The sequence below is a fragment of the Rhinichthys klamathensis genome, unplaced genomic scaffold (assembly GCF_029890125.1).
Source record: "Rhinichthys klamathensis goyatoka isolate OS25496 unplaced genomic scaffold, OSU_Roscu_1.1 h1tg000286l_1, whole genome shotgun sequence".
Classification (NCBI taxonomy): domain Eukaryota; kingdom Metazoa; phylum Chordata; class Actinopteri; order Cypriniformes; family Leuciscidae; genus Rhinichthys; species Rhinichthys klamathensis.
In genome coordinates, this window is record NW_026606805.1 from 419,572 (window position 1) to 546,622 (window position 127,051).

At 38.7% G+C, this 127,051-nt stretch overlaps 9 protein-coding genes and 1 long non-coding RNA gene across 14 annotated transcripts; 3 read left to right on the plus strand and 7 right to left on the minus strand.

Moving 5' to 3' along the window:
• Positions 1-3,085: 3,085 nt before the first annotated feature.
• On the minus strand, positions 3,086-20,856 carry sat2a.1 (spermidine/spermine N1-acetyltransferase family member 2a, tandem duplicate 1). Its single transcript, XM_056269641.1, has 6 exons — positions 20,662-20,856; positions 20,082-20,133; positions 19,891-19,974; positions 3,498-3,599; positions 3,380-3,420; positions 3,086-3,260 (listed from the first exon to the last, which is right to left on the minus strand). The coding sequence occupies exons 1-6, from the start codon at positions 20,722-20,724 to the stop codon at positions 3,087-3,089; spliced, it is 516 nt and encodes a 171-aa protein (XP_056125616.1). The 5' UTR covers positions 20,725-20,856; the 3' UTR covers position 3,086.
• A 12,449-nt stretch (positions 20,857-33,305) lies between these two features.
• On the plus strand, positions 33,306-38,180 carry si:dkey-19b23.8 (uncharacterized). Its single transcript, XM_056269642.1, has 3 exons — positions 33,306-33,649; positions 36,052-36,741; positions 37,387-38,180. The coding sequence occupies exons 1-3, from the start codon at positions 33,607-33,609 to the stop codon at positions 37,470-37,472; spliced, it is 819 nt and encodes a 272-aa protein (XP_056125617.1). The 5' UTR covers positions 33,306-33,606; the 3' UTR covers positions 37,473-38,180.
• A 1,913-nt stretch (positions 38,181-40,093) lies between these two features.
• On the minus strand, positions 40,094-47,600 carry si:dkey-19b23.7 (uncharacterized). The gene is made up of 8 exons (XM_056269632.1): positions 47,427-47,600; positions 46,989-47,054; positions 45,666-45,737; positions 44,609-44,784; positions 44,468-44,525; positions 43,461-43,632; positions 41,016-41,213; positions 40,094-40,471 (listed from the first exon to the last, which is right to left on the minus strand). Exons 1-8 carry the CDS (start codon positions 47,436-47,438, stop codon positions 40,356-40,358), a joined length of 870 nt encoding a protein of 289 aa, XP_056125607.1. The 5' UTR covers positions 47,439-47,600; the 3' UTR covers positions 40,094-40,355.
• Positions 47,601-54,517: 6,917 nt separating this feature from the next.
• Positions 54,518-59,959, plus strand: zpax4 (zona pellucida protein AX 4). The gene is made up of 17 exons (XM_056269645.1): positions 54,518-54,603; positions 54,689-54,771; positions 54,859-54,948; positions 55,037-55,164; positions 55,600-55,740; positions 55,811-55,870; positions 55,942-56,109; positions 56,242-56,338; positions 57,108-57,331; positions 57,404-57,557; positions 57,636-57,844; positions 58,554-58,671; positions 58,796-59,001; positions 59,085-59,202; positions 59,376-59,545; positions 59,621-59,718; positions 59,800-59,959. Exons 1-17 carry the CDS (start codon positions 54,581-54,583, stop codon positions 59,933-59,935), a joined length of 2,223 nt encoding a protein of 740 aa, XP_056125620.1. The 5' UTR covers positions 54,518-54,580; the 3' UTR covers positions 59,936-59,959.
• Positions 59,960-60,391: 432 nt separating this feature from the next.
• si:dkey-19b23.10 (uncharacterized) lies at positions 60,392-72,693 on the minus strand. Of its 2 annotated transcripts, none has more exons than XM_056269644.1 (12): positions 72,502-72,693; positions 70,959-71,785; positions 70,619-70,740; positions 70,326-70,478; positions 68,966-69,189; positions 67,087-67,238; positions 66,905-67,008; positions 66,667-66,727; positions 65,888-65,976; positions 65,671-65,805; positions 61,035-61,135; positions 60,392-60,901 (listed from the first exon to the last, which is right to left on the minus strand). In XM_056269644.1, the coding sequence occupies exons 2-12, from the start codon at positions 71,722-71,724 to the stop codon at positions 60,469-60,471; spliced, it is 2,340 nt and encodes a 779-aa protein (XP_056125619.1). In that variant the 5' UTR covers positions 71,725-71,785; positions 72,502-72,693; the 3' UTR covers positions 60,392-60,468. The 2 variants fall into 2 exon arrangements, with proteins under 2 accessions (XP_056125619.1, XP_056125618.1); XM_056269643.1 differs by lacking the exon at positions 72,502-72,693 and adding an exon at positions 72,062-72,367.
• LOC130103393 (uncharacterized) lies at positions 69,129-76,219 on the plus strand. Its single transcript, XR_008809344.1, has 3 exons — positions 69,129-69,210; positions 73,366-73,496; positions 76,139-76,219. It is a non-coding gene; the product is annotated as an uncharacterized LOC130103393 (long non-coding RNA).
• Positions 76,220-83,899: 7,680 nt separating this feature from the next.
• On the minus strand, positions 83,900-90,931 carry zgc:158423 (uncharacterized protein LOC790938 homolog). The gene is made up of 8 exons (XM_056269628.1): positions 90,751-90,931; positions 90,198-90,385; positions 88,914-89,087; positions 88,360-88,448; positions 88,035-88,165; positions 84,951-85,248; positions 84,437-84,499; positions 83,900-84,311 (listed from the first exon to the last, which is right to left on the minus strand). Exons 1-8 carry the CDS (start codon positions 90,900-90,902, stop codon positions 83,964-83,966), a joined length of 1,443 nt encoding a protein of 480 aa, XP_056125603.1. The 5' UTR covers positions 90,903-90,931; the 3' UTR covers positions 83,900-83,963.
• Positions 90,932-96,198: 5,267 nt separating this feature from the next.
• On the minus strand, positions 96,199-101,809 carry LOC130103377 (4F2 cell-surface antigen heavy chain-like). Of its 3 annotated transcripts, none has more exons than XM_056269626.1 (9): positions 101,638-101,809; positions 100,477-100,711; positions 100,178-100,365; positions 99,220-99,393; positions 98,583-98,671; positions 97,544-97,674; positions 97,046-97,343; positions 96,894-96,956; positions 96,199-96,788 (listed from the first exon to the last, which is right to left on the minus strand). In XM_056269626.1, exons 2-9 carry the CDS (start codon positions 100,665-100,667, stop codon positions 96,441-96,443), a joined length of 1,482 nt encoding a protein of 493 aa, XP_056125601.1. In that variant the 5' UTR covers positions 100,668-100,711; positions 101,638-101,809; the 3' UTR covers positions 96,199-96,440. The 3 variants fall into 3 exon arrangements, with proteins under 3 accessions (XP_056125601.1, XP_056125600.1, XP_056125602.1); XM_056269625.1 differs by having other exon boundaries at positions 100,477-100,714; XM_056269627.1 differs by having other exon boundaries at positions 100,477-100,729.
• Positions 101,810-105,091: 3,282 nt separating this feature from the next.
• Positions 105,092-106,584, minus strand: zgc:103586. Its single transcript, XM_056269630.1, has 5 exons — positions 106,277-106,584; positions 105,853-105,963; positions 105,610-105,721; positions 105,468-105,525; positions 105,092-105,370 (listed from the first exon to the last, which is right to left on the minus strand). Exons 1-5 carry the CDS (start codon positions 106,281-106,283, stop codon positions 105,257-105,259), a joined length of 402 nt encoding a protein of 133 aa, XP_056125605.1. The 5' UTR covers positions 106,284-106,584; the 3' UTR covers positions 105,092-105,256.
• A 1,014-nt stretch (positions 106,585-107,598) lies between these two features.
• Positions 107,599-111,676, minus strand: LOC130103380 (transmembrane protein 272-like). 2 transcript variants are annotated; one of them, XR_008809343.1, is made up of 8 exons: positions 111,523-111,676; positions 111,317-111,328; positions 110,918-111,130; positions 108,817-109,570; positions 108,440-108,727; positions 108,294-108,344; positions 107,913-108,104; positions 107,653-107,815 (listed from the first exon to the last, which is right to left on the minus strand). XR_008809343.1 is itself a non-coding variant. In XM_056269629.1 (4 exons), the coding sequence occupies exons 1-4, from the start codon at positions 108,477-108,479 to the stop codon at positions 107,613-107,615; spliced, it is 486 nt and encodes a 161-aa protein (XP_056125604.1). In that variant the 5' UTR covers positions 108,480-108,745; the 3' UTR covers positions 107,599-107,612. The 2 variants fall into 2 exon arrangements, 1 of the variants encoding a protein (XP_056125604.1); XM_056269629.1 differs by lacking the exons at positions 108,817-109,570; positions 110,918-111,130; positions 111,317-111,328; positions 111,523-111,676 and having other exon boundaries at positions 107,599-107,815; positions 108,440-108,745.
• Positions 111,677-127,051: the final 15,375 nt, after the last annotated feature.

The window sequence follows — 127,051 nt, forward strand, 5'->3', positions numbered from 1 at the left end:
CGCAAAATATGTGAGCGCGATATGTGAACGGCCCCTTGTCGAGCTAACACCAATCAGGCCAGGAGCTACTGGTAGCTCACGTGCGACGTGTTGGAGAGAGACCCTGCTCTAAAACAATGTGAGAATAATCATTTTGAGCTTGTAATATGTGTCCAACAGGTTGATAAGAAGGTTTGCTTTGATTTGTGCAAACTCAGTAATTTGCCTGAGACACTATACATGTGTAGAAAGAATTCAATAAGACGGGCAGACATGACTGCAAATATTTGTATTTCAAAAGCAATAATTGTTTTTCTAAGTATAATAAAAGGAAATGTGCCTTCCAAAAAAAAAATTCAATATCATTAATGTGTTGTATAAAGAAAATAAAAAGGACATAAGCAAATATAAATATCACAAATATGTGTTATAGACAAAGAAAGTTTGTAAAAATGAACTTCAACTGTCAGAAGGACAGCTCATGAAGAACCAATCATTTACAGAAAGGAATGTTCAAATTCAGAGGAACAGTTCAGAAGAAACGTTAATAATAAATATTGAGAAGATTGGATCATTTGTGCTCCTTTTTTGGAATACTTGAATACTATTTTTTGTGGAATACTTGATGCGGCCCAGCCTGACCCAGACTCTACCTCCAGCGGCCCCCAGTTAAGTTGAGTTTGAGACCCCTGCTTTGAAGGGAGTGTGGGTTCTCATGTTTTCAAAGCTAGCCCGCTATTGCTAGTTACTCCGAAAATTGCCTACCCTACCTTTAATTGTAAAATGTTTATAATTTTTTGCATATGCCAGTATGATCTTATTGTGTTTAAACAACATTTCAGGCTCTATTTCGTATGAAAATACTCCATCAATACACATTTTGGATTCTTTATGTAACCTGAATGAAATCATAAGATAAATAGTAGAAGCTATGTGATATAGTAGGGCTATAAATTAATTGTATGTGTGTGCTATTTCATTAGCAGTGGTTATTAAAATATTAGCATGTATTAACTTAAATTACATGTAAATTATATGCTCGAGCTGGGTAATCTTTTAATCGTAAATGTAATATGTTGAATAGGCTATTTCTAAAATCTGTTGTTATTTTTATCTCATCTGTGGTCTCTAAAATGATAAGTATAGTGCAGTCTAATCATCGTTTCTAAACATAAACATCAATAATGTGAAGATGTGAGTAGTTCTGCTCTCCATTCTCCCTCCCATAATAAGGCATAAACAACAGTTTCCTGGCAATGAGTTTGATTATTATGAGTCAGAATATTAGCAAATCACAGCCTGCGTCTGATTCACAGTGTTTTACTTATTTAATTCGCTAAGAGATTTTAACGGATTAAACAAAGGAATATATGTACTTCACAATTGTTATCTCAGTTGTTATTAACATTGAAATACTACTTGAATTCCTCAGGAGAAGTGCTCTGGAAAAGTTCTAAATGTGGTATATCGTTAATCACTTCTCCGGGTGAACACTTGATGTCGCTGTTGGTTAAGGTGTGGAAACTGCAACATCATGGCGTTTGAGCAGATTAGAAATGTAGTGATGATGATCTGCAAGTCAAATGTGAATCCTCCTCTCAACTACAATTAATCTTATGGTCATTCATTTAAAAGAGAGCTTTGATGGCATTAACTCTTTTATTAACTCATTAACTCTTAGCAGCTTATTTTATGATTAGTCGTGCATTGTTTTCTTCAACACTAATCTAGATCATACTGTTTTAAAGGCTAGATAGTTCACCCAAAAAGAAAATTCTGTCATTAATTACTCACCCTCATGTCGTTCCAAACCCGTAAGACTTTCGTTCATCTTTGAAACACAAATGAAGATCTTTTTGATGAAATCTGAGTTTTCAGTCCCTCCATTGACAGCTACACATCTGACACTTTGACGCTTCAAAAAGTTCATAAAGAGATCGTAAAACTAATCCATAAGCATTCATGGGTCTATTTCAAATAGTCTGAAGAGACTTTATTGCTTTATATGATGAACAGATTGAATTTAGCATGAGAACGAACCACATTGGTTCTTGCTGATGCTCAAACCTGATGCGTAACACAGGAATGAACCTCATTGGTTCTTGCACTTCAAACAAACATGCTTGAGCTTCAGTTTACCACATCTGATGTGTGCGTTGATGAATGTTTATATGTGAATAAAAGTAAATTCAATCTGTTCAGAAAATTTGGGCTAAACAACTTAGTTTTACAATCTCTTTATGAACTTCAAGCATCAAAGACGTGGTAGTTGTGTAGCTGTCAATGGAGGGACATAAAGCTCTCAGATTTCATCAAAAAGATCTTCATTTGTGTTTCATAGCAACATGGCATCATGACTTTGCGTAAACATACACGCCACTTTCAAGTGGCGTGTTATCTATACGCATTTTGAGCTATCCGCGTGTATGTCCACGCCGAAACGAACCGTCATCTTTTGCGAGTATGTCTACGCCATTAAATGTCCGAGTGATTCCGCGTGTATGTGTACGCCGTTAAATGTCCGAGCGAAACGAAACAAAATGTAGATCTACATCTGGGGAGCGATATTTTTTTCCCTAGGATGGTAGGGGAAGACTCATAAATGGTATTAACCCCAGTGACGGGTAGGTTTAGGGACGGGGTTGGGGTAGGTCATATATTTATATATACAGTATGTAACGTTAAGTCAACGGCGTTGATAAACACGTTGAAAAGCGATTATGCGTGTTGATAGCACGCCAAAAATGGAAATACGAATTGGCGTGTCATACATACGCCATTTCATGAGATCAGTCTGTTCATAGATGAAAGAAAGTCTTGCGGGTTTGGAACGACACGAAGGTGAGTAATTAATGACAGAATTTTCATTTTTGGGTGAACTATCCCTTTAAGGCCCGTTCACACCAAGAACGATAAAATAGCGTCCACAGCGCACAATATATTTCTGTTTACTTCAAGCGCGTGCTGCAATTTTGTCGTCTATACTTGACCGTCCTTGGTGTGAACGGGCCTTGAGGCAAGTTAAAACCCATGCAACAAAAGAAAAAGAAAAAAAAAACCCAGCATAAATAATGTACTTTTATTGATTACTGAAAGTCAATCAAAATTTAAAGGTTCCCCTGTGCCAAGTGTTGAAGGGCATCACCCTCACAGCGCATGCAGTGATAGCCGAGGTCAGAGGTCACATCCCAGCAGCCCTGCTTTCGGTAGAAGTCAAGAGATGACTTGTTCCATTCCAGCACAGTGAAATTCAGCTGAGTGCAACCAGCAGCCAGACCAAGCTGAGGGTGATCATTAACACAAACATGTCAACTTGTGCACAGTTAACAAACAGTTTTCTAAATCACAACAGATTCAACACACATGCTGTATTTGTCTAGTGTAAATAAACTCCCCATACCTGGGAAACTTTGGCCATCAGAGCCTTGCCAATGCTTTTCCCTGGAAATACGCACAGAAATTCATTAATCAGTTTATGTTACATTCACATAAACGAAAGCACGGTGTCGTTTCCTTACCTCTGAACTCTGGCATCACGTACAGATCCTCCATGTACACCGTCCGACCTTTCCATGAGCTGTACGAGTAGAAGTACAGTGAGTAACCAACCTTGGTATGACCTGTAAAGAGAATCATTTCTGTCAGCTTGATGGCAAAAATAAAAACACAAAACTCAGAAACACTGTGAGCTGACATTATCAAGTTGCAAAACATCACTACAATTTCAGTAATGTGTACCTTTATTGCTCTTTTTTTTCACATTAGCACATTTGGCTTGGTACTTAATTTGTTTCCTATTCTAACTTGCAAATGTAAATGCAATTTAACTTAAAAGGGGTCATGACATGGATTTCTTTTTATTATTTTAATATGTTCCTTGAAGTTCACTTATAATGTTTATAAAGTAAAAAGAAAAATACCGTCATTTACAGACAAAGCATTATGAAATCATTTACTTAGTTTGATGCAGCTGCTGTCAGATTCAATACAGTTGGTGCTTCAACTTTCAACAAAAGTTTCCTTGTGAGCTCTCCATTACACTGTCCCAGGGACGTGCACAGGAATTTTGTGGGGCAGTTGCTCTGACCTGAAAAAAGGGCACTACCCCCAAAACTCACGGGCTATATGAAGGAATATATTCAGTTGAATTTTGCCCATACAAATTGCCTTATCTGATCGTGTTTATATCCAAACGCAATGCCTCATATTATGGTCTTATTATTATTTATAAAGATTGCAAACGTCAAAGATGACAGGTTTATGATATACAACTTTGTAAACAGTATACAAAATGTATTAACAATATGTTAAATGTCACCAAAATACACATGAGAAAAAGAGTTGCTCATATTATTGTTTATTGTTTTTTAATTATTATTATTTAATTTTTTTAAAATAAATAATCTGGATTGAATTGACAGATGGGGAAAAACTCGCTTGTAATAAAAATAAAAAAACCGCTTAGATTTCGGAAAAAATACAATCCTTTTTTAACCTTTTGGCTTCCCGTACATTCAATTGTGCTTTTTGCTCATCTGGGCAACTACGCATGATTTGTAATATGATTGCGTAAAGGGAACAGGAATTCCGGTAAGGAACAGAATCGACTGCTACACCCAGTGCCGATCCTGACCTCCCTGGGGCCCTAAGCAAAATTCTGCAAAGGGGCCCTCTACCTGACCTGTGATGTCGTGAGCTATGTAAACCATTTGCCATTGCCACAGTCACACCTGACACTTCAGCGCTCCCATAGAATCCTGCCTCCTTTAAACAAAACAGTCAAAGAATAAGTACAACAATATAGAACAGAATGAGGTTCAAACACACAATATTTATTGAATAGAGTATTTTCTATAGAATGTTAAGATAATAAATTACTATTATTAAGTAAGTGAATATTAACGTAAACATAAATAAGAAGAAAATAATAAATTATAACCCTGAGCTTTCGCTTTTGGGATTAACTTTGGTTCTTTCTACAGCCTGGGCATTTTCGGCATCAGTATGATTTTTTAATTTTTTATTATGCATGTTGAAGCAATTCTTGATTTATGGTTATTATTTACTGAGGGATGTGCATCCATATTGACCAGTGTGTCCAGCTAATCAACATTTTAAATTCAATATAGCCTCTAAATCAATAGTCAATCAATGTCAAATTGTCAATACATTGCTTTCTATCTTGCATAATTAGTGCAGTTGTTTAGAGTTTGTAACTACACTGAGAATAGATAATCAGTGTCTTGTTTTAAAAGTATAATGTGTACTTTGATTGGGAGTGCCATCATTCACGTGCATGTATTGTACAGTATGTCTGGTCTCCACATATTTCTGCTTGAAAAATGCGAGTTTCATTTCGGCAACGCGCATTTGAACGCACGATAACACATGCGACGCGGTTGTGTTTTCCGAGCTGCTGTAAACAAACACAAAATCAAACGTAATAAATAATTGTATTTTACTCTCACTTTTGTCAGCCACAAAGTGATGCAAGAGATGCACTGCCTGCCCAGCTAGGTTAGCAAGAGTCTGCAAGACCAAAAAAAAAAAAACTTTGCTGACATCAAACTTAGATAGGAGAGAGCACAAGTTTACCTGATTGTTGTTCCCGCAATTCACTCTCATGGTTTTTTTCTTCTTCCTCTTTTCGTGACCAGAAGGATAGTTTCGCTTCATTTTGTCGTGGATGTTGTACACATTTGACGGCGCGCTATGACTATGACACGAGATGGAGGCGTGGCTTTAAGTAATTTGCGTGGCCCTACGCCGGTCGCATGCAGTCTATGGTCGCGTGCAGCGTTTGCCCTTCATACTGACTTTCACTTTCGGTGCCCGAATGGAAGTGAATGAGGCTTTGCGATTTTTTTTAAAATCTAGGCCTACGTGAAATTCTGCATCCATTGCACGATTTAATTTTTTTCTCGGAAGGGCAACTTGAGTGAGAAGGGCAACTTGAGTGAGAAGGGCATATGGGCAGTTGCCCGGGCAACCTGAGCAACCCCCCTGTGCACGTCCCTGCACTGTCCCTACTTTTGTTATTCTGCAGTTAAATGCTCCGAACAAACATAATCCTCTGACGCGATCCAGGACGCCATTAAAATAAACTATACACTTGATCCTTCTGAAGTCTGTACAGAGACACAAACAAGCTGTTTAAACTGGACGTGTCAAAGCAAACGTTCTTTCATTCGTCCATTTGTCGACAGACTCGAGTGTCAGAAAGTGAACGCGCATCTGAATACTGTATCTAGTGTAGACAGCGTCAGTAATTATAATGGTTTTGCTTTTGATGTGATGCAATGCTCGCTGTTAAGCAACTGAACGATAGTGGGCGGGGCCTATGGTGCGATGATGTATACGATCATTGATGTTGTGCTCTGGAGGCAGTCATATGCAAATATACACTATATTGCCAAAAGTTTTGGGACCCCTGCCTTTACACACACATGACCTTTAATGACATCCCATTCTTTATCTGTAGAGTTTAATATGGAATTGGCCCACCCTTTGCAGCTATAACAGCTTTAACTCTTCTGGGAAGGCTTTCCACAAGGTTTAGGAGTGCGTTTATGGGAATTTTTTTACCATTCTTCCAGAAATGCATTTGTGAGGTCAGGCACTGATGTTGGACGAGAAGTTGTATTCTCCGCTCTAATTCATCCCAAAGGTGTTTCTATCGGGTTGAGGTCAAGACTCTATGCAGGCCAGTCAAGTTCCTCCACACAAAACTCGCTCATCCATGTCTATATGGACCTTGCTTGTCATGTTGGAACAGGAAGGGGCAATCCCCAAACTGTTGTCTAAACAATATCCATTAAATTGTCCAAAATGTCTTGGTATGCTGAAGCATTAAGAGTTCCTTTCACTGACTATGGGGCCAAGCCCAACCCCTGAAAACAACCCCACGCCATAATCCCTCCTCCACCAAACTTTACACTTTGCACAATGCAGCCAGGCAAGTACCATTCTCTATCGCAACCGCCAAACCCAGACTTGTCCATCGGATTGCCTTTAGACTTTAGACTTTAGCAACTTTATTAATCCCGCAACGGGGAATTAGTTTAGAGCAGCATGTATACAACAATACATAACACAGATCACACACATTTCTCACCACATACAGACAGTCAATATGTGCGCTTTAAAAAAAAAAAAAAAAAACCTACACAGTTTAAAAGTTTGATCGCAGAAGGGATAAAAGATTTAGATTGGCGGTTCGTCTTACTCACAGGAAGCGCATAACGACGCCCAGAAGGCAACAGAGAAAATTTACCTGACAAAGCATGTCCTGGAGAGGCTAAGATACTCGCTGCCTTCCGAACTATTTGTTGGTTACAGAAGACATTAAGGTCTCTCTGTTTCACACCAATAATTTTAGAACAGATTTTTACAATATTGTTCAGGCTATTCCTGTCTTTAACTGTCAGATTGTGAAACCAACAGATCGAAGAAAAACTTAAAAGACTCTCAATAAAAGACTGATAAAATCTACACAGGATGACCGGCGTGACCGAGAAGGAATTTAGTTTGCGGAGAAGATAAATTCTCTGTTGCCCCCCTTTCATAATGGCAGCGCTGTTTATATCAAACTTAAGATGGTCATCAAAAACAGTGCCCAAATATTTATATGATGAAACAATTTCCACCTTTACATTATGTATGATGCTCTCTGAAGCAGAATCTCTATCTCGCCCAAAGTCAATAATTAATTCTTTGGTTTTAGATACATTTCAGTCAAGGAAATGGTTCTCACACCATGAGATAAAGTCAGTCAGAGCATTCCCATGGCCAGAGACAGGACCTTGGAGGAGTAGGACCAAATAGCTGCTCTCCTGGGCGCTTCTGCATCCATTTGTGTACATGATAAAAAAAGGGGTGAAAGGACACACCCCTGAGGTGATCCTGTAGAGAGCAATAAGGGGTCTGATAAATGACCATTTACTGATACCCTCTGCTCTCTTACAGTTAAAAAATCTAAGATCCATAAAACAAGTTGGTGAGGCAAGTTAAAATCAGCAGCTAGTCTATTAGAATATGTGGTTGCAATGTATTAAAAGCTGAAGAAAAGTCCGCAAACAGAAGCCTGGCATGGGATTTTGGTTTGTCTAAATGCTTGCCAGACAGAGAAGCGTGATTCGTCACTCCAGAGAACAAGTCTCCGCTCTAGACTCCAGTGGCGGCGTGCTTTACCCCACTGCATCCTACGCTTTGCATTGCACTTGGTGATGTAAGGCTCCATTAAGCTCTCTACGCATGCACTGTTCTTGAGCTAATCTGCAGGCCACACAAAGTTTGGAGGTCTGTAGCTATTGACTCTGCAGAAAGTTGGCGACATCTGCGCACCTCAGCCTGCGCTGACTCCGCTCGGTGATTTTACGTGGCCTACCACTTCGTGGCTGAGTTGCTTTTGTTCCACATTGCTTCCACTTTGTTATAATTAGGGCTGCACGATTAATCGCAATGAAACCACACTCCTTTTTCCCCAACCCCAGACAACAGCGTTGCTGAGCAACAACAACACAGACGGAAACATGTCGAGAAATGTTGATGGATGGTTCAGTTGATGGATGTAGAGACCTGTACTCCCGCAGGACCCAACTCAACCGAGTGCGGCGCGGGACTAGATTTGATGGCCGAGTGCGGGCACGGGCGGTAAGGTACTCGTGTGTGTGCGGGTTGCAGGAGAATAAAACGAATCGCGGGACTCCCGCAAAATAGAAATATCTAGAAAATAAAACATCTAAAAACAAATAAATTGTTATTCATATGTTGCACAAAAGCAGCAAGAATAACTAAAACTAAATAAAAACGATTTACAGGCCAGAACGAGTTTCTGTTTATAACATGTTGCAATGTAGCAATGTAGCCAATCATAGACACATATGTATTGATTATTATTGATTGATTTCTTGAACGCAATGGCCAATGAGATTCATTTAAGATAGAATCCACTCACCGCTCAAAACTGAGTTTTTGTTCAGTGCTCAATTCTGCATGCTGGCAAATCCTCTGATTATAACAAACAAAGTGTTGACATTGTGAAGGATTTACTGTGCAGTCAGCTTCATTGATAATAATGGAGCTTTGTGAGATCGCGATGAACTTAGATGTCAGCTTTTTATGAATTTTTAAGGGAGCGCACTTTGCACTATTTCTGTCATGCCAAACCATGCACACAGTAGCCTATACTTGCTTTATGTTAAATTAACAGTCAGGCATGAAAACGGGTCAGGGGTAAAAAAGGTGAGAAGGATATACACACACATACATACATATATATATATACATATTAGGGCCAGGACTTTAACGCGTTAATTAAGATTAATTAATTACAGACTTTAACGTGTAAGACTGAAGAAAACTGGTTGAAGCTGGAAATTAACATTTGGCTTCCCCCCTCTTCCCCGGAGACAAAAGTCTCACCTCATCTACATTTCATTCTCTCTCAGTGACGCATAAAAACTCACATAAGAATATGGTTTAATGTGAATGATTATCATTGAGTATTTTGTTTAGTATAATTTAAACTGCAGGGTGAGTGGTACAGATGTCTCATTTCCAAATTGGTAAAACAAAAGCTAATAAGGTTTTTTAGAAGTTTAGAGATGACACACAAAGGAAGGTGGACTTTAGGCAAATGGCCTTTCTCCCCTACCCCCAAAATAAGGTGTAACCTGAATGCAAATTACCATTGTAAAGAAGTTCTGGCTATTTAATGGAATGCAGCAAGGAATCGGGGCTCTTTCTGTATTTCAGATAGCCCGTGAGGTTAGCTCATGTAGTTCTTAAATGTTGGGTTTGCATCTATTTCTCTTATCCTAAAGCATTTGATGTTTTGTATTGATGATCTTTGAACTGATTATGAAATTGGCATAATACTTTTACCTGACATAATAAATTGTTATATTTGATTATACTAACAGACTTTGACTTCATTTCCATTGGAGTTAAAAGGAATAGTCAAACATTAACTTATATTTAATGATGCACAGATATCATTGAAAAACTTTTTCATTTTATGGAGTCAGATGAAACGAGTTAATACATAAGATAAAATGTATTGCATTTAATTAAAAATCCCTTTGCCATGGGAAGAGACGGAACACGCGTGAGACCTTCACCGCTAATTTGAATGCCGCCATTGGATCAAATTAGACGGCCTTACAAATTGGTGACCCCGGGACGTGATCACAACAGATGAATTTCGCGAGCAATGTCCTTTCCAGCAGAATATGGGGATTTTAAAATCAACACGAGGTTTGAACATCTTCTCTTTCTTCTGCCGCTGTGGTAAGTCAACTTTTTCTTCCCTTTTGAGAAGTGTTGAGAAAATGTTGTTTGCATTGTTACGGGTCGGAAAGCCCTTTGTTTAGTCCGGAACTGAAATACGTGAGGACGTGATAGCGGCAGCGCAGATGAAGAATGAAAACCCTTGTTAATAGATTAAAGATATCCTTGTTTGCCGAAGCAACAAAAAACGAAACCTAAAATCGGAATAACATCTTCCAAATGTTTTTCGTGTAACATTACTTGATGAGGAGCTGTAAAACAAACCCTAAAAGTTTTCAAATCAGCCGCATGTTTGTCGCCATTGTGGTATTGGCTTTGTTGAAACGAACTAGCAACACGTGAAGACAATCGGCAAACAACAGAAAGAAAAATCTAAGTTTGTAAACGGAGAAATCGGAGAACACGTGATTTTATAAATAAAAAGGCAGATCGATGCATTGTTTATGAAAAGCAAATTTTGAAAAAACATGATGATATGATTTACAGGCAAAGAAGCAGTTAGCAGGGCTAAAGCTATTTTCCATGCTGCTTCCAAAACGAGGCTAAGCTAAATGCTAGTATTGCCCATGCTACTTAAAAAACGAAGCTAATGCTAAGTGCTAAAGCCATGCTGCATTCAAAAACGCTTAACCCTTTGTGTGACCGGCCCACCGGTGGGCACAAAAGCCACATTGAATAATATTCTATACTAAACCTAAACTAATCTTGACAAACTCTATATTGCATTTGAAGGCTTCCACTTTAACACAGATGGGATTAAAAGGCAATAATGCAATAATTTGTATTTTCAAATTTGGAGTTGTGCTTCACACATTGTAATGCACTCATAGAACACACTTTATAGTTGTTTGTGCTACTATATGTGCACATAGGCTAATTGTAAGTTTATTCTTTAAACACAGGATTGCTTTACTGTTTGTGTATTTGGAACACTTAGGAAAAGGCTGTTGATGTTGTATTCTAGGCCATGTATCCTGTGTGAACTGAATTAAACAAGTGTGTGTCTATGCTGAACGTGGTTATAATGTGATTCACAATGAATTTGAAAGTCAGAAACAACGAACGCGCATCTCATTGATTCTTGAAAGTTCCGAGACAGAAATACTTTTCATATTCGGAAAACGAAATATTGTCACTTTTGAACTCATTCTGAATTGCTCTACAATTATTTTCCCAAGTAGATTATTGGATTCGTAGATTTCCACATCTTTTGCGTCAGTTTAGCGATGGCTAACATCCGGTATCATTTTACGTGTACTTGAACGAGGAGGCGTTTAAGGGGACTTACATATATGTCTTTGATTGTGTACGTGTGGATACGGCAAATCCTAGATATTTAGTCAAATTACCTCTGATTTGATGACCGGACCTGGCGAGAGTGTGTCGTGCAGACTTTAGAGAAGGACCGCAGAGTGATAAAGTTTCCTAATCTAAAAACGGGAAAAATATAAGTAAAGAATGAAAAGAATTATCAAACTTTAAAATGACTTTGCCTTCATATAGTCTGAATTTTTGTATCCTTGGTGGAAAACTCCCATAGCTGCGGTAAAACCACGCAAAGGAACATAGATGAGAATCAGAAACTGTGAACGCGCATCCCATTAATCCTGAAACAAAAAAACTTTTCATATTTGAAGCGTCGGGGAACGAAATTTCCCCAAATATAAATTGGAACATGTATAATGATCCTGGCCTGTTTACATTATGGGCCGAAAAGGTCGAGCCTACACTGTACAAACTCAGTAAAAAAGGTCTTAACGTGGACGCTATTGACAATGAAATTGTCACTTGGTGGAAAACAGTGGGTAGTAAGCAGAAGAAATCAAAACATGGTGAAATAATTGATGCTTTAAACTTCATGAGTTATAAACGGCTAGATAAGTCAACAACATTTCTATCTTCGCTTATGGATGTTAAATGTGAAGAAGTGCATTCTGAAAATGCAGAGGCAAAAATGTCTGAGGCAAAGATTCAAGATCTCCAAACACAGCTAGATAAATTACTAGCTGAGCAGTTAGCCCTGACTGAAAAGTGTAAATCACACAAATACACCATTGCAGATCTTAAGACTAAACTAAATGCTAAAAAGTCCATGTCTCCCAAAACGCTCAACAGCGATGGGACTAAAAATGTGCACTTCTTAAATGAGCCAGCCTGCTCTAATAATCCTGTATCTTTTCAGACAGGTGAAGCATGTGATAAAGTGCCTGTTTCAGCCTTTAAGGTGATACGGCACCCAAACGGCACGGAGTCAACCATTCGGCGTCCTCTAACGGTAACTGAATGTAGCTTGTTTAAAGCAGAGATCGGACCATTACCTTTGAAAGGGCCATTCGAACCATGGTGGAGACGCATTGTTAGCCTGAAACATGCATTTCAGCTTGAACCAAAAGATATTTGGCAAATCGTTATCAGCTCAATTCCAGATGTTCTGAACTATAAGATACCACAGGCTTTGATGACAGGCAACATTGTGGAGTCAGTGTATCAAGATGAGCCTGAGGGTGAAATCTTTAATAGACTAAAACAATGTCTTTGCGATCTACGTGGTTGTAGTCCTGTTGGATGGGAATTGATTTTCAATCGGAAACAGAGTACTGAAGAATCGTTCGAGACGTATGCAGAAAAAATGTTTGAACTGTTTGAGGAGTATTCTGGAATTGAAGGTGTTAACCACAACAATGTAACTCTCCTTGATTTACTACTTACAAATGCAGGGCCGCGTGTACAGCAATCGCTCATGTATGGTGCTTCTCCAGCAAAAAATACATTCGAAGGTATTGTTAGCTGGGCAACAAGAATTTAGTCACGAAAACAGATGCATGGTGAGGTAGCTGTGTTAGAATGTCATGAAAATCCTCCATTTGCAGGAGAATTCAGAAAGCCACATGGTGAAAAACTGAGCAGACTCTGTAATTCCTGTCACAAAACAGGCCATACAGAGGAAAAGTGCTGGTCATTGGGCAGAGGCAGACCTCCACCCTATTTCAAAAAACGCAGACAGCCACACTCTGATGACACAAACCAGCGCTCTGCAAGTGACCAAAGCTCAAATGCACCTGAAACCATCACTGAGCTAACAACTTTGGTCAATCAAGGCCTTCAGCTATTAGCGTCAGTCGGGTAGCAGCCCAATAGCAAATGGCTCAAAACATCTAAATTCATTGAATCTGTCACATTTTTCCCTCAAATGTATTGACACAAGAACGAGCAGAGACTCTTCAGAGACTAGAAACAATATAATTTCATTTATATTCTTAAATTCTAATATACATTATATTGTAATCGCCAAGCAGGCATTAATTGGAGAAGTGTGACATTAATCCTTACAGTTCGATTTCGTTGACCTGCTACCCAGTGTCAAAAGGGCAGAGGTGTGTTATAATTTTTTGCCTTTAAAAAACACTCCCAGAAGTGTGGCACAGGTAATAGCCAACTAATCAAGGAAGCAAATTTAGAAGGAGGGTGTGAACTAAACATCAGACAGACCACAGCCTTTTGCAGGTAACTAGAGACCTGCACTAACCGAACGTGTGAACGACACCATGAACTAATTCATGCCCACAGATCTGGCTGTAATGAAAGCAACTAAAACCCGAAAACTGGGATCTCTAATGCTGTGACAGCAGACTGTGAAGGCTCGACTGCAAGAGCAGCTTTAAGGTGTCACACACTGCACTGAAGCAACATTAATAATTCAGACCTGGTCAATGAAAACTCGGTTTCATGTGACAGCTGGAATTAAAATTGCAATGGACATGATAATGGAGCAAGCAAAAGAATTCCACATGTCTGAATTTGAAACTGTTGAAAACATCAGAATTAACTGTGGTTCTCTCTGCATTTGTTTCTGTCAGGTTTACTTCTGCAATTCCTCGGAGGACGGATGCCAGGACGGCCGGACCTCACGATTGTTAGAACATAACCTGAGATTCGGGAGATGGGTGAAAAAACAATTCAAGAGGCCATTTACATCTCACAATAGCACATCACTACATTAGCATGGCCTCCCAGTTTAGAACTGGAACTAAAATTTGCAACACAATTGTTATCCAGTAGATTCCACCCATCTCCTAGACATGAACACTGAACACACACCTCCATCACTACACCCTCACATCATCATGACCTGGAATAGATCCAAGTCTATCCAGACTGAACACTACACATCATGAGAAGATAAAGATGACTACGGGCCCTATTTTAACGATCTGAAACGCAAGTGTCAAAGCGTAAAGCGCAAGTAACTTTGTGGGCGGATCCCGGCGCTGTTGCTATTTTCCCGGCGGGATAAATGCCTCTTGCGCCTGGCGCAAATCTAAAAGGGGTTGGTCTGAAGTAGCTTCATTATTCATAGGTGTGGTTTGGGCGTAACGTGAAATAAACCAATCAGAGCGTCATCTCACATTCCCTTTAAGAGCAGGCGCGCTTGTTCTAAAGCGGATTCCTATTATAACGGCGGATTTGCCAGGCGCGCGCCAGGAGCGGTTCACAGCCGAGGAGAGCAACGTTCTCGTCAGGGCCGTAAAACACAGAGAAGTGACATTGGGGATGGAGAAACCCACCCAAATTAACTTCTGTTAAACAGGCGTATGATAATTTGGGTAAATGTGTAAGCTACATGCTTTTATAATAAATTGTCTATCTATCTATCTATCAATCAATCAATCAATCAATCAATCAATCAATCTATCTATCTATCTATCTATCTATCTATCTATCTATCTATCTATCTATCTATCTATCTATCTATCTATCTATCTATCTATCTATCTATCTATCTATCTATCTATCTATCTATCTATCTATCTATCTATCTATCTATCGTAATAATGTATGATTTGCAAAAATGAAAACTGCTGCTTAGATGAGAGAATCAACGTGTATGCGCGTTGTGCACACGCTACATTGATTATGGCCAAGCATGCGCCCTTAAAATAGCATAATGAACAACGCGCAACGCGCCACTGACTTTAGACTAGTTTTTTTCTGGTCAGTGGCGCAATTGTTTTATAGAACAGCAAAATAGCATGAGGGAAAGTTTGCGCCGAAACACGCCTCCTCTTTGCACTGAACCGCCCTGGGGAGCGCAAGTGTATTTCTTAGTTAACCGACGTGCGTCTGTGGAGGGAAAAGCCCGCTTTGCGCGGGTGCAAAATAGGAATGATACATGCGTCAGTGTACAAAGTCATTTGCGCCGAGTGCAAGATAGGGCCCATAGAGTCCAAAAGTGTCACTTCACTAAAGATCTATTGTCCATCTTCACACTAACAGATCCAGATAGCTTCACACACATAGGATGGTAAAGCTGATCCCATGATGACCGTCTAACAGAGACACACATAGCATACGCTATTCACAACACTCTGCCAACTCATGGGAAAACACTGTAATATACATATGAATGGCTACAGTCACAAATCAATGATACAAAAACAAAATTAAAGCAGAGGCAGACCTGCTATTAAATTTAAAAATGTTTAAACTTTCTGATTGTTGTTAGGGTGGTTGGAAAATCATAGAGCCCATGATTTCTCAACAAACCACTAATAACAGAAACATCATAAATAACAAATAGATCTGAAGTGTGAGCGCTTCGATCAATTACAGAATTTACAATTCAACCCTGTCATTGACTGTGACTTAGCCAACAACACACACACACACACACACACACACACACACACACACTCTCACACCTGTTGCAAGGAATGAACAATCTCCATTCTTGAATACATTTAAGCATGTTCCAAGTCACTTCTTAGATTTGCATAAGTGGCTTGCATCGGAAGATTCCTGAACAAACAGTGATTCTTCATATTTTTTTTATTTTTGAATATTATTATTGTTATTACAAGACGTATTGATGCATACCATTTATCTGATTATTTGAGTTGCACCGACTTCTTGCTGCATTTTTCCTTTGAGTAAGACCAAGAATATTTTTAATTCTACTACCATTTAATATCATCACAATGGTGAAAGAATTGGATAATTAAAAATGGGACCATCTTATCTGACCTTGAGAAACATATGAGGCCAGATGTACCACTCACACTTGCTGACATGAACATGACGTGAATTTGTTTTGTTGCATTATGCGTTTCTATGGATTTCTTCGCGAGTTCAAGTTCATATGTGTTCAATCGTGAAGCGGACATTTAAGATGCTTTTCAGGTGTCTCACACAAGGCAGTGTGAAGCCAAGGAGAGCCCCTTCACCCACTGAGGTCTGTCCAGACAACCGCACCGCTGGAGGTGACAGGATTGGTCAAGAAGGGACAGAGATTATCATCATGGGGAAGGTGCCAGAGAAGCAAAAGTTTCTCCATGAAGGGATGACACGTCAACTGAACAAGTCAAAAGGTCCAGATTGACTCTATGAACTTTGCTCACATCACAGGATCACCGGAAGAAAGCCTGAACGCCTTCTTCCACCTGCTGGACTCAAGCTACATACACCTGGTGAGGTCAGGTGTTCCGCAGGTGAACAAAGCCCTCTACGCTTCTACGGATGCTAACATTGCAAAGATAATTTTTGAGTTTCACCAAGGATTACGACAAACGCCTTACTGACCCCGTAAGTTCTCATCTGAATTTGACCCACGGGGGTCAAGGAGGGAGCTGTAAGGCTGAAAAAACTTGTTGAAGAGAAAATATCTGACCAGTGATCGATGAAACAAAAGGATCTTGTTGGAAATTAACATTTGACTCCCTCCCCCTCTTCCTTTTAGCACCTCATCTACATTCTCTCTCTCTCTCTCTCTCTCTCTCTCTCTCTCTCTCTCTCTCTCTCTCTCTCTCTCTCTCTCTCTCTCTCTCTCTCTCTCTCTCTCTCTCTCTCTCTCTCTCTCTCTCTCTCTCTCTCTCTCTCTCTCTCTCTCTCTCTCACTCTCAGTAACACTTAAAACTCACACAAGATTATATATGGTTTTAATGTGAATGATTATCGTTATCGACTTTAGGCAAATGGTCTTTCTTCCCTACCCCCAAAATAAGGTGTAACCTGAATGCAAATTACCATTGTAAAGAAGTTCTGGCTATTTAATGGTTTGCAGCAAGGAATCGGGGCTCTTTCTGTATCTCAGATCAGCCTGTGAGGTTAGCTCATGTAGTTCTTAAATGTTGGGTTTGCATCTATTTCTCTTATCCTAAAGCATTTGATGTTTTGTATTGATGATCTTTGAACTGATTATGAAATTGGCATAATACTTTTACCTGACATAATAAATTGTTATATTTGATTATTCTAACAGACTTTGACTTCATTTCCATTGGAGTTAAAAGGAATAGTCAAACATTAACGTATATTTAATGATGCACCGATATCATTGAAAAACTTTTTCATTTTATGGAGTCAGATGAAACGAGTTAATACATAAGATAAAATGTATTGCATTTAATTGAAAATCCCTTTGCCATGGGAAGAGACGGAACACGCGTGAGACCTTCACCGCTAATTTGAATGCTGCCATTGGATCAAATTAGACGGCCTTACACAATCAATGTTAAATTGTCAATACATTGCTTTCTATCTTGCATATAGTGCAGTTGTTTAGAGTTTTTAACTACACTGAGACTAGATAATAAGTGTCTTGTTTTATAATGTGTACTTTGATTGGGAGTGCCATCATTCACGTGCATGTATTGTACAGTATGTCTGGTCTCCACATATTTCTGCTTGAAAAATGCTTGTTTCATTTCGTGCACGCGCATATGAACGCACGATATGAACGCGGCGACGCGGTTATGTTTTCCGAGCTGCAGTAAACAAACACCGTTGCACTTTGTCGTTTATCAAAAACAAACGTAATTAATTTTTATTTTACGTATTTTACTCTCACTTTTTTCAGGCACAAAGTGATGCAAGAGATGCACTGCCTGCCCAGCTAGGTTAGCAAGACCGAAAAACATCAAACTTTGCTGACATCAAACTTAGAGAGGAGAGAACACAAGTTTACCTGATTGTTGTTCCCGCAATTCACTCTCATGTTTTTTTTTTCTTCCTCTTTTCGTGACCAGAAGGATAGTTTCGCTTAATTTTGTCATGGATGTTGTACACATTAATTGACGCGCTATGACACGAGATGGAGGCGGGGCCTTAAGTAATTTGCGGGGCCTTAGGCTACGCAGAATACGCACCGGTCGCGTGCAGCGCTGCAGCCACGTAAACAGTTTGCCCTTCCCTTACTGACTTTCACTTTCGGTGCCCGAATGGAAGTGAATGAGGCTGTGCGATTTTTTTTTTTTATCTAGGCCTACGTGAAATTCTGCATCCATTGTACGATTTTTTTTATTGTTTTTTTCCTCGGAAGGGCAACCTGAGTCGAGAAGGGCATATGGGCAGTTGCCCGGGCAACCTGAGCAACCCCCCTGTGCACGTCCCTGCTAATCAACCAATCACATGGCAGTTGCTTCAATGCATTTAGGGGTGTGGTCCTGCTCAAGACAATCTCCTGACCTCCAAACTGAATGTCAGAATGGGAAAGAAAGGTGATTTAAACAATTTTGAGCGTGGCATGGTTGCTGGTGCCAGACGGGCCGGTCTGAGTATTTCACAATCTGCTCAGTTGCTGGGATTTTCACGCACAACCATTTCTAGGGTTTACAAAGAATGCTGTAAAAAGGGAAAAACATCCAGTATGCGGCAGTCCTGTGGGCGAAAATGCCTTGTTGATGCTAGAGGTCAGAGGAGAATGGGCCGACTGATTCAAGCTGATAGAAGAGCAACTTTGACTGAAATACCCACTCATTACAACTGAGGTATGCAGCAAAGCATTTGTGAGGCCACAACACGCACAACCTTGAGGCGGATGGGCTACAACAGCAGAAGACCCCACCGGGTACCACTCATCTCCATGGATCCATCATACCTTGTTACCACTGTGCAGGCTGGTGGTGGTGGTGTAATGGTGTGGGAGATGTTTTCTTGGCACACTTTAGGCCCCTTAGTGCCAATTGGGCATCGTTTAAATGCCACGGCCTACCTGAGCATTGTTTCTGACCATGTCCATCCCTTTATGGCCACCATGTACCCATCCTCTGATGGCTACTTCCAGCCGGATAATGCACCATGTCACAAAGCTGGAATCATTTCAAATTGGTTTCTTGAACATGACAATGAGTTCACTGTACTAAAATGGCCCCCACAGTCACCAGATCTCAACCCAATAGAGCATCTTTGGGATGTGGTGGAACGGGAGCTTCGTGCCCTGGATGTGCATCCCACAAATCTCCATCAACTGCAAGATGCTATCCTATCAATATGGGCCAACATTTCTAAAGAATGCTTTCAGCACCTTGTTGAAACAATGCCACGTAGAAATAAGGCAGTTCTGAAGGCGAAAGGGGGTCAAACACAGTATTAGCATGGTGTTCCTAATAATCCTTTAGGTGAGTGTATATGTGTAACTATGGAGAAGTAAAGCAACAGAGAATAAAATGGCAAACTAGCTTATATGTAACATCCATGCACTCAGGCTAGACATGACACGCATGCCCAGATTAGATAACAAATGTGTCTCATAATGCAGAGCAACACAGAAGGACAGCAGTTTTTATCTGAAGTTTTAGGATTGTTGATCAAAGATAAATATTGAATCAGGCGGTTCTTTTTTCTCACCATCTCTGGACTTAAGATGCTCTGGCACTTCAGCAATAATTCCATGGAAAAAAGGGTTTTTGGAGAATCCATCCTGTTCCAGATCTATAGTAAAAGTTGTATGATTGTACCAGCTCCAAACAATCCACAGTATAATTTATTCCAAACAAATCATTGTATTTGTATTGGAGAGATATGACAATCATGCCTACCTCTTTGTGTAATCTTGATCTGGTCTGAAACTTTCTCATACTCTGCCAGTTCCTAGTTAAAAGGATTCGACAAAACAAACAGTTTATGGCTTGATTTTGCTGGGCAAATTTTCACTATTCTGACATCAGCAAAGTGCATAATTATTTTATTCATTTATGTATTAATAATGAGGTACATTTAATCCATGACGTGACACTGGCCTGCTTATTGTAGCGGACACGATATGATCTGATTTTCATCATCATTAATATGACGTCATTCAGATCCACCATTCAAAACACACAAAAGTCGCGGCTGACAGATGAAGGCTACTGCACGTTCCCCAGCATTTCCACTTCGCTCGACGACAGGAAAGTGTCAGATTACAGTGTGTCAAGTAAATGTGGCTTACTGTAAACTGACCATCAACACTGATGCCATTATACGCACGGTACACGTTAAACAACGGAGTTTGGAGGATAATGAAAGACTGCGCATGCTGTCGGTGACGCGGCAGATGAGTGTTCCAATTCTTTAAGTTCTAAATTCGTCAGAAATAGACGCACGCGACGCGTATGACACGCGGGGGCTTCGACTCACCAGAATCATCCGCGAGATATCCTTACAGTCCTCGAGCGTGGCGGCCCGGATTGCGAAGTCCATCCTGTGTTCAACAATAACACACTGAGCAACAAAATCTGAGTGTGTGTCAACGTGGAATAATATTATAAAATGGAAGAGATGTGTTTATGTTGCTCTGACTCTCACGCGGCACTTAGAGACGGAACTGCTGAAACAGCGCCATCTGCATGTACTTATATAATATCGTCATGTCATCATCATATTGTCCATTTAAAAAATTATTAGGCTACTGTAAATAAACCGTTAAACAGTAGATTAAAATATGTATGTTATCAGGCACTTATTATTAGACATATCTAGATATATGCACGTCATTGCTTGAAGGATTGTTCCACAGAAACATTTCTTCTGTACAGTATAGCCTAGGCTATATTCAAAGCTGACTCATGACAGCTGATTTAAAGTCCCCATGAAATCAGAATTGAGGTTTTTGGCTTTTAGTATGAATATGTTAGCCTTACTGTTATCTATAATGTGCTCCAAAATAATACAATTCGCATTTAGAAGATATAAACATTCAAAACTTACAGTCTCATTCCCAAAATAAATTATTTTGATGACATCACTCTGCACTTTAAATTCTTATCAGATTTTCTGTCCAATCAAATGCTCAGAAGCCGAAGCTTCATTATAAATAGATGCTGAAGCTGTGGGTACAGTGGCTGAAATCGGTCACTTGTTCACACATTTACTATTTTCTACATGGTGAGATTAGGAGGAAACTGCGGCTTTACTGAGCTCAACGGCTAGTCAAACAGTGATATAAACGAAACGCTATTGGCTTTTTTTTTTAATGGGAGGAGCTGTTCAATAGGGTTAGGGTTAGGTTAGGGTTGAATTGAATTTATTAAAGGATAACCTCTTGAGATGCATCATCTCATTTTCAAGAGGGTCCTATAAACACAAATACAGAATACAAAAGACAAATCATAAGCAAAAGCATTACATAACATACATTACAGATACACATACAAAGCTCATTCATACACAAACTCTCACCCCAACTCACACCGACCCCTCACACTAAGTTTTTTTAGGGTCCCGCCCTCTCTTACTGTTTCACTATGACGTCAACACACTGAATAATGCGTGTTTCAAGGCACTTCAGTGAGCTTTTAACAGTTTCTTTCATTATTACTAGTAATATCACCGTTTACTGTGTGGTTTAATTATTAGCTTGTGCTGATGCAGTGACCAAACTATTTCTCCCTCACACATTCTTTCATTAATCATTCACGTATTCAACCAATATTAAAGCTTTGAATAACCTTGAACAAAACATAAGGAAATGAGAACATAATTTTTTTTTCTTAAGTACAAGTCTTCCAGATGTAATTTAATACAATATATCTGATGCAACTATCAGAAACTGTAATGCATGTAAACTCAAATGCCTTTCATTCTCAGTTTATTTATTATGGCTACTGTAAATAAAGTAGGCCTAGTATAGCCCAGATGTATTATGTGACTGAACAGTTTATATAACAACATAAATATATCTATAAAATATTCAAAAGTGCATCTAGAATCATATTGACTTTTACAAGCATATTCTAAGTTCAGAGTTACATAGCATATAACCAGCTCATAATAATATGATAATAGCTTTCCTTGAGCTTTTTCATTATTGCATTAGCTCATTAAATGTAAGGCCTGCAATCAATTGGACCACAGATTCCACACCACAAAGTCGCTGTTCAACTCGGGGTGTAAACTGTATTTTCAGAGTTTGTGCTGCTAAATATAGATTCGTTGGCTCAGGCATTACTAAGACGGACAGGGTGGGGATGCTTTCATTTGAACAGTTATATTCAGATTTCGCTCTCAGAAACTGGCCTCGTGCCACTCAAAACACGGTCCAGTGTTGAAGTAATGGGCGCTACTGACTGAACCGTTGTCTGAGGCTGACTAACGCAGGCGAGGGGGAAAAGCTGCCGTTTTCCATCAGCGACTCATGATCTTCAGATGAGGATGACGTCTGTGAATGATCCAACCGCCTGACCGCGCGCGCTTCTGTCCATCCGACGGGATGAGCGCGTGGGTTTCTGACGGAAACAGCTAATTGTATATATATATATATAGGGCTATATATAGGCTATATATCAGTGAATGGACAGGTGAGGACGAAAACATCTTTTACCAGACAATAGCATTTTCAGACAAAATGGGCTACGTGTTAAATCTTATTAGGTAGGCTAACGTTAGCCTACCACATTACGTCGGCACTTTAATATGCCGTCAATGTAGGCTATAGGCCAACACTTGAAGGCTAATTCACCAATAACCACAGTAGCCTATTTTAATTTCTATCGTTTTAATAGCTTTTGTTTTTAAATTAGGCTAATTTAAACTCACGTGGTGCGTTCAAGCCCTCCTGGGAATTTCGTATTTACGAGTTGGGAAGTTCAGCTGGTCATGTCACTTTTGTCGGAGCAAGATTTTCTCCTTTACCACACAAATAAATATATATATAAATAACTTTACTAAAATGAAAGGGGGAAAAAATCCCAATAATGTGTAGGTATCAGGTATTGCTTTTTTATGTTTGTAATACAGTTATGAAGCCACTGTAAACTTTATTGTTACATATTTTTATATTGTTTTATGCCATAACATTTTGTGCAGACAATTTGATTATTTTGTTGTAAATAAAAAAGTCTGAGAATGTCACTGCTAAATTCCTATTATGGTATTCTGCCATGTTTCTCACTGACATGCCCCCGACTCCTAAAGATCAGGGATCAAAGGAAATCCTGAGCTTCCCACTAGTATTTACGACTTTGTGGTGGCATTCATGTGCATTCAACTCGTAAATACAATCTTTCCGACATAACTTGAACACATCAGCATTCTTGTGTATAGTTGAAGTCTTTAGTATGGAGCCCCTAAAGAGACATGGTGAAGAAAAATCTCTTGCAAATGTTTTGCGTTCCCCCGAGAAACTTTGCGTTCACTTGGAAAGAACGCAAAAGCATTGACTTCAAAATACACATTTGGGGTATAACTGTAATTAATAAACAAAACATAAAACTCTCTTCAAGTAACGTTAACCACAGACCTATAATTTCCTCATAAATCCATAGTAAATTTCAGGAAAGTTATGGTTAGGATTGAAAACCATGACTGGAAAAAGTTAATTCTCTTCTGGGTTTTAGGACTACACACTGAACATCTCAATTTGTGCGCGAAATGTCAAGGACAACACTGACGTAAAGAGGACCTGTGAGGGATCAACAGATGTACAAAAATGTTGAAGGTGTGGCGACATGGACATGAAAGAGCAAAAAATAACTTTTTAAAACTTTTTTCTTAACGCAACATGGTGCCATCATTAGTACCAGTGCACCGCCAAGAACCATTATATAATTGACATTAACACTTCTAACTACAGCGCTTATAAAACTCATGGAAAAATAACGGCCCTGACGTCACAAAGTAGCCTAAGTCCTTTTATACACACCTCATAAAGAGCACCAGATGGAAGAACAGAGGCTCAGTCACTCTTCACATGGGATGCGAGAACCATGCAGAATGTGATTGATGCAAACAGTGAAAGAAATTGAGAATTTTCACTGTATTTAACAGTAATTGCAAACAATGTAAATGTACACTAAATGCAAAATGTAAACAGTGCACAAATAACAACTGTCTAAATAACATCATCTGAAGGTCTGCTCGCAGCCATACATACTATATAATGCATTCTCCTCTTGATCCTGTGCTGGGCAGGAAACCGTCTTCCTTTCCTGTTTAGTCTATGGCGTGATGACATTCTTTTTCTGCTACTATACTAGTATCTTTTGGGGGTGCTGTCATTAGTTTAAATGTGGCATGATTCAACTTATTTAAAATTAAAACAAGAAATAATAATAAAATAATATTTTTTCAAACTGGCATCCAAGGACCCCTCGGGGGAACACAGTGTAATAAATAAAAAAGATATAATAAAAAATAAATAAATTATCGTTCTAAATAAATACTTAATTAGAATAAATTAAAAAAGGTTTTAAATAAATATTAAATCAAACAACAGTACAGTAGGCCTATTATGAGTATAAAAAACATAGTAACTAAACTAAGAAACGTAATATTTCACGCATATTATTAATTGTTTACAGTATAAACTGTGTCTTTATACATGAAAATATAGAGGTCATTTATGAATATTAGGGCTGTAGAATCTAAAAGATTGAAAACCTCTGGCCTAGAGGACATTCATGTAAAATTACTACTATACCTGGACAGTATTACAGTAAAGTGTTTGTCAAAGCAGCACAATAAACCATGTTATTGATGACTACTGTTTGTTTTTTATATAGATCAGATAAAAAAGGGAAATGAGCTCATATTCTAGCTGATGCAACTGAGCCGCAAGAGAATTCAAGAGTGAAGAAAAGGGGGGGAATCTGTTATTCAGTGTACAGGACTAACGTCCCTCTTTCCCATATTAGGAGAAGAACAACTATTTGTCATCGCTGCCGTATGTGAGTGAGGAAATAAACGTTGGCTGTCAGCGTCCAGACGCATTAATCATGTGACAAACAGTGACTCGTGCTGGTCGCGTTGGGCCGTCCAGCGCAAGACTTAATATTTTGTTAGACATTAACCGTTTCAGTCAGTGAGTGAGCCATTCAGAAATGTTTGATTTTTCCTCATCAAAAATACATCTGCTATAGGTAAAACCTTATTTTATCGTGGACTCTTGTCCACACTAAACTGACCTCAGTATTTTTGAGCAGAAATAGCTGCTCTTCAGGGTGTGTTTGCAGCCAAAACAAACATGTACATTTTCTAGTACATGTGTTATTTACACATCCAGAAGACTATGAGTAGAGGCACTCATGGACAGTGTGCACACACATACTCAAGCCAACATGAAAGAACATTGAGGGAATTATTTTGGATAGTGTGAGTGCTGTAGTGTGTTAGCACTGCTAGCTATAGGCCTACACATATTAAGAAATTTTCTAAAGAAAAAAATAACACAAAATTGAGGCCTATTATTTGCCTGACTGTTAAACTGATTGTTTAACAGTGTAATTCAAGTTGATTGACCATATTTTAACAGAATGACTATGGGTAGACGACAACAATGTACTAAAAACGGAAAAGATTTTCCTTTGTGTTTTTTAAAAGTTCAGCTACAGTCAACAACTGTCAAAACAATCCCTGTTCACACGGGTCGAGAAAAACAAACAAAAAAAACCCGCTGAATTATTCATGCCAGGCCAGTAGTTGGCGATGTCACTGTAAAGAAACACTACATGCCTATAGACTGAACACGTGATACACATGCGCATGATGTCACCATTTTCACAAACTCGCCATGATAATACTATCATTTTCAAAAGGCCCCCAAAAAGCCGCTGTTGTGTAAATGAATGGCTAAAACGCATTGAAAAAAATTATTAATTGAATTATATATATTGAAACTACATTTTTAGTTGAAAATGGTGTCGTGTAAACGACCCCTAAAATATGTTTATATTAATTGGCATTGACAAAAAGATTTGGCATTATGTCTGTCATTTTTTGTCCTTTATGTTTTCTTATCATTCCTTAAACATGTATTTGAGTAATAGTTGTAGGTTACATTAATTTAAATGGTTCAAATTCTAAGAAAAATGAAACAAAACAAAACATTAATCTAACAGGAAAACAAGACATTGAAAGTGAATGAATTTTATTGACTAGTTTTTGTTTACAAAGCATATGGGTAAAAGAAAGAGCATTTGAATGTATAAAAAGCAATAACTTTGAAACTACAAAAGCAACATACAATCCAATATATAAAAAAGATAAACGAGAAGCTCATGCTTTGAATATTATGTTTCTGCACGTGAAGTGTGATCAGATAAATCTAGGTATTTGTCATGTCTGATTAAAAAGGAAGACTCATCTAATTAAGAAGTATATTAGATTGACGCTGTCCTAAATGTTAAAACTCCATACATGCAGTTACGTTGTGAACTCAAAGCGTGTTATGTGGGAGATGCTGTATAAATTGTCACAACTAATCAAATAATGCGGTTTATGGCTCGCTCACTTTAACTAAATTTAGCAGTAGTGCTTTGTCAGAGGTCACACATAAATATTCAGCACGCTGCTGTCTCTTAATCTGCTACAGCAGACAAAGTCCAGTACTAATCAATGTCTCTGTTTCAAATTAAAACATCCAACATCTCTTAACCCAACTCTCAGTCTTATTTTACAGCCCTTTGAAAAAAGTGATTTATAACTTCACTAAACAGACATTAGTTTAAAATAATGTACATTAACTGTTAGATGCATATTAGGAGTCTTTCCAAATCAATTACCTTGTAATGTAAATTATGTACATCTCTCACTGTCGCATTTGAATCATATTTGTAATTGTAATTATTTGTTATTGACCTCATTATGAATCAGCATCATGACTCTGCACCATGCAGAAGAATGTATTAGTACATACATGTTAATAAATAAGCACTGTGAAACTCAAGACGTTCAAGTAAAACAGGTTAAACCACTTCAACTTAAGCATAGCAAAACATGAAATATAACATGAAATATCATAACACCCTTAAGCCCCGTTCACACCAAGATAACTATAATGATAACGTTTTGGTTACTAACGTAACCTCGGTTTCAAGAGATAACTGGAACAAGAACTATTAAAGGGACTTTAAAGTTTGTCCAGTAAGACGGGCTCGGGTCTAGGGACGAAGCCCGTAAGGCATGACGCCACCAGAAGTACTGTAAGACCCCAGAGTTAGGGGATTGACTAGATGTCAGCAAGTGACACACCGCTAGACCAAACCAAAGTCCTTTTAGGCAAGTCATGCCACTCGGCCGCCATCTTGGCAACGCCTCCGGGCAGCTATTTTGGACTAACAAGACCAGGCTCCTATCTAAATGAATGGGCAGAGAGGCAGAACTGCACTTTCACTGGTCACCGGGACATAAAAACTGCATGTATAGAAACAGCAGTAAAATATGATAAAAATCGCTGAAAAAGTTTGATGACTTTGCCCCAAAATAAGGTTTAAAACGCCTTTTTACCCACAGGTTATACTTTTACTACGCATGCGCAAGGGTTCTCTCCCTCTCTCTCGTGCGCGCGCTACACAGTTTGTGCTCGCTCTCGTGCGCGCGCTACACAGTATGTGCTCGCTCTTCTGGGAGACTTGGGATGTCTGATTTTTACACAACTCACACATACACTGCATATCAAATCTGCCGCCTTTTCAAACAGTAACGTATTTTCCGCTGTTCCAAACCTCAACTGTGCGCATGCGTCAGGGGAACCAGATGATAGGCTTACATGTTTCCCGGCTTGACTGTTAAAAGCAGACGATTGCCTTTCCAGCGGGAGGGACGGGACATGTGCATACAACCGCCATCTTTGGCGTTACGGGTTTTCCCTATATAGTTGTATTGAGGATTGAGGAAGTGGCATGTCTCTATATAAATAGTCTCTGACCAAACCCAAGACGAGGCCATTCCCCTGATGGAGTGGGCCCTTACTCCTATAGGGCACTGCAAACTATCCATCGAGAAAGCCTCTGCTTCGTGACTGGAAGGCCCTTCGAGCGGCCTCTGAAGCCCACAAATAGCTGCTCTGTACACCCTAGGGGCCTGAACTGGGCAGAGTGGGTGTGACGCATGCTCATCCTCAGTGGAAAGGAGAGCAGAGAGCCTTATAACTTGTGATCTGAAGGGCGTGGAAAGCACCTTAGGCACACAACCTCTTCTCGGTGCAAGGACAACTTTACTGTCATTAGGCCTAAACTTGAGACAAGATGCGTCCACTGAAAGTTCCTGCAAGTCGCGAACTTGCTTGACCGATGCCAAAGCTAGCATAAAGGTTGGTCTTTAGCAAAAGAGGCAGAAGGTTGGTTGCTGTGAGCGGGGGCCTCGAGTTGCCCTCGGGATTGTGGACCGGTCCCAGGATGGAGCCGTGTGGGGGTGAGGCAGATTCAGCCTCCTGGCCCCTCTGAGAAACTTGACATCCAAGTCGTTTCTCCAAACTGATTGGCCAGCCATAAGAATGTGGTTCGCTGCCACATATACCTTGAGCGTGGACAGGGAGGGTCCACTGTCCAGCAGCTCCTGTAGGAATGAGACTATAGATGCGACCTCACAAGATAGAGGGTCTATATTCTGGGATGCACACCAGCCAGAAAAATAGTTTTTAAGCATATAGGCGCCAGAGGTTGGCCTCGCCTCTGAGATCGTGTTTCCTCTCAGGAAAGATGTGAAGGTTCCCATTGAGGGGCGATAGATAGAGGCAACTCTATAACAAATTGCCAAATTGTTCCTCCCGCTTGGGAAAGGAGGTCCCCAATGGGATTGGCCATGGAGCTAGTGTTGCCAACTATTTTCAAAGGAAAGTAGCTAAGGCCTTCCCCAAAAGTCGCTAAATGTCGCTAGATGACATCATACGTCAATTAGCATATTAATGACGTCATCGCGTCGTACTTGCGTTCTGTCAGCCTAGTGCGTTTTCTCTCTAAATTAATGTTCTATTCAATATAATATAGCCGAATGTCAAATAAAGCTGTTCTCGTTTCCTATTTTTTTGTTGCCAGACAATTGAACGAGTAGCTATAATATAGTGAATGATTACATTTTTTATTGGCCTATGTGGAACATTATCTGAATGGGAACCGGATGAACTGTGATAGTGTTTACAAGTAATAAGCACAAGAAAAGAAATAAAATTAAAATGGTCAAACTAAATTCTTTAAATATAAAACAAAAGAAAAGCAGATAAGTGATAAGTCCATGGAAAAACACACTGCTCATTCGCGTCTGTCAGCGGCCGTGCGCTCCTCTCAGCCATTCACTGAACAGGGGAGACGCAGCTAGAGAGAGTGACGACAGGGAGAAAGCAAGACCTCGCGCTCGCAGGACAGTACTGGCAACATTTGGAGGTTACTGGGGTTTATCCAAAAAGTCGCTAAAATTGTCGCTAGTCGCTTTTTTGAAAAAATGTCGCTAAGGGGGTCTGAAAAGTCGCTAAAAATAGCGACAAAGGCGCTAAGTTGGCAACACTGCATGGAGCAGCTGATAGCAGCTGAACCATCCCTGAGTTCTGCCACCAGTATATATATATATATATTTATATATATTATATCTAGTATTTTTTTTATATTTAGAACAATTTTTTGTGTTATATCTTTATCGTCATCATTAAAGCCCATTCACACCAAGAACGATAACAATATTAGCCCGAAGCACAATATCGTTTTGTTTATTATAAGCGCACGCTGCAGTTTTGTCATCTGGCGCTTTAAATGCTCAAGCTCTTTCAAGCAAGATGGATTTTGATTGGCTGTCAATGTTTTTATCATCCATTAGCTGGTAAAAATCGCTCTGAAAGTAATTTCAACGACATCGTTCTGCTGTGAATTTATCATTGTAGTTGTGCTGTGGACTTTGCTATTCTTTTATATTTAAACCGATTTATCTTTATCGTTATAGTTATTGTCCTTGGTGTGAACTGGCCATTAGGCAACAGCCATTAGGTTGCTCCAAGGGGATCGTCTTTATAATAAGTAACTCGCTGATTAACTAGTACGATGCATTGTTGAAGAAATCAACTAGTCACGACTGTTTCCCGAAACCGTATTGTCGCAAAATTGTCGTTCAACCACTTTGGTTAATGATGTCACGCAGGTGGCGGAGTAATAACTTATTTTAATGAATCTGTTTGAGATCGAATTAATGCCAGATTTTTTGCTATAAATTATGGACATGCTTTTGAGGACTAAATCTAATTTTCTCAGGTATTTAGCTTTATTTGCAGATTCAATTGTTCTTACATGGGCTACTAGAGTACGTACACACATGCGCACTCTTAAAAAACAGCGCTTTAAATCTCTTGACAAACTAAGAGACGTAAATTACATTTTTATATATATTCGAAATAAAAGATATAGGTTGTACTGAATGTCAGCAAGCTTATTTTGCTCTAATAAGGATTTATAAGTCCACATGTCATGCAAACAAGAAACTACTAACCACAATTCAAGAGCTGTCGTTCCAACCACACTTTGCGATGCTGTTTGCGAATGTTCATTGAAACACCGACTCGTAGAACTACGTTCAGACCATGCTGACGATGCTTTTGGGAAACGCACCTAAAACATCTGCTAAATAGCTACCTGCTTAGAGAAAAGGCCCAAATCACATTTTAGACAATTAAAATGTCCCCTATTTAGAGCAGGCACCGTCTGCTTTTTGAGATTTTCTTGTTTTTGTTGGAAAGCTTTAGTTGAGGCCTGTGAGATAAGATATGGAGGTTTTTAGAAAGAAGTGGGTGGTTGCTCTGATTGCTAAGATGTTGAGTTGAAGAAAGAAAACAGCAAACACTTTTTATGTTTTGCTTTCCTGAAGTTCTCAGGCCCCACAAATAGCAACCCCACCCCTAAAAATAACAACACAACTTGATGGACATTAGATTCAAGACACAAGATCAAAGATATAACCAAAAAGATCACAGATAAGATTTTTTCCAGAAATGGTTGCATTTCTTTTTATACAGCAGGGTTTATATTACATTTATTTATATATATATATATATATATATTGTTTTTGCACATATGATGCCCTACTTGTTCATGTCAATTTGCCATCCTACTGGCAAAAACATGAAGTGGTTTACGTCAAAAGATTTACCCGTGACAATTGTTCAGTCATTCCAGCTTTGGCACTGTGCAATGAACCTGGCACACTGTTTTTCATGTTGGGTTTACATGAAAGACAGTGTGTTTGTACTGAATGTGATGGACTCATTATGCATTCGGTGTGTGTGTGTGTGTTGGGGGGGTTTGTGGCGTCATTGGCAGTTGTATAATAGCACTGCTGTGCTACCAAAGGTACTTTGGTGGGTGTGTCTCCCAAGCCTCCCATTTGCTGATTACACAGGGGCTCAGTGTTCCTTTCAGTGTTCAGTCTAAACACATGGCATGAATTAACTCAATTCACGTTCACCTACTCTACTGAAAAACCAAGAAAACTATTAAAACACATAACAAATCTTTTAAAATATATTTAAATATTTAAATCTTCTAAAATATAAGACATCCAATCTTTATTTGTGGACTCTATTTCACTTCTTTTTTTTTAAATCAGAGATTCACTATTTAGGAGACAAGATTCCCAATTTCACTAAACCAGGCTGGTGGATATTCAATAATGTGCAGTGGAATAGAAAGAGATAACAGATGAGAGCTCCAGAGAAATAAAATCATACATTACAATCAAACAATAAAAGTACAGTATAAACACATCACTGACAGAGCGAAGCATAACTAGCAGTGCAGTGAGATGAGTACAAACAAATTACAGCCAATTTGCTAAATGGTGTGTAGCAGTTTGAGCGGGGCTGCACAGTGTGAATGCTTTGGTTGCAATGGGACAGATGCTGTTAAGGGACGTAGTCAAATAATTCCAGAAAAAGTTCACCCCTCTCTGAGATTAAGTGTCTTGCTCTGGCACAACAGCAATAGATAGCATATTAAATTCTGCAGGTGATGCATCATCTCCATTTGAGAAAAAACAAGCAACCTTGGTATTGATGGCCCATGACCATTAACCTTTCAATTACTCACCCCACCCCACTAATTAACCCGTTGAAGGTTGTTTGCTATGCATTGGTGTTAATTTGCTAAATTAATTTGAGTCTCATTTGATTCAAATGTCTACACTGTCACATTTTGTGCAATCTTTGTGGGTCCATAAAAGTGGAACTAGGGGCCGTTTACCACACGCGACAACTTCAGTGCAAGTTTTTGAATATGATACCAAATCAAAATATGATACCAAAAAACGCTAATTTGTGAAAACGGTGATGCATATTAGGCTACATGTCTTTAAGCGCGTAGTGTTTCTTTACAATGTGACATCGCCAACTACTGGCCAGGCAAGCGATACAGCGTTTTTAGTTGTTATGGTGGATCCTGTTAACGGGATCATTTTGACAATGTTGTCATCTGTACATGAAAAATGCAAAGGAAAAACATCCATTTTGTTGTGTACCCTTAGAAAGTGTTACAAACTTCTAATCAACTATATATATATATATATATATATATATATATATATATATATATATTTAAAACAAGTCACCTAACACTTCTTAGTTTCCACAGCTTGTCTAAAAGAGTAAAAAAATTAGGCCTTTAAATTTAAATTTGACCTTAAATTTAAAAGATAATACTAATTAAGCTACACACTGAATGTTTTATCATTCATTTATATTTTATATACACCTCTACCTACATTGTACTGTATGTGCAGGTGAGCACACACCAGTCAAAAAGTGCAAAAGTACTAAATATAGTCACACAAACACATGCAGGTGTAGTGTTCCCTTATCAGTCTGTGTACTTACAGCAAGTTCGTCATATTTCGATGTTATCTGTTCGTGAGCATTTACATATTCATTTTCTCACTCCACCAAACCAAGTTAAATGGTCGTTGTCCCTGGTGAATCTTTGGGTACATCGCTGACGCTTTCTTCAGGGCTGAACTTTACACACACACACACACACACCCTCCTCCTCATACACTTCTTCCAGCACTCGTTAACTCCGTCTCCTCGTGGTTGCCATCTCCCCGCGGCGCGGAGGCGTTCCCACGCCGCTCAAATACAGCGCAGCGACGCGCGCCTGAATCACTTGGTTTGTCAGAGCGCGCAGAGTGAGGTAAGCAGAGCCGCGCGGCCCACGCCAGGAGAACATGCGTTTGCCTCGTTTCATAGCCAATCCCGACATTGTAAAAGAGCGCGTTGGTTTCAGTGTATAGTGAAGCGTCCCTACCGCTACAATTTCGATTTTACTGAAAAACGGCTTACGAGGAGACAAAAAGTACGAGGTTTGGACGTCTACTTGCCGTTCAGCTGTTTGTGGAGGACGCATGATTTATCTGTGCCGGACCAAAAGCGAAGCGTGCATGAAAGGTGAGTCTTTTACGGAATTGTATTTGGAAATGAAGTGTACACAGTTTAAGGAACTTTATTTGTGCGCATAAGGTTTTTTTGTTCTGTCATCCTTGTTATAGCCTACATTAGTTTAAGATGGTCTTTCAGCCTAAACCGATGAAAAGTAGAGTGGTCTCATCTAATTTTTTCTTTTTTTTTAGTTGACCATTTTTTTATTTGTCTTTATGCAGTAACCTAATATATGTCTGTCAGACTCAATTCAACAATTACTATAACATTTTATATATTTTTTGACCTTATCAAAAAAACAGGCTGGAAGAAGTGTAAGCAATTTTTGGGCATTTTTCCCCCCGCCATATAGTAGGTCATCAATATCATATCAGTATTGGCATGAATGGCATCCGTTATTTAAAAAAACAACAACAACATAGTGATTCAACCACTATGAAGTAATAGCACCGATTTGTAATAATCAACTCTTCAAGGCTTGTGGGTGACCACAGTGAATCTCTGACTAAAGTTCAATACAGACTTTTAAAGTCAGTTAAAGCTGTTTTTCCTCCATGTTGACAACAGCATGTTTAAAAAAGTGTATCTATTATTAGCTGCAACTAGAGGATAACAATCAGAATGACTTTACATGTACGTCTAGTTGCCTACTGTATTTGACTATGAACGTCCTTATCATGCGAGTACATCTGAGTGTCTCTTGACAACAAATGAGGCAACATCACAGACAAATGTAATATAATTATTCAAATGTAGTGAACAAAAAAAAAAGCCATTTCAGACATGGTTCACAAATCTCATTCTGGGTCAGATGTTTACAAAGGTTGGCTGACTGAGAGGTCATTTCCTTACAGGTGTGTGCACTGTATGTGTCTAGTTGCCTCTAGATCAAATCAGTCTAGGTTATTTTGTGTTGGCATTCCTTACATGACACGCTACACACCATTGTCTTTGGGACAAGAAATATTTTGAAGGTGGCGGGATGTCGTCTAAAGCTGTTTCCTGTAGAAAGTTTCTCTTCAATAGGCATCAGAGCTAAAAACAGTTGGACGTCTGAGTGGTGACCAACATCAGAAGCCTCTGGGAATGCTCAAATAATGGGCCAGGAAAAAGACAGCAGGAAAAAAAAAAGTGCAGCACAATGGTATCGGCCACATGGCCAACACAATGTGGGAATAAAAGTGAGGCTTGTTTTCTGGAGCACAAGACAATGGGAAAAAAAAAACCCGGCTTCAAGTGTTACATAATTTCTGCAAGGTGGAACTTCAACACCCGTCCATGCATTTGGACTTGACCTAATGAGGCCCTCAAGGGTTTTGTTAAAGTACATGTTAGAAATGGGTGGTGTGCATGTTTCTACATACTAAGTATATACTTATGGGATACACTTGTGCTTGGTCATCAGTTTCTTGGTCAGAAACTTGGGATGCATGATATATATATTGGTACCATATTGATTATCAGCCAGTATTAGAAATGTATTCATATGTATTCAATAATGTGTTTCGGACCGTATTTAATTATGTGTGTGCTCATTTCCTCTATTTTTACATTTAGATTACATATGCTGTGAATTAACTCTAAAATTAATCTTTAAAAACACAAATTTAATGACACTTAAATTTAATATTTATTGAATGTTCTGATGCCTAAATTCACTTTTAGTTTGTATTTATACATTTTAATGTTGGTCATTTTGCAGTTATCAGCCATAAGGTAAAATAATTAGTGGCTTATCCGTTTTGGGCAGGTTTTTTAAATTTGTCCATCCCCACTCATCTAAACATGAACAAAATGTTAAGCCCCTTCAACATGGTGTGAAGCTGCTAAATTGAAGTGGAAAGTACTTCTCGATGTCCCCCCCCCCCCCCCCCCCCCCCCACACACACAAACACACACACACACACACACACACACACACAGAGGTTCATTAACGTCCTTTTTCCAGCAAAGTGTCTCGGATGACTCACAGACGTTCTTCCACTCTTGCTAGACTCAAATGTGGCCTGTTTAATATTTGAAGCTCCTGTGCTGCATGCAGGAGGACACAATGCACACGTGTGTGTTAATGCTTGACTGAAACTGATCCTATCCTGAGATCATTGGTGTGGGTTTATTTGTGACCATTTTTCCATGTAAAAGCTCACATAGTTGCACTCTGATTGCAACATAAGAACATAATATTCTGGGTAATTTTTATACTTAAACATGTAAATATTGTGTGGCTAAAAATATAAAAGGAGTGAAAAAACCTGGTAATAAAAAGTAACACTTAGGCCACACTTGAGTGAGTAGGGCTTTTTTCTTTACCCAAAAGACAGTTTCAATCATACTTGATTTTTTAAAATGTGTTTTCCAGTTGTGTTGTGATTTGAGTTTGACAGTTTCTTTCTCTTCCTCCTCTGTTTCAGATCTCAAGGCTATACTCTGCTGCGCCACACTGGGAGGCTTACTGGATAAGCAGGAGAAGGATCCCTGTGACTCCAAAAAAGCTCCACTTTTATCTTCTCCCACGATGGCTCTGGCCTCTTTCCAACTGATGCAAACTCTAAAGAACTCACCGGCGGCTCTGCGTCGGCGATTCCGTCGGGACCGTACGGAGAGCCTCTCTCATGGCGATCCCCTTTTCAAAGTGCACTACCTCGGCACCAAAAAGATCTTCTCCCTGGACTTAGAACAGGCGGAGGAAGCCATCGACCGACTGCTGGACGGGGCCCCCGGGAAGCTTTCTAAAGACCATGCCCTGGTAGTGCGGCCCCGATACGTTGAAGTTAAAGAACTGAGCACCGGAAGGCAGCTCACTAAGACTTACTTGCAGGACATCGCGTACTGCGCCTCGCACACGGCCAGACCCAATGTTTTTCTGTACATCTGCAGGCAGCCCGGTCAGCAACTGCAATGCAGAGTGTTCTGGTGCAGTCGGGCAGAAAGGGCTAAGGACATGACCGCCTGCCTAGCGAGGTCGTTTCAGCGAGCGCTCAATGACTGGCAGGGTGGATGCGCCACCTTACCGCAGGGGGACGGGATCGCTAAAGAGCCGGAGATGCCTGGTACGCCCACTGCACCCAGAGGGTCAACATTGCCAGCCAGTTTGGGAAAAGGTGAGTTGAAGAGGGACAAAGTGAAGGCTGATGAGTGCAAGATTTCTGTAGCTCACATGTGCCACTGTCCTGCAGAGTTGTAGCTCCAAAACTCCTTCCTGGAAGTTTCTAACAACCCTGAAGATCTTCAATTGCTGGTTCAGGAGTGTTTGTTTAAGGTTGGAGCTAAACTCTGCAGGATAGTGGCTCTCCAGGAACTGAGTATGTAGCTCAATCAGCATGGTGCTAGCAATGCCAATGTCATGGGTTCAATTTCCAGGGAATGCGTGAACTGATCAAATGTGTACCTTGAATGCAATGCAAGTTGCTTGGGATGGAAGCATCTGCCAAATGCATTAATGTTAATGAGTGCAATGAGGAATGCAAGCACTGGAACAGGGGTTCTCTTCTCAACTCTGGCCCTTGAAATCAATTTTCCAGAGGTTTTGCTCTAACCCTGATCTAACTAACCTTCCTGTAGCCTTCTAGTAATCCTGAAGACCTTGATTCACTTGTTCAGGTGTGTTTGATTGGGTTTGGAGCAGGACAGTGGATCTCGAGAGCCAGAGTTGAGAACTTCTGCACTAGAATCTTGTAAAATTCAAATTTCCTCAATGTTTTGGTTTCCGTTTCAAAGTTGTAACTGTATTTTGTTTTGTGTTGCAGTCCGTTGGAAGAAGAGGGGGTCGGTGTCCCACAGTCCTCTCCGTGCCATCACCAGAAGAGGTTCTGCCAGTGACAACTGGCATTGACAGTTTAATTTTGTGATGCCTGGGAATTTCCACAATTGAATGTGAGGAAAAGGACAACCACGCCTACAACTGGTGGAACTTTTGAGCTTTGATGGAGTTTGCAACTCAAGCTTGTGCCGAGTCTGTGTCTGTACAGCTAACACATTTGAGGTTACCAATTTACCAAAGTGATAAACTATAGGTTTCCAGAGATCATTATTCGTGGTTTAGGAAGTTGATGGATTCAGTCGTTTTATTTCTGTTTGCTTAAGGACTAAGAGACAAAACCAAAGCTGTTCATCTGCACTGAACTGGTATCTAGTTTTAAAGCCGTGTATGTATCACAGAGTTGAGTGTTTCTAGTCGGTCTCCTCCTCTGTGTACATGTCTGGGTAGTTTGTTAATGTGACTGATGAGCAAAGAGACCGTTTTTGTTTGTATTAGACGTATGAAGAGAGGATCCGTGTGGAAAGTGGGTGGATGCATGATGGTAAACAGTAGCACGATCAGAACGTCAGCGTTAAAGCGGTTTAAAAGTGTTTCTATCCCAAATGCACAATGGAAGTAATGCTTTTTATGGTAAAGACAATCAGCTTTTTATCCTACACTACTGTATGCTTCCAAGTGCTCTTTTTCATATGGCCAAATCTCTACACAATGATATTGAATTCATATCCTCCATGTGAACATCATTCATGGGGAATTATTTGCTGCATATTTACTTGGCATCAGGACCGACTTGACAATCAGGACTGGTTGTAATTTGGCATTGGAAAGACGGAGGTACTGAGATTTTTGTTTCTGGTGGTCTTGTCTTATAGCCATATCATGCTTTGCCGGGTTCTACCTCAGTTTGCCATTTTTATTCATAGCTTCTAATTCCCAACAGATAATGAACTGTAGAGGTAATGGTATTACTCTGAAAACGAGAAGTATTCTCTATGCACCTGCATTCCAGCAGTTTTTGAGGCCATAACCCCCCTTTTTCCTATTTTCTTTTTTTCTGTAACTGCAAGTTTTTACAACATCAGCCCATTTTTCTTAAAAAAGAAAAAAAAGCCAACTGTCTCCAGGCAACCGCTTATGACATCAGAATGCTGACTGATTCAAAGGTATGTTTGCATAGAGCGTCATGTCCTTGAAAAAGCAGCATCGTTGCACTGCAGTTGCATGTAGTTATAAAGCGCAAGGAAGCATTTTTAAGTGGCCTGGTTGCATAAGTATTTTAAAACAAGGACACTCTGCTTCGCATGACTGGAACAATCAAGTTTTCCTAGTACAAAGATTGTCTAGCACTTTCCTTCACACTGTTACATATGCTTACTGAGAATTGTATCATATATCACAGTAGTCAGTGACTCATGGTATTAAACATTGTGCCTGATGCGTTAGGGCAATTACGTCAAAGGATTTTATCCTTATGGATTTTATTTAAAGTTGTATTAAACCATATCTGGCGCTACAAAGACTTAAGGTCTGTTGTTGGATCTGTTCTGTCTGCTTTATGAGGTGTTTAATGTTCTATGAATGTTCTTGTACCTTATTTTAAAACTATTTGCGTGTACCTATTTAAATATGAAATGTATTTTATGGAATATTAAACTTTTTATACATGAAATGTTTGTGTCTTATATTCTATTCACTTTATAAACAGACAAAAGACTCTAAAAATAAAGGTTCTTTATTGGCATTGATGGTTACATGAAGAACCTTTAACATCCATGAAACCTTTTCATTGCACAGAAGGCTCTTAATAGTGGGAAAAAGTGTGAAGAATTAAGAGAATCAATATATCAAAAGAAAAAATAGAGCCTCTGCTTTAAAAATAAAGGTTTATTCTAGCTTAATGCGTTCTTTTTTATCAACATTTGAATGTGGGTAAGTTTCATTAAAAAAAGCAACATTTTGAGCAAAAAGCTGAAAAAAAAACAGTTTTTGTCAGAGACCACGTCCAGATCGGATTCAGAACGATGATCAAAACACAGATGAAGTAGATCGAGTCCGTCAACACCCCCAGAAGCTTCACAGTCCAACAGTCCTGGGTCGACATTTCATTCGGTAACATTAGGCAGTTTTGATTTCGATGCTGTTTAATGTTGATCATGTTATTTTACATGTGCATCTGCTTACATATAGAAGGGATAGAGTTAACAGTGAAGACACCAAGAACTTCTAAGGGTACGTTTACACGAAAACACTGTACTTAAAACATGTTTTTTTTTGCGTACAGACAACCATGTTGTCAAAACGATCCCAGTTCACACGGGTTCATGAAAACGACTAAAAACTCTGTATTCTGCATGTCAGGTCAGTAATTGGCAATGTCACATTGTAAAGAAACACTAACACACACATTCAGTGACTATAACAGTATTCAAAAACTTGCACTTGCACACCTGTTTTTAAGTTCGCATTTTCCGGGCCCCAAAACGCTGTTGTCGGCCAAAAGCATAAAAAGTTTTCCGTTTTTAGTAGAAAACGGTGTCGTGCAAACGGCCCCTAAAACGCCAGTGTTTTCCTTGACTTCCAGGACAGTCTACATCCTTAAAGAGGGAGCAGTTTCTTCATAAGTCATGGGGCGCAAATCTTTTAATGCGAGGGATTAAAATACTCCTGGTCTGATTTCATAACTTTTCAATACGTGCTGTGGTTCGCAAAAACATGCCATGGCTGACATTTAGGAGCTTAAAGCCATGGGGCTAAAGCTGTCATTATTAAACCTCTTTATTTACACAAATTAATGTTTCTTAGTATCAAAATAAATAAAGAACAAAACATACTGTATTAGTTCATGGTTTAACTTGTAACCGTTCTAGATTGTGACGTTTGGAGTTTTAGGCCAATTGTTAAAATCCTCTAGAGTTGAAAACCCTTGCATGCTGTTGTATTTTGAAGCATCAGTTCTCATTCGTCGGGTAAGTGACTTGAAGTCCTGTGAAACCGGTCACTGCCTTGAAACTTCTGGAACTCAGAGAGGCTTTGGAAATGAAGTCGTCTCAATGGCACCAACTCTGCCACAACTAAGAAACATAGAGGATGATGGTAAAAAAAGAAACTAGCCTAAGGCCTGTTTTTCACAAACTGATAAAAGCTGTGGCTCTAGCAAAAAAGAAAGTGATTATACAATACATTAGTGATTATATGCAACAGACACAGGATGTATTGTACGACTGGAGAAACTGGAAGAACTGGAAGAGAGAAAACAACTCTGAGAAAACAAAGGAATTAACATTTTAACTCTCTCTTGCGAAATTAGCATTCCCATCCAAGACACATTCACACCGAGTCAATCACCTCAGTATTGTTTTAATTTGCTCTCTCATCACTTGAAATTCACCCAAAAATTTGAATGTGAACAATCATCATACAACACTATACATGATTGGGCAGGCCTTACAATAGTAGCCTATGAATCAAGCCTAAGACTTCGCTGTGTATAGATTTTTTTATTGCTTTTCTTACACGCCTTATCTTGTGAGCACAAGGACAAAAGAACTTTCAAAATGTTTGGATCCTGATTTCCCGGACTCCAAACTTTCAAAGAAATTCAAGCTCTGTGCTCACCCAGATCATAGAACGGTTCCTCTCGGCTTCCCTGAACCACAATCATCTCCAGGAAATTCAGGAGGGCCCCGGTGGCCAGGAAGCGCTCTGGGAGGGACAGGGTTTGGAGGTAGCGCATGTCCAGAGAGAAGGGGTTGTCGGGAGGCGGCATGGTGCACAGTCCCACCAACTCACTCACTACGTCCCATACATGAGTTCCTGCAGGGCAGAGACATGTTTAGTAAGGCTCTTCTAAGGGTACGTTTACAGGACAACTATGTACTAAAAATGGTGTTTTGCGTTTTTCGCGTGCAGAAGACAACGTTGTCCACAATCTGAAGACTGACTTGTGACGCAGCCTGAATCATAATCACACACTGTTCGTTCGTTGGCCAGAGGAGAACTGAGCCTGGTTTCTCCCAAGGTTTTTTTCCTCCATTCTGTCACCTGATGGAGTTTGGGTTTCCTGCCACTGTCGCCTCTGGCTTGCTTAGTCGGGGACACTTAATATTCGACAACAATATTATTGATCTGACTGTACTGATGAGAACTGAACTGAGCTGGACAATGACATCACTGTTTTCTGTAGAACTGCTTTTTTAGATGAAATTAACTAATTTAATAATTGATGATCTTTAAAACGTAACTGATTTAACACTGAACTGACTTCAGCTGAACAACTTTTAGAGCTGCTGTACAGCCGAAATGAACTGTTTTCATCATTGAATAATTTTTCTGTTATCACTGTAAAGCTGCTTTGAAACAATCTGTATTGTATAAAGTGTTATGTAAATAAAGGTGACTTGACGTTCACACGGAACTAAAAACGCTGTATCATTCATGCCAGGCCAGTAGGTGGCGATGTCACTTTGTAAAGAAACACTACACGTCTATAGACTGAACACTTAATACCATAGACAGTATAAGAAGTGGACAGAGCCATCTCATTGGAACTCAGTTGAGACAGTTGAAGCCCATTTTTAGCGATTTTTGAGCACTTCCGTTCCTGACGCGCAGACTCAAACCGACTCAAACTAAGCTTGATGACGTGAGCAACCTGTCTGACAGACGTTAATCTTCTAGTAGCTGTGCGTGAAAATTGCCAACGTTAATCTTGCAGAGACGGGGAACTTGAGCAAAGAGTTCTTTGGCGTGAGTGAGCAGGAGTAAGTATTCCGTTGCTTTTATGGACTCATTATCTATGGGCTTCTCTCTTGACGGGACGTCCCCCCGATTGCCTGCGAGCTTCTCCTGCTGTCTGTACGGTAATTTCTGTACAGCGCGACAGAGAGTCGAGTGGTTATGACGCAATCGTTAGCCTATTTTTACTAAATCTGTTTCTACGGGGCCATAATGTAACATAGAAGGTAATGGAGCCCTTTATACATTGTCGTGTTTCTTTAGAAATAAACAATGGACAAATGGAGTCTTTAAACGCCTCAGATGTAAAGTTATTCGCTGTCAAAGTGACGCCAAAATGAATGGGAGTCAATGGAAATGCTAACCCAAGTGAAGTTCTGCTACAACATGGCGGCACCCGGCCGGCTTCAACTTCCGGTCGATGGATTACCCCCTTGCTTAATACTCATGCGAGTGTCACTGTTTTCACAGATTCGCATTTTTGTGGTTTACACGGAGATGATAACGGTATCGTTTTCAAAAACGTGCACTTTGAAACCTATTTTTTTTTAAATGTGCATTTTTTAGGCCCCAAAAACACTGTTGTAAAGTAAATGAACGGCTAAAACGCATCATTTTTAGTTGAAAATTAAAACTTCATTATAACCAGGGGCCATTTACACAACACCGTTTTCAACTAAAAACTTTTTATGCGTTTCAAAGTGCAAGTATTTGAAAAACGGCTGAATGATTTTGGAAAATAATCTAATTTCGATTTTTTTTTAACCAATATTGCGATTGTGACTTAATATGCAATTATTTTTTAAGCTCTTGATCTTCTGTATTATTCAACAAAGACAAGCAATAAATCATTGTATAGTAGTGGTGGTAATCTTTCCGAATCCATTTCCGATTCTGGGAGTCATGATCCGATTCCAAAAGAAATATTGATCTCCTTTTTTTTCATATTAATAAATCTTATTAATAAAACTTAATAATACAGCGTTTTTAGTTAATGGATCATTTTGACAATGTTGTCTTCTGTACACGAAAAAACACAAAGGAAAAACTTTTCCATGTTTAGTACATCATTGTTGTGAAAGCGTACAGTTTAGTTCTGTTGCTAAATTTGAGGTAAAGGCAAGATGTTTGCTGCGTTAATAAGTATTATGGTAACACACAACTCTTTGTATGTACAACCACCATAAGCCACAAAAATAAGGCATATGTGCATTCATACGTACATCATCTTTAACGTTTTAAATATTTCTAAACCTTGAGCCAGGAACATAAAGAAATGGTGTATATAATAAAATAGTGAAATTATGGCCAATAAAAATCTTAAACCTTGGGGTGTTGAAACCCAGTCTGTGACTGACTTAAGTTTCATTGGTGTGTCCTTGACTAGCGTATCAGTTCCTCCAACGTTTACTAGGCGCTCGTGATTGGATCTAATCCAGGCATAAGGTTGCCCATACTTGGCATAGCCGGCTAACAGGAACAGGGTGCAGTTCATTTCCTGCAATGAGAGAAAAACTCTTTTGAGACCCTTGACTACTGCTAGACAATCAGAAATGTTGTCTTGATATCTTAAAGAAAACTCAAAAGTCAAAGGGAAAATACAAGGGTGCACTATGACTATGCAACCTATATTGTATTTCATCTTTATGTCTTCTCTAATCAATTTCCCAGTGTATTTTAGGATTAGTAATGTTCTTAAAGGGTTAGTTCACCCAAAAATGAAAAATCTGTCAGTAATTACTCACCCTCATGTTGTTCCAACCCCGTAAGACTTTCGTTCATCTCCGGAACACAAATTAAGATATTTTTGATTATATCTGAGAGCTGGATCACTCCTCCATGTTGCACGTCACACGCATCACACACATGACCAGCGTCGGCCAATAGTGAGCCTACGTGTGACGTACAACACAGAAGCGCTGCGCAGTTACACTACGTGAAATATCACGGCCGTACAGAGAAGGAAATGAATAGTTGAATAAAGTCGTTATTTTATTTTGTTATTTTTTTGCGCACAAAAATATTCTCGTCGCTTGATAAACTTAAGGTTGAGCCACTGTAGTCACTTGGACTATTTTAACGATGTCTTTAATAACTTTTCTGGGACGGCAAGTTTCAATCCCTTAAGAAGTCTATGAAGGAGTGATCCAGCTCTCAGATATAATCAAAAATATCTTAATTTGTGTTACGAAGATGAACGAAAGTCTTACGGGGTTGGAACAACATGAGGGTGAGTAATTACTGACAGATTTTTTATTTTTGGGTGAACTCTCCCTTTAATCTGGGAATTTGACATTAGTTCTTGAAGTCTGCGAATCTGAAACGATACTCACAGGAACAGCGATCTCTTTCTCACTTGGTGAGGCTGGGAGAAGATGAGAATCAACATCCCTATAAGTGAATAATGAAAAGAATGGATTTACAGCATTTGGTTTATAATTGCTGGAGTGAGTCGAAGGATATTTCCTCTCCACCTGCTGGGAGTGTGTTGCGGTGTGGCCTCGGGCGTCTGGTGTTCGTGCTGTGGAAGTGGTTCTTCTCCTGCTAAAGGTGAGCTGGCGTAATCGCTGTCCAGACTGTAACTGCTACTGCAGGTTGAGCTGGTGAAGGTGGAGGCCACAGACACTGCGAACCCAGGAGAACGCCATCTCTGTGAGCAAAGAAAGACGAAGCCATCAGATGTAACTATCACTGATGCTGCAGCAGTTCTTTCCAGAGATATACTAGTATGTGTTTATAGAAGTTTGTAGCTGTGCTACAACTGATGACTTAAAGGGACAGTTCACCCAAAAAATGAAAATTCTGTAAGAATTAGTAAGACCTGTAAGACTTTCGTTCATCTTCAGAACACAAATGAAGATCTTTTTGATAAAATCTGAGAGATTTCTGTCCCTCCATTGACAGCTACACAACTACCACTCATATGAATTGAGTGGTTTAGTCTAAAATTTCTGAAAAGACACAATCGCTTTATATGATTAACAGATTGAATTTATACTTTTATTTACTGTACATTAACATTCATCAACTCACACATCAGATGTGGTAAACGGAAGCTCAAGCATGTTCGCTTGACGTGCGAGATCCAATGAGGTTCATTCTCATGTTACGCATCACATTTGAGCTTTATGTTCGCTGATCAGTGTTTATATGTGAATAAAAGCCTAAATTCAATCAGTTCATCATATAAAGCAATCGTGTCTCTTCAGAAAATTTGAACTAAACCGCTCAATTCATTTGGATTAGTTTTACGATCTATTTATGAACTTTCTGAAGTGTCAAAGTGGTAGTTGCGTAGCTGTCATGGAGGGACAGAAAGATCTCAGATTTCATCAAAATGAAAATATTTGTGTTACAAAGATGAACGAAAGTCTTATGAGTTTAAAATGACCTGAGGGGGAGTAATTAATGACAGCACTTTCATTTTGGGGTGAACTATCCCTTTAACATCTCCAAACATCTTAAACTTTTAGATATAAAAACTGTCTGAGAGAAAATAAAGAGAGATAAATAGATTAACGGAGACCCTACCGAGTCATCGTTGACTACGGTCAACAGAAGTTCCTCTCTCCCTCTTAGCCAGGGCTGAAAATAATGGAAGCCCTACAGACAGACATAAAAGACTGAAAACAGTGGAAAGATATTTTTTCTTCTACTTCTTCTGAGACTAAATTTAAACAGTATCTCTTCCTAGAGATTTCAGACCTTCAGACTTGGTATGCTATATATTTTCTAACTGATCCAACTTACGATTTCCGTTAAGCAGACGATCAAACTATGAAAGGTCCCATAGACTTTCATTAAGGGGGTCAAGACTTTTGCACAAAAAGACTTATACGCTACTTATACGTTATACTTGAGTAGGTACCGCATTTGAATATGAGATTCAAATACCTATAAAACCTATAAAAGTACGCTCTACTGTATATAGTGTGAGTGTGTGTAGTATGAATGTAATCTGGAGGTACTACATCTGCCATGTTGTCATTTTCATGTGACCTACCAGTTGCGTCGCTTCACTGCCATTCATAAATCCTCTCACGTGGCCTCATGGGACAGTAAAGTGTCCAGTGAAGAAGTAGTAGGTCATCAGGGGACTTTTTACATAGGCCTACCGTTTTTCGAATCCTATGGATTCGGACATACTACTCTGTTGGCGTACTGTTTTTCACATGCTATATAGTAGAGAAATATTCGATTTTGGACGCAGCAAGTAATTAAGATAGCAAAGCTTAATGACTATCCTAGGACAACATGCTAAAACATGCTAGTAACATGCTAATTCATGCTAGCAATGTGCTACACATTCGTATAGTAGTTATATGCAGTCCTTTGGCATCTACCTGTGGTATTTAGCAGCATGCTAAAACATGCTAACAACTTGTTAAATAATGCTAGCAACATGTTAATCATGCTTGGATGCTTGCAAACATGCTAATTTATGCTAGCCACATGGTAGTGACATGCTAATCATGTTAGCAACATGCAAAGAAATGTTAACAACGTGTTAAATCATTCTAGCAACATGCTAACAACATGATAGCAATGTTAAATCATGCTAGTAACATGTTAAATCATGTCAGCAACAAATGCTGAATTATGTTAACAAACTGTTTAAACATGCTAGCAACTTGCTAATTCATGCTAGCAGCATGTTAATTCATGCTAGCGACATACTAATCATGCTAGCAACATGTTAAATCATGCTAACAGCATGCTATAAACACAGTTGCAATGTGCTTTTAAGTTATTTCAAACTTTCAGAAAAGGCTTTGTGAACAAACTCTGATGTTGCCTTGACAAACTTCACTGATCTATGAAATTATAGTATTAGGCTATTCAGTACCAGCCCACCTGTAAAGAACCCAATATTGCAAGTTCGGACAGAAAGTGCTGGAGTCTCGTCATGTGTTCTTGTTCCTGCATATGTCAAAAAAGCAAACAGTTTATCTAATTAGCTGTTATTGTATTGTACACAATACACACTTGTATAACAAATTGTTTTTAATCTTGAATGAACAGGATTTGATGAAGCCCACATCTAAAGGGCTCGTTGCTCCGTTACTAGGCAACTGCAGCCAAGCCTGTCATTGCCAGCGATGGGTTAGGAGGAAAATAAAAAACCCTTGTATTTAGTAGCCTATGAGTTTACAAATTTTGTTTTCTCCTGACACGTCATTATAATACGACATTTGCAACACCGTTTGTAAATTACTGTCAAACAATATCTTACCGCAAAAACGTTTGTTTGAGCATATATGATGCATGCAATCAAGCACATTTTATACTTACACCAGAACTCATGTTTACATGCACGCCGATGGACAATCAAACCACTTGTAAATGTGATGCATTTACATTGGACAAATTACTGCAAGCACACTGCATGTCACGCCTATTTCCATATCCTCTTCGTCTCCCCCTTACTATAGGCTACATTGTGTCACTGTCCTTGGAAATTAATAATGCAAGCAATAATCTCTCATAATGTTTTTCATCCACGGGTATGGGTGTATGGGAATTCAGATCTTATTATTTTGTATTTCTCGCGTTGCTCATTGTGCAGATGCTTATCCATCCAAGGGATCTGCTGCGTGTTGTGCTCTCAAAGAAAAACGTAAAATATCACATCGCCCCATGTGTAAATACTTTCAATGTATTTGTGGAGAGTAACGTTTAAAATACCATTAAAGGATTCATAAGTCAAATAAAATCAAATCCAGCACGAATAGTCAATGACGTTTGAAAGATGTTACATCAGTGCACAGATTTAGGTTCAGTCATATGACCAACATGCAAAATCTGTATAGCCACGTGATTTTTTATAGCCAACTGCCGTTTTGTGTTCTGTTATAAGAATTAGGCCAATTAATGTTTAATGGATTGCATTTGCTCTGTGGTACGGCACTGTAATTTAGCAACTGGTATGTTATTATTTTCATTTAGCCACATTGTCAGGTTATTAGCTAGGCTACTTATGGCCTAATAACTATGTTAACTGATTAAAAAAAATATGAACAATCTCGGCAGTATTAATGCTTGATATGTGAAACCGTGGTTTGACTTAAATAGGTTAAAGGGATAAGGGGATAAAGGGATAAATATATTTAAGGGTTCATCTTCAGAACACACAATATCTGTTCATGCAACCCGATCACACTAATCGTGTAATTTATACGCTAAAATGAGTTTTTACGTCCATAGGATAGCCTACGCATATGCCCACACCACTACTAAACCTACCCTAACCAACCCATGCGTAGGCTATCCGTGTGGGGTACGTGTGTAATATACGTTTAGGTAGAATTAGTGGTGTGGGGTGCGTGTGTATTACACTCAAATGAACTGCGTATCAAATGCACGCGAAAACTGCGTATCATATGCACGTAAAAACTCATTTTCGCGTATAAATTGCACGATAATACACAATGCGTGCTATGGGATTGAGTCTCTTCAGATTAAACGCTCAATATGGGTTAGTTTTACGATCTCTTTATGAACCCTTTGAAGCGTCAAAGACAGTTGTGTAGCTGTCAATGGAGGTATAGAAATCGTTTATATTTCATTTAAAAGATCTTAATTTGTGTTTATGAGGGTGAGAAATTAATGACAACATTTTTTTTTAAATTTTTTTGGTGAACTATCCCTTTAAGCAGGGGTTTAGATGGTTGTGGTGGTCTCCAAGCCTGACCAGATCTAACAAGTGCCCAAATAAACCGCTCTAAAACCAACAAACCAGACAGCAGTCTCCCATGCACAGATGAAATTACCTTTGCCAAATAAGTGGGTTCTTTCGCACATTTTCATGTATTCATTCTGTTTCATCTGTTTATCAAAAAACGGCTTTTTCATAATTTCAGCACATTAATCAATAATAGCCTTGATTAATGTGCTGAAAGGTCACAATCTCTAGCTGTTCAATTCTGTGTTGACTTGAATTCAACAGTCGACAGACAAATGACTCAGTGCACATATCAAGCACAGTGATGTCAACCTGCTGCCCACAACAGGAAGTGAACACAATAGCAGCCGCCCAAAGCTGCCAGAAGAGACCCAGTGGAATGTGTTTTGTCTACTACAAATATTCTACAGAATACATTATGTACTTTTTGTTTTAATCAGGGATTTTATTAATTGTTCTACTTTATAATACCAAACACTGTGCCAATGTAATTATAAGTTTCTAAGTTTAAATATATGGGACAGTAAAAAAACAACAACAACATGATTCTAGTCAAAAACTGCAAATATGTATTGCACATCAAGAGTATAGCATAAACTAATTTGCATCTCGGGTCCATAGAAAGGCTTTTCTAAATAAACAACAACAAAAAACAAAACAAATAAATAACGACTAATTATAGCAAGTCATTTAAACACATACAAATACAAACTTAAATGACCTGTATATTTAAGGATGCTCCCAACCCTGCCATGAATGTCCCCGTTTCACTTTTAGCCACTTCTTCTCAGACTATAATGAAGAAGTTCAATATAAGAAATATGACTTGCATGTGACCATTGTTTCTCATTATAGTTTGTGATTTTTTCTTCCTCTTAATTTCTCACGAGGGGACTTTCCTAAATGACATAGCGTTATAGGGTCATCGAATGATTTCAACTTTGAAACTGACCTCACTTTCTGTCTGACAGACGGCATTATGTGCTTTTCCTGTGTCACCCGTTAATAGAGCTAGGCCTATACATATAAGGAGATGCTGTGATGTTTTTACAAAAAAGTGCAATAACCACCCACTGTTTATTTATTAATAAATAATATTCATTACTGGACATCTGACCATCTTTATAAGAGAGAAATACAATATGTCTCTATTAAAGACACTGAAAGCTTGTTTAATCCATTGTTTCATATTCCAACATCTTCCCATTCATATACGTTCCCATTCATATTAATACACATGTAGAATATTTATTTAATTGTCGCCCTGATTCATACAAGCCGGAGACAGTGGTGAAGGTTGTCATTCATTATTTATTTGTTTGGTTTAAGGTTAAAAGATTGTTGATTCCATTGAACAATGCTTGTCTGAACGAATCTTTAAGTTCAGTCCTTGAGTGAATTGTTCTTGTTCTTTTTATATTTATCTTTTCTGGTGCAGTGTTGGATGCTGATATGTGACCCTGGACCACAAAACATGGCTACATTTTTTTAAAATTGAGATTTATACATCATCTGAAAGCTGAATAAATAAGCTTCACCTTGATGTATTTGGTTAGGATAGGACAATATTTGGCTGAGATACTATTTGAAAATCTGGAATTCTGAGGGTGGAAAAAAATCGAAACATTGAGAAAATCGCCTTTAAAGTTGTGCATTTATGTTCGTGATTGTGCTGCGTTCACTCACAAAAATAAATGTTTTATATATTTACGGTAGGAAATTTACTAAATATCTTCATGGGACATGATCTATGATCTTTACTTAATATCCTAATGATTTTTGGCATAAAAGAAAAATGTATAATTTTGACCCATATAATGTATTGTTGGCTATTGCCACACATATACCTGTGACTGGTTTTGTGATCCAGGGTCACATATGTGGTTGGGTGCTGACGGCCATGCTGTGAGTGAGTGTATGATTCAGATGGGAGAATACATAAAGTAGCAGACGTCAATGCAACTTTTTGTGCCATTGTGGCCTAATGGGTAGAGAGTCGGACTTGTAACCCGAAGGTCGCGGGTTCGAGTCTCAGTACTGGCAGGAGGGGGGAGTGAATAAACAGTGTTCTCTTCCACGCTCATTACCCACAACTGAGGTGTCCTTGAGTAAGGCACCAAACCCCCAACCGCTCCCTGGGCGTCGCAGCAAAAATACTGCTCCGTGTGTGTGTTCAATACTTACTGTGTGTGTGTGTGTGTGTGTGTGTGCACTTGGATAGGTGAAATGCAGAGCACAAATTCTGAGTATGGGACACCATACTTGGCTACACGTCACGTCACTTTTAGAAAAGACAGTTTAGCAGTCCATTTGCACTTTATCGTACAACTGGTCATGTGGTAAGGCTGCCAATAAGATTCTTGAGATCTCTTTCATTGTTTTTATGAATTAAAAATGAAATCTTGTTTAAAAACATATTAAACAGTGTTATAATGTAGGATGAAATGAGGAATAAGAATGATTCTGTGTAAAATGTAACGCGTTACAAGTCAAGTCAAACTTTATTAAGATCCCTTATGGGCAATTTGGATGCAGCACAGATAGACAGACACAAACTGACACACGCAGTACATCATAATAGTAATAATAGCAATACATATTACAAATTTCAAAATAGCATGAATATATAAAATATAGAATAAAAAATATAAAAACCTTAACAAGTACCTTTAGGACTTATTTAGTAGCCTAATTGCACTCGGAACAAAAGAGTATTTGTATCTATTATTTTTGGTAATCTGTAACGACGACCTGAGGGCAGCATGGAGAACTCTGGATATAAGAAGTGTTCTCTGTCTAAAATCACAGAATGGACTCGACTCAAAACATTTCTGTTAAACATGTCAAACATCTTTGCTCTTTGCCAATGATCTTCCCACTGTTTTTGACTCATTTATTTAGTGAATTTTTATATTTCACACTAAGATTTCCAAACCAGCAGCTAATGGAAAAGGACAACACTGGCTCTATATAAGATTTATAGAACAATTCCATCAGTGTCTTGTCTATGTTAAATGATCTCAATTTTCTAAGACAGTAAAGACGCTGCTGTCCCTTTTTACACAGAGCCTCTGTGTTCAAACCAAAACGATAACAATATTATAGCTTTCCACGCATTCCACCTTCTTATTCTTAATAAATGTGTCTTGGGAAGGATGTGTACAAGTAACGTGAGTTACGTAATCAGATGACCTTTTTCAAGTAATGCATTAGGCTTTTGAAATTACAACAAAATAGTTACTTTTCCACATGTATTGACTGACAGCTCTTCTGTCCCCATGTTGAGTGAAATCATGAGTAAGTGCAGAGGCGTTGTGTGTGTGAACATGATGGGTATTGTAGCTGTAGACTAAATGTGAGCATGCATTTACTCATCTCACTTGCACAAAAACAGAATCAGTATTACTCAAAATAAATAAAACAGAGAAATGCAAACTCAGAATATTTCCCAAACCTGCAATAATTAAATATGTTAAAAATACACATAAATGTATTAACCAATGTCTTTGCTGCTGACTTTCGATGATCAAACCATACTAATAAGCGATGTCTTTTAGATAAGCATTACATTTGCATTTCATTTGTTTGTTTTTTTGTTTTTCATTTTTTAACAAACAAGCAAGCCCATAGCTCAGCTGAGAAAAGTACCACAATAGTAATGTGACACATTACTTTACTAGTAATGCAATCAGTTACTCTTGGGAGTTACTCAATATTGTAATGCATTACTTTTAAAGGTAACTTTCTCCAACACCGCTAAAAGAACTCCTAACGGAGGAGAAAGATAAAGAAAGATAACTGACTGATCACACAGAGCTGCTCTAGCATGCTTGGTTCATTTTCATAATGTCACAGTGACAAATCCTTATGCTTGGATGTCGAATCTGGAGTGCAAACTCATTCTCGTTGTCATTTTTGTGGGTCATTCTCATTTTCAGTTTTATTTGGTTCTGTCCTTGTTATTGTGAAATGTATTATCTCCCTTTCATTTCTAATAAAAAGTGTTTGGTGTTTCTGTGACTTTTAATATTAAGAGCTAATTAAAACTCACTATAATTAGCCTATATTTAGGTACTATAAAGAAACTGAAATTATATCTCAAGTAATTATGACAACTTGTAGGAAAAAAACTCTATTTTGACTTTATTGGTATCTTGACTTCATGTATTATATGGTTTGTTTAGTACCTCATTTATTTATTATGCTAAAACTTTTTGTTTCTATTTCTCTCAGGATTATCAGGTTCAGAGATTTTTGCAGTTGACACTCAAAGCATATCCTGGCACATGTGTTATATGCCTTTGCTTCCACCTTGTGGACAGGAACATTATTACACTGGTTCAATAGTTTTTCTTTAGACAGTTTTATTAAATTAGTTGAGAACGAATATTTTTTTTGTACTGCTGAAAAGGCCCTGAAACTTCCAAATAAGAATAACTTTGAGTGAAAGAATGAAAGATGTAAATGATTATAATTTATAAAATAATATTTGAAGTGTCATTTAAAGAAGTCCTTTAAACACTGGGCTGTAGATTTTATGTATTCATATTTCCCCAATATTTATTTTCCATAGAATTCTTGAAAAATTGCTTGATTAGTTCACATAAATAATTCCATATAACTTTCCAGTGCACTTACTCATTTTATAGTGACTTTATTCATACTTTTGCCAGGCTATTGTGTGTATTTTTTATACAGGCCAACAAATATCAGCCTGCAAAAATCTGTCTGAAAATTGTTTATGACAACAGCAATGCAGTGTATATCTTGTTTTCTCTCTTGACTCTTGAATGCAGGACTTACAGTACAACATGTGGAAGCACAGAGTACAGCATTTTTTTTTTTTTTTCAAAATTGCATTGATGTCTTGCGTTTTCCAAACAAAGAAACACAGTAAACCTACAATTAAATCTAGTGGAAGTCTTTTGTGTTCTGTAATTCATACTTTTGACGATATGTAACGCATACTGTAAATTATCATCTTAAAACTGCCAGTGTGGGGAGATCTTATTGTATGTAATGTAATTTGGGTATTTTCCACAAAAAAAAGAAAAGTGTCTTACTTTTATTAAAGTCCCCCCTGTGGTGAAAATCAAGTTTTTAATGTTGTTTATATGTCTGTGTTGTTTTTAATAGGCTATGCTTTAAGACAAACCAAGTGTACATTCATAAGTCAATGCCATTGCTGAGTATTTTCTCTTTAAAACTGCAGTGAACCAAAGGCAGTCTAAAAAACGCGGTTTAAAATCGCTGTTTCTGACGTCACAAACCACCTTGTAAATCAGGTAATCGTCAACGAGTGGATCTCTGAGCTGGCGTGAGTATTCGGAATTTCGGAGGCGGGGCTAATTTGCATAATCATTGAACGAGGCAAGGGTGTAGCCTATTCAAGCTATTTCAAACGTTTAAACATGTTTATTAGTGATAAAAGATGAGTTAGTGACTCCAGGGTGATTTTAAAACATATCTGAAATAAAACAAAATTGGCTTTTTTATAGCTCTGGATGATGGGCGGAGCTTTACAGCCAATCAGGAAGTTCTGCAGCCGCTGTCAATTATTATGACTAATGTTCTTGTTCTAATAAGCTCAACTGCCGTTGAAGTAGCCAATCAACACATCTAGTTACTAACAAGTCAATCAACATAATGTATTTTAAATCTGGCCAGCAGTCGTATGTTGGTAATCTTAGCTGTGTAGGTCAGGATAGTGTTATTGCCTTTTTGGTAGTGGTTTAAGCTACCATACTTCAGTTAATCAGTGGCTATGGGTGTTGGATTTGTTTCAGGGTAATTGTTTTTAACCCGTTTTTTTCTTTTTCTTTTGTATGTGAAGTGATTCTAATGGGACATGGCATTGTTTCTTCCTCTTTAGAGGGGTGCTTTTCCTGTGTGCTGTATCTTTTGCTCTACGTGACTTCAAAAGCATGTTCCAGCAGTCCCCCAGTCCGCCGCAAGGTAATGGCCTTCTAAAGAGACATCTATCATTGGGGGTTAATGTCTGTGTTTGCTTGTTTTCTAACTTTTTGTCTTGCTCGCTCATAGTTCCCATTGAGGTTGAGTGCAAGGACCGCTCCCTGTTCATCTCAGTAGACATACCATCCTCTGGCGTTAAGCCTCGCTTTGAGGCAGTTGGTGCGTTTGAGTTTTACATCCTTTTAGCATGTGCTTTTGTTGTTTATAAATGCAACATGGTGTGTTTCTCTTTTTTTGGTCTTTTTAGATGCCACAGGTGTCTATCCTGTTACAGACCTCTATGGGGCTCAGTGTGGTTACACTTACTCTGTCGATCCCCTGTTGGGTCGTGTTGTTCTCAGATCCTCATACTTCTCCTGTCACACAGACAATCAGGTACAAAACGCTTCTAATGATGGACAACTTTCAGGATAATGCTCATTTGAGTGATTGTTGTGATCATCATGATTGAAGAATCATGTGATGAAAGATGGGTTATGGCTGCTGAATTTAGCTTTGCCATCACAGGAAAAAGTGTTGGTGTATTCAAAAACTGTACACTGTAAATTATGTTCATGATTTATTGCACTTATCTTTTGTCAAATTAACTTGGATAATTAATATTTCAGATAACTTAATTGAGATTCTATTTACTAAATTTCCTTTGTATTAACTCAATATTAAGGCAACCAATTCTGTTAAGTTTTTAAATGTGTAACCTCCCGATATACCTGTACTTAAATGCAAACTTGATCATAACACCTCAGAAACACTCTTGTTGACCTCAAACTTTTGGGATGATAAAGTTAAACTTTTTATTTTCTCCCCCAGAATGATGAGGTCTTCACCTTCATGTTCGGTGTGATCATTACAGATGAGCGTGGTGGTGAATTATTTTTCAATGTCTCCAAGACTTGCGCTGTTTCTCCTTTTTCTCCAAGAGAGATTACTTGTGAGGAGAACTACATGGAGGTATGAGTGAGACTTTCTTATGATGTGTATTTATTTGATTATTTAATCTCTCTCTCCCCCTCACCCCTAGGTGTCTGTGACAACTGATCATCTTTGCCCTACAGCCAGCAGTGTTAAAGGTTTCTCTGTGGTAAGTGGCTAGCTGTTTATCTTAATGGTTCACTTTGAAACATGCTCTTGGCTGCACTGTTTTTCTTCAAGCCCCGAAGTTCATTGGAGGCCTGGCAGGTGATGCTACAGCAAGATGGACAGCAGTCTGAAGTCATGTCGCCTGAAGATGCTGCTGCTCTGGGCTACTTCATAATGATCACACCTGGCAGACTTGTGTTTCGGACAACCTTTGGACAACCTTATGCTTCTGTCAAAATGGTATGCCACATAACCAAAATGGTTAATGTCACTTCCCCTTAACCGAGAACGAGTACATATGACCTGATCTCAAGTGTTTGCACAGACATTTAGAACTGCCTTGTGATTTAATCACTGTTTAACTTGTTTCAGGTCAGTGGTGTTGCAGTTGAAGTGATCCAAGCCACTGTGTTTTTTAGACAGAACTGGATGGTTGTCATGGTGGACCTGGTTGCTTCCTGCTCACTGGGTAAGAACAAAACATGTAAACTGCCTGGTTAAAAAGATTCAATGATTGGATCATTATTGCAGTTATTGTTTCTACCATGTTATGTTTGGCAACAGTTATTCTAACCCTAATTGGGGAGTAGCATTTAATTTCTTAAACAACCATGTAGGAAGACGCATCATGGTCATATTCCAAGATGACGATGTCAAGATTCGGGCTCAAATTGTGAAGAAATGGTTGGGGAGCATGAATCATTTTTACACCTGAATTGGCTCCTCTGAGTTCAGACATTAAATTCATTGGAAGTCTTTGGGATGTGCTGAAGGAGACTTTACAGAGTGCTGGACTCTTGCTTTGTAAATACAAGACTTGAACAAAAATAGGAAGTGGAAATGTTCTAATGTTATTTCCATTGAGGCAAGTACTTTATAAAAAAATGAATCAAGATCTTGTATTGACAATGCAAGAGTCCAGCACTCTGTAAAGTCTCCAGCACATCTCAAAGACTTCAAATGAATTTAAGGTCTGGACTCAGAGGTGCCAATCTTGACATTTGTCTCTTGACAAATCTAACATGCTAACATGAACATCTAACATGCTAGAAACAACCACTGCAATGATCCAATCATTGACTTTTTTTTTTTTTTTTTTTTTTTTAGCAACTAACTCTTAAGAACAGTGACTTTTGATTATTTGGTATTGTGAAAAAGGGACACGTGCTGTGCATCTGAACAATGTTGCAAGAGTTCGGTTTTCAGGTTCCATATTTGATTTTAATAAATCATTTCAGATGAAGGCTTTTTTGATGGCTACAGACTTCACTGGAGGACCCCTGCAGTAATGACTCCTCTGGCTGGTCCACCCTCTGAGTTAAGGAGTGAGTCAATAGATGTGGGAGTTAATGGTGAGCTCCTAGATGAACAGAACTTGATAGACCGAGGCTACTCTGTGACATTCAATGAAGGGGCCGTTGTCAGTAGCATCCCCTTTGCTTCAGTGGGAGGGACTAGAAAGGTATGGTCTGGAGTTCTGTTCCTGTATGATCCTGGATTAAGCATCCAGTGTTAAATCTTAATTTGCCTACAGAGCTTTGTGATCGACGGTATGTATCATGAGCTGTACACCGTCCAGCTGACCTACCAGCAAAAGTTTGTGGACCAGAATGGTGTGGACACCAAGTACAATGCGTTCCAGCAAATGGCCACTCCCGCAATTCCTCGTGTTCCCTTTTCAATTAACCGTGAGTTGGATATTAAATGGGCATGTCACTGCTGCTCTGTGAGGATTAAGTTCACTACAACTGTACTGTCTCTTCCAGAAACGACACCTGAGGAACGAGTCTTCACGGTCTACCTAGGTAATATTCCTTTTGATGTGGAGCTGATGTCCCTGGAGCTGAATGGGCAGGAGTTATCCGTGTCAACTGCCATGCAGATGGGATGTTCCATCACTAGAGTCCCACAAGACAATAATACTTTTGCGTATATCATTAGAGTGCCATTTGATGCCCAATTTGTTGTGAAGCAGGTGAGTTTGCTTTCGTAACTGCATTCTCCATTCTCTAGGTCAGGTTTTTTTTTTTTTTTAAATGTATGGCTTTTCTACTCTAAGGTACACTATGTAGGAATTCCGTTTTTGTCAAACAGCGACCCTTAGAGTCGCTGTGGAATACTTGTACTATCGTAAATAATGAGTGGAAATAAGGTGTGGCCCCTTTAAGAGCTGTGCGCGCCGGGTTATTTCTGTTTGATGCTCATTCTTATCCTATTTTAAGTGAAAGCCTGACCGAGTGAGACTCTCCCGGTTTCTCGTTTTCTTTTCCTTGACTCTTCCGAGCCTGTGGTCACGTGACGGTCGTAAAGCGATGCGTTCTCCAGGTCAAAGACGGTGCGTCTTCTCCAAACTTACATAGGCGGTATTTCAAGAGGGCAGCCCCGCTCAGAGCATTGATAGTGTCAAACGCTGTATATTGGCCTGAGGAATCATTTAAAATAACTTGTATGCGTCAACTCTTTAAGCCAAAAGTTACATGGTGTGCCTTTCAATACAAATGCATACTCCTAGCTACCTTGACCCTTTTGAGGGTGTCATTAGCATCAAAAAGTTTGTTGGTAAAACAACACCTGCTCTATGCATTTCGACTTAGGGGATTGACTAATTGAAGCTGATTTCAGATCCATGTGTTTAAAAACGAGATTCCCCAAAGTCTGGCTTTTGAGTCGTGTCTTTCTTGCAGCACATTGCAGAGAACTTTTTGGAGTACTCTTTGGAAATTAAGTGGACTTTGAATATCCTTCCTCAAATGGAGCCCTATTACTATTTTTCCTCTCTGAGTGCTTCCATTCATGATGTCGGTAAGGATCATAGTATTTTAAGAGGTTTTGCACTTCTGTTGGAACTTTTAGACCCTTAAAACATTTGACAATATTGTAATGCATTGTCTGCCATACACTGAGGTGTTCAATTTTATCTCAACAGTCCCACCCGTCTTTGACAGCATGTGTGCTAACAATGGCATGCGCTTCATGAGAGCCTATCATGAGTACGACTACTTGTGGGACATTGTCATCGGCCACTACCCGCTGACCCAACAGCTGGTGTCTGAGCGTGGCTACATTATGTCCAATGACAGCAACACCTTCATTTTGGATGTCCCTCTATTTACAATTGGATACCGCTATGAGGTTTGTTAACCACTCGCAGGGCCTAACTGTTGAAAGGCATTAAGTTTTATAAAATTGCTGAAGTTAACATCCCTCTGTTGTAGAATATTACACTGCAGCAGTTCTATGGCACTTTTGAACTTCTCACCAGAAATGCTAAAACCCTGGAGATTGAACAGTCTTCAGGCAAATGCTGTCTCTTCCAAACCACTGAGCTCTTGGGTAATGCAGCGGTTCCTATTGGCTTCACCCAAATTTATCGCATTGGCACCAGAAAGCACAATTCTCATATGAACTGGTTTTGGCTTGCTTGATAGGTTTAGGGATGGAATGGTCACTTTACACAATAGTCTGGTTTACTTTCAAGTGAATGGTTTCCTTATATTTTGTTTTAGTGTGCTCTGCTGAGGGCGTGATGACTGTAGTGAGTGACGTCACTAAAGTGGTACCTACTGCAGACCCTGCCCGAACCACACTATTGGACCCAAGCTGCAGACCTCAAGAAACTGATGAGAGCAGAGTCCTGTTCTCCTTTGGACTTAACACCTGTGGCACTAGATTTCAGGTGTGGTTAAATGCATATCTTCCCCATGCATATGAAAGTTACTTGATTTAACTTTTTTTTCTTCTCTCTATTCAGGTTGATCAGCAGTATGTGACTTATGAAAACGAAATCATATTTCATGAGTTGTATTCCACAGACAGCAAGCCAGTAATCACGAGAGATCCTGCATACAGGTAACTTTAGTAGCCTAGTGATTTGTGTATTAGTGGCCAACTTTCTTAACCACACAGCCATTCTACCACCCACCCCCAAAGGATGACCGTGAGGTGCATTTACCCTGTACGTGGCACTGAAAGCCTCTCTGTGGACCGGATGTTCAGAGCTGAGACTCCTGGAATTGGACAAATCAAAGATCCTGTGATGGGCAAGTTAATTGGCTTAACTACCTGAGAGCCATTTGGTCTCCATGTAGGCCTAGAATAAACTTGAATATCTTCTATTTTCAGTTCCTCCCAAAGTGTTTAAGCCCATGCAACTGCAGAAACAAACTGTTATGAAGACTTATCAGGCAGCTCCTGCAATGAAGCCAGCTGAATATGTGCGTGTGCGGCCCAATAGAGTGCGCCAGTAGACAGAGACGTGCTTGTCATTAGGTGAACTTTATTTACATTTATTCGTGTATATGCTTGTTTTTGTTTTTTTGTTTTTTTAAACGCATGTATTTAACCTTTCTTTTTCAGGACCTAATGGAGACTTTTAGATTTGGAGTGATATTTAATAAACTTGTATCAAGCATTGTCTTCTGATTGTGCAGTTTATTTTCAAAATAAACACTTTCCTATAAAGCCTTTTGGTGTCCTTTTTCACATGACAGTAGGTTCTTAAATGTGTGAAGACGAGTCTGCCTTGAAACATGTAATATCATTTAATGAAAGTTCTTATGGCATTGAAAGGGTTAAACAACTGTACAGACATAATGTAAATTATTGGGTATCAGTCCATGGTTTACTTACACTGTCCTGTATGCTCAAATGGAGCCCATTTACCACAGAACCTCGGTTATAAAACAGTCCACCTGTTTCTACACTGTGCAGGGAGCTCCATGTCTGCTGATGTCCGGTGTGGAGGGTTAAGGGGGTTGCTTTGGGCACAATCTGTGGATTCTGGCTGGGAGCCATGCAACTGGCACTACTGGTTGGGCATGTGCTCTGAGTCTTTGTGCTTTGAAGAAAAGCCAACTGGGTCTGTGTTTGGACCAAATTCTGAATCAAACTTTGGGTCAGGATGTGATTCTGATGGTGTGTCTGGTTTAGGATTTGTTGGTTTGGGTGTATCTGTAGTTTTTCTCTCCAGTCCTCTTGCTGCTGTCGATGGATCTTCATGTGAGCATTTCTACTTTTTATTTTGTAGAACATCCTGAAAAAACAATTTGCAAGATCAAATGGAAGGCTGAACACAATTGGATGTCCAACATAAGCCATGGTGTTTGTTTCAATTGCATATTAAGTAGGCTACTAGAACAGCATAGGCAAAAATCATTCATACTTACTTTCCACACTGTTTACAGGGAAAGCTTGTGGGAAGTAGTGGGGTATGAATCAGTCTCTCGATACTGGCTTGGTTAACTAGCATCTTTGGGGCTGGAAGAACCTGTGGAAGAGTTTCAAATATTTTTAAACTTGCAGTTTTTATCACTGGAAAAGCGGTATTCCGCATGGTTCCCGATGATGTCCTTAAGTATGTGCAAATCAAAAGCTGTAAACTTAGTTTACCACTAGATGTGCATTTGAATGTTACATTGAAAAATGGCCACAGATCCAAACAGAAGGACAGTTTAAATAAAATTATAAATTAAAAACAAAGTTGGGAAGAGGGAGAATGTTCTGCAAAAACAAACATTTATTCCACTGAAAATAGTAGTACGTGTATTTGATTTATATCCCATTGCATGTTATAATCTCAGTCTGACGCGCATGCGCGCTGTGAAGTTAGACCGTAGACTCGTCGCTTGCTGATGAGTCTTCTCGCAAAAAGGCAGACTGATCTCATGAAATGGCAATGGCGTAGACATACACGCAAAAGATTTCGGCGTGGACATACACGCGGATAGCTCAAAATGCGTATAGATAACACGCCACTTGAATTGAAAGTGGCGTGTATGTTTACGCAAAGTCATGATGTCATGTTGCAGAAAGGAATCATTCGCGTGAATTCTCACAATTGCAGATGAGGATATAACAGCAAAAGGTAGTTATTCACCGTGGCAGAACATTTCTCAAACGCAAACGACGCAATCTATCAAAGCAATTGACACGGAGCCTCACTAAACTGCTTTTGAGTTTATTATAAAACATTCTAGAGTTTTGGACAGCTTGGGCCGTGCTTACTTTGCAGCTCACTCTGTGACCTTTGGTAGTGTTCATGTTTTGTTTTTATTAAAAAAAAAAGCGTTTTTCGGTTCAGTAAAAGTTAGATGTGAGAAACGAAGCTTTTCTAACGTTAACTCTGAATCAATTCGCCTTTGGCTAGGCCCCGCCCCCCTTAGTTACTGTTGCTACGTCCGACAAACAAACTTCATCTGGGCTCTGGTATCAACATGGCTTATGCTGTGACAGCTCTTCCTGCTGAAATTTTATCAAACTTTTATAAAGCAGCAAATAAAGTGTCCGATAGAAGTAGTCAAAAGGGGCTGCGATATACGTTTGAAGGCATACGTTCATGACATACAGGTGAAACGCAAGGAACAACAGGGCATCCAAAATAGAGGCAATGCATACCGGTCACAGTCAAAAAATGAACCACCGCATATCGTACTAATCGAGACGGAGGCTGGGACTAACAATATCAAGGAGCAACACTGTTCATGCAAAGCTGGGTAGGTCTCTATTCACTTCTATAATCGTTATTACAAAGCAAACGGACTACGCGAGTATAACGTTGTATTTATTAGCAGCGTGTGCTAGACCAGTGGTTTTCAAACCCTGGGTCGCGACCCTCGGGTGGGTCGCGAGAATTAAAAAATGGGTCGCCAGTGATTAAAAAATAAAATAAAAAATCCGTTTTCTAATTAAATTAATATTAATAATAATAGCTTTGAAACAACGAAACAAACTAAATGCTTCTCCTGACATGCGTGTTGCCCTCTCGTCCTGCGAACCGGCTTGGGACCAGATTATGCAGAATAAGCAGGCCCTTCTCATTAATATACACAAAACACGCACTCGTTCGCTCCACCCGCAACACACACACACGTTCGCTCCATCGGCAACAACACACTAACACTCGTCGTTCCTTCCTAGGGCTGTCAAAATTAGGCTACAAAAATTACGTTCTAAAAAATCCCTCTAAAAAAACACATATTCGAACTATTCGAACATCTGGTTGTGCATTTTGTCAATGACGCGCATTACGTCAATAACAGGTCAAATTAATACAAAGAGACATAACTACTTGTTTAGGTAGTTTATTTAAGTTTAAACATATTTGACAACGTATTACCTACACAAAAACAAGTAGCCTAAATCAACTAATGGCCAAGACCGCAGACCTCACTCTCGCTAGGCACTCTTTCTCTCTCTCTCTCCCATCACTCACGCTCTCTGCGCATAACGGTTTAAATGAACAACAGCAACGATAAACAAATGTTGAGTGCTGATCAAGAGTTTTGTGCAAGCAATTTAAGGTCGCGACTCTTGTCCCAAATATAGCAGGCTTCATTCAGTGATTGAAACAAATATTATTAACATTAATTGAAGTTTTAAAGAACCGTCATTGAACGCCCCGAGCGAGCTGTGCTGTGGTAAACATGGAACTTTTCCTTGACATGAAACGGTAAATAATCAAACCAGTGAAGCCTGCGATGCATGGAACTGCTGTATCTAACCTACCTTATTCATGCAATAAATAAGAATAAGAAATAAAAAACTTTTAGCTGTGCCAGTGCCACTCTTGTGACCTGTCCCTGATCCCTCAGCGCCCACTCGCAAAGCAGACAGCCGCGCCTCTGATACCGCGGGCGTGTTTTTCCACATTCAAATATTAATTTTCACATTCGAAATTCTGTTTTTTAAAACTATTCGAATATATAGGCCTATTCGAATTTAGAATATTCGTTGACAGCCCTATTCTCATTTGAATTATAAATAAGTTTGCTTTTAAATTGTGTGTGATTTTGGTTGGGTGACAGTTAAGTTTGACAAGAGTTTACAGTTTGACAAAACCACAATGTTGTGTTTTAACAATGTTGTGTCGAGTGTACACAAGTATAAATAAACACTTAGCAGTTTGAATGATGTCCTGTATGAACGACGGAGTATATTTTTTGTTTCCAGTGCCGCGCCTCACACACACACACACAAATACACCATTCCAGGCTTGACATCGCAGCCTGTTCATTATAGCCGAAATACAAATATGACAATAAAATAGTCAACCTAATATAAAAATCACACTGCTCTGTTTAAATAGTCAATTCGTACCATTCAGCGTAAGCACCGCTCAACCGTGATGTTTCCAAGCACATTTTTGCGCATGTGAAAAGGATGATTTTTTTTCCTGTCGATATTGCAACGTGAGTGAAGTTGCTACAACGCCTATAATAAAGAATAGTTTACCATCAAATACATCGCGAATGTTAAAATATTTTGATTCTAATGAGAGAGTTAGGCTACGTGAGCATAATGCCCCTTTTACTTTCCCTTTAAATTATTTCGTTTTGGCTTGTTTAGTTATTATTTTTTTATTCTTGTTCTGTTCTGTATATAATTAATATTACATTTAAAGAGTTTGTTGTGGAATATGTTTTGTGTATTTGTACTTTTTAAGCATTCAGCAAATGATAAGCTATTTATTGGTTAAAAGTCCTGTATGTAGGCCTATAGCTTGATCAAATTATTTCAGAATCGACTTTGCGTTGCAATCGCGTCAAGGATCAGCAAGTGCACGTGCATCATCAAAAGTAAAGTGGTTAAAAAAAGTGCTTAAAGAAAGGTTAAAGAAAAAAAATTCTGCGCACAAGCCTATGGGTCGCGTAAAAAAAAAAAAAAAAAAAAGGGTCCCTCTTGAAAAAGTTTGAAAACCACTGTGCTAGACGACACTTTTAGTTGTCAGGATTTGACTTCGGTTTTGGGAAGAGAAAAAAACGCACACCCCCCTCCAACCTCTCTGGGAAACGCGTATCTGTGTTACAAATGCCCCAGGCACAACGTTTAACCATATTTTTGATAAAACTACGACGGTAATAGCCTGCCGAGACCAAAAATATGAGACGGCTGTGTTAAAGTCAATGGAGCGCTGTGAAAAAGTGTCGGACCTCTGTGGGAGCTCGTTCTTGGCTGCGCTGTGATTGGTCAATCTACATTCTAGGGTGTGACTTAGCCAAAGGCGAATTGCTTCGAGATTCATTGTTCCGAAGCGCTCGAAACACCACAGGCTGGCGGTGCCTGCTGGTAAATGTAACGAAAATGCAACGAAATAAAACCCAGTCCAAACACATACTATATAATTCTCCTTTTTGAATTAATGCTGCCTTCACGCGCTATCGGCAGCAAATACTAACTCTCATACGAAGTTGATACAAGCTGCTTCTGTGAAATTGAACCCGAAGATTTGAATAATCTGTTCTGTTTGTGTGAAGTTGTAAAACGGTTTTGGCTGGACCTTCAACAATTGTTCGTCTCCAAAGGATTTCAGATGATGAATCTAACAATTAATGATATAAAATTTGGTATTTTTCATAATGATCACAATGATTTTGGCATTAACAATGTAATTTTGTTAAGTAAACATTTCATTCATAAATGTCGTTTTTACAAGACAATTCCTAACATTACTCATTTGATTAATAACAAGAATGCTGAGAAACTGGCTTCTTTTGTTAACAATCTTATTGAATAATTGCCCTTTTAATGTATTTTCTTTTGAATATGTAAATGCCATTTTTGCCATAACATGCTCCATGTTCTTCTGTTCTTTTAGGTTTTTTTTCTTCTTTTTTTCCCTAGGATGAGCACTGTAAGTTCGTTGACATTGTTCATGATTTGTTTGTATTTGCTTTGAAGTGGAAAATAAGGGAATAAACCATGACCATTAAAAAAACAAAACAAAGTTTGATACAAGCTCTCTGACCCACTGATTCGAAACAAATGATTCTTAAATGTTTCGAAGCTTCACGATGTCAGTCTTACCTGATTGATGACTGCTGTAAGTCTCTCTTCCTCCAAACTTTCTTTTTCTCTCTCCATCTGCTTCCTTTGTTTCTCTGAAAGCCTCTTGGAGTTGTAATAGAATTCAATACACTGTGACACCTGCTTTGTTCTCACCTGAAAGCATGAACACGTTGAATTGCAAATGCTGTGATCCGAAATATTTGTGGCTTAGATTTACAAATGTTTGATATATTACCATTTTATGTACAAAGGAGAAATCTTTTCCATAAATTGTAAATGCCTTATGGAACAGTCTTTGTTCACTCAAAGTCCAGATATCCATTCCTAAATGCAAAGTGAAATTGGATTAGCCTTATTTGATAATTTGTTGATTAAACGTTTTTGAGAATTAAAGTTAGGGTAGGCAATTTAAAAAAAAATACTTTTTGTTATACTAGTTGAAACTCTCTTCACATCCTGATAGCAATCAATAATAGAAGTGGTCTAAATATTAAAATCTGTACAGTGTCTTCCCTGAACATCACACGTCATCAGCACGTTTAATGCTATGCAGATTTAGACAGACGTCAGTCACCGAGCGCCACAAACAAACAGCAGCCGCCTTTTACAGTTCCTCCTGAACCAAAACTACGGGCTTATGCTGCATTCACACCATGTCTTAACGGTAATGACGAGATGGCAACCCGTAATATTCTCAGACTATTTGTGCCTTTCTATGTCAACACTATAAACGCCGAAATGAATCTGCAGCAGTCAGGTGGTACAAGTAAGAGCTCTCTAAGTTGTTTACGTTCATTATTATTGTAATGTTATGTGCTTTGAGACGAGGTAATTTAACGCCATATCTCTTGTGACGCTTTGTAGACTCTTCTGAGTGCGTTCATGGGTTTTGAAAGGAGGCGTGGCTTTAGAGACGCTCTGAAGGGAGGGTGGGATCTCATGCTTTCAAAGCTAACTTGCTATTGCTAGCCTCTCCGAAATTGCCTACCCTACCTTTAAAAAGTGTGAATTTACCAGAATAGTGATAGTTTTCTGATGGAGGGGAGTCTTTAAACAACAGCATCTCCAGCGCTGCCTGTTGTATAGGATTGGTAGAGAGGGAAAAGAAGGAAATTAAATATCACGCTGAATTTATTTGTGGAAGACAGCTTGTCATCAAAAAGTCATGACCATTTTGGAGAGGTAATTGTGAATAGAGTCTTGTAATATCATACATCTATAAACATGAGTTCATAATGAATATTGCACTTACTATTATGTTTCCCTTGCAACGAGACAGGCTATGAAGGGCAAGCTCCAGATTGGCGCCACCTCCTGGTAGAACACTGGAGGCACTCAGGTCAAGAAGACTCTCAACTGAGGTTTGAAATCACACTCGTGAATAATGTTTCAAAAAACCACTTGCTTTTATGATCATTTGAATATTTTTATTACCATGCTGTAAAAGGGTGTCATTTTCTTCTAACTCTGCCCAAGGTTTCCATAACAGCTCCTCCCTGACCGCTTCCTCTGGACATTCCTCATGCTCTCTTCCTACTATCACATCTGGCAGCTCAGCTTGGAAATCAGGGCCTATATTTATGCACCTTGAATGTGATAGAAAGTTTAATGACTCATAAAATAATACCGTAATAATTAATAATTCGTTACATTTATATAGCGCTTTTCTAGGTACTCAAAGCGCTTTACATGGGCTGCTGTAAAAGGTTGTCATATAAAAATGAAATCTATGATGTCTGAGGATCACAACCTGGGTGGACAACCCGGTCAACAAACTGCTGGAAACTTGTAATTAGGATCAAAACAATGCTACCTCAAATTCTGCTGTTAAGTGTCACCCCCTTTTTTTGAATAGACATGAAAATGCACATTTCAAACTTGAATGGTTGTAATTCAAGAATGCTTTGGAATATAGACGTAAGATTGGTTTCGTTTTAAAGAAGACATTTGGCAGATTTTTATAGAAGTGAAATAAATTAAGAGAGTGAAAAAGTTATAGAAGTTTGAGTTTATGGAAATGTACAATGTAAAAAAATTAATTATTCATATTTTATATAAAATATATATTTTCAAAACCTGGGCTACTCTAAAACTGCAGAAAAATTAAAGCCAAAAATCTGAACAAGTTGTGTTTAAAATGTTAGGTTGATATCTCAAAAAATGAGCTTTCAGTAAGATTTTGTTTGGACGCAGTACCAAACTTTTTCACTAGGGCACAACCAGACTCCATTACTGCCCATATAAGGGCGCCTCCATTTCCATATGTGTTTTGAGTGATCTGAACCATTATTTCCACAATTTTCATACAATTTATGAAGTAAGAGATCCTATTCAGAAGTAGTATGGGAAGTTTGGCAGATTTTGATATGAATTCAACCTCTAAGAAACACATACAAAGAACACGCATGTGCGTTATAGCTCACTCCCACATCACAAATGGTGAATTTATAAATTTTTTTTCTTTATATTTTAAACATTTTCAGACCTTTTTTTCTAAAATAATTGAATGGATGCTATCTTTTGAACTCTTGTCATGAAAACCAACTGAGGTTTCTACCATTTTTTCATGATTTTTCATGTTCATTGCTATTTCAAAATAAAGGTCTGAACACGCCTTAGGAGTATGAAAATATTCTTGTTGCAAATTGATAAATTACGGCTCCTCTGTAATTTATTTTGAAGATCAGTCACCAAATATGAAACCTAGAGATTGTAAGCTTTCAAATTATATATAAATTGTCAATATTACTTAAGGTTTTTACTAAGATATTATTGTTTTAAAAATATAATGGCAAACGTCCCACCTGTGGGACAGTGACAGTTACCGGAATCACCCAAACATGCTAAAAAGGTTTAATTATATTCATGAATCCTGAGCCATATCTCCATGATACTTTATGCTAGAAACAAACGCGCACACCTTTCAAAAGAGTGGAAGATAGATAAACAAGCTTTCATCTGATGCCTTGATTGTACATGTAATTAGGATGTCTCTTAATTCATTGGGTGATTCCGGGGAGTTAAAGCAGAATTTGAGGTAGCATTGTTTTGACCCTAATTATTACAAGTTTCCAGCAGCTTGTTGACCGGGTTGTCCACCCAGGTTGTGATCCTCAGACATCATAGATTTCATTTTCATGTCGGCTAAACCCCCTTTGCCCCCTGGGTAAACCATATTTTTCTGTTGTTCAGGCATGCTCTTAATAAAACAGCATTTGCTTCAGGGGAAAATCATTCTCAGCGGCAAGGCTCTGCCTCGTATATGACACCGATGAGCGACTGAGAAGAAACATACAAACATCTGAATGCTCACCTTTGTGAGTCATCCTCTTTCCTCTCGTCTGTCCACAGTGCTCTGTTTTCCACAGCAAGGGAAGAAAGCAGGTTGCAGAAGAGCCCCGTTCCACTACGTGTCGGGTTCAGCATCGGAGGTGGTGTAAAGTGAGATGCAGTTCCTTCCCAGCTCTCCATAAACTCTCTACTCAGCTGGATCACACTGTTGAATGGGACTCCAGTATATACGGAACTGGGAACATTCTACATGAACAAAAGTTGCATGTGAGTTATGCTACGTAAAATGTCGCTGTAGAGCCAATCACAGCTTATAACAGTCGAAGGCATTAAGCTTGTGGTTTTAACCTAACACTCATAACTGTACGTACAAACAATATATGAAGGTTTTTATATTTTTGATATATTTTATGTTTTTATTGTATATATATATACACTCTACCATTCAAAAGGATCAGAATGGTTTTCTAATGCTTTTGAAAGAAGTCTCTTATGCTCGCCAACTGGTTGTCATTGATCAAAAATCAGTAATATTGTGAAATATAATTACAATATATGGAATATTACAATATATACATTATTTTAATAAATGTTTTTTAATACATTTTAAAATGTAATTTATTCCTGTGATCAAAGCTGAATTTTCAGCATCATCACTCAGTGTCACATGATCCTTCAGAAATCACTCTAATATGCTGATTTATTATCAATGTTGGAAACAGTTGTGCTACTTAATATCTTTTTATATATTATTTTATATATTTATAGATTCTTTGATGAATAAAAAGTTTTAAAACTTTTTTTTTTTTAAATAGAAATGTTTTGTGACATTATACACTACCATTCAAAACTTTTAGGTCGGTAATTATTTTCTTTCTTTTTTGAAAGAAATTAATACTTTTATTTAGCATGGATGTGTTATATTGATAAAAAGTGATAGTAAAGACTTATATTGTTAGAAAAGATTTCTATTTTGATTAATGCTGCTCTTTTTAACTTTTTTTCCAAAATTAATATAATATATAATAATAGTTTACATATAATAATACATAAACTGAGTATCAAATCAGAATTTTTTAACGATTTCTGAAGGATCATGTCACACTGAATACTGGAGTAATGATGTCGAAAATTCAGCTTTACGTCACAGAAATAAATGATATCTTAAAGTATATTAAAATACAAAAATCATTATTTTAAATTGTAATAATATTTCACAATATTACAGTTTTGTTCTGTATTTTTTGATAAAATAAAAGCAGACTTGACAAGCTTAAGAGACTTCTTTTAAAAACATTAAAAATAGTAATGTTTCGACCGGTACTGTAGTATATATATATATAGGCCATAACTAAATGAATAGTAAATAGTTGGTCTCATGCCTGTGTGCTGGAGGACCCCTGAGGTTTGTCTGAGGACCCAGGACTGAAGTTCTGTCCAAAACTTAATCGTGATCCTTCTCCTGGCTCTGACCCCTGCACATGGAGACTGGACTGATGCAGAGAAGGTCCATATGAATGGGATGATTGCCCCATCTGTCAAGATGAGAAAAGTAGTTGTGAATGTTGCATGCTAGCAAAACTACACAACACGGGAATGATGGGAAAGCCATTGATGCACCGATCTAAAATGCTTGACCAGGGTAACAATCAGTGTGAATGTACAGATGACAGACCTGAGGCCATGTCATGTGATCTTCAGATGTCCCGTGCTCGTGACCTAGATGTTGCTGTACGCACGACTGAGGATGATGATGTTGAGCCAGTGCAGGGTTGAGGGACATTTGCATTGAACAGTCTATGCAAGCAAAAACACGTTTCATTATCAAGTCAAGTCAAGTCCTCTTCATTTATATAGCGCTTTTAACAATGGATTGTTTCAAAGCAGCTTTACAGACATAAACATATAATTTAAGGTAACAGAGATTGTTTTGGTTTTATAGCGGTTCTTGAATAATGTCAAACATTTCAAAACAGGTCAAACACACAAAAACGTTGCGTTTACATTACCCCTACCTTTCTGCAGGGAGTTTATTTGTTTCAGATGAGGGCTTCCATGCTCTGAATAAACTAGCGAGGAGTTTGAATCTTGTTGGAGGTGCTGTGTTAACTCCAAACTTTCGTTGCCGTCAGCTTGCAGCTGGAGCCAAATGGGGTGATTGTACCTGCTGGTGGACGGCGAAGGTAAAGAGGGGAAGAACTGCAGCGACCCATCCGTCTGCGATTGGCTCAAGATCTGTCCGGGTAGGAAGTGTTGAGGTCGTTTGGGAGGAGAGAAGGACTGAGGAGGCAGGGGCGTCGGAGGTGGGCTGAGAACCAAAGGGAAAGAGAGGGAATGGGAGGGAGGAGTAGAGTTGTTGAAGCCGCTCTGCTCTCCTCCACCCTGCATTCGCGGCATGTTACGACTGCAAAAGGCCTCGGAGAAAGAATCCAGTTTTTGTTGCTGGCGCCCAGTTGTTTCGTAACAGTCTGCCGCCTCCTGTTGGTGGCAATGAGAACTCCAGTCGCTCTCATACACTCCAGCTTGTGCCTTGATCCTGTTGAGTCCCATAGAGGACACTGGGGACATGCTTCCCCAATAAGCAGGGCTCCCCGATTGATCTATTCCATTCAGAGCGGAGCCGGTGCCATCCGGTGCTTCACACGGGACTTCAAACGGGCCGAGCCCACTCATAGAGCTTTGCTGGTAAAGGTCGTGGCTTGACCTTTGACCTTCCGTCTGAGGCCGAAACATAGGAGCGAAGGAGAGCGACTCAGGTTCGGGAGACGTATGGTCAGCCATGTGGCGTGTTGTAAATGGCTGAAGCACTCTTGAGTTAGAAGACGCTCATTGCATCTGAAAACTGAAAAGACACACAAAGATCATAAGTTAAGTAGTCATCGAAACCCTTTGAGCGCTAGCGAGCCAAACCACACAAACAACCGATTAATGTTTTTTTTGCATCTCCCTCTGTAACAACTGCTTTTTAGCTGCAAAGAAAAACAACGTCGGAGACACAGATAAACGCAACAATCAAAAGACCACAAACGGCCTTTGTTTGTTCTATGTTTAGCTTTTTTTTTAACCTTTTCTCTCATCCTTTTTACTCACTCTTTTTCTTTGTCTAGTGCTTACTCACCAATGTTCTTCTTGCTTTATCCATAACCTGTTGCTTTTGTTCGTGCGCTATCTACTCACATCGACCTGTGAACGTGTGAACAAGCAAACGAAATTAAAACGCAGCCACGTGTGAAAGCAGCCGCTCTCTCTGGCTCTTTCTGGCTCGTGCGCAAACACATCATACTTAAACGTGAAAACACTTTCTCACACATATTTCTTTGACAGGTGCCACCGATCAAAAGGTAAGCCTTCGGTTGTCATAGAGTCACCCCCTCCCTTAAAACCCTGAACCGAAAGCCACATCCTGAGGAAGCAGTCACGGATCTCCCTCTATCTCTCTCTCTTTCTATATCTCTCTCCCTCTTCTGTCTTGCTCTCCTCCTTAACCTCCTTTCCTTCTCAGTCTATTTTTATCTGTTCTCCTACATCACAGACTGAAGCAATCTGTGGTATACTCACAGTCTCCCTCTTGGTCCGATGAGGGTGTCGTTCATGGTAGACGGTGGAGCAAACAAAAAGTGGAATCCAGCAAAAATGTACTTTTTTAAAACAATTAACAAAAGCTGCAGGATGAAAGCGTGCTGTCTTCACTGATGTTGGCAGGTTATGAGACCTTTTGGGCTTATTGTGCTTGCGGCTCAGTGTGTTATCTTGAGATTCGCATCTGTTGTGGTTAGTGACTTCAGTGTAAAGAACGTAAGCGTTGTTTAACTGGCAGGTAAGGCGTGGGTGTTCATGTAAGTGTATACGATATGAGTGAGAGGCAACGCTTCCTGTCAAGTGTGTGTGTGTGTCGGTCAGAGTAAGAACATGTTTGTGTGTGTTTTTCTTTTTGGTAATTGTATGTTTGAACTCTTGTCTTTGTGTTAATGTTGTGTTGTTGTGCGTCAAGTGTTTAACTTTATTGCTTTGTTGAGATTTTGTGCATGCATAAGTGTGTGTGTTCCTCTGTGCATGTGTTTGTGTGGGCGCAAAGACATATTGTGTTTACGCCAGTGAGAATCTGTGGTTGCTCAAAATCATGTGACGGGAAGTTGACCATGAAACAGCGACAGAACAGGAAGTGGACAAGGGAAACCTCCGTACACCCCGCCTCCGCTCACTCGCTCGCTCTCTTTCTGCAAGTGTATCCCTCTTATACCCACAATATAAAATTGTTTCCATACCGCATACATTGTCTCCGCACACCTTTTTCCACCCACACATAGTGTTTCCCTCTCTTTTTTTCTCTCTCTCTCTCTCTCTCATGCTATCTTATTCACACTATTTTAACTGGATAATAGCACTGCAACGTAACCACTGCATTTTTATTTTGAATGACAGGTCAGAACTACAGCTCCTCCCACTCCGTCTCCGTGAGCCATTACACTTTGAGAGAACGTGAATCTGGACGGCCCCCCGCACAGGTTGTAGGTTTGGCAGTTTTGGCTGATGAGGGTGATGTTAATTCGGTGGTGAGTACAGTATGAATGTACCTGCACAAGTCACCTACACAAACCTCACCATTAGCATAATGTGGGTGAAAGAATAAAGGTGTTAGACAATACACTGAGCAGACGGATCCTGGACCAGAGAAATGTAGATTTTTTACTCTCGCTGCCCTACTTCTCGTCCTTTTTCTGGCTTTCTAGACGTTTTTAATATACAAGGACGGAGAGTGTAAGAATTTGGGACTAATTTGCATGCTTCAAATGCCATGTTTCATCCTTAAATCAGTATCACATGCCCTAAATTCGTATGTCATCAGATAATACTGGAGAATGGGGCGAGCGGGTTAAGGGGGACTGAAACTACATTGGATATAATTGATGGAAAAAGGAGTGTGGAGGCTGTTTTCTAGTTTTCTGTCAGATGTGTGAAAGAGTGAACAGAGGAGGGGGAAAGCAGCAGAGCGGTTTGGACTTTTTTTTTCCCTCTCCTTCTCTATCATTCTATTAAACCGTTTATCTTATCTATGAGACAATCTTTATAAGTGCATGCAAAGAGATGAATGCGTCGAACAAATGAAAGAAGTGAGAAAGGAATGAGGACAACCTAAACTCCCGTTGAATGTTTCCCGCAGTTTTAGGTTACGCAAATAAATATGTGCTTTTTTTAAAGTGCAAATTACGTCCCTTGAACCTACAGTTTGTAATGAATTTAGACTCGTCTCCATCATTAGTCTAGTCCTGTCTGAATCAAAGTCATATATTAGCTCTGTAAAATATTACTTTTAGCACATTTAACAACGGCAACTTTCCACTGAATTTCAGGACTAATTACAATAGGCCACATGTGGCCATGAGAATAAGACATCACTACATGAAAACTACGCGATCTTTAACTATTGTGCACTTCAGCTGTAGCTTCTTTGGTATTGTTGGCTGATATGTGACGAATTGCTTGTGCTGTGAGTTTTTTCATTCGCACTGGATAAAAGCGTTTGCTAAATATAAATAAATATCAATGTACAATTCAGATACTGATACTTCTGTTTGGCCGTCCATGTCTACCCAGCTGTGAGCCGGTGACCTTTTTTTATGATAGCATATACTATTATAAAGTTTTTTGAATTGTATTGAATTTGATGGTGCCATTTTATAATAGCTAAAATGTAATTGTAAACGTGAAATTAATCAATCAAATTATTAGCACAACTGTAATCACTTATTGGTTTAGGAACCCAAAGACCCGAAGTTCGCTGAAAGTCTGCAATTTAGATTTATCATATGTTTAAATTTGTATGAAAATATATTTTTTGTCAATATTACATTTTCATGGGTAGTCATTTTTAGTGCTAAATGTTACACATTATCAAATCGACCCTTAAATTATTTCTATAAGGCGATTCTTGTCTCAAACGCACACGTTTCCCATGCAATAATAAACAAATTGTAAATGAAAATGTATATTGGATAAGTGGCATTAAAGGTCCCATATAAATACACGTAAGCGACAGTTTGAATGTACGCTTTTATGATTACATGAATATATTTTGGTTCTGCTCAAAAGGTTTTCTATTGAGAGAATGAAATAAAAAATGACAATAAAGAGGACAAAATCTGTATGACTCACGAGTCATTGCAGTCTCACTTATATAATGATTATCGATCAGATTTATCACCAATATCATTAATAATTGTGTTCGTTTGATTTTTTTTGTGTGTGTGTCTTTTTTCATATCTGTGCAGTAGACAAAAAGTAGCGAATTTGTGTCTAACTGGGTTTAATCTAAAAATATATAGTGCAAAATGATAATCATGAATGCAAATAGTGACAGGCCTCTAATGCAATCCATCCTCATACCTGCATCAATAAAACCTTGAACCAGTATTTGTCTATAATGTGTAAAAGAAATTTAAAAAAATGTGTTTGTTTATATTAAACAGGCGCAATCTAGATTAAATATCATGCCTTTTCACAGTCAAATAGTACAACATATCCATAATCAAAGAACTGACACGCAAGAAGTGTTAAGTGATGTTTCTAAGGACTCCCAGAGCATACATACAAGTGTTTGTTTAGCTATCTAAATGAAGACGTAGTATACTATCGTTTTAGATAAAGCTAATTATAATCAATATAGATTATCTATATCTATAGACTAATTTTTTAAAATATATATATATATTTACATCTGATATGCGACATTTGACACTCTCTGAACGTGCTTTACTTAACATATCAATCAGATTACATCAAGCCAACTCTACATTTTCTTTTTTGTATTGCATTATTTTAAAAAGCATCGCTAATTTGTCGTTGATGACCATCGTCATATTCAGTTTGACCTTTACAAAATAAGTTTTAAAATCACTTCACACCTTACAAAAACCCATTCAACAGCTGAAAAACAAAGACGTAACTCTGCTGTTTAATCAGCATTACTTTTGCTGCTAATTTTAAAAGCTAAATTTGGCCGCAGTGATCAGTACACAGGAAATATGCCCTCGCTGGATGACAACAACTCGTGCTTAGACATCATTTAAACGATACAAAGAGTTAAAGTCACAAACCAGAAGCTATTCTATTAGTAGTAGGATTCTCATTAAGCCTAATCAATATATTTTTTACTGTGTGAATATTTTGGCTAATGATTTCTAATACATATTTTCAGGAATCAGCATCGCTTGGATGAGTAGTCGACAGCAGGAGAGTCATGGAGGCGGTTGCAGGACACTATCCGTCATATTACAGGTGAGTTTAATTTCGGGAGCACTTTATTTTACAGTCCTGTACATACTATGTGTACTTATTATAGCAATTACAATAACTGGGTAATAACTAGGTACTAACCCTGAACCTCCCCCTAAACCTAACCTTAACACATGTAGTTACCTTAAATTACCAGTAATTTCATAGGTAAGTGCACTGTAAGTATACGTACTGTAAAATAAGTAATTTAATTTCATAAATGACTTTTCGGAATTGCTTTTCCACGTATGACATTTTACTTTTGCAGTAATAGCAAAAAGCCTCAACTTCGCTTATTAGACCCCGCTTTGCCAATATTGAAAAGTATGCAAATGACAGAAGAATCACACAATGAATTATACATTATTAAGTGAGTTATGAATAATTTGCATTGTCCGCCATCAACAACTAGGTCATTAATGACTGCTGTCTGGGTTAAAAGGAAGAACCTTGCGCAATCTCAGTTGTTCAGGAATATCAGCCCCATAATTAATCATTGACGCGACTCTTCAATTGCACATAAAAGGTGAGCTAAAACAGGACCTTAAAGCTGCAAAATAATTTTTTTAAGTTACACATTCAAAGAATTATTGACATGAATATGACGTACAGAATAGAAAGCATCGTTTCACTATGGAGTGTTTTTTAGGTAAAGAGCACAGAACCAAAAATTCTGTAAATTCACAGATTATCAACAAAATCGCTCAACTATTTTGTGATTCGCAATACACCGAATGTTGCAGAAGCCACTGTAATATGCTCATGGAGCGTTACAAATGCTGTTAAGTATTACCAAATGACGCATCTCATAACCTAAAGAGGATATACCTTAATTAAATGCAAATAGAGGTACATTACGGTCAAAAAGAAACCACATTCAGTCCACGCTGAGATTCTAGCATATCCTCTATACTCCAGCTGTTTTCCTAAACTAGGCCTCAAACACGCAGATCCATGTTGCTCAGCTGAAACTATTCTTGCCTTAAGTCTACGAGTCGGGTGCAATGCACAAGCTTATCACTTTTAAGAACAAGTGAAACACGCGTGCGTCGCTTTACATTCAAGATGTGCAGAAAAACATTGAGTGTCCGCGAAGCCATGGCCTGTGTCTTAAACAGCTGAAATGCATGTGCACATACTTGTAAAACACTTCTCACATGCCTATCAGTCAGTCTTAGCACTCGCGAACTCACTTTGCTCTCTGTTCTTTGTTGGCTTGTTCATAAACAGAGTAAGATGTCACTTACCTCTCTGAAGTCAAGGCCCGCAGGACAGTTGAACTCTACCAGCTACATGCACGCCTGAAGGCACGAGTGAATGAAGGAGGGATGCACTGTTAAGGTAAGACCGACACTGAGAGACTCTGCGGAGGCGTTGGTGATGGTTAACTTTTCGGTACGGCAGTCTTCTCTTGGTTCCTCTGATCTTTTCAAGCCTTTGTCATTGTGATCCTGGAAACGAGTGAGACAAAAAACATCATACACCATAGAGTAAGAGAGAGAGAGAGAGACTGAGAGAGAGAAAAAAACCTGTATTGCTCCGACTCAGACCTCGGAGGCAGCTCTCAGTTTGACACAGCGCCTGTCCTTGCCCCTATTTTTTTTTCACTCTCTCTTTCTTATCTATCTTGTGTTTGTTTGTTATTCACCACTATGAAATGCTGTTTGGGAGAAATGTATTCTACAAACTTGTGTCCTTTGGTGTTGTAGGACACTGGTATATTTGTCTCCTCTTCTTCAACCGGGTCCATGAAGGTCCTACATTGGGTCGATGTAGATCATAAAGCATAATAGAATTGATACAGAATCGCAGAAATGCTGGTCGCACTTTATTTTACAGTCCTGTTCTGCATGTGCATGTACTTATTGCAATAACTGGGTAATAACCATATATTCCCAACCTTAACCTACGTTATATTACCAGTACTTTCTTAGGCAAGTGCACTGTAAGAACACGTACCGTAAAATAAAGTGCAACCGAAATGCTTTCCATTTCAACAGCTGCAGCAGTAGATTTTGGATGAAGCCTGCTAAAAGATACTTTTATTAGTGCACTAAAAACAAAAAAAGGTAACATCTATGATATAACTGATCAAAAATATTCACTTAATCAACTAAAACGCATTATGTCACACCAACAGAACTAGAAATAATGAAAATTCGGTCATAATTTATTAGGGGTGTAATGGTTCACAAAATTCACGGTTCGGTTCGATACGATACAGTGGTGTCACGGTTCGGGCCATTTTCGATACTGCACAAAGAAAGAAATGCCAGAGAAATTTCCTATTTATTAAAAGAAAAAATATTTTTTAAATAAGTTTGAGTTTTCCTACATCTTGAAACTTTCAGATTTATAAATGGGGGTAATCTTTGAAGGATGAACAAATAATGTTTTGGTCATCACATTAAAAATAACATTTAAATATAGGCCTATATTTATATTTATATATAATATTTAGATAATATTTGAGTTTTGAAGTGCTGGAAAAAGATGTGTGAAGTACTTGAAAGCATTTCACTATTCCAGCCAAACTTCCATGGTTACAGTTAGTGTGTTACTATATTAAATCCATGGTGAATGTTGCTGATCTGTGGACTTAAAGCCTATAACTAGATCATTCACGGCACAATGTTTCTCCTGGTTTCCACGTCAGCGCTGTTTGATCTAATAGAGATCTACGGTTAATAACGGAGAAATGTGAATGCTTCTCACTAGATCTCACAGCAATGTTATTACTTCAGTGGCGAATTCAAATGTTTTCTTCACTGGATCTCTTAGCGCTGTGTAGTAACAGTGTCGCTTGATCGAGATCGGCCGTAGACAGTATAAGAAGTGGACAGAGCCATCTCATTGGAACTCAGTTGAGACAGTTGAAGCCCATTTTTAGCGATTTTTGAGCACTTCCGTTCCTGACGCGCAGACTCAAACCGACTCAAACTAAGCTTGATGACGTGAGCAACCTGTCTGACAGACGTTACTCTTCTAGTAGCTGTGCGTGAAAACTGCCAACGTTAATCTTGCAGAGACGGGGAACTTGAGCAAAGAGTTCTTTGGCGTGAGTGAGCAGGAGTAAGTATTCCTTTGCTTTTATGGACTCATTATCTATGGGCTTCTCCCTTGACGGGACGTCCCCCCGATTGCCTGCGAGCTTCTCCTCCTGTCTGTACGGTCATTTCTGTACAGCGCGACAGAGAGTCGAGTGGTTATGACGCAATCGTTAGCCTATTTTTACTAAATCTGTTTCTACGGGGCCATAACGTAAGATACAAGGTAATGGAGCCCTTTATACATTGTCGTGTTTCTTTAGAAATAAATAATGGACAAATGGAGTCTTTAAACGCCTCAGATGTAAAGTTATTCGCTGTCAAAGTGACGCCAAAATGAATGGGAGTCAATGGTAATGCTAACGCAAGTGAAGTTCTGCTAAACATGGCGGCACCCGGCCGGCTTCAACTTCCGGTCGATGGATTACCCCCTTGAGATCGGCTCGCGCTGCACAGATGTTGCTGGTCCGAACTGATAAACGGTCCGTGAAGCACAATATGAGTAGCGCAGTTTCGTTCCGCTTTCATTAAGTTTGCCATTTGATGTTGCGCAACGGTGTGGTGATCGCGCCAGCGCGGATTTTGTCGGCAGGAAAAATGGTCCAAGGAATCGTTCGGTTTGTATGCGTACCGAACCGGAAGCCTCGTACCGAAACGGGCTCAATAATTACGAATACATGTACCGGTACACCCCCATAATTTACTCACCGCCACGTGGTTCGAAACCGGTATGACTTTCTTTCCGCTTAGAACCAAGTAAGATATTTTGAAGCTTCTTTTGACTGTTTATTTTCACGCAGTGCAAGTTAGTCCAAAACAACACTGAACCCCATGTAAAGGTTGACTTTGATGTATAAAGAAAAAACATCATCTTTTTTGTGTCACACGAGAAGTCATACAGTTTGAAACGCACATGAGGAAATGATGAGTTTTAATTTTAAGATAACAATTGTCGTTTTTCACCTCGATGTGTTGGTGACACATTTCAGTAGGCCATTATTAATGATTAGGTGTGAAAATGACTGCTGAAATTGCAACGCGTGACACTGCCCTGCTTCATCACTATTTCATGCAGAGATTTTGAAGAGTTTGACAAACAACGATATTTTTGATATTGAAAGTCACACTTTGGCTGAGGATGATATAGAGTTTGGGGATGATGATGATGATGATGATGATGATGATGATGGAGGTGGTGATGCTTGTGAAGATAATGAAGATGGCGTTCGAGATAATAGGGTTTAATGTCTAGTGAATGTGAGTGGGCCGTAGCAGTAAAACCGAGAGTCAGGCATGACTGAGCATTGTTCGGTGAGGAGTTTCACATCAACAGGGCGAGAGGGGGCGGTGTGTCGTTCTTTCTCTCTATCTATATATCTATCTCTTATTGAGAAAGAAGGGAGGAAAAGGAGATCGAGAAAGAGATAATAAAGTCTGTACAAAACCCCAATCAGATGAGAAGTTTTGTGGTTTAAACCTAGCAAAATTGTTTCCTGTTTATAAAGGCATACCTTAAGCTGAATAAGATAAGTCGCTATGTGATTTGACTCCATTTTCTAACTCTCAAAAAACCCGATTCACTGCCGTCAAAAGTTGCCCAGAGTCAAACTGAAACCCCCATCCCCACAGAAAAGACACACACAATCACATATCTACAGACACACACACACAGACACATCTGACAAATACATGTAACACACACAGGTTTGTGACCACACTCTGTCATCTCAAGAGTGCGACGCCGTGTTTTACCAGAAACACGTCGTTGTCTCCGTCGTCTCTGAAATATCACTGTACCCCCGCTGACATTCATATCGACACTCACATGAACAAACAGCTGATGCTATAATGTCATTTGTGACATAATTAAAGTATCAAAACTATTTTCACAAATATTGCTCCAAACATCTTTATATAACAAATAATATTAATAATAACAAAATCAAATGAGTGGAGGGTTACACTTTATTTTGATGGTCCACTTTAGACATTCTTCTAACTATAAGTAACTTTGCAACTGCATGTCAACTACATGTAGTGTCTGCTTAGTATCTGATAACAACTAACATGTCAACTTATTCTACTACTAACCCGAACCCTAACACTTAAAACATCAGTCTACTAATACTCTGAGACTTAGTTGACATGTAGTTTCGAAGTTACTTATAGTTAGTAGAATGTGGACCATCGAAATAAAGTCTGCCCTATTTTAGTCCTGTTTTAAGATTATGTACCAAGTAATTTCCAAACCCAAAACTTAACCTCCGGTTCACTACTGTTATCCACTATCTTTGTAAACTAATAATAATTTAAATACCGAATGCATTTTTTAATCGTAGAGGAGGAATGTTTGTACAAAGAAGCATTTCATACCTCTTATTGTACATTAATTGCAATTACTTTAATATACAACGAGCTAAGAAAAAAAAAAAGTCACTTAAAATAGTTGCTGGGGTTTTTTTTTTAATGAAAAAAAGCACGTTATGTTTAAATAGTTTTTAAATATAACCGGAAAGCACATGCTTTCTTCGATTTTGTCAATTTGAATGTGTTTAAACGGCAAAACGCTGGTGGTGAAATATGTTTATGTAGAAACGGTGTTGTTTTGTTCAGTCTTTATCTAAACATCTACTAACCTTGTTGTTTTTCCCCTTCTGATTATCACTTTTTAGTTCTCACCAAACATTTTTCCGATCTATTTATATTCTTTGAAGTACATATATGTTGATTTAATTAATGTGAATGTGATTGTGTAATTGAATGTTATATTAGATGAGTAGATTTTTTTATTATTAACAGGCATTAGAAAATATATTGATTGTACTTTTAAAGGGTTTTGATGGTTTATCACTCCAACTTAAGAAAAACTAAATTCATTGTGCTCTACCATTGTAGATCAATGTCTTAATTTTGAACTTTTCTGTACCACAAAATGTTTCTTGTCTGTGGGAGGACATGAAAACGAACAGCCCTCAACACCTCTTATATCAGGGAAAGTTTACAATTAGAGTTAGACAAAGATTTCTTCTATAAAATCTCTCACACACACACACACATTAACGTTAAATTCAAGAGCAGCATAAGGCTTATTGCCAAAGAAAAAACGTCACAGGACCATCAGGATCAGATACAAAAGGTAAGTAAATGAGAACTACATTGAAATGTCAGATTTGACCTATGACCTCACAATAATCAACACTAGATTGTCATAAAAATTAAACAAATGGGGCATCGGGTAAAATACAAAATGACCAAATCCTGTAGTGTTATAACTGAAAAAATAAGACCTTTGTCTCATTTTTAGTGCAAATCCTGAGTAAAAAATTAGTTTAAAATGGGTTTATACAGAGAATTAAAAATATTCGTAGTTAGCCATCGTGTTACTTAATTCTCAACTGAAGAGCTTAGATTTATGACATGATCCTGCATGTCATGCCGACCCCGTTCAGCATTTAGATGCTGGAAAAAATTGTCCTTCTTTTTTTACAAGCTAAAGTGTGCAGGAAGTAATAGAGTTTTATATAGTACATATCGTGATCGTACATGACACACATACACACACCTGTTAACTTTAGAGTCTTCCTTTTCCTGCCCTGAGAATTAACGACAAATGGCATACAGCCAAGACACAAGCGCAGCGCACAACAATAATGTATTGTGTGCATAAAATTACACGGAAAGAAATTCAAAGCCGTAGACAAAAAAAAACTCACCTTTCTGCATTATAACACACAAATATTTACAAAAAGACAGACATGCAGCAGTAAATGCATCATATTTGCAATTAAGTTGATTTATTTAATTTAATATGTCTTTGCACTGAAAGTACACTTGACCAGCCTTTTTATTCACCTTTTTATTAGTAGAGAAGAGAAGAGAATACACACACTGATTGACACTCAAAAGTGTGGAAGCCCATTTCCGCCACATAAGAAAAACAACCATGCTTTGGTAAATCATAATTTTATGAGATAAAAAAAGTTATAATTAAGAGATGAAAAGTTTAAATTATGGCATACTAAATCGAAATTATGACGCAAAAAGTTAAACAGTCGAGATTATGGCCAAAAGTCATCCATTTTAAAAAAAGTTTTAATCTCATAATTTACTTAGTATGTCATAATTTCAACTTTTCTATGAGATAATTATGACATAATTCAGAATTATGTCTTAGTATGTCATGATTTTTTAAGTCATAATATTATTTTTTTTGGGCCTGGTTTCACAGACAGGGTTTAGATTACGCCAGAATTAGGCCTAGTTTAATTAAGTAGCTTTTATAAAAGTGCCTTAGAAGAAACATTACTGGTGTGAATCTTGAGACAAAACAATGGCACTGATATATTTTTAAGATATATCAGTGCAAGTGGCTTTCAGTTAAAACAGCTCAAACATGCATTTTAGTCTGAGACTAGGCTTAAGTCGGGGGTTTATCTCATAATTATGACTTAGTATGTAATAATTTCGACTTTTTAACTTGTAATTATGACTGTTCGGCTACCAAAGCATGATTTTTCCCCCCCGGTGGCAGAAATTGGTTTCATAAACAAAAGTTTAAAAATGTAAAATCACTTTAATTTTTCCAATTTAAATGCATTTCTACTTTGACCACTTAAACTTGAAAAAGCAGAAAGGGATTAAAACTGGCCTCAGAGAATATAAAACAGTTCTGAGACAATATGAGGATCTGTATATGTGTGTCTAACCAGGATAAGGATAAGACAACAGAACAGCCTGTTTGGGCCCAAGCTCCAGCTTCTCTACTGACACCTTGAGATCCACGGCTAGATTCTCAGCATCTGTGCTGAGGCGAACCTGAGCTTGAGCCGGCAGGTCACTATTGGTGAGCTTCATGGTGACCGAGTCATTTCCCCAGTTCACAGCGGTAATGAAGCGTTCGCTCTGATCCCAAAGGCGGAGAAATGCTAATGAAGTGGCTGAATTGTGAAAACTGACATATTCTCCGTGGAGAAGCGATCGCTCTTTTCGTTTCAGATCACTGAGCGCTTTGAAGAAGTCACGCACTGCGATACGCTCCTCCTGCAGAGTCTGAATGAGTGGAAGATGGAAAGAGCAAGATGCACAGTGTGCTGGTTTTAAATTTGTAATTAGTACAGTGATGAGATCACATCTACTTGTTATGAATAGCCATGTAAATAAGAATGAGAATGTACCTTTGCTGTTGCATTCGTCGCTTCTACTGGGTTTTCCAAGTCCCACATTGTTTGAAGGTTTTCCTGTAAAGGAGGAATCTTAAGTCATCAGCATTATGACAATAACTTGGCTAAATATAAGCATAGCTTTCTATGCCAAGACTAAGGCCTGAGAATAGCAGAGATATTAAAGACTTTCACAGTCTCGCTGAGAACGTTACTCAGTATTTTTAGCTATTTTCCCTAGCTATTTTCCGAATGCATGTTATTGATGTAATTGTGAAAAATTAATCCGTGCATGCGTTTAAATTTTTATTTTATTTTAATTTTAACCTCAATTCTTAAGTCACTATATAAAAGAAAATATTGGTCGCTACTTCCATTTCATTGCAACTTTAGAATTTTTTTGGAAAGTTTGTATAGGGCCTAAATATAGATATAATATCTGATATTTGTGCCCAAACACTGATTCAATTTCCCATTTATTTATCCATCTATGCTGTTTTCAATCATCTCCCTTGCATGCTCCACTCACCCCTGCCTTGAGTCCGACCTCGTCTCCAGCGCTGAACACAGGAGTGCCGGGCAGTGTGAACAGCAGTGTGTGAAAGAGCCTCACTGGCACTGCTGGAGATCCCAGAGACCGTCCACTCAGACTCCAGCCCAGACTCGTCTGCAGGTGACCAGAGTACAGCTTCTGTATCGCCTGTGCCTGTCTCACGCCGGACCCGGCCGGAGCAGCCAGTTCAGTCAGGAGCAGGTCAACACCTGAGCGGTTCAGCAGGAGAGAGACTTCCTCCACAGAGAGACCGGTGACTGATCCCATCAGAGCTCTGAGAGTGAACAGGAGAGAGAGAGATGGAGAGGTTTGAGTAAGGGGAAACTGTCAAAAATATAGTGAAGGCTAGAAAAAAAATTGGTGCTTGTAAACAAAAGAGAATAAATAGAGGGAAAAACAATTTAAGGGAGCAAGTTGCAGTGCTCATTAGCCCATCTGGCTAGCAGGTGTCTCTATTTCATTAAATAAATCAACAGAAAAGAAATTACAATAGGTCCAGTAATCTATTACTGAGAAACTCTGTTAAACATTTAAATACACATAAACTAACTATGTGTGTGTATGCTGAAAAAAATTGTGTTTGTACATAGTCCTGGCTGTGTAAATTGGAGAAAAAACTAAGTGGATCGTACTGTGTGTATGCTGAAAAAAATTGTGTTTGTACATAGTCCTGGCTGTGTAAATTGGAGAAAAAACTAAGTGGATCGTACTGATCCATGGAGCAACAAAACACTCTTGTAGTCAATCAGCAGTAGGGGGTGTGTCCACTCATGATGGCGAGGAGAGATAGTGAGCCAATCAGCAGTAGGGGGCGTGTCCACTCATGATGGCGAGGAGAGATAGTGAGCCAATCAGCAGTAGGGGGCGTGTCCACTCATGATGGGGGAGGAGAGAGAGTGAGTCAATCAGCAGTAGGGGGCGTGTCCACTCATTATGGGGGAGGAGAGAGAGTGAGCCAATCAGCAGTAGGGGGCCTGTCCACTCATGATGGGGGAAGAGAGATAGTGAGCCAATCAGCAGTAGGGGGCGTGCCCACTCATGATGGGGGAGGAGAGATAGTGAGCCAATCAGCAGTAGGGGGCCTGTCCACTCATGATGGGGGAAGAGAGATAGTGAAGGCCAATTTATACTTCTGCGTCGGGTGCGCGCAGTAGGTACGGCGTAGCATACGCACAGACGCGTACCATACGCCGTGCCCTTCGCCGTAACCTGACGCGCACCTCCTCAAAAATGTAACTACACGTCGCGACGACGCGGACCGCAAGATCTGTGATTGGTCGGCTTGGTAGCATCGCGTTTCCTCCTATGCATTTCCGGCGTGTTCTTCTGCACCGCCCGCCATTTTTAAATTCTAAGTACAGCGAAACTGTTAAAAAAACTAAAAATTTACCTTTTCCACCTCGATAAGCTCCAGCTCCAACTCCAACATGATCTGCTCTCTTTCAGTCGCCATTGCTTGTAGTAACCTAAACTCAAAACAGCCGCGAGGAATCTTCTTCTTCTTGCCGCGAGGAATCTAAACACAGTGGAACATTAAAACCCTCCGCGGCCAACTAGCGTTTCGGCGCTGTACTGCAGAGCAACGCAGACCTAAACGCAGAAGTATAAATGCTCATGACGGCGTCGCCTACGTGCGTAGCCTACGCCGTACACTACGGCGTACACTCGACGCAGAAGTATAAATTGGCCTTGAGCCAATCAGCAGTAGGGGGCGTGCCCACTCATGATGGGGGAGGAGAGATAGTGAGCCAATCAGCAGTAGGGGAGTGCCCACTTATGATGGGGGAGGAGAGAGTGAGCCAATAAGCAGAGGGGGCGTGTCCACTCATGATGGGGGAGGAGAGAGAGTCTATCAGCGGTAGGGGGCATGTCCAGTTATGATGGGGGAGGAGAGAGTGAGCCAATCAGCAGTAGGGGGCGATTCCACTCATGATGGGGGAGGAGAGAGTGAGCCAATAAGAAGAGGGGGCGTTTCCACTCATGATGGGGGAGGAGAGAGAGTGAGCCAATCAGCAGTAGGGGGCGTGTCCACATATGATGGGGGAGGAGAGAGTGAGCCAATCAGCGGTAGGGGGCGTGTCCACACATGATGGGGGAGGAGATAGAGTCTATCAGCGGTAGGGGGCGTGTCTACACATGATGGGGGAGGAGAGAGAGCCAATCAGCAGTAGGGGGCGTGTCCACATATGATGGGGGAGGAAAGAGAGTGAGCCAATCAGCACTAGGGGGCGATTCCACTCATGATGGGGGAGGAGAGAGTCTAGCAGCGGTAGGGGGCAATTCCACTCATGATGGGGGAGGAGAGAGTCTATCAGCGGTAGGGGGCGTGTCCACACATGATGGGGGAGGAGAGAGTCTATCAGCGGTAGGGGGCGTGTCCACACACGATGGGGGAGGATAGAGAGCCAATCAGCAGTAGGGGGCGATTCCACTCATGATGGGGAAGGATGCCAAGATTGGTTTGTTTCTGTTTGATACGTAACATTATTTTTGTTGCTTTTTGACAGAACCAATGCTGTTGTCACAGCTGAGCTGATTCATTCATACTTGCGTTCATACCTGAGTTTACGAGTTGGGGCTGTGTCAGTGAGAAACGTGGTGGAATACCACAATAGCTACCACTTTAACATTGTCAGTTTTTTGTTTACAACAAAATAAGCTAATTGCTTGCACATAATATGATAGCATTGTAATTTAACCATATACAGTGTAACGATAAAGTTTACAGTGGCTTCAAAAATAAATAAAAACATAAAAAGCAAAACACACCTGATGCACAATCTTTGTTCTAAATCTTTTAGACCTAGACTTTAAAAACCTTGCTTTATTTTTGTGTAGTTAATTAAGAGAAGGTACACCGCCATCTTGCTCTGACAAAAGTGAATTGAACGCAGCTGATGTCGCTAACACGACTTCCCAACTCTAAAATACGAACTTTCCAGGACTTGAACGCACCAATAGTTTGGGTGTCGATTTCAAATATCACGTGTTTCTCAGAAATTGCTTACTGCACCTTTAAGAGTTTATATAAGTTCTAAGAACACAACTATAGAGACTTACACTTTTTTAATATTGTCGGTTTGGTTGAATATGACTTGTATAGATGGCCAGTAGTGTGATAATACGATATCTTTCAGGTCAGACAGGAAAATGCCATCAAATCCTTTAGTCAACCAGTATGCACATGCTTCCTAAAAAATTCAAAAACAAATTAAATAGTTAAAAATAAGTTGGTATCATATACTTTTGTATACATGTTGTAATTCTAATATCTAAAATCTACCATTTTTCTCATATGAGTTTCTCATCTTTTCATCTACCCGTATTCTCCGTCCACATGAATAGCACTTCCTTCACAATTTCCTCTTGTCTTATCAGCACTTACTCTGATTTTCTCAGCAACAGTGGTAACATTCTTGAACCAGACTGAGGGTTTTTCATAGTTGGGTGTTAAATTCAGCACTATGGAGATACCTGCGAAAGAGAGAGAGAAAGAGACAGAACAGGGGAAAAGAAGGGGCGGGAAAATAAGACGATCATCTATAAAGTTAACACAGGCTTAATGTTTGTATTGTAGTGTTCATTTTAATTTCATTTGCATTTACAAAATCCCTCATTCGCTGAAAATAGTCAAAATTGCGACACTTGGCTCAGTCAGCAGAAGCTTCTTTTTACACTGCTAACATAATGTATTTTCAAAATAAAAATAAACCAGTGACTCACTACAGATGTCAAGGGTGAACTTGTAACTTGTTATACTGTAGCACAGAAGAATCAAAAGACCAATCGTAAAATGGCTTCAATGTTTTGATGTCTATTTTAAGGTGTGGATGTTGTCATCGAGGATGATTCAAATGTACAGCTCTTAGCAAACCTTCAGCGGCAGTCAAAATTAAAAAGGTACTCCTGGATGAAAGGTCATTCAGGGTCAAAGGTCACCTCTTTTATGCGCTTGCTCCAGCAGAGATTCCAGTTCATTCTCAGTGCCTACTTCAGATTTAATTGAATTTAGATTCAGTGTATCCGGCTGGTCTGCTTGCACAGTGTGTATCGGACCCAGAACAAGCCCCTTCACCTTCATCTGGCTCAGATAGTCCAGCTTCTCCTCCACTCCTACAGAGAATGAGAGCACGAAGAAAAAGAAAGATGAGGAGTATTGCACAGCCTGAACACTGGGCCTCTTTTATACATTATGACCGCCATGAACTTAAAACTAAAGTAGACATTTGACATTTGTCATGCCTATAGTACTAATGTAGTAGGCTACTTTACACACACACACATATATATATATATATATATATATATATATATACCGGGTATGTCAATTCAGATAAGAATCAAAATAAATTTGTTTTGGCTACTGCATGTATATATGTGCAGAAGGGCTGTCAAGTTCAAATTTTTAATATTTGTCTAGTTTAAAATAAAAATCAACATTAGAATGCAAAAACGGTGCATCCGAATTGTAGGTGCAAGATGTGCGACGATGATGTACGGGTCGTTGTTGCGCTTTAATGTTTTAAAGAGAAGATCTTGGTTGAGTCAAAACCGTAACCAAACCGTTCACGCAGAACACATTTTCTGCGCTCCTTTTCCATTGATTTCAATGTAAATATGCGCTAGACGGACAACTTTGACCGTTGCACTCGCGTCTCGCCCAAGAGAGCTGCGTGTTTAGAAGACATGTAAAGTTGAAAGAAGTTTTCGAGATGTTGTGGTCATTCTACTGCATCTCATGTTTTTAAATGCAGAAAGTACTCTGTGTGATCGGCTCTTTGTAAACTGCGCATGAACAGGTGCATGATGCTGTTTTGTTCATAATTGTTTTAAATGCAATTTACGAAATGATATTGGATTAATATTTTGATCATTGCGCCCTCTTGTGCCCTCAGGAGAAATTTTATTTTTTCTCCCTAACTGAAATTATGCTTTTTAAATTTGAATATAAATGAAATATTAGTAATATTTAAGTATAGCTACAGTTCGAATTTAGTTTTTCAGCCATTTTGACAGCCCTAATGTGCAGTTTGCAATTCTACAATATACTGTAAAACAAGGCTACTGATCCAATAAACAAAAAAACAAACAAACATGGCAAATAGAATTTAAAACCTTTAAAATTGTTTAATGCTGTGATTTCTCTAAGGCTTTATAATTGTTATTCAAATAATACACATAGACGTGGGGGATGAAAAAAGAAGATATTTCCATTTAACTCACCTTTCAGTCCATTGTCAGAGAAAGTGTTCAAGTCAGATATCTGGTACAGAAGACCTTCGTTCCACCAGTTCATCTCAGGAATGGGTTTACAGCGTGGAGCCTGTACTATGATCACTATTGCTCCAGCTAACATGCCGACCCAGCCGAGCCAGAACAGAACCAGCAAAGCCCAACGAGTCCGAACCCACCTGGTGAAAATAAGCAAATGATAGATAGATAGACAGACACAGACAGACAGATAGATAGATAGATAGATAGATAGATAGATAGATAGATAGATAGATAGATAGATAGATAGATAGATAGATAGATACAATGATAGATACAATGACAGATAGATAGATACAATGATAGATAGAATGACAGATAGATAGATACAATGATAGATAGATAGACAGACACAGACAGACAGACAGACAGACAGACAGATAGATAGATAGATAGATAGATAGATAGATAGATAGATAGATAGATAGATAGATAGATAGATAGATAGATAGATAGATAGATAGATACAATAATAGATAGAATGACAGATAGATAGATAGCGTACCCAGCTGTACCAGCGATTTGGATTAACTCGTCTTTGGAGAGGCCGTACTTCACTCCAGCGTTCTCTGAGACCGTGACCTTCACGCAGCCGTTGTTTTCTCGGGTCATTAGCTGTTTTACCTGATCCACCTCCTTCAGTTCTACGTCCTTCATTTCTTTTCTCTATGTTAGTGTGTCAAAATACTGAACAAAATCATACAAAGCAAAAACTATTAGTTACAACAAATTCATTACATTTCAGGCAAGAAATGGTTACCACGTATGCGAACTGCTTTAAAGTGAAGTTTATTAATTATAGGCAGCCATAAAAGTTTAATAATGAACAGACCATAAAAATCATTATTTTTAACAATACAGCAACATAGAGTGACTGTAAAGCACGTAGAGTTAACTGCTGCTGTCATAGCTTCAATAGTACATAGTTTGATAACATAGAATAAAACTATAACAAATGATCAAATAAAAAATAATACAAAAACAAAAATACCTGAAGATTGCTCAGTTAGATATCTTTGTAGAGTTCAGGCGAGTCGTCCTCAGTGTTGTCGGACAGAACACAGTGGTTTGGTGGTCAGTTCACTTTTATGAAGACGACTTCATCTGTTCCCGCCCCTAAAAGCCAACAAGTACACACAGCACTGGAGGAGTGACGGTACAGAACCGATTAACCACAGAAAATACAAGCAACTTAATAAAATACGTGTTTAAATGTCACGTGTTACCTTTGTATGCACAAACAACGGCTTTTATAGTTTGGTCGGGCAGTGTAAGCATACCTAAGCAAACCTATTCCCACAAACGCTTGCTTAATGCACTTACCACCAAGACAGACAGACAGTTTTTTTTTTTTTTTCTATTGCAGGAAGATGTAAACGTTCTCAAAGACACATCTTCCCTCCCTGTGTCCTTCCCTCAGTTTAAGATGAACAATAGCAGCTGAGGGGAAGAGGAAGAGTCTGAGGAGTGCGGTTTGTTTTCTCAGCTCTGCACGGGGTCCTGAGGTTCACAGATGCTCTGCAGGGGTTTGGGTGGACCTTCCTAAGCCTGTCTGATCCTGCTCTCCAGAACCTCTTTCAAACACACACACTCACACACACACACACACACACACACACACACACACACACACACACACACACACACACACACACACACACACACACACACACACACACACACACACTCACGCTACAACCAGATGGAACTGCTCTGTTTTTTTTCTCAAGCGTGTTTATTGTTTCTGTTGTAGGCTTTGAGGAGTCGGTGTGTTGTTGGAAAAGAATTGTGCTTCATTCCAAAGTAGGTCACTAGTTTTCTGTAAAGTACTGTAATAACTTTTTTTGGGAGATATAAATAGTAGGCCTTTGCATGAACATAACATTTATGGTAAAGTTTATTTTAATTCTTGGTCTGGAACATACATGGATATTGGCTGAAAACAAGAATTTGTGTCTAGAAACACAAAGTAAATGAAATAGACAAAGTATAATATGTTTTCCATACAGATAAATGTTTTACTATTATCCTGTAGGCCTATCTTTATCCGGTAAGTATTGTAAAAAAAGAAATAAGAAGAAGATATTGTTTTTACAAGACAGCATGTATTCCACTTGTAAAGTATAATGTAGAGTAATAGATTGGGTTACGTTTTATTTTAAGGTGTCCGTCCGTATTATAGTGTAATTATACAATTTATTACAGGTACCCAGCCAGCACAGCCATGTGGGGCCCACATGGGTTAGACCTGGGCTATCTAACTGGGACCCAGACAGTTTTGCTCCCGGTTTCCATGTAGGTCCCACATGGGTTTGCCCAGATGAAATGAATACTGCTCAGTGTGCACACTATAGGCTGTTAAATGTAACACTGACCAGTGTTGGAGTTAATGAGATAATTAAGTGATTGAATAATGATTGAGCATTATTGAAGACACCTGATGTTAACAAGCAGAATCACTGAAGGAGAAAATCACAAATTGTAAGCCACCGGTATGGCGATCAGCGTTTGCTTTAGTTGGACTCTTGACCCTTAGACTGTCATTTTAAATTTTGTTTGTCTGCTGTTATTGATTTATAACAGTCAAATGAACAAAGAAAAGTGTGATCTTATAGTGTTGGTTATGTTTTGGCATAATCATGCTGTGATCTGATAAATGGAACTTATTGAGATGGTTCAACTTCTGGTTCAACATGTTAGCAACAGCTTTGTGATTCCACAGCATATGATTATCAGTATTTTTTTTAATCCAAAATATTTAATAAACATTGTTCTGATCAAAACACTTTCAAATGAATTTATTTAGAAACACAGACATCAATAATCAGTCTGTGAATCTCAACAATGGTGACAATAATAATGCATGTTGCAGTGGCTGCCACCAATCACAACTCATTACTGGCTCCCATCATGCATTGCGGTATGAATAAATTATGATCTGAATTGTCTATGTAATTTACTTTTCCTAATTGAATATTCTGCTCGTCACCATTATTGAGATGCATTGACTGAATCTTGACGTCTGGGTGTGCCTAAAAGAAAGATTTTTTTTTGAAAACAACTTTTAAGAAATCCTTTATATTATATCTAAAATTCTGGATATTTATGCAGAATCACAGTTATGCTGTAACCAACAGCATAAATCACTAAACATAAGGTTCAAATGATGACATAAATTTCATAATATAACCAACACCATTACATAACTTTTTTTTTTTTTGTTCTTCTGGCAGTTATAAGTCAGAAACAACAGCCAAACAAAATCTAAAGTTAATAACATAAGGGTCAAGAGCCCAACTAAAGCAAACAATGATCGCCATAACGGTGGCTTACAATTTTCTCCTTCAGTGATTCTGCTTTAGGTGTCTTCAATAATCTTCAATCATATTCAATCACTTAATTATCTCATTAACTCCAACACTGATCAGTGTTACATTTAACAGCCTGTAGTGTGCACACTGAGCAGTGTTCATTTCATCTGGGCAAACCCATGTGGGGCCTACATGGAAACCGGGAGCAAAACTGGCTGGGTCCCAGTTAGATAGCCCACGTCAAACCCATGTGGGCCCCACATGGCTGTGCTGGCTGGGTACTTACTAGGGTTAGGACTGGGGTTTGATTTAGGGTAAGTTAATTGTTATTACTACATGTCCATACACCTGTCAGAGTGCTGAGGTCTTGTGATCAGTTGCTCCTCGATGTGCCCAGATCTAGGTTGAAGAATAAAGGTGACAGAGCCTTTGCAGTGGCTGCTCCATACCTCTGGAATAGTTCACCTATTCATGTAAGGAAAGCTCAGACCATTGTAACATTCAAGTCCTTGCTTAAGACCCATTATTATGCCTTGGCTTTCAATTCAAGTTGAGCTTTGATATCTTGACCTATTGTTGCTTATTTTTATTTTTATTGTGTTTTGTGTTTTGTTTGTGTATTTTTATTTCATTTTTTTATCTTGACTTTTGTTAAGCACTTTGGTCAATCATGGTTGTTCTTAAACATGCTATATAAATAAACTTGAACTGAACTGAACTACAGTAACTACATGTAAAGTGTGTAACAAGGACACTGTAAAATAAAGTGTTAACAATTATTGTTAAAATAGGCATTTGGATTTATATAATATGACTGTATAACAGTTATTTTGAGTTTTAAGCCATGAATTTCTGTGCGTTGTTAGAAAGTTGCTGATTTCTCACATCAGGTTAACCGTTTGCAACTTTTTAGTTGTCTGTTAAATGGGAAAAGTGTAATTGTGGACATGTGTGTGTTCATTTTCAGGTCACCTTGATTTTCTCCAAGTCAGGCACGTTCCTGGAACAACATTCCTGCCTGAAAATGTAGTCCTAAACCTTATCCCTATCCCTAAACATAACCCTAAAACCAGAGGAAAATGATAGGTGAATAACACTGATATAGAAGCTCTCTACCCTGGTTTTAGGCCTAAACTTGTCTCTCAGATCAGATGTGATTCTAATTTGAATCTGGTTGATTGAAATGTTGTTCCAGGATCAAGAAAGATGTTGATCCAGAAACATGTTACACTTGGTAAAATCACGTTCGCCATTCATAAAGTGCCCTCTAGTGACCAACTGACCCATACTGCCATTTACAAGCCTATATTTATGGCCTGGGTGACTAATTGGAGATTAAACGTTTAGTTATTTAGCATTTTTAATGTACACCATTCAAAATTTTCCCCAGATAGCAAATGACATCTGGCCCAGTTGTGGCCCACATCTCCCACATTTTTTCTGGCCCACATAACGAATGGAATGACTGCGATGACTCAACCTGATCGAGGCTGGCAATAGCATACATATCTGGGCCACATCTGGGCCAACTATGGCACATGCCACAGGTCTGGCAGCGGCAGAGGTCACATGGGCCACACACAGCAAACCATAACTCACACTAAAACCAGCTTGATGTATGTGGGCCAGATACTGCCCATATGACCTTTGCCGCTTCCAGAACTGAGCCAGCCATATGTGCCATAGTTGGCCCAGATGAGGCCCGGGATATGTATGCTATCTGGGTAGGGTCAGTAAGATTTCTGAAAGAAGTCTCTTCTGCTCACCAAGGCTGCATGTATTAAATCAAAAATACAATAAAAATAATAATAAAATAAATAAATACATTTAGTTTTTTTACCATATTTTAAAATGTAATTTATTCCTGTGATGTAAAGGTGAGTTTTCAGCATCATTACTCCAGTCAACATTTCTTATTATTATCAATGTTGAAAACCGATATGCTTTTTAAAAGTTAGATAGAACGACAGATAGATCGATATAAACCATGTTCTATTTTTTTTTCTGGGATTGTTTGATGAATAAAACGTTTAAAAGAACCATTTATTTAAAATACAAAGTTCTGTCATTAAACTCTAGATGGCGCAGGCTGATAGGTCCTTAACTCAATCTGCTTGCAATCACATCATTGTATATAGGCCACAGCTGATTGGTTCCTGCTGTATCAGTAGCCAATGAGCTCGCAGCTCAACCTTCAAATACTTGGTCAGCTTTTGCAGTTGCAGCGGGCGTTCAGAAACCCTCCACCTTCCCCAGCTCCACCTGTATAGATCTGCTACGGGTAATTCATGTACGCTATATTGTGCATCAATTTAATGCATCCTTGCTGAATAAAAGTACTTTTTTTTTTAATCTTACAATTCAATCATATGAATTGTAGTGTACTTTTGTGTTTAAATATTTGTATGCATAGAAGATTTTTCTTTGAACTTTGTATATTGTATCTACAAAGTAAAGTCTTGTTTTAATAATCAATATAATTTAAATATCTGGTCAACACTTCCAAGATATTTCTTCTATCCATATTTCCTGCTTTATGATTAAAATGAGGAATTATGGTCTGCAACAACTTTCTTTTGATATACTGTAAGCATTAACCACACCAGTGGAGTAAAGTGGACAGTTTCACACAAAAACAGTAGCCATTTTTAGTTTTTTATTATAGCAGGGGTTTTAGATCTACATGTCTCTGTATGGAGATCATCCTCTATTCTACAACAACTGTGACAATTGGCTTTTCATTGCTTCAAAATTAGTCCCCCTAAAATCATTCCTATAACTTCAATATAAACTTTTCTACTCAATAGACAAAGTCTTTCCAAACATGTGCACAGTGTTGACTCTGATCTGAGACATTAAGGACTGTCTGTGTGTGTGTGTGTGTCTAACCAGGATAAGGATAAGACAACAGAACAGCCTGTTTGGGCCCAAGCTCTAGCTTCTCTACCGACACCTTGCGATCCACGGCTAGATTCTCAGCATCTGTGGTGGCACGGACCCGAGCTTGAGCCGGCAGGTCACTATTGGTCAGAGTCATGGTGACCGAGTCATTTCCCCAGTTTAAGGCGACCAGGAAGCGTTCGCTCTGATCCCAAAGGCGGAGAAATGCTAATGAAGTGGCTGAACTGTAAAGACTGACATATTCTCCGTGGAGAAGCGATCGCTCTTTTCCTTTCAGATCACTGAGCGCTTTGAAGAAGCCACGCAATGTGGTGTGCTCTTCCTGTACAGCCTGAGTCAGAGGAACGAAAGGAAGAAACAGAGTGTGTGTTTTTAAAATATGCATTTACTACAGTGATATGAAGAGAAATGTGAAAATGCGATAATGTAAATGTACCTTTGCCGTTACATTGGCATCTTCTGCTTTACTTTCCAAGTCCCACATTGCTTGAATCTTCTCCTGTATGGGTTAAATTATGTCAGCTTCATGAATAAAGTAAAGGTTTATTATAGACATCTTGCTTGATTTTCATTGCATGCTCCACTCACCCCTGCCTTGAGTCCGACCTCGTCTCCAGCGCTGAACACAGGAGTGCCGGGCAGTGTGAACAGCAGTGTGTGAAAGAGCCTCACTGGCACTGCTGGAGATCCCAGAGACCGTCCACTCAGACTCCAGCCCAGACTCGTCTGCAGGTGACCAGAGTACAGCTTCTGTATCGCCTGTGCCTGTCTCACGCCGGACCCGGCCGGAGCAGCCAGTTCAGTCAGGAGCAGGTCAACACCTGAGCGGTTCAGCAGGAGAGAGACTTCCTCCACAGAGAGACCGGTGACTGATCCCATCAGAGCTCTGAGAGTGAGCAGGAGAGAGGTTTGAGTAAGGGGAAACTGTCAAAAAATAGTTCTCTGTTATATGTATTTTCTTTCATCTGTATTCACTATCTGTGAGCAGTACCCCATTCTGTCCACCAGGTGCCTCTGTTTAACTAGTTACATTTCCCCAACTGAGTTCTGACCCCATTTAGTTCTTCACTAGCCACAAGCACATACGTTTTTTTGGTGTCGTCAGTTTGGTTGAATATGCCTTGAATAGACGGCCAGGCTTCGGTGTTTGCGATGTCGTTCAGATGAGACAGGATGATGCCATCCACCCCCTTACTGAGCCAGTATACGCATGCTTCCTACAATGAAGCCATAGAATGGATCAAATAAATCTGTTGATATGGCATTGATTAATAAAGTACTGAATTACACTTTTTTAGTTTCCATTTACACTGCCGTTCAAAAGTTTTGAGGTCAGGAGTTTCATCTGCACACCAAGGCTGAATTTATTTGATCAAAAATACCGTAAAAACAGTAATATTGTGATATAGTATTGCAAATTTAAAAAAAACTGCTTTCTGTTTTTATAGATTTTCTTTATGTAATTGTCTCTTTTGTCCACTTTCAATCACTTCTGTCCTGATTTCTTCGAGGGGAGGGTCTACGGGCGGGTAAATGTGTGGGCTTTTTCAGATCTTTCAATCTAATGGACAAAATAAATAAGCTCAAGCAATTTACGTATGAACAGTACATGTTAGAACGCATTCGATCACATGAGCGTTTACACTACGAAAGCACTCCGGGTGAATGTGTTTTCGACTACCTCTGGAAGTGGTGGAAAGTGGACAAGCTCAAAACGTTTTAGACCCCGTTTACACCTGTATTTAGCGTCGTCCACTTGTCATCCGATTGATGAAAACGCTTGGTGTAAACAGGGCCTAATATGCTGATTTGATCCTAAAGGAACATTTCTCATTATCATCAATGTTAAAAACGGTTGTGTTGCTTAATTATTGTTGTGGAAACCACCTTTATCAAAGATTCTTTGAGGAATCGAGTTCAAAAGAACAGCTTGAATAACTTGAATATGATTTTTCTTTACTGACACTGATAAAAAGTGACCCCAGACTTTTGAACGGTAGTAAACGGCTATGCTGATATCAGAAGTATTCTTTTTTTCCTTCCCTGCTAAGTCTCTTTATACATCTCAAAATCTTGTTGCCTTTTCTCTCATCAATAAATCTACCCTCTCCTTATCAGCACTTACTTTGAGTCGCTCAGCAACAGTAGCAGCACTGTTGAACCAGGCTGAAACTCCTTCATAATTGGGTGTTAGATCCAGCACTATGGAGATTCCTGAGAGGGAGAGAGGAAAACAAGAAGAGGAGGGGGAGAGTTAACAAACCAGAAGGCTGTTAAATGACCTTTCCTGAGTTTATCCTTCCTGACAAAACCAAAAGCCTAATGTTTGCATTGTATGATGCCTTTATTTTCTGGAAACCACAGTGATGTTCCTGCTAAATCCACACAACGGTGTTTGATTTACTGTCAGTGTGAAGCCAGTCCTCCCTGTTGACTCTAAAATGGTACAATATATATCTGTGAACTGCAAGGGGAACATACAGATTGTTTGTGAGGCGACAAAGTTCTGTATATTTCTATATATAGTTCCAATATAAGGAACTAGTTAAAATTATGACGCTAATTGTATGCCACATAGTCAGGGTAAGAGGTCAGAGGTTAAACTGACAGTTGTTTCAGACAGCCTTCCCCTAACACAGAGCCACAGGATCTTAATGATAAGGTCTATTCCAGTGACTTATTTTGTGATTTCAAAAAAGATCAATATGTGACGAGGCTGATGTTTTATTTCGAAAACCATCATAGTAAACGAGTGAGGTCACCTTTTCTATGTGCTCGTTCCAACAGAGAAGTCAGCTCGCTTATAGAGCCAAATTCAGGGTTAATGGCAGTTAGTTCCAGTGTGCTTGGCTGGTCTGCTTGCACAGTGTGTATCGGACCCAGAACAAGCCCCTTCACCTTCATCTGGCTCAGATAGTCTAGCTTCTCCTCCACTCCTACAGACAGAATGACAGTTAGAAGAGTTAAAAAGAAGAAGAGGAAGTGAATGAGAGATCATCATCATCATCAGATAAGCTGCTTCCTTTAACTCCAGCCACAGGACGGTCTTTTAATTATTAATCGGCTTTGATTGATTAACCACAGTACTGTGCACAGCTGAATATATCAGGGTTTAAGGTCACTGTACTTGATTATCTTAATTTAGTCTACGGTGTGTGTGTGTGTGAGAGTGTGAATACTTGCGCAATATCACAATTACAAACTCAGCCAAAGTTGGGTTTAGAGAGGGCAGCACATGCTTCCTCACATGAGGGAGTCACAAGACAGTCAGCATCAGCAAATCTGCTATTTTTTCCACCCCCAGTTTCACAGACGAGGCTTAAGCTAGTCCCAAACTAACATGCATGTTTGAGCTGTTTTATTGCACTTGCACCGACATATCTTAAAATATGTCCCAAGATTCACACCAGTAATGTTTCTTCTAAGGCACGTTTATAAAGCTACTTAAATGCCCTAATTAAACTAAGGCCTAATCCTGGCTTAATCTAAACCCTGTCTGTGAAACCAGGCCGTAGTGTTTTATCTTAGCAAAGAATGTACCATGTACTTGATGTCTGATTTGTTTATTAAAAATTATTATAGATCATTATTAAAGTGTTATTTATCAAGAGCGTATGAAGTTGAGAGATGATGGCAAGATGCGTTCCCATTTTCTCAATGATTAACACAAATAGTAAGCAATTTGCAAATGACTAAGGCATTAAATGGAGACATTCTCACCTTTCAGTCCATTGTCAGAGAAAGCGTTCACGTCAGATATCTGGTACAGGAGACCTTCGTTCCACCAGTTCATCTCAGGAATGGGTTTACAGCGTGGAGCCTGTACTATGATCACTATTGCTCCAGCTAACATGCCGACCCAGCCGAGCCAGAACAGAACCAGCAAAGCCCAACGAGTCCGAACCCACCTGGTGAAAATAAGCAAAGGATTGATAGATAGACAGACAGACAATAGATAGATACTTGCACCTGATAGATAGATAGATGGATGGATAGATGGATAGATAGATAGATCGTACCCAGTTGTACCGGCGACTTTCATTAACTCCTCTTTTGAGAGGCCCGTAAATTTGACTTCTGTGTCCTCAGGCACTTTGACCTTTACGGAGCCATTTTTTTCCGTGCCTGTCAGACTTTCTCCGGTCATCGGCAGTTTTTCCTGATCCATCTCGTTCAGTTCTACGTCCTTCATGTCGTCCTCTTTATTCATGTTTGACGGTGATTTCGGAGCTGTCCGTTTAACCCTCTGTGGAACTACTTATGAAATCACAGCTAGAAAAAATAAATGACATTATATTTTACATATATTTAAGACTCAAATCAATTTGCAAAATTAGTTTTCAAAATCTGACCCTTTGACCTTTATCAGGGTTTCATCATTTATAATGGACTCATTAGGGTAAATTATTTTTCACTATTGTCAATACTTTCTGGAAAAGTACAGCCTTTTCTCCCTGTCTTCTATAAAACGTACTAACATCAACCTAAAACACAGGCAAAAAGGATATTGTACTGCCTGCCAATAATGAACAATAGTGCCAGCTACACAGAAAATATGTATCTCCTGAGGACTTTGTCATTTATACATAACACACAGATTTTTTTGGTCTTTGAGTTATTGATTTTACAAAATGTGCATTAAAAATGACCAAAAACTTAAGAAAACACATTTGGATGTACAATAATTTATTTTTAATTGAATTGATGTATTTCCTCATCTAAAATGTACTCACAAGTCTTGACAGCATGTGACCTAACATGTGCTAATGGCTCCTTCACTTCCTTGTTGCCAAAAGTGTCAAGCACATGGCTAATAGATTTTAATTTTATTGGCTGAAGGGGAGGTCACATGTTAATACTAAACTGTAAAAAATTGTTTGTTATTGTTTTATATTGTATTCTAAATGCAATTTTCTCTGTGTAATTTATAAGTGACGATACATTAAGGTTAAAGGAAAATGATGATTAGAACCAACAATAGAACCTAGACTAACTCAAAACAAACAAACACATAAATGTCTTAATAAAATCAAATAAACAAAGATTTTAAACGCGTTTCAAATTTGTTTGCAGAATACCATATTAGGCTACTTTATGTTTTTGCATAATTATGTTTTTTTATAAAAGTAGGCTGTTAACACAGAATAGTCCTAATGAATGAATAAATGAACGAGACATACCTGCAAAAAGAAGAAGCTTCCGTTTAAAGCAGGACTCGCGCCGTTAAACTCTACAGAGACCAGATCTGGTGGTCAATCCAGTTTATATAGTGGCGACTCCACTTGCATCCGCCCATTCGCTATCTAAGGAGGAACTCCAGAGTAACTTGGAAACAGATAAGACTACACTAGTCTTCTGCGACGACATCAAAACTACACGCTTTTTCAATGTACCTTACTGAATTTGCATAGCCCCACTGCTCGAGAAGTTACACTACAATCACGACTGTAATACAATTATAGATACTAAAGACCTTCCACCTTAAATATTCCCTCCTGATCGAGCATCATTGAGCATGAGTTCACGTGAGTGAACTGGAATTCATCCTGAAAAAACATCCCCATGAGAACCAATACATCTCTCTCTGATGAAAAAGAAAATAGTTGAGGAGTAAAAGCGCTAAAAAATCAGTCATAAAAAAGTGCTTACTCAGAACATTCAAGCAGTCTTCTTAAGACTACCCTGAACAGCAATAGCCATAAAGTGCAACGCTTAAACTGTATTTATTGCACAATCATGTCATAAAACATTGGGTTGAGCTTTCTGTAACAAACATCCTGCACACAAAGGCTGAATAATTTGATCAAGATAATGTCTGTTGATAAGAGACAGATAAAGTAAGTTAAGTATCCCTTAAAAAAAAACCATTGGAAACAAGATTGCTCATCCTGATTGCATGGGTAAAATTGAATATTTTACTGCTATACACTTTTGTTCCGTAAATGTTAAAAAGCCACAAGCCAGTTAGCAATGCATTATATGTGAATATAAACACAGGTTTCATTTTATGTGTTTTTTCTTTTCTTTTCCAGAGGTTGGTTGAAAAAACGACATGCCTATATCCCTGCTTGCTTTACAATAGAAAGGAGGTAACAACACAAGTGGGGGATTTTATAATGACACATGGCATACTTTCCAAACTTGTTGTCGGCTCGACCAACATTGTGCAATGTGCAGTCAGTTTCTTTATCTCATGACTGTAGTTGTCATGATTTCTTCTTTAAATAGCAATCTCATCACAATGAACATTGTACTTCCAACTCTACTGTGCTTCCCTCATTAGTCCTCGATTTTTATTTTGAACATTTATGGGGTTGTTCAGCAAATAAATACTCTGAAAAATTCTCTCGCCTGCCAATGTTCACTTTCCCTCTCAGCCTACCAAGAGAACAATGTGTGAGTGTTTTCCCCATGTGACAGAACAGTATGTTGGCCCCTTCTGCCTCACAGTGAGGAGAATTTCAAACAGTCCCGGGGCGGCAGGGTCACAGGGATTACCAATAATTCTCTCTGTACTGGGAGACTGTCTTTTTCAAACTCTGCTTTAAAGCATCCTGTAGTGTTCTAATCTAATCAGCCTGAGATTGTCCATAAATTCCTATAGATTATTGCTTGTTTTATGCTTGCAAAGTTCATAATTACACTGTTCAGGAGTTTGAGGTCAGTTATATTTTTTATGTTTTTGAAAGAAGTCTCTTATGCTCACCAAAACGGTGTAAGACTGGAAGAACTGGTTTATGGAATCAACCTCACCACAGGTCAATAAGACAAAGGACCTTGCTTGCACTTTAACATTTTGAACATCTCACACACACACACACACACGCACCCCCCTTCCTCTGAGCACCTTATCTACATTTTCTCTCTCTCTTAGTCAGTAACACTAAAAACTCACACAAGAATATATATGGTTTTAATGTGAATGTGATTATCTTTAAGGATTGTTTAGTATCATTTTAAAGGTCTCAGGGTGACTGGTACAAATGTCTCATTCCCAAAGAAGTAAATCAAAAGGTAATAAAGTTCTTAAGAATATAGAAATATCTTGCACACAGAAGGGTGTGTCTTTGAGTTAACACCTTCTGGTCATTTGTCTGAATGCTAATTTTCACTGTTCCTAGCAAATGGTCAAACTTCTATCCTCAGTAAGTCTGGGGAGGAGACCACAGTAAATTTCCACTAAACTCATGTTTTACATATCAAATAAGGTCTGGCTATATAAGGAAAATGCAACGAGAGCTCAGGGCTGTTTTTCTGTATTCAGATTAGCCCGTGTGGTTGAGGGTCTCGCGACTCTCAGCTCACGTAGCCATACAATGTCGGCGGGTAAAGGATTTTCCTCTTTGTTCTAGAACATTTGATGGTTTGCATTGATTAATTTATCTTTCAATTGATTATGGAATTGTAATAATACATTTACCTGACATAATAAATTGTTATATTTGATTATTCGAACAGACTTTGACTTTATTTTCATTGGAGTTAAAAGTAATAGTCAAACATTAACGTATATTTAATGATGCACAGATATCATTGAAAAACTTTTTCATTTTATGGAGTCAGATGAAACGAGTTAATAACATAAGATAAAATGTATTGCATTTAATTAAAAATCCCTTTGCCATGGGAAGAGACGGAACACGCGTGAGACCTTCACCGCTAATCCAGTACCGCCATTGGATCGAATTAGACGGCCTTACAACGGCATTTATGTGATCAAAAATACAGTAAAAACAGTAATATTGTGAAATATTATTACAATTTAAAGAACATTTTTCTATTTAAATATATATTAAAATGTAATATATTCCTGTGATGCAAAGCTGAATTTTCAGGATCATTACTCCAGTCATCTCGGTTGAAATTGCGGGGCCACCAAGCCCCGTTCACGTGACATGAAGCGACTTGATCCCATTCATTTTCAATGGAGGGCTGGCAACTTCCGTTAGAAGTCGACAGAATGTCAAGCAGCGCGAGTCAGGTGACAAATATTTTACTTTATGCAAATGAGCAGCGACGGGGGCCCCTAGAATAGTCCCCAACTTTCGCCCCGCTAGTGATGGCCCTGCCCTCACAAAACAAAAACAGCAGACAGAGTGAATGAAATTGCAAATTCACTCTCTGACAGTAGGTGGCGCTTATCGAACAACAGCGAAATAGCATTTCCTTGGTTACCGCTGTACTTTTGAGCATGGCATGTGAATTAGGTCAACCAACTGACATCCATTCTAAGGCGACCATTTGAATTCTCTGTAGGTCCTTATAATTGCATAATTTTATACTTTTGTGTCAAAAAGTGTGTCAAAAACTACATGTCTTGCTTGCTAACAACAGCAGCGTGTCGTATGTATGACCCGTACTTGCTCTGCAGCAGCAACAGCGAAGGAGATATATTACACCAAGACCAAACAAATACGCCATGTACATTACCATGACAAACACGCAGAGAGATGTCATGACAGAAATAATGTTGTTTCAAAAAACAATATTTTTAAAAAAAGTTGGTATTCAATGAAACCTATTTAAATATCATTGACCATTATAATGTATATGTACTACATTTGAATGGCTTGTGTAATTCCAGGGTGTGCAGTGCTCTCTAGTGGGGACTGGGATGATGTTGTGCCTGGAATGACCTTCAACAGCAACAGACTAGGGTTAGCTAATGAACAAACTGTTTAAGAACAGATAGTACATTCACATTTTAATTATTCACAGTTCCTAAATTCAGATCAAAAAGGAAATAGTTTACAAATCTAAAAAGTCCACATAAATGTAGGCTATTTTAGGACAGTGCGCTCAGGTCTTTTGCAGGTGAGCCGGGGTGAATGCCAAAGGCAAGAGCTCTCTTAGACTGGTCTTCTTATAGGTCCCGTCTGGCTTAGTGAGGTAAACGTCCCATTCAGTGCCAAACTAACACAACACATGGTTGGAGAGAATGATAAAATAAAATTAAGAGAGAAAGGCCATGAGGTTCAAAAGTAATGATTGATTAAGAGCACAGCCATACCTCCATTAATACCTGTCGACATGCACCACATGGTCCTACAAAACTATCTTTGATATCACTGTTGGTCAGATGGAAAGAAGGTAAATCAAATTCCTCAGTAATTCAAAAGGCAACAGTTCAGTATTTGGAATATATGATATACCATGTGACAGCTATGGCTGTAAATCTTCGGTATCCTTCAGCGACCGCTCTCTGTATCGCAGTTCTCTCCGCACACACGGTCAGGCCATAGGAGGCATTCTCAACATTACAGCCTAAAACAAATGATGGAGGTCTAGATCACTCTAACAGCATAATGTCATTAAGAGCTGAATATATGGCAGATAACATGTGGTTGAATCGTGTTGCTTCAAAACAAACACGAACAAGTGCATCTGGCGGTTACCTGTGATAATGGCGCCCCCTGTCGTCAAAATGGCAGCGCCGACTGGAAACCCACTGTACGGACAGTAAGCCATTTCCTGTGCTTGCAAGCATTTAGCAACTAGTTCCGCAACTTAACCAGAAACGTCGTTTACCCATAACAAAACAATAAAACGGGACAAAACAAAAGCGCATCAAAACACATATAATATTTATTTACATAAATATAATGCACCTTACCACATAATAAGGTTATGTATTAAGTACGAGGGATGCATTGTAAAACAGGTTACTCAGGTTACTTACACATGCTAAACATATCAACTCGGTAACGTGCATTAAATGCAAAGCCGCGTTAAATGGGTGTACATATGAAAAGCCTCATTCATTCATTTAAATGTGGCTATTTTACATGTAGGCTACTATTGGATTAAATGTTTACCTACCAGCCATAACAACTAACCGTCTCGCTGGACTAGAGTATAATGGTTTTCACAGCGTGTTTTAAAAAAAATATAAAGCAGTTTAGTGAACAATTGTTGTTGTTGACTTCCCAGGAATAATGATATTTCTGGGACGGGTGCTGTGACAGGACAACTGATGTTGATGATGCACGTGTTGTGGGCGGGGCAAACAACTCTAACAACCTATCAAAGACCTCCTTGCTAACAACCCTCCCATGAATTATTCAATCAGGTAACACTTTATTTCGATGGTCCACTTTAGACATTCTGTATTTATTTTTATGCTCCCCCAACCGACATTCTACTGACTAAGTAACTTTGCTACTACATGTCTAATTCTACTTACAGTAGAGTTAAAAAAAATAAAAATAATTATATATATATATATATATATATATATATATATATATATATATATATATATATATATATATATATAATTGATGACTTTTATTGTTTTTAATTGATGTATTTTGATAGTTACATTTTAAGTTATAGTGTAGCCTATACTTTCATGTAAAAAGGATATAAAGAAGTTAAAATGACAAAAAAAGAGAGAAGGTGCTTCGAAGTAGAGCAAGACATGGGTATCCTTTATAAAAGTCTGTGTTTTGATTGCTTAAAGGGATAGTTCACCCAAAAACGAAAATTCGGTCATAATTACTCACCCTCATGTCATTCTAAAACGATCGTTTTATATGATGAACAGATTGAATTAAAGTCTTTTATTCACATATAAACATTCATCAACTGAGAACCAATGAGGTTTATTCTCGTATTACACATCACGTTTGAGCTTCAGCAAGAGGTTGTTCTCGCGCGTCAAGCAGATTCGGCTGAGCTTGTTTATGTTCGCTGATCAATGTTTATATGTGAATAAAAGCCTAAATTAAATCTCTTCATAGATTTATCATATGAAGCGATCGTGTCTCTTCAGAAAATGTGTACGTTAGCCTACTAAACCACTCAACTTGAACAATTAACTTTTTAAGTGTCAAAGTGTCAGTTGCGTAGCTGTCAATGGAGCGACAGAAATCTCTCCGAATTCATTAAAAAGATCTTTATTTGTGTTGTGAAGATGAACGAAAGTCTTGCAGGTTTGGAACAACATGCGGGTGAGTAAATGATGACTGAATTTAAATTTTTGGACCAAATTTTGGAAAATTTGCAACACTCAAGCAATATTTAATTATTAAATAAAAACATCAAGATCTTTATTAATAAAACAACCACTATAAGAAAATCTCTTGTAACAAATGATTAAGATATATTAATAATACAGCACATTTTCAGAGAATTACAGGCCTGCATGTAAATTTTAACATGCCGTTCTATCAGTGCAGACAACATCAGTACAGTTGTACAAAATGGTGTACAAACAAAAGACAAACAGTATGGACACACAGAGAAAGCATATATTGTTGAACCAAAATGCAAACAGATACAGGGTTCTATGACAGTGGTTTCCAGTCCTGGTGGAGTCATTATTGGGAGGATATATGGAGTAAATCCAGTAGGTACCTGAAAGAACAACATGCGACCATCGTTTACTTTAGTTTCACTATTATTTATATTTTAAATATTTACTGGGCTGTCAATAACTATCTCTTTCCCTCACCAGCAATAAACCAGCACACAATGAATACACAGAGCATCAAGCTGAAGGCAGCGCAGAAGCGAGCCAGCGGACAGTCATCCAAAGTGTTCCTCAGGTACATGAGCAACAGTGCAAACAGACCGGTCGCCCCGATCACGGTCATATAGATGGGGAGCTTTGGTTGAACAGGGCACTCATGAAAATGGATTGTTCCTAGAAACATTTATCCAAACAGCCATATGACCGTGTAAAAATCAGACTTGCAGTGGTGCAATGAAACTTCTTCATTAAAATCAAGCATTTACAGCATTCCCGATTGTGATTTTACAATGAATTGTTGAGGAGATTAAACTAATCATCTTAACAATATATTTTACGTTGTAAATGAAAACTGCTCTTTACCTAATCCAGTAGCTGTTATTAAAATCATCCACGCAATCATGTTAATGATCACTGAAAAAAAATATGAAAAAAAATAATAGTTTTTATTTATTTATTGTAGCTTATTAGTTATTGGAAAAAACACATAGCTTTCTTGATATTCTTACCAATGAAAGATTTTCTGGCAGCTCTCTCGGTAGTCTCCATCTTTAACGATTTCTTAACCAGTCCATAGAAATGTGAACTATCTCTTATTAATTTGGCTCAGGCTGTCTGACCCCCAGAATGAGCTTCATCATGAAGACGTGAATAGGACTGAACGAGCTGCTCTGAGTCAACCAGTATGTTTTCACAGTTCTGTGGTCTCCAGACTTGCAAAGTATTTTTGAAACACTTCCTTTGGTGAAATGTTGAGAAACTGTTTTAGCCAACCCAAACTGAAACATAAAAACCACCTATTTTTGTGAGTGTGTTGACAAAATCTGAGTGTTTTGAGTATTATACACTGCAATTAACATATATATCTTATTCAGTAATTCTGTACCTTCAAGTCTAGGCCTTCATTTTGAACTAGATGGAAATACAGTATACAGATAATGTATAAAAAGGTGCTTTTCTGTGCACTGTACTGGTAGAAAACAGGATATATAATGCCAAGATCATGGGTTTGAGTTTTTGAGAACATATTGATAAAATGTACGAATAGTGCTTGATTTGAATAAAGCATCTGCCAAATCCAAAAACAGTAACACTTTACAATAAGGTTCATTATGTAACATTAGTTAACTACCTTAGTTAACATAAACTAAGAATTAACAATACCTCTAAAGCATTTATTAATCTTAATATTAACTTCATATAATTTCAATATTAAATTCAAAATTTGTATTTAGTTAATGCACTGTGAACTAACATGAACAAACAATGAACAGCTGGAGTTTTATGAACTAACATTAACAAAGATGAACAAATACTGTAACAAATCTATTGATCGTTGTTAGTTCATGTTAGTTAATACATTAACTAATGAACCTTATAAAATGTTACCATAAAACCATAATACTTTCCAAAGAAGTCTTATGCTTGTTGCTGAGAGTTTGAAGCCGATGATCTTTGACAAGGATTTTGTACGCAGATATAAAACACTGAAAACCCAATACAAAGCAACAGGACAGCCAGACAGCCATAGCAGACTGAGTTCAACCAGAATGCAAAGAGGTACAGAGTTTTGTTGCAGTAGTTCTGTTCATGTGTTGGGTCATAACTGGGACGATGAACAGAGTATATCCAGACACTCCCTGCAATACACAGAGAAAACATTTTTAGTTGAGCTATATATTTCTTTGATATCTGTGAAAATAACAGCAATGGCAATTTTATCCCAATATCTTCCTATTTAAGTTACATATTAAGCGAAAAATGTGTAGCCGCTATATATCCGCCAGATTTTTGTGACAACTCCAGATCGAACTTCCACATTTTTGTATTCCCCGCTCAATAGGCCCTATCCAAGATGGCACCCGAAACACTCACAAGCTGTGTTCGAAATCGCTCCCTATATCCTCATTCACTATTCCCTAAATTAGTCCACTAATATAGTTCACTTGAAGGAGTGAATGCAAACGAGTGAGTGAATTCGGACACTGAGAGCGAAGGAAGGGCTGCTGCTTTTGCATAGTTTATGCTTGCTGTTTAATTGAAACCTATGGAAGCTTATTTCCGCCACTGAATAAAATAAATAAATAAATAATTGTGACTTTTTATCTCACAATTGCGAGATATGAAGTCAGAATTGTGAGAAATAAAGTCGCAATTGCGAGATATAGAGTCGCAATTCTGAGAAATAAAGTCGCAATTGCGAGATATAAGTCGCAATTATGAGAAATAAAGTCGCAATTGCGAGATATAAGTCGCAATTATGAGAAATAAAGTCGCAATTGCGAGAAAAAAAGACAGAATTGAGACTTTTTATCTCACAATTCTGACTTTTTTTCTCACAATTGCGAGTTTACATCTCGCAATTCTGACTTTATAACACATAATTGCGAGTTTATATCTTGAAATTCTGACATCTTTTCTCAGAATTGTGAGATATAAACTCGCAATTGTGAGTTATCAGGCCAATTCTAAGGGGAAAAAAAGACTAACTTTTTTCCCCTCATAATATTTTATATCTCACAATTCTGACTTTAAAACACGCAATTTCGACTTATATCATATATTTCTGACTTTATAACACGCAATTGTGACTTTATATCAATCAATTCCGACTTTATATCTCGCAATTCTGACTTTATAACACGCAATTCTGAGAAATAAAGTCAGAATTGTGAGATAAAAGTCGCAATTACCTTTTTTATTTTTCATTCTGTGGCGGAAACAAGCTTCCATAGAAACCTAACAAACTGGCAGCTCCAGTAGTAATGAAAATATTTCTCTTGAACTCTCTGTCCCTTTAACTGTGACTTTGCAGCCCCACATTCTTCAACCTGTCACAACATTATAGCTTATATACCACAGCTTTAACTTTTATATCTCCAGAGAAAGTTTGACCCTTTCACGTACATTTCTCCATTGTTCTTTCTAAAAAAAAAATATCTGCACCCCTCCTGTGATTCCCATTTGACAAATTCACTCCCACTCACCTGCGATGAACCAGCAGACAACAAACAGGTAGAGGATGAAGCTGATGGAGATGACCAGCAGAGACAACAGCAGCATTTCAAAGGTGTCTTTTGCAAGCAGACCGTAGAACAAGCCTAGGGTCACTATCAGAACAAGCAAAACAAATACACCAAATACTATAAGGTAGACTGGGATGTGAGGCTGGACAGGACAGTCTCTCAGAAAGTAGGCCCCTAAAAAAAGTCAAACATAAAATTCTTCAGTCTTTGGAGCAGTGAGCAGTGTGTGTACAACAAAGTATGTGAATGTTTCTGTCAATATTACACTGGAATGCATTATTACAGTACGTCCACATTATTTGTTTACAATGTTTCTAGCAGAGATAACAGTGAATAATCAGGTAAAAATACATGATTTACCTATTCCAATTGCTGCAATTAAAACCCCCAGTAAAACAATAGTCAGTATCACTGAAAAATGAAAAGATTTCTCAGACAAGAATATGTTTACACAATTTGCCAAGTATACAATGAAACCAGGACATTTGGAAAACATATATATTAGCTTAACATAGATTTTTTTTTTAAAGTAACATTCTTAAAATGATTGTTAATACAATTCTTACCGAACAGTGATGTCAAAAATGGTGATGGCTTTGAATTTTCCATCCTCAGAATATCATTGTTGATGAATATGCACAATGACTGCTTTAAGTTTAGAAAGAAGTAAAATAAGACAACGTAAAAGCGTATAAGACATTAAACAATGCGGAGTACATGGATCTAAGGACTAGTAAGATTTAGGAGTCTCACAGGAAAGCTTCCTCTTGCGTCTCTTATGACGATTAAAACAACCTGTGTAGTGTGCTCTAGTGTTCACCTCATAACTTTAAAAAGAAAAATTCTTCTGTTATCCGTCTTATTGACAGTAATTTCCAACATTTCCTAACTGACTCAGTCTAACTCTGGCGTAATGTTGGTACGGCATCATGTGCAACCATGTTTCCGCCGTGGGCCACACCTTTCTGAAGTGCTCATTTAAATGCAAAGGAAATATTTCATTTCTCACTGCTTAACCAAAACAATTTCGATCAATGTATTATTGCAGTTTACTATAAAAACAGCACCTCGAGACAATCTTTCCTAAAACCAGCAACGGAAATAACAACACATTGCACAACATTGGGGTTCAGTAAGATTTTTTATTTTTAAAGGAATTCTTTTACTCAGCAAGAACACGTTAAATTGATCATAAGTGACAGTAAAGACATAGCCTTATGTTACAAACAGGTCTATTAAAAATCTTACTAACCCCAAACATTTGAACGGAAGTGTAAGTCTTCTTTTCCATCGTGACAACATTTTTCAAGTCTATTCTTCTGCTTTCTCCTCAGTATTTAAGAAATGACATTTCCAGTGGGAAGCGCATGTCTACATCTTGCATATGCCACAATATTGTCTTATGATGAAGCTTACTAAACTTCAAATTAAATAATGTTTAAGTTTACATTTATAGTAATGAAGGTTGATCGTTATCAGTTTTACAGTTTTAATTTTAGATGTGATTTTTAGCCTTAAGTTATGTCCATCACTGTTAATCTCTCAAGTAGATTATAGCCAATTATAATTGGGTGGCTTTATTATAGGCCTACAGTTAAGACCAAAAAAAATATGTTTAGATGAAATGTTGTACATTTATCTCTCTTTGAATATAAAAAAACAACATGTAGCCTAGCAAAGGAAATAATTTGCTAAACTGTGTAGCAAAAGACTAAGAAGGCTGTCATGTCACAGCCTGAACGCCAGAGGTCATTGTCTCCTTGTATATTGAACTGTTTCTCACTCTCCATTGAGTTCACTTGTTATTTATTCCCTGTTCGTAATGCAGTTCTGTGCAATTATGTTAATTTTTTTCTGGTTTGATAATGTCAGGTGGGTGAGTGACTGGATTCTTTTATGAAAATAAAGCTCTGCACATGAGTCATAACTGTTGAACTGAGACTGCAATGCACACATTTTTTACATTTGTTTTCTTAACCACTCTCTCTGATTATTTCCATGTTATTTTTGTAAAATTGGACAGAATAATAAAAAACACGTTCTGCATGGGTGGCTAAAATATAGTGTTTTATAAAGATGATGTTACTCGGTTGAAACTAATAGCTCAAAGAATATTCTGTTTCAAAATAGTTAAGGTATTAAGAAAATTTTATTTGAGATTATTATTATTATTTAAAATCTCCATACATTTGTAAGCAAGAATTTTTTTTTTTTACTTCAAATACAATTAAATGTTTGTTTTAAATGTGTTTACCTAATACACAAAGTTCAGTTGAGTTTATCCTCCAAACCATCAAGAACACTGTCATCAATATCCATTAAAGGTGCAGTAAGCAATTTCTGAGAAAGTGGCTCGGACCGAGCAGCACAACACACTTAGCCAATCAGCAGTATGGGACGTGTCCACTCATGATGGGGGAGGAGAGAGAGTGAGCCAATCTCCAGTAGGGGACGTGTCCACTCATGATGGGAGGGGAGAGAGAGTGAGCCAATCAGCAGTAGGGGGCGTGTCCACTCATGATGGGGGAGGAGAGAGAGAGCAGAAGGAGATTTGAAGAAAGACTGTAGAAAGAGAGATGCTGAGAGACATTACAAAAGAGGAAAGCTTAGAGTAATATCAAAAGAAGGGTTATGATCAGGCAAGAGCTTTAGGATCCGCTTTAATATTAGAAAAGCTTTCCAGCGCTGGAGAGACCGAAGCGGGAAGACCTGAAAAAGGACGCAGAGGTTGCATTGTTTCTGCTCCATACGTCAGTAACATTGCTTTTGCTGTTTCACAGAAGATATACTGTTGTTGTAATGTTAGCTATAGAAACAGGACAGTTTTGAGTGTCACTGTTTGTCTGGAGCTGATGTTGGCGACTAACAAACAACTCTTCAACTCGTTCATTCGTCATCTTTGCCTAATTTTTCACAAAGCATAGCGTCTGGGAATGCGTACATTTGGGCCCAGGGCTGACTTGCTACGCCACTGTCGCAAAGCATTATTTTGCTTAGCTTCAGCTATGAGAAAGAGGCATCCACTCTTACATTGCGTGTTTATGGATTTTGGGTGCGGAGGAATGAAGGGAGGGGTGTGTTTGTTTGTTTGGGCTAATTTCAAATATCAACAGTGTTTCTCAGAAATCGCTTACTGTACCTTAAAGATGACCCACAGCGCTTTTGCTAATGTTTTCCACAAATGCGAGTACAGATAAGAAAACAGCATCCGAGGAACAGCGCCACAGCTAACAGAATGTATCCCAGAGTGGTGGTCCAGAATGCAAACAAGTAGAGGGTCTTATTACAGTAGGGATCTCCACCCACGGTTTGGTTGTAGTTAGGAGGGTAAATAGAGTAAATCCACACACTGCCTGTAAAAAAAAATATATATATATATATATATTTCAGAAATATAAATTATTATAGATTAAGATTTGATAACATTGGCTATTTGACGAAACAGGCTTCACTGATCCTGTTACTTCTCTGTTTAACATAATTTATTTTAGATTATGATTTTATGAAGTCGGCGTCATCTGTTACTATAATACTGTGAAGATGCTTTGAAACAATCGCAGTTGTATAAAGAACAATAAATAAAGGCAGCCTGACTGTTTACAATTTGAACTTTAAAAAAAAACATTGATTCACATATTTTTTAGCTTTAATAATTACTCACGGCAAAGTTCTTTTCAAGTCAAAAAAAGTTGGAAATACTTTTGCAGCGATATACTGTTAACAAACATCCACACTGCTGAGAGCGACGTTTAGATGAATATGTAAATATGTGCTGTGATATATCAATAACAAAAACGCACAACAAAAGTGACAGTGGTGAGAAAACAGCAGTTAAGAAAGCATCTGATCGTAGCGATGTGGATATGTTTGCATCAGATCTGCAATTCACCGGCATCATGACAATATATTTAACACATGAGAGTTTGATTATCTGAAGATTGAGACTATAGACTGTATAGATCTGATATTGTGAGACTATAGTTTGAATTAATCATTTTTCTTTGAATGACACATTGATATTACTGTACAGAATGGCTCTCTCTGCATCATCCCAAACATTGTATAAGCATTCGCTTCATGTGTCATTGAAACGGAAGAAAGGCACTCGCGTAAACGTCACATCCTTTTGATTTTCCTGGCCAAACGATTAAGACATGAACATTCTTACATATAGCCCCTTTAAGTTAATGAATGTTAATTGTTAAAGACTTTAGTTGTTAAAGTAAAAATTCCAATTTATAAAAAAACACCACAAACACAATATTGTTTGTTTCAAAAGAGCAAACCTGTACAATTTTTTTTTCTTCTTCTAAAATTCAAGTGCAAAGTTCAAATTCAAATATCGTTTTTTTAGTTACATAGCAAACACAGAGATATTTTACAGAACAGAAGTTCATATTCACACCCAAATTTCAGGCAGACCCACACATAAAAGCACATTGAAAGTGTTTTCCATTCACAGAATTCAAATGAAAATCTGTTTGTTTGGCAAGTGTCTTTGAATTTGGGTTAACTGAACAATGCACAGAAGCTTTCAGAGACCTATGAACACATTAAATGACCTCTTCCTCCCACATACGCCACCCAATCTTACCACTGATCAACCAGCAGAACAAGAAGAAAGAAACCAGAGCGTTCCACACAGAGCAGATGCGGCTGAGTGAAGTGGGATTTCCCTCCTCCGTCTCTCTGGAGCAGGGAAGACAAGACAGCAAGGCCAGAAACACACTAAACACTCCACATACCAGCACATAGACTGGGATATAGTGCTGCTGGGGACAGTCTTTGAGATAAACGGCACCTGTGGTGATATAGGCAACACAACAGCACCTTAAATAACTGAAGGTATAGGAAAGGAATAAACACAGTACTCACATTCACTGCAACGCACCTATTGCAATTTGAGCAAAGGGAATACCCAGTAAGAGTAGTTTTGAAATCACTGAAATACAAATCAGTCCAAAATTAGCTAGAGTCAGTATACTTGATGTTCATTAAGTGCAGAAGTAACAATTGTTTAGGGAGTAAAACTCTCATACCAAGGGAAGATGTACTAGCTTTCGAAGGAGATTTCATGTAATTCCACATTTTATTTGGATCCATGGTTCCTATGCAAAGCATACAACATCACAACCCAAAATTAGCTGTCTGTGAAAGCAGTTAATAAATCATTATTCCCTAATGACTTTAAGAAATGAATTTGTATGATCATCTATCTGTTTTCTTAACAAAATTTACATCAAGTGTAAACATAATATTGGTTTGAGTTAGTATTGAGTATTGTACAGTACAATACAGTATTGATCAATTTAATTCCACTACATTAACAATATGTGATTTTGTGAGTCTGTAAATAATACACTCACTATAGTACCTCTCACACACTTTGCTCAAAAATGCTTACCTGAAATGCTTGTTCTGGTTCTGGAAAGTCTTTACCCGACACACTCTGGGATTAGAAACAACCTGAAATGATTCCTCATGCATGGGGTTTTATACTCTCTGTTTTAGAAGGTTTCAACATCCTTTTACATTTTTTTTTTTTTTTTTACAGTTGTAACATTTCAAGATAAACTGGTTCTTGCTGTGTGAACAAAATGACAAACATGACAAGCATTATGCTGAAATGTATTCAATAGCTGTTTTCTTCTTCGTCCGTTCCCCTATTATGCAGTGTGCCCCAATTGTCCATTCAGGGCCCTCTTCTCTTTTCACTTTATATGCTACCATTGGGTGCCATTTTTAAGAAGTATATCATTTCCTACCATGCTGACGATACACAGTTTTATCTACCAGCTAAAACTGACCATTTTTATCCTTTGGACGTGCTCTGCAACTGTTTTGAGGAGATCCAATCTTGGATGGCTAATAATTTTTTGCAATTAAATGAAAGGAAACGCGAAATTTAGATTTTAGGCCCCTCCAGGTCTTCCTCTCTTTTTAATTTAGATTCTGTCACCAGTGTTCAACCTCATGTAAGGAATCTTGAGGTTACATTTGATTTGTCACTACATTTTGAGAAACAAATCAGTACAGTGGTAAAGGGCAGTTTCTCTCATCTGAGATCGGTTGCACAATTAAAGAAGTTTCAACCTCTGAAAGATTTGGAGACCGTAATCCAGGCTCTCATAACATCACGTCTGGATTACTGTAATTCCCTGTATTGTGGCCAGCCTCAAACTGCTATCTCTTGCCTGCAAATAGTCCAAAATGCTGCAGCGCGACTTCTTACCGGCACAAAAAAGAGAGATCCCATTTCTCCAATTTTAGCGACTTTACATTGGCTTCCTGTAAATTTAAATTAATTTTAAAATTGCTGTTTTTGTTCCTCCAAACTGAACACTATGGGTGCTTGACCAGTTTTCTTTGATTAGTTTAGATTAGTTATAGGTTTTTATTTTTACTTTTTAGTGTATTTTGTTTAATGTGTTTATATTTTGAATGCTGCATGGTTTCTTTTTATGTTTTCTTTTTTAAATGGTCAATGTTTTATTGTACAGGACTTCGGTGCAACTCTGTTGCATTTAAATGTGCTATAGAAATACATTTTGACTTGACTTGACATTGTCCTTTACAAAAGAACATTTCCATAATTTCCATACCTGGTCATATGGGGGAAAACAAAAGCACATTTTTGAATGTTCAAAATTTTCCATTTCCCATGGTTTTCACCTTGTGTTTTTGATAGGCCTTGGTAGATCTTGTTTGTTTAAGTTATTCGAATCTAGATGGTCAAAATCATTCAAACATGTTTGCCATCCAATTTTTGACAAGCAGCTATGGCTAGTTATCTTAATTAACATTTTCCAATAGCAAAACTGAGGGCCTTTCTCAATCTGTGTTCTTGTCTGTACTTGTGTCCTTGTGTTCTTGTGAAACGTCATCTTTTGTGGCCCAAGTACTGTCCCAATACACAAGTTTGCATTTTGGCAAGAACGGATAAAAATCCCGGATGTGTTCTTGACACGCCCATTTTACCGAGGATACATCGGTTGGTAACTTGTGTGAACTTGACGGCAGAAATATCCCAGCATTCAATTCGGCATTCGAGGAAGGAGAGGCAGGTCAATACAGTAATTCGTTTTCTACAATTACGTACGTGCTATTTCATCACTAAATTCACTTCTGAGAACATTTGATGCGAGAAATCAACTGTGTAGATTTCAAATATTGCCACTTTAACGAAAATTTATGGCGAATCGAAAATGTGCTCAAACGTTTTCGGGAGTGAGAATCTCCATAAGCGCCTGCGGGTGATAAGTTAGCTATCGAGCCAACCGGCCAGTTTGCTCACAGACTCGTGTTACCCCACAGTCAAGAGACCATTGTAGCCTGGCAGTTATCGTCAATAATTCTCGTTATGTTTGGGTACTGCAGACGGCATCTGTGCGGGGGAATTATTGCGCAATACCAGCAAGAACACATCGTCTCAAACTGTCAGCAGCGTTCTGTGTGCTCGTCACCTTGTGAGTTCATTGTTCTTTGCATTCTTGGTTTTGAGAAACACCCTAAGTCTAAACATGAACAACATACACTTGAGAGAAGACGAAGAGATTTCAACAGTTTGCTAAAAATAAATGTTATGTTCCGCAGAAAAAAAGAAGTCAAACAGGTTTGTAACGACATGAAAATGTAAACTATGGGTGACATGTAAATTATGACAGTTTTCAGTTTTGGGTGAACTATGTGAACTATCATGTTTAACTTCATTGTGTTATATTTTGTTTTCCATGTTCTCGTTTGCCTGAGCCTACGTCTACATTAATCCGGATAGATTTGAAAACGCTCTTCGTCCACACTAGCGGTTTCCAAATGTTTCTCATCCACACTGAAACGTCTGAAAACGCTAAATTCACCTTGGGAAATGGGAGTGAATTTTCTGTCATCTTTGCAGGACTGTGATTTGAAGAGTGTGCAAATGAACATATTTTAGAAACTGTGTGAAAGTGAATAGAACATAACAGGCACAATACTGGTATAAACATGAATATCTATTGGTACAATATGCGTCACATGACTGTTACGATCATGCAAGAATGAATCGGAGAGTGAATTCAAACGCAAGCACTTTAATTAAACAAACAGGTAATCCACTGTAAAATACAGAATAAAGAACTCGGGACCGGAACACGGGACAGCTACAGGAAACAACGACCGACAAAACACAACTGAAATACGGAGGTATAAATACACAAACAGACAAGCTAAACAAGATAACAAGGGGGTGTGGCTAATCAGAAACACATGGGGAGACTAATCAACATGACGGGGAACAGCTGAACATGAAAGGACAGGGGAACACATGCCAGACAAGAACAAGATACAAAACCCACACGTGACAATGACTAAACATGCATCCCTGTTTTCAAATACCTCCAGTTTCACCGTCCACACTACACCGCGAAAATGGCGTTTTCAGATTTATCCACTTTGGAGAGCGTTTTCAAAAAGCTTAGTTTTCATTAATAAAAATGCGGTCTCAGTGTGAACGGAAGGCCAAAACGGAGAGAAAAACATGCGTTCTCTTACGAGAGGTTCTCTTGTACTGCGTAATATCTTATGCTAGGGGAAAACCTCTTTTCCTCGAGATATTGAAGCCAAAAAAATTATCCTTAATTTTGAATTATTGCAAAACGCGTTGCAGCAGCATACAGACATAGGCAGGCAGCTCAGCGTGCCTATTGGCTGTCCTGCGGCAACTGCAGCAGCCTATCGAGAGCGGCCCTTTGGTGATGGTCCAATGGGGGCACTTTGGGCGTGGTCTAGCCCTATAAAGATAGCTCGATGGGCTGATCTCACTGATTTTTCATCTCTTCAGCGAAGCTTTGCATCGCTGGATCCCGAGTGAAGAAGCCGCGCCGTGGAAAAAGCCTTCTGCAGGACGAGCCATCACCTGAAGCCGCTGGCCTCATCTCGCCGCCTTCAGTCGCCGCTTCCTGCTACGCTATCCGGCGTTCATATCCTTTTACACTCTGCTCATTTTGAGGTATCACTGTGTGTTCGCCCCCGCGACTCACTTTTTCTAAAAGAGCTGAGTCTTTTTAAAGATGCCGTCATCCTGTGGCTCGTGCCGAGCCCAACTCAGCGACGGGGACCGCCATGTCATCTGCGTTTCCTGCCTGGGTGAGGATCATGCAGCACTCGCGCTCAACTACGGCGGATGCCCTCACTGCGAGCTACTGCTGATGGTGACTCTGAGGACTCGCCTGGCTTTCTTCTCCGAGTCTGCAACCCCGCCCGCTGCAATACCGCGCCGTAAAAAGCGCCGCACTCAGCGGTTCCCTGAGCCTCCTCAAGCTCGCGACAGCTCGCCGGTTCGCCCGCCAGCTTCGCCGCTTTCTCTCGGCTCTCTCCCGGACGCTCAACGGCCGCCGCCCGCCGCCGATTACGTCATCGAGGATGACGAGCCAGCTGGATCTGATGAGGAGGCTAGCTGTTCCCTTCTGGCGTCGGACAGTGAGGACTGGGCGAGCTCTGCGGACCTCCCCCCCACTGTTCCTGAGTCAGTTGGCAAGAGAGCTAGCATTGAGTCGGAGCTAATGCGTCTACTCTCGCAGGCCGTGGCGAGCCTCGGCCTCGAGTGGGAAGCGCCCGCGCAGCCAGCGCGTAACCGACTAGATGGGTGTTTTCTTCGAGGAGACCGCGCCCCGCCGTCTTCCAGATCAGCACCTTTTCTTCCTGAGCTTCACGAAGAAGTCGCGAAATCCTGGAACGCCCCTCTCTCTGCTCGAGTGCGTTCCTCTGTCTCGGCGGCATGGTCGGTGCGAAGGACAGAGGATACCTCTCGCTTCCCCCCGTGGAAGAGACCATAGCGACCCACCTTTGCCCGCCCTCTGCTGGACGGCGTGCTAAGTTGGCGCTACCGTCTAAGGCCTGCCGAACTACGTCAGCCATGCACACCCGCGTAGACCCCGAAGCCATTTGTTTTGAGAATAATGGCTGGCTGATGAAGTTATTGGCTGGCTAGCCGGCTCAGCCAAAACCTAAATGGCTGCTGCAGCCGCCAAACTTTTCATAGCTGCAAATGGCTGAAGCTGCCACTTCATGTCTACAGATGTCTATGTTATACTGATTTACTAGATCTCAATATTTCCAAGCAATGCATGGCTTACACTATATTTCTACAAAATGCAATACAATGTAATAAAGAAAACACCAGATTTTACTTTCACAACGTATGTACATATTTATTTTGTAGTCCGTATGCTACTAAACATTTTCAAATAGCCTACAATGTGTTGTGTTTAGGCTAAATGTATGTAGGCTAAGTTGTATACAATAATCATGGATGAAGCTTATCATATTACACCTTGAAGGAGCAAGTGATGATCGTTTGCCATTGAGCAGTAGGCCAGTGGAACTAAACATGCATTCCACCGGCACACTACCTGGTGAAATGGAGAGGTAGCACCGGGCCATAGCGGACAGTGTGGGGAAAGTATTGCTATGGGTTCGCCAAAAGTCCAATGCTCCTTGGTCTCTTGTTCTCACTGCCAGAAAAGCATCTATCTCTTGGTCAAGGATAGAACTTGAAGAATGAGCTTCTGCATCTTCTTGTGCCTCTGCTAGTAATTCTAGTCACAGGCGTTTCACACTTCCTCCTACATCTCCATCATGGTCACCATTCCCACCAGAAGGACCTCCAGAACCACCATCAGTAGTTGTCCTCTCATCTCCAACCCCAAACACTGTTGAACTGAATCTGAAAAATGAAATATGTGCCTAAGGCAAATGGCTGTTGAAATCAAAACCATGAGAAAAGTAAGTGGTTAGCAAGTACACGGAAATATCAATGTCACCTGGAGGAGTTCAGTTTCTCATGGAGAGTTCAGTTTCTCATGGAGATTCTGCAGCAGCTCTCTGCTTTCATCTTTCGTCATAGTGATATCTCTGACAGTTGGATCAAACACTGCGGTGGCTCTAACCAGATCTGACATGGGGATTCGTTTGTCCATGTTTTTCACTATTCGTTCTTTGACTCTCTTCATTAGTAGTGGATCTCTGGGAGCCACTGCACAGATTTTCTTGATTCGAGCCCTGATTAGTGGTATGGCACTCAGGTTTGGACTGACTTCACTTATTATGAGAGTGAATTTCTCAAAGTCTTCCAAAAAGCTAACTAAGTTACAAAGTAGCTTGATGTCATCAGGTAGGAGGCATAACAAGGGCTTTCCTATCCTCTTCAGGATTTCAGTGACTTCTGTCTCCATACTGACTAAGCTTCTGATCATGTTGAGGACACTGCTCCAACGTGTTGGCACTGTGGTCTTCAGTGTTTTGTGTGTCTGTGAGCCCTGTTTTGATTTCTTAGTTCCCAGCTGCCAATCCTCTGCATCATCCATTTCATCAATAGGATCATTGGAATCTGTATCAATTTCATCCCGCAGGTCTTGAATCTTGGCAAATATGTCTGCCTCTTTCTGCTCCAACACAAATTCCTCTATTAGATGTGCCTTGAAGTGCAGTGCACTGACAATATCTTTGCATTGGGAAATTAAGGCTTGTGCTTCAGGGATTTTGGTAAGAGTGTCTGTTATGAGTAGGGTTGGGTACCGAAACTCGGTGCCAATAGGGAACCGGTTCCGACGTAAACGGTAGTAACCAGACCGAATAAGAACGAAAATTTCGGTGCCTGATTTCGGTGCCTAACTTCATTAGGCACACACGCACACACACACACACGCAAGGTCTCTCGCTCTCTCCCTCTCCGCCGTGCCCGTGCGTGTGCTACACATTTTGGAGTACAGTTTCTTCTGTCTCGCATGCGCGCCCTTTCTCGCAAGGTTTGGCTGCATTTCACGTGTAAAATTACGTGTCAGAACGCCCTCTGGGTGTGCCGATAGTCTGAATCCCATATAGAATCAAGCCAATTCATTGGCTGATGGCGCGGGCGCCGCATCGACGCACTTACGTCGTCATATTATGTTGGCGCGCGCGCGCCGCCATCTGCTCCTCAGATTTCTCTGCCGAAAAAGGAAGCTGGTCGGCAGCGCGAGGAGCTTGGCAGCGTCTCGTTCCCTATTGAGAGATATGTTACACCAGTAACCAGAGATGTTCTCTTTCATAGGTTCACTCAACGCTGCGTAGCTAAGAAGCAGTGGATTTGTAGGCTGCTGTATCACGTGCCGTTTGAACTGACGCGCTACAGCGATCTGTCACATTTCAAAGAGCCAAAACATTATTTATTGTGTGAATCTCGTAAAAATATTGACAGAATCTGACAGCTGTGGATTTGTTCCATATCAAAAGTAACCTTCTCTGTCTTGTCTGTCGGTGTCAGTGTCCTCTTTGTCCGCGATTTTTCTGTGTGAAAAGGGTCATTTGCGTGAGTCTCACGGTCAATGCGTGAGAGTTGGCAGCTCTGCAATCTCCAGTATTATTACATTGTTTGATACAATATTGTTTCATTTGATATTATGTAAATATGAATTTTTATTTTATATTGGTTTTATTATTACCATATGTTACTTGTATTTATATTGTTTAAAGATTTAAGTTAATATTGTGTCCAGTTTGGCCCTGTAAATTAAAGGGTATTATTTTTTGATAAAGTGTGTGCGGTTTCATTTTCTTAAGTACCGATTTAAGAACCGTTTAAGACCGGAACCGTTTAAAAAATACCGAGTAGGTACTGGAATCGGATAAAACCCAACCGATACCCAACCCTTATGAGTAAGTTGTGTAAACAGTGTGCTACGCATGTTACTCTCTCATGGCCCAGTAACCGGGACAACTTAATCATATTCCCTGCCCCATCTGTTGTGTCAAAGAGCAACACATTTTTATCTTTGGGAAGGAATTCTTCGAGTAATTCCCTTACAAACACTGTAAGGTTTTCTGATGTGTGATTTTCTACAGGTTTAACACAAAGTGTAAACAGAAGGAAATTCCAGTTCGCATCTACAGTGCAGATTCTCACACCAACATATGGGTATCGATGATGAGCATCAGTCCAGCCATCTAACATTATAGTACCACTGACAATGTCTGCCAGTTGTTCTTTGACTTTGGACTTTAAACCCATGTAGACATCTGCCAGGGCTGTTATTGCAAGGGCTCTGCTGGTTGGCAAATTGAGATGAATATTTTTCTTGTTGAATGCTTGAAAACCTTCCTTTTCTATTAATTCAAAAGGGAGCAGGTCCTGGCACAGCCACAACACGATGTCGCGATTAACATCAAACTGGGAAGTAGCTGGGCTTCCTTTCGGCACAGTTTGGATCCAGTTAGTCAGTTTACTTGATTGTTCTTTGAGAAATATTGTACTCTCTTTGTGTGCAGCTTTGGCATGAGCAAGGAAGTTTCCACTTGATGTTTTTTCTCCCAAGCTGTACACTTTTGACAGCATTCCATGTTCTTTTGTCATTTCTGCTTCAAAGCAGAGTTTGCAGTAGAGTTTGTCATCAATGCGATTGTTGTTCACATACAGATCGCCCATATATGTCCAAAAATGTGAACGAAGGCTACGAGCAGAATCAACACTGTGAGGCCTCCATGTCACACCAGAATCCTTAAGCAGATGTGTTCGTGATATGCTGATATATTTGTTAATTCCGCGTCCTAAAAGAGAACAAAAATATCCATAAAAAAAATGAGTCCTGACACAATGACAAAATGGGATTATAGTCCTGACAAAAAGGCATTCTTACTTACAAGAACGGTTGCACAAAACACCTAAAGTGAAGATTTAGAACTAGAACTAGCCTACTTGAGCTATTTGGTAATATTAGCTATAGTGCTAGGCGCATTCAATAGCCACTGTAACGTTAGTGAATAATGTCCCTGCTGCTGTGTAAGAATGCACACTTGTCAAACTTCACGGAGTAACGTTATGCATATATTTATGACATGTACAGTAATTCGCTGTTCAACTTTATAGTTAAGGCGAGACACTACGGGTGAATAATGGTAACATTTTTAACTAGCAGATATCACCATGAAACTTTCCCAGTTGATTACTTACATTAAGATGAGAAAAAAAATTTATTACAAGTTTTCTTTAATTTAATGTTTAAATATGAAAATTAGGCAATATCTAATTAAATATGTGCTAATTTGCATATATTTTAAAAAACGAAATCTGAGTATTGGATAAAGCCAGGTTAAAAATATTTTTTTTCATTGTGTTCACATATTAGATGGGGAAAAAATTACAGAGGTATTTATGGATATCTACTTTTGTTATCCTGTAAATCAGAATATAATGATTTTCGCCATGTTTTTTGGAATAAAATGTTATAAATATATCAGGCTAGGAATAATATATTTACAAATCCCTCTGTAAATGTCTTCATAATATAACTAGGTGGAGATTTCGGACTTGTCTTGGAGTATGAGAGAAAGGTAATTTTGAGAAAACGGGCTTTAAAGATTTATCATCAGCCAATGAGATCGCGCATTCAGTCTTTTTACTTTCACGATTGGTTGCTGATAAAAAGGAAATTACCATATTTGGATCCAACAGGATTGTACAGAAGAGAGAGCTTCCTAACGGTGCATGTGATGAGAGGGTGACGGCAGAGATCGCGGAGAAGTATGCTGATTAAGAACGCAAACTTTTGTTGAATTTATGATAAATCTACAGACGCAAACAGACGAAGTGTAGTAAAATAAAGCAATAGCATCCAGCTGCAGCCCCGCAGACTCACTTCTCGATGGACACCAGTGGATGGACAGCCTACGTCATTTCCGTTTTCTCCGTCATTTCCGTTTTGCCGCTAATTTCCGTTTTCACCGCTGGATAGACAGCATATTTATTTTATATTTTCACCTCTGGATAGACATATATTTATTTTATATTTTCACCTCTGGATAGACAGCATATTTATTTTATATTTTCACCTCTGGATAGACAGCATATTTATTTTATATTTTCACCTCTGGATAGACATATTTATTTTATATTTTCACCTCTGGATAGACAGCATATTTATTTTATATTTTCACCTCTGGATAGACATTTTTATTTTATATTTTCACCTCTGTCTGGATAGACATATTTATTTAATATTTTCACCTCTGGATAGACAGCATATTTATTTTATATTTTCACCTCTGGATAGACAGCATATTTATTTTATATTTTCACCTCTGGATAGACATATTTATTTTATATTTTCACCTCTGGATAGACAGCATATTTATTATATATTTTCACCTCTGGATAGACAGCATATTTATTTTATATTTTCACCTCTGGATAGACATATTTATTTTATATTTTCACCGCTGGATAGACAGCATATTTATTTTATATTTTCACCTCTGGATAGACATATATTTATTTTATATTTTCACCTCTGGATAGACAGCATATTTATTTTATATTTTCACCTCTGGATAGACAGCATATTTATTTTATATTTTCACCTCTGGATAGACATATTTATTTTATATTTTCACCTCTGGATAGACAGCATATTTATTTTATATTTTCACCTCTTTCACCTCTGGATAGACATTTTTATTTTATATTTTCACCTCTGTCTGGATAGACATATTTATTTTATATTTTCACCTCTGGATAGACAGCATATTTATTTTATATTTTCACTTCTGGATAGACATATTTATTTTATATTTTCACCTCTGGATAGACAGCATATTTATTTTATATTTTCACCTCTGGATAGACAGCATATTTATTTTATATTTTCACCTCTGGATAGACATATTTATTTTATATTTTCACCTCTGGATAGACAGCATATTTATTTTATATTTTCACCTCTGGATAGACAGCATATTTATTTTCTGTTTTCACCTCTGGATAGACAGCATTCTTTGCATGCTTAATTGCACACGTCTTTTCCGTATTGTCATTTTACTTTTATGACTTAAAATATATAATATAAAAGCTGTGTGCAAATTGAAATATGATCTTTATCATATCTCTTTACATAAAACAATTCTCAATTATATACCTAATATTATAACTTCAATAATTCATGCAAACTGCATTCACAAGAACCACCTTGAAAATATATATTGTTCAGATCATATCACTATTTCTTGTGACTTAAATTCAGCCTAGATCAATGGACCATAACGTTTTGTCAATACAACAGACTTGTACATGTTAATTGACCACAGTTT

Bases quoted from the DNA above. Each gene is read 5' to 3' on its own strand.
- sat2a.1 (XM_056269641.1), bottom strand. From the start codon at position 20,724: ATGGACTTCGCAATCCGGGCCGCCACGCTCGAGGACTGTAAGGATATC. The intron at 19,975-20,081 runs GTAGGCATGATT...CTTTTACTATAG, and splicing joins GATCAAGATTACACAAAGAG to ATCTGGAACAGGATGGATTC. The intron at 3,600-19,890 runs GTGAGAAAAAAG...TTCTCTTTACAG, and splicing joins GCATCTTAAGTCCAGAGATG to GTCATACCAAGGTTGGTTAC.
- si:dkey-19b23.8 (XM_056269642.1), top strand. From the start codon at position 33,607: ATGATTTATCTGTGCCGGACCAAAAGCGAAGCGTGCATGAAAG. The intron at 33,650-36,051 runs GTGAGTCTTTTA...CCTCTGTTTCAG, and splicing joins AAGCGAAGCGTGCATGAAAG to ATCTCAAGGCTATACTCTGC. The intron at 36,742-37,386 runs GTGAGTTGAAGA...TTTGTGTTGCAG, and splicing joins GCCAGCCAGTTTGGGAAAAG to TCCGTTGGAAGAAGAGGGGG.
- si:dkey-19b23.7 (XM_056269632.1), bottom strand. The intron at 44,785-45,665 runs GTAGGGTCTCCG...CTTTGCTCACAG, and splicing joins CCGTAGTCAACGATGACTCG to AGATGGCGTTCTCCTGGGTT. The intron at 44,526-44,608 runs GTGGAGAGGAAA...ATTCACTTATAG, and splicing joins CCGCAACACACTCCCAGCAG to GGATGTTGATTCTCATCTTC.
- zpax4 (XM_056269645.1), top strand. From the start codon at position 54,581: ATGGGTGTTGGATTTGTTTCAGG. The intron at 59,002-59,084 runs GTTTGTTAACCA...CCTCTGTTGTAG, and splicing joins CAATTGGATACCGCTATGAG to AATATTACACTGCAGCAGTT. The intron at 59,719-59,799 runs GTAACTTTAGTA...CCACCCCCAAAG, and splicing joins ACGAGAGATCCTGCATACAG to GATGACCGTGAGGTGCATTT.
- si:dkey-19b23.10 (XM_056269644.1), bottom strand. From the start codon at position 71,724: ATGGCTGACCATACGTCTCCCGAACCTGAGTCGCTCTCCTTCGCTCCT. The intron at 66,728-66,904 runs GTAAGTGCAATA...CCTATACAACAG, and splicing joins GTTGCAAGGGAAACATAATA to GCAGCGCTGGAGATGCTGTT. The intron at 61,136-65,670 runs GTAAGACTGACA...ACTCTTCCACAG, and splicing joins TTACAGCAGTCATCAATCAG to GTTCTTCCAGCCCCAAAGAT.
- zgc:158423 (XM_056269628.1), bottom strand. From the start codon at position 90,902: ATGAAGGACGTAGAACTGAAGGAGGTGGATCAGGTAAAACAGCTAATG. The intron at 88,449-88,913 runs GTGACCTTTGAC...TCTCTTTCGCAG, and splicing joins GGAGCAAGCGCATAAAAGAG to GTATCTCCATAGTGCTGAAT. The intron at 85,249-88,034 runs GTAAGTCTCTAT...GTTCACTCTCAG, and splicing joins ACCGACAATATTAAAAAAGT to AGCTCTGATGGGATCAGTCA.
- LOC130103377 (XM_056269626.1), bottom strand. From the start codon at position 100,667: ATGAATAAAGAGGACGACATGAAGGACGTAGAACTGAACGAGATGGAT. The intron at 100,366-100,476 runs GTACGATCTATC...TATTTTCACCAG, and splicing joins AAAGTCGCCGGTACAACTGG to GTGGGTTCGGACTCGTTGGG. The intron at 99,394-100,177 runs GTGAGAATGTCT...TTCTGTCTGTAG, and splicing joins CTCTGACAATGGACTGAAAG to GAGTGGAGGAGAAGCTAGAC.
- zgc:103586 (XM_056269630.1), bottom strand. The intron at 105,722-105,852 runs GTAACCGCCAGA...CATTTGTTTTAG, and splicing joins AGGGGGCGCCATTATCACAG to GCTGTAATGTTGAGAATGCC. The intron at 105,371-105,467 runs GTATGGCTGTGC...GTGTTGTGTTAG, and splicing joins GTCGACAGGTATTAATGGAG to TTTGGCACTGAATGGGACGT.
- LOC130103380 (XM_056269629.1), bottom strand. From the start codon at position 108,479: ATGGAGACTACCGAGAGAGCTGCCAGAAAATCTTTCATTG. The intron at 108,345-108,439 runs GTAAGAATATCA...ATTTTTTTTCAG, and splicing joins TGCCAGAAAATCTTTCATTG to TGATCATTAACATGATTGCG. The intron at 107,816-107,912 runs GTGAGGGAAAGA...TTGTTCTTTCAG, and splicing joins TGTGTGCTGGTTTATTGCTG to GTACCTACTGGATTTACTCC.